At 36.9% G+C, this 118,350-nt stretch overlaps 1 protein-coding gene across 2 annotated transcripts; it reads right to left on the minus strand.

Annotated features, from left to right (window-relative positions):
* Positions 1-22,291: 22,291 nt before the first annotated feature.
* STRN (striatin) lies at positions 22,292-111,434 on the minus strand (the record flags this gene model as incomplete). Of its 2 annotated transcripts, XM_084234517.1 has the most annotated exons (19): positions 111,066-111,434; positions 83,725-83,828; positions 67,934-68,007; positions 63,473-63,551; positions 60,202-60,369; positions 58,486-58,621; positions 52,052-52,187; positions 45,263-45,373; positions 43,105-43,191; positions 42,506-42,649; positions 37,587-37,723; positions 33,399-33,574; positions 31,543-31,590; positions 30,249-30,370; positions 26,360-26,527; positions 24,018-24,158; positions 23,710-23,817; positions 22,541-22,627; positions 22,292-22,461 (listed from the first exon to the last, which is right to left on the minus strand). In XM_084234517.1, the coding sequence occupies exons 1-19, from the start codon at positions 111,297-111,299 to the stop codon at positions 22,292-22,294; spliced, it is 2,430 nt and encodes an 809-aa protein (XP_084090643.1). In that variant the 5' UTR covers positions 111,300-111,434. The 2 variants fall into 2 exon arrangements, with proteins under 2 accessions (XP_084090643.1, XP_084090644.1); XM_084234518.1 differs by lacking the exon at positions 43,105-43,191.
* Between the last annotated feature and the right edge of the window lie 6,916 nt (positions 111,435-118,350).

A 118,350-nucleotide genomic window follows, 5' to 3' on the forward strand; every position in this document is an offset into this window, starting at 1 on the left:
TGTGTCGGTTAAAATTCTCTGTTGTGCAATGGAAATGCAATTCAAGGTAACTCATGCAATGGGAGACATTTGGAGAAGGAAACTGGAATAACACATGAACTCCAGTCTGGGAGACAGCAGCGCCTCAGAAAGGGAAGGACAGGACAGGACAGGCCAGGCAGCCCTCTCACTCTTCTGTCCTCCAGAATGATGTTCATCTGGAATAATTTGAGCAACCCAGGAGAGAGGGAACATGGTGAAACTTCCCACCCATTAAAGATTGATTAAAGATTGATGATACGGGCCACTAGCAAACTAAGCTGATGTGGCTGGTCGGTGAGCTCACACATCCCTCTAGAAGATCACCTGCAATGAACAACCTTTTGAAGCTCCCTGGAACATCAAGTTGTCTTGAGTGCATGTCCACATGCACCTGAGTTGGAAAACCATTTGCAGACTGAACACTAGTCTCCCAGCAATGTAGTCTCTATGTTTTGTTTCAAAGCTTTACCCAAGAAAACCAATAACATCTCTTCTTCTAGCACCTCTTTGGACTCAATGGATGAAGGTGTTACTTTTTTAATAGGCCTATTAGCCTATAGACTATTGAAAAACTATAAAGAAATCAAGCAAGCAGAAGTGCTATCTCTGGATCCACATCTATTCTTAGCATGAGGGCTTGACCGAGAAGAAATATGCAATTTAAAAAACATTCCCCATGGAAAACAAATAAGGTTAAAAGACCATAATTACAATAGACCCCTTCCCTCCTTTTTTAAATGTCCTATAATTGGTGCTCGCTTCGGCAGCACATATACTAAATGTCCTATAATTGAAAAACACTGAGCTTCACTTTGCCTCTGACATCCCACTTACACAAACTGGGCCGGTAGGCAATCAGCTGCCCAAGTAAGCAAATACTAAACTTGGCTTGGCACCTGAGACTTTCTTATAAAAAACACAATTCTAGCTGAATAGCTCCTTTCTGCGACGACTCTAGTTTCACACTTGGTTGAGGTGAGCAGGGTGTATTCAGGTTAATGGCAAATTGGAATCTGGATTCTCAACAAAGAGCCTTTACATGACTGCCCAGGGCACAGAAACCAGCAGGGTCTGGAAGCCATGGAAACCGTGCAAACATCAAAACAAGATCCCAAATCAATGCAATTGTTGTTGTTCTAACATCCCCAACCATCGGAAATCTGTATCCTGATGTTATGACACTGATTTTTTTTTCAATTATCCTAATACTATGCAGAGTGAAATCCTAGTGAAAGGGCATCTCTTTTCAACTTTAATAGGGGATTTGTGTGGCATTTGAACACCAAAGAGGGAACAGGGACAAGTTGAAGGTGACCAACCACTGTGGAAAAGACTGTCAGAGATCTGCATTAAGCAAAATAAATGAGCAGAGGCAGGGCAAGTTGGTGCGGTGAAATTTGTTTGTTTGTTTATTTTTTTCCCTAAGAGAATACCCTTGTCGAGCAGGAGACAACTGCAGTGTGGAAGAGGCGGGGATTTCTCCACACCTCCTGTGACCTTAACATGAGCCAAGGAACCCTAGCTGCCCGTGTCCCCCTAGGAAGAGGGAGCATTCTCCCAAAGTGCAAAATCGAACTTTTCACCCCAGATTCATTCTAATCCTGACAATTAGCAAAGATCTCTAGAAACAAAACACCAGTGGAGCCGTGGCAGCCTCGGTGGGGATTTGGCTCTTGGGCAGCAGCCCAGATGTGGACTGGGGCATCCCCCAGGGAACCCCAAATATTTGGTCCGCAGTGCCAGTGAGGATTAGCTGATTCCACTCGCTGATTTTTGCTGATACGACTTCATTTGCGCCCATAGCCTGGGGAGGCCTAGGGAAATACCGGTGACAACAGCAACACCAGTCACGGGCATCAGTCCTGACATGCCATTAACTGTGTCAGCAACTTTTCATTCACCAAGTCACTCAACACACACAAAACTCACGTCATTCAAATACATGTGAGTATCGAAACTACTCTTCCATGCTTCTTTTGGGACAGATGGGTCTCAAATGCCAATCAACCATCACTGGGAATGTGTTATGTGCTGAACATATTGTCATAACTCATTATGTCCTCAATTAGTATTCCATTTTCCAAAGGAGGACAGAGAGACTCAGAGAGGTTTGGGAGTTGGTAGTTCACACAGCAGGTAGAGGGCAAGTGAGGCCAGAAGCCTGGGCTGCCTGACTCCAGCTTCAGTGCTCTCCTTGTAACAGAACAGCCACCCCCTCTGCTTTTCCGCCCCTTTGCACTCGTGAGTCACCAGCCGCTTTGCCCTCAAGCCTGTTTCCTCCTCCCTCCTGCTCATCTTTTCACCTCCACGCACTGTGCTCGAGTGCTGCTCCATTTCTATTTTCTACTCTGCAGCACGAAAGCCAAGGCTTAGAAGACTGGAAAGTTGCTTGCAAGTTCTCTGTTGCCTTTTGCCTTCTGTGTCCCTTCTATGCTCCTCTGATCATCACGTAGGAGTTGCTCTTGAGAAGAGTTTCATGTGGAATGAGTGACTGATACTGTGTATGTTCTGGGCAGCTGAGGGGTGAAAAAGAAGCAGTTCCAATGTGGAGCCTCTCCTAAACTTTCTATCTTAGAGCGAAGGCAGTTCCTTCCACAGATAATAACGGTGTGGCCGTGGTAGGGGACGGCAGGACTGCGGCCCCCTATGTGTAACCCATGGGCAGGGCCGAGCTGCCTCTGGTACGGGCCAAGCCGAGTCTTGTTGGAAATGCCCCATTATGGCGGGACAGGTGGGGGTGTGTGCAGGTCACCGTTGCCACTTCATCTTGCAGGAGGTTCTCACAGTTTCTTTTTTCAGCCTCCTGGGTTTCAGTGATGCTTTGGCCTTCCCTCGTGGCCCTTTCTTAGGGTTCTGTAGTCCTATAGCCTATAAAGTGAGCCCTCTGCCTCCTCAAAGTGATGCCCATCACTCGTAGTGCCTGGAATTCGGCCCCTTTTGTTTTGGTGGGCTGTGGGATAAGGGCGCTGACTAGGCGGCGAGCTGTTAACATTTAAATTTGAAAATATTTATTTATTTAGAAAAGGCGTCAATATTTTTTATTAATAAATTTTTACTGAGGTAACATTGGTTTAAAACGTTATAAAGGTTTCAGGGTATGGAAACAACCTCAGTGCTGTCGACAAATGAGCGCATAAAGACATGGTACAGCTACATCATTTAGTCAGCTATTTAAAAAAATGAAATCTTGCCATTTGTGACAACATGGTATAAACTTGAGGGACTGTATTCTATGTGAAATTAGTCAGAAGGAGAAACATAAATACCATATGATTTCATTCAAATGTGGAATATAAAGTTGCAAAGCAAATGAACCAACAGAAATAAACAAAACCCAACTCTTTGATACAGAGAACAGACTGGAGGTTACCAGAGGGGGTCTAGTGAGCTGACTTAACGCCCTCGAGGCCACTGAGTCCTCAGCTGGCCAGCTTGGTACAGAGGCCTAGGAAGCCTCCACATTGCCCTTCAAGTGGTTCTGGGTGCTCTGGGTCCTATACACCTACAGCAATGCCAAGTCCTACCCCACTCACCTGCCTCAGCTGCACATGCTCTGCCAGTGACTGGGGAACTTCTTGTTAAAGAGTAAAGTGCAGAACAGACAATTCTCTGTTCAGGTCTATGAATGTTTACAGTTACATTGTCCTCACCACAGTGGTGGGTGGGGGCGGGGGGTGGCATGCCCTGGAAACTTTGGGTTGGAATGATGCGTTCAGTTTTGCTTAGAAGGACCAAGTGCAGTGACCACCTGGAGAACCGTGAAGAAAGATTCTGAGGCCAAGGCCCTTAAAGATAGATGTGCTAAAATCGACAAGCAGTATCTCTCATGCGAGAGGGAAGAGAGCAGTCTGTTTTCACAGCTGCATTTACTCATCTACGTTTAAGGAGCAAAGGCTGCATCTCAAAAAAGCACATTTGGGGAATGAAAAGGGACCTTTCTTAGCTCTCCCTCCTGAATATGGTTTTGCTTTTAAGTTCTTTTAAGTAAATCTCTTTATTTTCTGGAAAAAATTAGAAATGGAGAAAATTAGTTTTACTTTACCTCTTCTAAGGAGGTTTCTAAATAAGTCACTAGGAAACAGTCAGGTTGTGAATGTTTCTGAACCAAAGAAGTCTTGTAATGTGTTGTTTTAGTTACCAGGTCCAGAATTCTCCATGGGGAAGTTTCTCCGCTGCTGGCGAGGCACTGTTAATAAGCACGCTAGGTTCACGGGGTGGGGGTGGGTGTGGGGAGGCTTTAAGTGCCTGTCACTATCTTCGAGGCACTTAATAAGGATAATAGATGTGAAGGCACCACTTTTTAGAGGAGAGAAGAGATCCACAGAGTTAAGTAAATGTGTCCCTGGGTCACCTATCTAATAAACATCACATTTAAATCCAAGCCTGTCTCAGAAAAAAATTATTTGGTCATCTAAATAAATCAATATAAGTACCTATATTAAAATGTGTGCCAATATTTTTCAGGGGAAAAAAATAACTATTTAAGGGTTAGCTCTCATAGAAGAAAACAAAGAAAATCAAAAAATTAAAAAGGCATGCCACAAAATAAGGTGAAGCTATGAAGAAGGCTCAAATTTATAAATTCTGAATAAAGGGAGGGAAAATTAAAGAAGGATGTTTAAAATGTGAAGTCAGAAATATAGCATTATTTAAAGAAAAACTGTTTTAGAACCTTCAAGTACATACAGAAACTTCTCAAATGACTAGATAAGGACAAATTTCCTGAAAGAACAATGCAATTCTGTGCTTTTTCCTCACTGAAGAACACAGTAAATCTTACTTGCTTTTGGAAGCAGACACCAGTATCTAGGAAAATAGTAGGTATTTCTCATAACATAGAGATGTCTTCATTTTTCTGGGTATAAGGAGGTGTTGCAAGTCTTCCCCTTGATCTGTTTGGGCAGGAGCTTGTCTGGAGAACCTGTCAGCAAAGCCCTCCAGGGTGTCACTGAGCAGTAAGGAAGCCTCTTGAAAATCAGACAAGCAAGTGACTTCTGTATAACCTGGCATGTCAGAAAGGAGAGTCTACAACAGATGCCAGGGATTACTCACAGTGGGTGTTACTGACTCATTGCCTAGTCCTCTACAGGGGAGGTTGACAAGTGTCAGCCTGACAGTAACTTGTATTCATCTTTGTCTCCCTAGCACTTAGCAAGGGGACTAAGAAATATTAACTCTCACTTTGAGCCGAATCACAGATATTCATGAAGATAATTTCTATTCTGGGTTTGAACTATATTTACCTATAAAGAAGGTTTTAAAAAACCCTAGATGTGATACATGATCTCTATTTTCAGGAAAATTGGTGAGAGATGACCAAATACAAGGAAAGTTGAATAAGAGCCAGGCAAAGATCCACTGTCAGAGGAGTGGCAAGTAAGGAAAATGAACTTGATCCCCACACTTGAGTATGCCTCTCCATCACTTGCAGGGCTTCTGAAAACATAGACTGCTGGGGCTACCCCAGGGTCTCTAATTCCATTGGCCTAGAGTGGAGCCTGAGAATTTGCATTTCTCACAAGTCCCCAGGGATGTTGCTATTATTGGTGTAAAGACCACAATTTTGAGAACCATTTGCTACAGGAGTTTTTGATAAGCAGGTATGGGAGGGGAACCAATAGAGCATTCTAAAAAGGTTTTGGTTTTTTGGTTTTTTTTTTAATGAAATAAAGTTGTGGATGTGATGGACAACTTTGTTCATTAGGATGAGGAAAGAATTATGGCAAACTGAGATTCACAGAATATAAAAATCTCACCTGAGGGCCTCCCTGGTGGCAGAGGTGTTTGGCACTGTCTGCAGCCTCTGCAGCGCGGGTTTGATCCCAGTGGCCGGCCGGGGAGAAACCCACATGGCGCGGCAGACCTCTCCTGTCTCGCCCGCTGCTCCCCTCAGCAGTGTATATTGTCAGTCTGCCTGTTCTGTTCCCCGCTCTGTCTCTGGTGAATCCTGTCACCCTCCTGCGCATCTGGCCTGTACCCCGGTTCTTGTATAAATAAATAAATCTTTAAAAAAAAGTAATAAACATGAAGTAGGAAATATAAAATCAGAGGACACACTGAATCCACTGAAAGAAACTAGCAGATTATTAAAAAAAAGAAATAAACTTAAAAACAGGCAGCTGATAAGAAAGACACAACAAAGAGATATAGAATGTTTGAGAATACAGTGTACTGAGAATTTATGTATCAGTCACAGAGTGGTACAAATTTAAAAGCATAAGATAGGATAAATACAAAAGTAAAGATTTAAGCACAGTTAATGAAGAAATGAAAAAAATCATCAACCTATATGGCCCAAGAACGTAGTCACTAAATTAATACAGTAAGTAGTATTAGCCATGTAAGTAATGTTTGATAGGAAATGTGGAAAATTTCAATAGAATTCTTTCATAATTGGACAGCACTCAGAAAAAAGGAGTGAGGACAGAGAAGAATTGGAAAATAAAAACAACTGTTTTAGTTGATATTTATAGAACCATAAATCTTTCAAATAAAAGATATCTTAGTTGGTCCATGAAATATTTACAAAAATCAATATTATACATGGTCTCAAATAAAGCCTTCAATTTTATAAAGTAAGATTTTACAGGATACTTTCACTAATTAAGAAGAAATGACCAAAAAAAAATTTTAAGAACCTCCCTGGTGGTGCAAGGGGTTAAGATGCAACCTATGAAGCTCTCCGCAGCCACTGCAGCACAAGTTCGATCCCTGGCCAGGGAGCCACCCACATGGCACGTCAGACCTCTCCTGACTTGCCCTCAGCTCCCCACAGCAGTATATTTCAGTCAATCTACTTGTTCTGCTCCCCACTGTCTCTGGTGAATCCTCTCACCCACCACACCTCTGGCCTGTATCCCAGTTCTTGTATGCATAATTAAGTAAATCTTAAAAAAAAAAAAATTTAAGTCCTTAACTCCTTGAAGATTAAGAAACACATAAAAAGAATTAAAAAAATCATCATACCATATACAGAAGAAATTACAAGAAGTATATATAGTTTTAGGGAAAAAATATAAAAACAGAAAAGATTAAATATTTCCTAAATTATCAAAATTAAATCCAACCGACTATTTTGAACCAAAGATATTGGAAAAGCAACTTTAAAAAAAGACCTAAGTAGGGCCTCCCCGGTGGCGCAGCGGTTGAGCGCTGGGTTGCGAAGCTGCCCGCAGCCTCTGCAGCGCCGGTTCGATCCCCGGCTGCTCCCCGGCCACCGGAGGAGGGTCCCACATGGCGCGCAGACCTCTCCTGCCGCCCGCTGCTCCCCTCAGCAGTGTACTTCGGTCCTTCTGCCTGCTCTGCTCCCCGCTCTGGCTCTGGTGAATTCTCTCACCCTCCCGCGCTTCTGACTGTACCCAGTGCATGTATAAGCAAAACAAACAAACAAACAAATAAAAGAAAGAAAGAAAACATGCCTCTATAAAAAAAAAAAAAAAAAAAAAAAAAAAAAGACCTAAGTATGAAGCTCTCAGCCAACTTCCATCTAATCTTAAGTGGTAATTTCAATCACTTCTAATTAAACAATCATTAACTGTAGAAAACCATAAAAAAATCTCTCCAATTCATTTTACAAATATTATCACTTTCTAAAAATATTTTATTGAAGTAACATAAAAGGTCCAGAGAAGTGTTGAATTTTCACAAACTAAACATCCAGTGTAAACAGACTTCTAGATAAAGAAATAAAAAAGTAAACCTGACCAGAACTTGAATTCAACTGTGTCCTCTGTTGCTTCCTCTACATTACTCCCATCAAGGATAAACATTTTCCTGACTCCTAGCAGCACAGATTAGTGTTGCCCAGATTTGTACTTTATATAAAGGAAAGCATTCTTTCATGCTAGCTTTATAGACTTAATGTTTTCAAGATTCATCCACATGTTGCAAATAGTTATAAATGGTTCATTGTCACTGTTATAAAATACTACATTGTATGAATATACAGAAATGTAATTATCTATTCTACAATTGATGGACTTTTGCATGTTTCTGGTTTGAAGTTATTACTAATGGTGTTACTGTAAAATCCTAGAACGTACCTGTTGGGGAGCACATGTATTAGGCATTTTATTGGGTATATGTATGCCTAGGAACAGAATTACTAGATTTCATAGTATGAATATTTTCCCTTTAGGAAATTCTGCCAAATCGTTTTCCAAAACATTGTAATAAATCTACATTCTCACCAGCATTGGGTGGGCCTTTTGATTACTCCAACATTTTGCCAAAATGCTTAATTTTTTAAACCTAATAAAATTCCGCTTGAGAAATCTGCAGACTAACCTCATGCATGGTAAGATTCTAAAGATTAACAGCTAAGATACAGATTTAGAAGAGAGGAATGATATATTATGACCAAGTAGGCTATATTCCAAGGAGACAAAAGTATTTTATTTATTTTTTTAAGAGTGTTTTCATGTCAGCAACTTCACATATAATCCAGTTAGTCAACAGATTAAAGGAAAGTAAGAAAGAAACACCATGTGGAAAGATGCTGGAAAGGCATTTGATAAAATTCAGCATCTATTCCTAATAAAACAAGAAAGAACTTATATATAAATAAGATAAAGTTCAAAGACCAAACTGCAACATATTCTCAATAACTAACATACAAACTATTTCAACTAAAATCAACAGCAGACAAAGATATCTATCACCATTATTACTCAACACTATATTGAAGTTTCTAGGTAATACAGATTCAAGGGAAAAGAATCTGTGAGACGTTACTGGAAAAGACAAAGGAAAATTATTTTTGTCAATGTTATAACTATAGTTCAAAAACCCCAGAGACATCAGTGAAAACTATTGCAATTGAAAAAATTAATAATGCAATAAATTTGTTGTTTATAAGATAAGCACAGGAAAAAAATGTTTTTTATGTATAGGCCTTTAGAAATGGAAGAGGATAAAAAGCCATTCACGATAATGACCAAAAGACCAAGAAACAAGAATACATTCAATAAAAATGATACAATCACATAGAACAAATGAAGGAAACTTTCAAATCTTACAAAAGACATAAGTAAGATCTAAACAGAAAATACAACTTTCTTAGTTCTTAGAAGATAATATCATGAGGAATTTCCCTGATTTATATACTAATGCAATTTCAACCCCTATTTGCATAAAGCAATCACAAACTTTAGATGTCTGAGAATATCCAAGAAAAATAGTAACAGTAGGCAGTAGCATGGTTTAAGAAAAAATTCTGCCTGACCATTTTATAAACTAATATGCAAGCAGACATATTTAAAGCCACTCATATGATAATTCATATGATAATGCCGCATGTAAGAAGTATAAGTAATACAGAGTAATATACTCAGAAGCAAATCTCATTACATATGAAAATCTAGAATTTGACAAAGTTGGTGTGTCAATTCATTTGGAAAAAAGATAATTTTAAAAAGTGTATTGATACAATAGACAACTCACTTGAGAAAAAGTAAAGTTGGCTTTATAGTTTGCAGTCTACATAAAAATGAATTTCTAATAAAGACAAATGTAAAACACCACCAACAAAAAACAAAATGAAAATGCAGAAGCTACTCTAAGAGACTATCCATGCCACCCAAGGCTAAAGCCCTAAATTTCAAATTTTCATTTGAAATACTTTGAAATTTTTATATAGTCACAAATGTCTTTATGTGTAAAATAATACATATGAATACATACTAATATAAAGCCAAATGGGAAAAGATATTATAAATATGATTAACAAATTCCAGATTTGGAAAAAATTGCAAGTAAGAGAAATGTTTTATATATAATATACAAAGAGCATTTACAAAGTTTTTTAGCTACAAATAAGGGCAAAATGTCAGCAAAAATTGAAAATGAAATAAGTGAAAAACTAGAAAATGAATAAAATTTGTAATATGAATAAAAAATAAAATATGAAATTCACTTGAGTGAAATATAAATGGCTACATTTTCTATGGAAAAAGTACTTATTACAGAGGTCAACAGAAAAAGAATTGGAAAAATTGTTTGCGATCAAGAGTAGAAAGTCTTTCTGTAATACATAAAAACTCCTACAAACTAGTTGAATAGATGGACACACAAAAAATGGACAAAAATAAGGATGAGGGCCTCCCTGGTGGCACAAGGGGTTAAGCACAGCACTATGAAGCTATCTGCAACCTCTGAAGCACAAGTTCAATCCCCAGCTGGCCAGGGAGCTACCTACATGGCGTAGCAGACCTCTCCTGCCTCACCCGCTGCTCCCCTCAGCAGTGTATTTCAGTCAGTCCGCCTGTTCTGTTCCCCATTCTGTCTCTGGTGAATCCTCTCACCCCCTGTACCTCTGGCTTGTATTCCAGTTCTTGTATGCCTAAATACATGAAATCTTAAAAAAAAAAAAAAAAAAAAGGATGAAAATGAAAAGTGAATGAAAAGGTATAAGCAAAAAATATGAATATTTGTGGTAGGCAGAAATCTAACATGGCCCCTGATCTTTGCCTCTGGTGTTATGTCCATGCTGCTATATTACAGGGCAAAGAGATTTTGCACGTGAAATGAAGGTTACTTATCTATATAGAAATTATCTGGGTGGTCCTAACCTAGTCACGAGAACCCTTGAAACTCAGAGTTTTCTATGGCTGGTAGCAGAAGAGAAAGCAGAGAGAGTCCACACACAAGGATTTGATGAATCCTTGCTAGCTTTTACAAAGGAGTCACCACAATGGACAGGAGAGCAGCTTCTAGGAGCTGAAAACCTCCTCCATCAGCAAGGACACAGGGACCTCTGAACTTCGGTTGTAAGAAAACAGAATTCTGCCAACAACATGAGTAAACTTGGATATGAATTCTTTCCCATAGCCTTCAGTTAAGAGCACCACTTGGCAGACATCTTCATTTCAGCCTTATTGCACACTCTAAATAGGGAGCACAACCAAGCCCACTTGGAAGTTCTAATCCACAGAAACTCTGAGATAATAAATGGGTGTTGTAAGATGCTAAATTTGTTATGATTTCTTATGCAGAAACAGAAAATATGATGTGCAACTGAATTATGAGTGAAATCCACATGAACAAAGAACATTATGAGAAGTTATTCAGATTTATAGTAATAGGATAATGAAAGTTAAAATAACATTCACAATTCACTACCCCCACTATCAGGCATTTCTATTCCTTTTTCAGTGGTACAACGGCTATTGCTACTCTAGGGAATCTATTCCCTAGAAGTAAAACCATCATGGTCACAAATATAAACACTGGCATAACTAGCACAAAAGTAAAAATCTAGTAGCAAAGTAAACGCCCATCACTCTAGGAAAGGTTGAGTAAGTTATTGCATGTCATCATCCTGGAGTATTACACAGCATTTAAAAGAATGAAATAAGAACTATAAGACTGGCAAGATTTTCATCATATATTGTTGAATGGAAAAGGTGTAGAACACACACATAATCCCATTCATTTAAAACATCTAACCCACAAAAAACATCATTTTGTTTCTATAAACTTGTGTTAAAGAGATCTACCTATGTATGGACGTGTAAGATGTTCACAACACACATTAAATTTAAAAAGCATGCTGCAGAGTGACACAAAATCCTTTATCTAGCATTTGTGTGAACAGAAGACACCTATATCAGGCTGCTACAGGGAGGTGGGAGTGAAAGGGCATGGTGGGAGGTTAGTTATGGAAGTGTGTATCTTTATTATTTATTGCTCTCTTGTGTTTTTAATCAATAGTATTAATTTGTGGTACTCCTTTCATTTGCATCACTCTTTTATTCTGAGAAATAGTTGTCTGCCTTCCCTGCTTTGTCTTTCCTCAGCACTTATCACTTATATTGTATATATTTTACTTTTATTATTTGTTGTTTTTTTCCCCAACAGAAATGTAAGGACAACAAAGATTTCATCTGTTCACTCCTAAACGCCAACACCTGGACCTGACTGGCACATAGCAGGCATTCAAATATTGAGGAGAGTAATATTTCATGTATAACTTCTTTAGGGCTGCTCTTGATGTTCATTTTAAGCTTATTTCTCATGAAAACCTGTAGAGTGTGACAGCATCACATGACAAAAGGCCTGAATTTCGGGAGGTAAAATAGTCATTTCTTGGTTTCTTATTAGCACCTGACATTTTACCAGGAGTTTTATATCCATTATGTCAAATCAATCTAGTTAGACAGAACTATAATCCTCCATTTCATAGATGAGAAATCAACTCCGAGGGTTGCTCATCTGAAGTCTAAGACAATAAATGTCCTGTGTCCTGGCCCAAGCTCTGCTCTTTCTGTGTGGTATTGGTCTTAAAGGAATAATTTTAATAATTTAAAAATACAACTGTTATTCTTAAGTGAAAAAATTAGAAATACTGTAGTTATTTTTCTGGGGAAAAAAAAAAGAATAGGGCAGTGGAGGGGGAAAGTATCTCTTTTTTCTTATTTACATATTGCTAACAGAATCTGGAAAGAAACATTTTCATGTTATCTTGTAAGTTTTAAGTTAATTAAACTTACTTTTAGGATTTTCATATAAAAAAGACATAATGGTTTTTACATAATGTGTTTAATATTTTGAGATTTAGTTGACTATTTCACTTGCATAATTCACTGCTCTGTTGATTCTATTAATGATTTAAAAGTGATTTGTTAAATATAGCCTGTCTATAATTTGTTGACTATTTTACTCCCGAAGCAATTAAGCAGTTCGGCTTAAAGGCCTCAAGCCACCTGGGTCCTGATGGCACTCGGCAGGAAACCAAGATAACACAGAACTATACCAAGGAGAATTAACAAATATTTAGATAAATACCATCACATCTTCAAGAGAAAAGGCAGCCCTGAGAATCCTGAGAGATTTTACTCCAGATTCTTCAACTCCAAAACAAGCTCTTCAGAGGAATGCTTTTCTTGACAAACTTCCAGTGGGAGGAAGTTTCTACCTCTTTGGCAGGCAGGGAGGAAAGCTAATCAGGATGAGCAGGACCATCTGAGGATTGCAAGGGGAAAAAAAGAGTAGACCTGGTCTAGCTCCAGGACAGTCAAGGCAGGATTAGGTTCAGAGACCAGCAGTTTGTTGCTAGGGGGTTAGGAAAAAGGACGCCACAGCAGGGCTGAGACACCTCGGGCTGACACGCTCGGCTCAGTTCCAGTGCAGGCAGGGCTGGAAGTGCGCCACAGAAAGAGGATGCTGTCTGTGGCTACCTTCCAGATGAGGCTCAAAATTCTCCCCGATTAGGCTGGATCTAATCTCAGGATCAACTCCACAGATCTAAATACATTTGAGATTGCCTAGGAATGGACAGGGGTTTCCTTCCCTGCCCTCCCCGCCACCACCCGCCCCCTTCTCTGATGATCTGGAGAGATTTTTGAAAATGAGATTACTCAACCAATAAATATTTATTGAGTCCTTTCTAAAATGGTAAGACAGCAGAAGTGGTGCCAAGGGGAATATAAGAAAATGAAAACAAGGTCCTGCTTGAAAACAGCTTATAGAAACAGAAGCAAACAAGTGATCACTGACTGGTTTATTTCTGTTAGGTGACAAGTGAGCAGTACTTAGCATGCAAAATCTGACGTCCAGATGAGGAAGAATCAAGGTGTTCAGAATAAAACTCACTAACTGCTCCCGCACCTTAAAAAAAAAAAAAAAACCCACAATATTTTGAAAGATACTACATAGACATTATTGCCAATATTTGTATTTCCCCACCCCAAATTCTTAAAAATCACACAATAAAACTTCTATGTATTTACCTTCAGTTATAGCTTGCATACATCAAAAGGTACAAAAATGCCTGCATCTGTATACATTCAAAAGTAGTATCACTTCTGTCTCCGGAAAACAGTATTTCTAAGAAGAAAAAGTCATCTTCTAAACTTTTTTTAAAAAATTGGAATCATAATGTATCCCTAAGTGTCCTACAGCAATGAGAAGTAAGCTATTGTCTTGCTTGTTTAAAAGGCTGCCCAAAACAAGTTAAAAGTCTGAATGTTTTAGAGTTCCGTGTATACCTGATTTCTTCTGACCCTGAGATATACAAGAAAACTTAACAGGCACTATTTCATTGAGAAACAAAGTTTCCACTGAAATGAATTTAGATTGTTAAATGGTATTTTAACTGAACCTGCATACTTTCAAAATCTGAATCATAAATGGCAGAATCTAACCTTAACATTATCCTTAATGTAATTTCTTCACATTAGCCTAACATTAGCTGAGGCTATTAACATTATTTACTTGGTATGCATGCTGTACTTTAATATTCCCATTCATTAGAGCAAATATCAAACGCAGAAGTCTCCATGTTTACCTACAAACTATGTACAGAACAAGCTGTGTTCTAAACAGCAAAATAACGAGACACTTACCACATATAAAACCATTCCTAAATAGCAGTGGAGTATTGAGGGAACATTGGTGTTAATTTATAAATAACTGTCGTAATATATGAGACTATTGAGTTATTTCCTTAAATAAATGAAATTATTCCATCAATTGGGTATTTTGAAATGTGTGGGCTCAGTGGGCTACAGAACAAGATGCAAATATATAAAGTAGCTTTTTAAAGCATAGTCAAGACCATTCAAGACAGAATTCATACTATATTCTCTCACCTTGGGGGATGATCATTTGACCACATTAGGACATTTCTTACATGTCTAGTATTCATTTTGAATGTGTAGATAACACAGCAAAGCTGACTTCTGTCAATTTAGCTTCCTAAAATAAAATAAAAGCTATGTTGGTCTAACACTTACCAGGGAAGTTCTAGGATCCTTTGCATGTTAATGTAGGTTAACAGAGACCGATGACAAACAAGGCAGAACTGGAACTGCAACAGTGACTGGTAAACTATTTGGGCACTGTCCTTGGCTAGTTTTAGTGCCCCTTGTTGCCCCATCTCAGAGTCATTCAGTTTTAGAGGTCAAAGGGATCTCAGAGGTCATCCTTCCATTTAACAAGGAAAGTACAACAGTGAATGGTGGGCCCAGATCACAGGGCTGGGTGCTTTTCCTTGTTGGTATCCCCATGCCCTCACCCAAGTTATCCAGCATCCAAAGAAATGTTTTTGATGAAATTTCTTTTCTCCTAAGTTAATCTTGATGATTTATGAAAAATTACTGCCTTGGTCCCACTTCCAGGAGTGGTTGAATTCCTGTATACTTCAACACTTCAGCACATTTTATACAACTACAAGGTGCTTATTTTTATAACTCAGGTCTAACATACAACTTTGCTTTCCATGCAGGATTTTTCTTTTTTTAACTAGAGAAAGTTTTTCACTTTGGGAATTCTCAGTTGTGTATGATGGGTTTCCCTACCATTATCCTTAATTTGATGGTGCTATTATATGAGGTAATTCAAAAGTATCTTTGGTTTGAGGTTAAAGATTAAGAACCTGGGATACATACTGGATCTTACCAGGAAATGAGAAACTTTGGTACATCAAATAACAATACTAGCTCTAGTACTCCAAGTGCTATTTGTAACAGATGTTTTACTGTGGGTTCTCCTTTATATCACTGATTAATTACCTCTTTAAGAGGCACACAGGAAAAGTCAATGTGGAGTTGACATCTGGACCAGTCTTCAGGTAAGGTGAATGGCCAAATCACCAAGGACAAGAGAATTTTCTATGAACTAAAGTTCTCCCTATCAGCAGGTTATTGCACATTTTCTTCATCTAAATAATCACATCATTCTTCAGATCTGCCTGAAGCTATATTATTTTTAGTCTAATAGCAACTAGAAAGTGCTTAAGGTCTTGTAGGCTATCTAAATAAAACTAAAAGTGAGTCATTTTCTATTTGGCAGATTTTTGGATTGTATGGTTTTGAAAATATACAAAATAAACTAGATGAAATTTGTGTTGCAAAAAAAAAAAAAGGGATTCTAATCTTCAAAGTTGCACATCAGTGCTTCTCCATGGAATTGAAATGTCCTAATCAATGTAAACCACGGATGTAACAGAAATAAAGTGAAGAGATCCTCTGGGTTAAAGGGTATTCCTGCAGCCTACCCTAAGTGCCAGGACTACTCTGGGACCCCTAAAAACCTCAATGGTGGTCTTTGGTACCCCAGCACAGGTCACAATACCACTCTGAACCTGGACTGATCTAGAGTCTATCAAACTAGAGTCCCTGTGGCCGTCTAAGCTAGATTTAGATTGCTATAAAATAAATCCAGTTAATTAATTCTCATTAAAAGGGACATTTCTGGCATGAGTACAAAAACATTTGTACATCCAAAAGATATAACACGCATCACTACAGCAGCAGTCAACACATCAGAGAACACTGCTTAGTTTCAAGGATATGGTCAAAGGTAACTTTTCAGTTTGCAGATAAATTTGTGGCTCCAGATTTTAACAAAGAAACTGTGAGTTCTGGGGAGGGGAAGCTCTTGAAAAATTATGTTGCTCTGAAGGGGCAAAAGGTGTAGAAGGCTTATGCTTGTCTATTAAGTAGCCAAACAAAGAAAACTACAAGCACATCAAATTTTATGCATGTGTATACAATTTCTTAAAGTAGATGTCCCTGAAATTATCAAAGATCCAATCTTAAAGGGTATTTTATTTTCACTGGCTTTCCCTTTTAAAAGTTAAAATTCTCTTTAATGAGAGACTTTCTCTACACTCCTCACAGTCAATAATTAAGATCAATTCATTCCTCAGGAATCACATCTACTTTCTTTAACACCCTTTTATTTCTCTGCACCCTTTTACTATACCTCCCCCACCCCCACCACAGGGGGAGGGAAATAAAATCAGGTTGTATTAAGGTATTTTAGCTCGTTTACTGTAAATCCACTGTAGTCCAAGTCTGATAAATATTTCAATTCATGAGACACCTATAGCATATTATCTATATACACTTTATTTAAAAACAAGTAATACACTCAGAGCCACCAAAAAAAGGGTATCTTAATTAGCTTATCCACACCCTGAATTTACAAAAGAAGCTTCTTGCACCACAAAAATTAGCATTTGGATTAATTTACATAGATATTATAACTAAAATTTAAAATACCTGAACATCAAACATTCTGGCCCAGGGCTCACAAGTTGGGGTGTGGGTGGTATGTGGAAAGGAGTTAATTAGGAATCTGTACTGAAGTTGCCTGAGGTCAGCTCTAATAAACTCAAATTGAGAAGACATAAAACAACCAGCAGATTTCAGGATTACAAAGAAGTGATTCCTTCTAAAAACAAGCATTAGATCATATATTTGGGATGGGTATAGGGAATACCTTTTAATCTGGATTGGAAAAAAGTGTGTGGAAAAGGTTGTTTGTTTTTTTTTTCCTCTCAAGGGACAAACATTAATCAAACAATAAAAAATTAAGAGGGAGGTATACGGTAGACGAAAGACTTTCTGATTGCTGAAAATACCAAATTTAGCAGCTCTCTACAAGTCAACTGAAATGCCATTCTCTGAGACATTTTCAGAGAGGAGCTAACACACAACCCAGGGGGGAAAAAAATCATTCTGCATTAACAAGGCACTCACTGGTTCACAGCCTGTTAAAAACCCAGGCAGACATTAGAGTTAATCTAAATTAAAACGAACTTTCCAATTTGCATCAGAGGGATGACAAGAATGTGTGGTCCTAATTAAATACAAGCAAAGATCCACAAAATTCTGACCCTTAAATACTGCTTCAGGAATATTGCTGGAATAAGCAGGATATAGGGATCTGTTTGGCCTTTTTTTTTTTAATTAAAAAAATGGAGGCAATCTTTCAAATACTTTATCAACCTGGCATCTTGACACTGACACGGTGAGCCAATTAAATGATGGATATGGCCAATCCAAAAGCTTTCAATGGCTAACGTAAAAATGATTCTAATCATTTACCAATGTCTCGGCCTTTGTTTTTAAACACAGATATGTTAGTTTTCTGGACCTTCCCTAAAATGAACCTTAGGAACTGCTACACTTCACAAAAATATATGTGTAATTTCTGTCAGCTATTAATTTTATATAACCTGAATCCCAGTGTCAAACACTTAAAAGTACTACAATTATAAATAAACAAGGAACAAGAGCAATGGAGGCAACTTCTGAGTAAATAAAATGAATGATTTATGTACTTAACAGCCTTGACATAGCTTTCAAAGAATAAAGTAAGCTGAAGAAAATTACACGTAGAGCCCTATTTCCAGATAAATCTAGTAACAGCTTGGCTCTTGGTTGAAAATATCACACAAACATATACTAACCGGAGATTCTCCACTATCAACAATGATGGCAAATTTTAAGCATTTCTTTCAAAGAAAACTAAAATTAATCCTAAGTCTTTCAACCCGATTAGTGACATCTTAGTCCAGTATACCTTAAATGACAAAGGCTGAGAAAAGCACCAACATAGATTTTTAAGTTTTATCCAACCATCATTTTAGATGTTAAAGACTTGCTTTAGTTAAAATGGCAGCAATGACAAAGAGGTAGATATGAAAGATGCCATTTAAATACTTTGAGACTACTCTTAGGTGGAATTTTAACTAGCTCAGGTATCTAAAAATAACTTCACAAGTTGAATCTTCATCACATGAGAACTTCATGACATGTTCTTGTATTGGGGGGAATATATGAAGTACTAAAAAAGTGAGACTTTAAAAGTACATTTACTTAAGCCAACATTAGAGATCTAATAATGAACCAATAATTTTTCCTTTTACCTAAATTTGACTATAATTACAGGGTTTTTTCCCTCTATTGAAATTTCTAGCAATTCAACATTCCAAAAGTCTTGGAAAATACATATGGTGCTCAGGTGAGCACAAAGACAGCGCAAAAAATGTCCCCTGAAATCCTAGAAGTTGAGCAGATAACATTAACAAGACATCGATGGTCACAAATCAGGACCTTCACAGACTGGCAAACACACACACACACACACACACACACACACACAAACCCAATCCTCATTCTTGCTGTAAGGCTGCATTTATATATATTTTTAAAGGCACCTCTCATTCTCTAGCTATTGCCTTCTTGATGATATCAGTTTTGTTAAAGCCTAATGTCAATGGAGTAGTTCAGTACTGAGAATGAAATATTTTTCAATTCACATTTGAATAGTCAGGTTTTCTTACATTCAGATTTTAATAAACTAGAATGACAGTCTTTAAAACAAGCATGCTAGCCTATATTGAATATAGTATATATACAGTAATTTAAACATTTAGAACTATATATTATACTGCAAAAGCAAATAGCACAACACTCTTCATACTCATCGTTACCTTCTGTGTACACTATCTTCAAAAATGAAAATACAAAACAGTAAAATGCACCTATGGTTTTATATATATATATATGTGGTCTATATATATTATATATATTCTTATAAATATATATAATATATATTTATAAAATATACATACATGTTAGACACTTTCAAATAAATTTTCATCATCATCTCCAAAAGAAATTTATAGCAAGAATACTGAAGGAATGAAAGTCAGATAAACAAAAATTTCTCACAAAGTTCATTATCAGTGATGCAGCTCAATTTCCCTTTTAGTCATAACTAAAATGATTATAAAAGCTAAATACTTTGCATAACTAATTATCTGTTTAATGGCAAAAATCGCTAAACTTGTTCAATAGAAAAATACTGATGGTTATTATATCACTTATGTTAAATATCTGTCTATGGTTTGAGTAGCAAATGAGCTCCATACGACAGCAGAGTTTTGAGAAGGGTGCTGCAAGCTCCAGGGATGGATCCATAGCATATGAAAATAAAGCAGGATCCCACAGCTCCTGCCAATTTTCATACTATTCCAATATATTTCATCCAGAATATTTACAAATCAAGCACTGTGATAGCATTCCAATGACTGAATCTTGAATTTGTTCACTTTATGAATTTATACTGAATTTTTGATAGGCTGAGGGAAAAACCAGATATATGTTTCTATTTGCTTGGAAGACAGCTTTGGCTCATTTCTAAGGGAAGATCATACAGTGCTAGTGGAGAAGAACATGTTTCTGTGTGCATTCTCCAATGGCACAGCACCAGCTTTCTAAGGAACTTTCAACAGTTCCATCATTTGCATTATAGTCTACATATTTCATGGTTATTTTCTACCCACTAAAGAAATTTTCAACCATGAGACATAAAATGCAGGTGAAGAGAATTTCTTCATTTTGAGAATTTCAGTGATGCAAAAATAAAGCAGGCACTGCAGACCATGGAAGGTACTAAAGCAATAACTGATAGAATAGCTTTGCAGATGTCCATAATTAAGATACCAAGTAAGAGCACCTGACTGAAATTTTCCAGTATCCTTGTACATGTTAGGTCAACAAAACCATTTCTTTATTCTAATAAACCAAAAGAGGAATTCACCAAATACAACATGGAAATCTGTATCTGTGTGGGAATGCACACCTGGTAGCTCACATCCAGGTCAATACATTTGATGATGCAAAGGAGTGCCTTGAGCCCAATGTTAACCAAAGCACAGACAAATGGACAAGGTCTCTCTGTCAAAATATTAAAGTATATCTGTATCACAATCAGGCAAACTTAGCACAGGTACTTTAACTTCAAAGAAAATTTGCCTGCATTCTGCAGAATTCAGTTGCGGGCAAGCAAAAATTCTAAGAATAATTGTCAATTATTGCCTACATCACCACCAGAATACTTCATCAAGGAGTAGATGCTGTTATTACAATGGAATATGTGGGGATAGGAATGTAGGAATTATATTAAAAGGTTAAAATATTTATGGATATGGACCTTTAGAGTAATTTATTCTAGTTTTTAGATTGGTCTCTGACATTTTGGGCAAAAAAGAAAGAGTGAGGAGGGGTGAGACAGTTGCAGGGATGAGGTTTATATACCAGAAGGCCAGACATGGGTAGTCATGAGAATCCCAAGAGCTGACGTGTGAGTCACAAGCAAAGTAGGCTCAGAAACCCCTGGTCTTTCAAGATATAATTTTTCCCCCAGAAATAATATTGATTCACTGCCTATTAAAACATGTTGTGTATTCCAATTAAATACCTAATTAATAATGGGGGAGGGAAAGAGAGAGAGAACTCTTTATCCCATATCACATACTGAACTCTTCCATCCCAATTTCCAGGAGGTTCTTCTTGGAGATATTAATAGAGGACTCCTGGGTTATAAAACACTTACTTTATTTAGATCTTTTGCAAAAGCAGCTGCCTGAGGTTAACCATACTCTTTGGACTATTAAAATATAATCATTATAAACTATTTTGGGTAGGTGTCAGATAATTTTAATATGAGATACAAAAAAGAAAGAGTAGAGATCATCTGAAGCATGGATATGTGGGTGGTGATAGATAAGTACTTGGCAAATAACTTCTGTCTTTTCAACCACTGAAAGGTAAGATTTCATTGATATGAAATAAACACTCTGACACTATAAATATCATGAATAAAGTGAATTTTTAAATTAATAAATTATGTCCGGTTTGCCCTCAAAATAAGTAGAATCTTAAACCCGAATAAGTTAAATCCTTTAGTAAAAGCAGACTCTATCAACTATTCTTCATATTGGTGAGTGCTTTTCACAACTAACCTTTAGAATAAAACCAAATTTATTTTCAAAAGTGATACAATATAGAAATCTGCTTACAAACTATTATATTTCACATTTCAGAATAACAATATATTTAACATATTATTGCATTTCTTTTTTTCCCTAATAGGTAAATTCTTTGCCAGGTGCTTTATATGAACAGTTGAAAAGACAGTTAAATTAAAAAACTCATTTTAACACTGCAACTGGTCTTTATGCACACAGGGATTAGTATAGCAGATATGGTAAAGATTATTTTTTTTAACTACCTAATGTGTGAAACAAGATTTCCCAGGGGAGAGCTAGGTCTCCCTAGCTCTTCTGAAACTCATTCTTCTTAAACTCACTCTTCTTGAACTCATTCCCAGCCACCAGCTTTTTAAAATATTCCTTATAATGTGCCCTCTTTTACTCAATAGGGACAAGATAAACCTATGTTCGCTTGGCCTGCCTAGCGAATTAGAACAACTTCAGAAATAAAAGCATCTACTTGGGGGGATAATTTGCAACAGTTTCAGGCTCACAGATTCAGCTGAGCTTGCAGCAACCTGAACAGACTTTAGTTTTAGAAAACAGTATACGAATTGCAAAACTATACTTTTAACAAATGTTCTCTGTGCTCCTCCAGCAGAACAAAAGAGCAAGACAAACTGATTCTTGCCCTGGTCTTCTGAATATCTTTGTGCAGTTGACTATTTATAAAGAGCTAGAAGGTAGAGATGATGCATTGTGTCATACAAATACTTTAGCCAGTGCATCAGCTCCAGCACTGGCTATATAGCATTTGGATGGATGAAAAGCTACATCGTGAATCGATTCTTCAAACTTCTTCCGGTGAGCTGTGAACTCTTGGATACATGTCTTACTTTCTAGGTTCCATAAACGTATTGAACAGTCATGACCTATACAAAAGAAAGGAAAATATTACAATAGCATGAAAATAATAAGGATAAAGAAATAATCCATAGTTGATGTACTTACTGCCAGACATCAAGTAGAGGCCATTAGGATCAACTGCTAAACTTGTAACTGCTTCTAGGTGGGCTACCATTGAGTGGATCAGTTTGCCTTTGGAAAAAAGAGATTATTACTCTATTAATGACTTTTCTCATCCTGAAAATATGCCAGCTATGTTATACTGGTTAGTCCTCTCTGCATCTCCAGTTAGTCCTCTCTGCATTTACCGTATCAATAGCTTTTTTAATCAGCGGAAACAAATGTCTCCCTCCTCACTCTGACCATGGCAATGGTGAAAAACAAAAGCTCAAATTTCAGATTATATTTTTGCCTTTCAAAGAACAATATGAAAGTCAGTAATCTGCACATGTATTTCTTTAAGCCATGTTTATGAACTAGAACTCAAACATCACTAATCACCTAATTTATATCCTGTAGCTACAGGCAAATTATTTGGTTTATACTAAGAGACTAAGACAAAGCCAGAGGAGCAGAGAGAAATCTGATCATAATTTTGGTAGAAATAATACATAGAAAAAGAATTAAAGAAAATTATTCATTATTAACAGCTAAGCAAAGTCACCAAAAGTTAACCTTGACTCTAGGGCCCAACTATAGCAGAAACAAAAGAAAATAGCACTAATACAGTGTTTTTTCCCTAACACAGCTGTTAATAAATATTCTTTAGACTACAGAAATGTAAACTAGTAAGAACTGAGAAAGGCCCCACACCCCTTTTCAATTCAATCAGGATCAAACAGCGTTATAATACAAAAAGATTAGCCTATGGAAAAACAAGGCTATGACTCAGGGGGTTTCCATCTGCAACACCAAGGCTATTCAATAATTGAACAATTTTAAACAAAATATAATGATCGTATGCCTTTACTTCTAACATGTTCTCATTTTCTCCAATATATTCACAGCAACAGATCAAGTTTTAATATTACTTGAATGAATTTTTCACTATATCTGCAGTGAGAAACTTGGCTCTTAGGGCCAAAATATAGTCTATTAACTCTAATAAACCACAATGATTCTATATATGTCATCAATTTGGAAGGAATGGACAAAAACTGAGCTGGGAGAATACTGTGATTCAGTGTTTACTCCCTGACTATAAAGCCTGACAAAAAACTAAATTAGTAAGTTTTTTTTGCTTTAATAATAATCAATTTTTAATAAACTCTCACCTGTATTGTTATCATAGAATTTGATATGTCTGTCTTCATGAGCAGTGATGCTGATGGGGAGAGTGGGATGACTGATCACTCTATTTATTTGGCATGAAGAATTGGCTGCTAAAAAGAAAGAATTAAAGAGCAATACAAATTAAATTCATAAAGTCAATTGTAAATCACTGAATCATTCTAAGTAATCTTGATGTGTGATTGAGGAGGCAGAACACTTTATAATAACAATTATCTTTCATTGTTGATGACAGTAGTTTTAATTTTTAAAAGTAACCCAAAGACGGACTATTTAAAAATGGTGTACATACTCATATCTACGTTGGATTCTAAAGTGAGAATGCGCTGCTGTGTTTCCATGTTAAAGATGCTTGTATAGCCTTTGCTGAAGGAAGCTACCATATGGCTTGGGTCACTGCTCACCAGATCCACAGAAGCAGGGATTCCCAATTCTAAAAGAGTCAGGGCATATTCAAAAAGAATGGCAATTAGAGGATAACAATGACAATATACTTAAAATATTGCAAAACAAATAGTGGCACAATTTTCTTAAGAAGTAAGGTTCAACATTAGAATACAAATTAGCTCATAATCATTCAATGTAAATGAACTCTTGTTATTTTCAGCCTGAATCTATGTTATAGTCCTTACATGTTCAGCATATTTTCTATGTGTATTCAGCTAATAAATTAATGGAATGCAAGTTTTTATTTGTAAAACAAATGGAAAACATGTATAAACTAAAAGTTCTGCTGTTGACCTCCCCCGTGGCATGGGGGGGGTTACGTCTCAGCATTACCACCTCAAAGGCCCATTGTGACAGCCTGAGTTGGTCCCTGGCCAGGGAGCTAACCCACATGGCACAGCAGACCTCTCCTGTTTCTCTACTGCTCCCCTTAGCAGTGTATTTCAGTATATCTGCCTGTTTTGCTCCCTTATTCTGTCTGGTGAATCTTCACACCCTCTGCACCCTGGTCTGAACTGCAATTCTATGCAAAAATAAAAAAAGTTCTGCTGTTTCCCACTCAACATGGGACTTAAGAGTGATATCATGGGAATTCCTCATTTAAAAAACTCATCTCTTGGGGCCTCCCTGGTGGCGCAAGGGTTAAGCATCAGCACTATGAAGCAATCCACAGCCACTGCAGCACAAGTTTGATCCTGAGCCAGGGAGGTGACCCACATGGTACAGCAGATCTCTCCTGGCTCGCCCGCTGCTCCCCTCAGCAGTGTATTTCAGTCAATCTTCCTGTTCTGCTCCCCACTCTGCTTTGGTAAATCCTCTCACCCCCCAGCACCTCTGGCCTACACCCCAGCTCTAATATGCATAAATAAATCTTTTTTAAAAAATAAAAAATAAAAAGCTCATCTCTTATTAGGAATTCATTAAAAATATGGAATTTAAAAAGTTAAACTTTCAATTGTCATTTATCGAGAGTCATACTTTATCGAATTGCCAAATGTAGGCAACTTAATAAAGAGGGCATTTTTATTTATCATCATAAAATATGAACCATAGAACATGGTAAAACTTATTAAAACTTGAACCTTATATATAAACTTAAAAAGAAACAATGATATTTATATATGAATATAATCTGATTTTTTCACTTGGTTAAAAACCTAACAAAAGAACAATAAAAGTTCAAAAATGTGTGTATTACAAAAGAAGATCTATTAATGGCCACAAAGTACATAAAAAAGTGCTCAAAATAATTACCCATCAAGGAAATATAAATTGAAACCACAATGAAATAATATTAGACTCACAATACCATTATACTTACAAGAACATTACATTAAGAATAAAAAGCCAGGTGAGAGACCACCTTGTTCTTGCCCATAACAGATTCTCCTGTGGTGATTACTGGATGCTAAGACTGTCACCTGGGGGCCTCCCCTGGTGGCAGAGCAGTTGAACACTGGGTTGCGAAGCTGCCCACAGCCTGTGCAGCACCGGTTTGATCCCCGGCCGCCGCTGAGGGTCCCACATGGCGCTCAGACCTCTCCTGCCGTCTGCTGCTCCCCTCAGCAGTGTATTTTGTCCGCCTGCCTGTTCTGTTCCCCGCTCTGGCTCTGGTGAATTCTCTCACCCTCCCATGCTTCTGTACCCAGTGCTTGTATAAATAAATAAATAAATAAATCTTTAAAAAAAAAAAAAAAAAAAAAAGACTGTCACCTGGACCCTAACTGACATGCTGTCCTGGGCAGTACTTGCTGCCACTGACACAGCAGTCCCCTCTCTAAGGACACAAAGTCCTCCTCAGTCCAGGGGCACTGGAGGCAACAAGGATCTTTCACATTGTTTTGTATCTGTACACCTCTTCCTAGATAAGGAGAAAAAGTTCGTTTGGAGCTCACTCCTGGGGAATTCTTTCAGTTACTTTATGCTAAAACTTGTGTAAGAGAACCCTGTGTGCTGGATTCTAGCCCATGAAATATATGTGATTACTCCAGATACCTTCCCTGTTATATCAACAATAGGGTTACTTGTCAGAAATTATACATACTTGGAAATTCAAATAAATATGCTTTGCTTTAAAAACACTCTAGGTTATATTTAAACAGTAAGAGTTTATAGAATCATTTATTTGTTTGTTTTTACAAGACATTCTATGAAAGATTCAGAAAAATAATTTTTAAAAGTTTATACCTTGATTATCATTGAATACACTTAGGGCTGGAGCAACCTCCGTTGTATTCCATAAACGGAGAGTGCCATCTGCTGAACAGGACAACAAACGCTGGTGTGCTGCACTGTAAGCCAAGCCCCAGACTGCATCGGTGTGGCCTAGCAGAGGGCCTCTTAAAACAGATGGATCTATACAGAACATCAAAAATGCAAAATCAGGACCAAAAAAACAAATCATAAAGGTACATAGATTCCAGAGAAAGTAAAATACATAAACAAAAGCATCTGCTATGAGATTCCTAGTTTCTATTATTCATTTGAAATTCTGCTGTAATTAAAAACAGGCTTGAAAAAAAAAAAAAGGCTTGAAAATAAACAGTTTTAAATATATTTAAATGTCAAAAGCACATATTATTCTCTCTTAAAAATTATGTAATTTTTTATCTTTCCCTTTTCCCCTTCCATTTGTCTAGATATTTTTAAATGATGTTAATACAAATCATTTGAATTTAATCTACCTTCAGAGAAATCACAACTCACATTACTTGAGGAAATGAACAGAGTTCCTTTCCTCCTCTGAATTTCTCCAGCACACTGGATATACTCCTTAGATCGCTTATCACACTGTATTATGAATAGCAGTTTTCCTGGGAGCAAAAGGATTCTGACATTCATCATAGTCATGAACTGAGACCTACAGGAATCCTTTCATATACCAATAACTGCCATGTGGATAACGCACATGTGAGGGAGGGAGGAAGGTAAAAGGAGGATGATTTAGCACTGTCTCATGATAAAAGTCATATAGGGAGGGCCTCCCTTGTGGCCTAGGAGTTAAGTTTCAGCTCTATCAGCACTGCCAGTCTGAGTTCAATCCCAGCCAGGGAGCTAACCCACATATGGTGCAGCAGACCTCTCCCCTGTCTCACTTGCTGCTCCCCTCAGCAGTGTATTTCAGTAAATCTGCCTGCTCTGCTCCCCACCCTGTCTACTGAATCCTCTCACCTCCCCACACCTCTGGCATACACCCCAGTTCTATGCAAAAATAAATAAAACATTAAAAAAAAGTCATACTGGGAACTTTAATTTATTAGTTATATGACTCTATGAAGTAGTACTTTTTAGATGGTTCACAGATGTTACTTAAAACGTCAATGCTGTCATCTGTCCCATATCCTCACTTGGACATGGTATAAAATACTTGAAGATGTACTGTCAGGCACTATGCTAGATGCTGGGTTCACGCAGACAATTAAGACACAATACTCTCCTTGTTCTTAAAAGACAGTGTGCTAAGTGGTGACAGACACCAGTTATGGAGAATAATTGGGATGAGAAAAAAAGCTTGTTGGAGAATGACACCTAGAGTATACAGACACTAGCCAGGCAAAGAACAGAGGGAAAGGAGGTAGCACCTACAAAATCACAGAAGGAAAAACAGCATGATATGTGAGGAAATATATAAACAATAAATAATTACAAGTGTGATGTTTGAGGCATGAAATGCCTAGTTTATGGCAGGATTTCTTTGACTTATTAAGAGACTTGGAAATTCTCCTAAAAGTAATGGGGAACCACTGAAAGAAAGGTTTCCTGGAACCAACAGGGTTAAGTATTTAACTTCATCTGTTGTGTAGAAGACAAATTAGATAGAATCAAGATGAAGTCAAGGGAACTGATTCAACAAACTTGGAGAGTGACAATGATAACCTAAGCTGGGTCAGAGGTAAAAGGGACAAAGCGGAAGGAATACATTAAAGAAACATTTAGAGGGTGAATCAAGAGTAATACTGTTAGGTTTCTAGTTTGGTGATTCTGGCATTGCTTCCAACTCACAGAACATATGGGGGAAGAAACACAGAACTTGCAGGGATTTACAGACAATGAGATAGCCGTTTTGAAATACCTGATAGGCCAGTCTGAAAACTTAAAGAAGAAATTTGACTTAACAGTACATAAATGCCTAGCAGTGGATTCAATTTCCCAAAGAATATACATACATATACAGTAAAGAATTAGGGTCTAGACCTTGATAAATATTAATATTTAAGACCAGAAAAATAAAAAGTTAATGAAGTACAGGAAATTCTCACAAGTGTCAAAAATGTCCAGAGTGTACAAATTTCAAAAAAAGATGGAACACAGTCTTGAGATACACTAAATAGATCTACTAAAATAAGAATTGTAAAAATACCCCTTTGGAGGGATCAGGCAATTAGGTAGGTGGTTTCTGATAATCCTATTATATTCAAGTGATATACATTTCCCTCTCCCCCAACTCTGCACTACCCAAATGAAGAACATTCTTAATTGGTATGATTTGGTAGATTATTTTTTAGGTCTGGGAATGCTAAAAAATAAATTACACATAAACTAACAGTTATAGCATACCCATACCCATGTCTCACTATTCGGAGACCCTGGGGTAGGTGATCTACCAAATCACAACCAAACAGGAAGCCTGTACAGCCGGAAGTCAGAATGTAAAGGGAGGATGCACAGAGAAAGGGCATGGAATCACCAACTAGTAGTTGTTTCCTAGACAATACCACCACAGAGACACAAATGAAGGAAAGAGACTAAACTCTAGAAATAAGAGTTAAGAAAAGGCGACCCCTTGTCAGAATGGGAGACGCCTGAATTTACCCCAGGGATGGAGACAAAGAGCAAAGAGAGAGACAGAAAGGGAAGGAAGGGGAGTGGGAGAAGGGAGGAAAAGGAAGATACCAGAGTGCAGTCAAAAAGGAAACAAGAGGGGCCTCCCCGGTGGCGCAGCGGTTGAGCCCTCGGTTGCGAAGCTGACCGCAGCCTCTGCAGCGCTGGTTCGATCCCCAGCTGCTCCCCGGCCACTGGAGGAGGGTCCCACATGGCGCGCAGACCTCTCCTGCAGCAGTGTACTTCGGTCCTTCTGCCTGCTCTGCTCCCTGCTCTGGCTCTGGTGAATTCTCTCACCCTCCCGCGCTTCTGACTGTGCCCAGTGCTTGTATAAATAAATAAATAAAAATAAATAAATCTTAAAAAAGGAAACGAGAATGAGGCAAGAGTAAACAGGGAAGGTTTTGACTTAGGACACACTGAGCACAATTGCTCCTCTGAGGCAAGAGAGAGAAAGGAAATAAGAAAAGGCATGGAACAGATACATTTATAAGAGAATTTCATAAAATATATGTTAATTGCTTGTTAAATAAATGTTTGGAGAAATTTTTGTTTATAGAACTTCTTTATTTAGGTTTGGTGGTAAAATTAATCTAAAATAATAATGAAAATATACTTTTATGAAAAATATGATCCCATTCTAGAATTTAAGGGGCAACCAAAATAGTTAAGTCTTAAACACATTTTTACAAGGGAATTTTTTGGTAATAACTAGTGATTGATTACAATGTGGATGTCGTGGTACTGCTCCCAAGATTTAAGGACATTCTTAATTTTTAAGACTTTTAAAATATTTCGATGCACTGAACATTGTCATTAGCCTCTAATCTTCCAGTAATAATCCATAGAAGATGACGCCAAGACTCATTTTCCTTCAAAGTTAGTCATCAAGAATAGTGATGATTGGGGGGAGGGAGAGCAAATACTGTTTAAAAATGAACAATGATGTAAAAAATTAAAAAAAAGAATAGTGATGAACTGTGATATTACAGTTTAGTAATAATGCATCAAGTACTGTACTGGTGCCTAAAATGAAGAAAACGGTCAATCAAGTCAGCATTTCCAATCAATAAGACTTTGGGAAGTCTTACTGCTTTTTATACACTGTTTTCTAAATACGTGTCTCTTTTAACAAAATGAAGAAATGGTTATCTTTCATCAATTAATGATAATTTCAAAATTATCTCATTTTACCCATATATGTATTATGAAAAGAAATCATTTTACTCTTTCAAACATTTGTGGACTTACATACCATAAGAGTCATAGGGGTCAATGTTGGGGTTGGTGGTGTTCCAGCTCTGGATCAGTCCATCAGTGCCGCCACTATAACACTGCTCCCCATTGCTGCTCATTACCACACAAAGCACTGGACCTCTGAGGATAAAAAATAATTTCTATTCTCAAAAATCAACCTGCTAATAGGATTTGTTAAAAATAATAAAGAATGACCTTTTATATTTTTGAAAGATTATAAAACAAAACAAAAAATAATATACAACCGCTATAATGTGTCCCGGAAAGCCTAAAAGAATTTACTATCTATTTATATAAAAAGTCTAGCAATCTCTGTGCTGAGTAAGTTAATTAATAACACATTCCATAAGCTTAAATGGAAGCATCAAATGTCACATGTGATTACAATAAAAAATGATCACATATTCTTATCTAGGTTATCGTTAAGGAAAAAATGGCCAGGACTTCTAACATTTAAACCTAACGGCCTCAACTTTATTTTAAGGTAATATATACCACTTAAATATCATGTAACTGGGCCTCCCCTGGTGGCGCAGCGGTTGCGTGCTGGGCTGCAAAGCTGCCCGCGGCCTCTGCAGCACCGGTTCAATCCCCGGCCACCGGCAAGGGTCCCACATGGTGCGCAGACCTCTCCTGCCGCCCGCTGCTCCCCTCAGCAGTGTATTTTGTCAGCCTGCCTGTTCTGTTCCCCACTCTGGCTCTGGTGAATTCTCTCACCCTCCCGTGCTTCTGACTGTACCCAGTGCTTGTATAAATAAATAAAATCAAACAAACAAATAAATAAATAAATATAATGTAACTAACATCTAATTTTATCAAGGTTCCCTATTTGGTAATGATAAACTTGTATTTTAGTATTACATTACTTGCCAGTTTCTTTTACATTTACAAAAGCCACTACTAACTGCAAAAACACAGCACACCAAAAAATATTTAAGTGGGGCCTCCCTGATGGCGCAAAGAGTGAAGTTGCAGCACTGTGAAGCTATTTGCAGCCACTGTAACACGAGTTCAATTCCCAGCCAGGGAGGTGACCCACATGGAGCATCAGACTACTTCTCCTGTCTCGCCTACTGCTCCCCTCAGTAGTGTACTTCAGTAGATCCACCTATTTTGTTCTCCACTGTCTTCAGTGCATCCTCTCACCCCCTGCACCTCTGCCCTATATACCAGTTCTTGTAAGCTTAAACAAATCTTGAAAAACTATATATAAGTGAGAGAGAAATAAAATATTTCAATCAGGCTGATATATAGCAGTGTGGATTTAAAACAAAGAGGAAGCAGATACTTACTTATGAGCCCTGAATGTATAGATAGGTTCTACATCAAGGGAAGTACTCCTAAATTAAAGAAAAAAAAAAAGACTTTACACTCCAAGTTTCAGTAATAAACAGTATCACTGAATGTATGTCATAAAATTGAATTTAGAAATATCAACACTATGGTAATATACCATAAAAAAAGCTTACTTAACACCAACCACATAATTTTGTGGCTTCAAGAAACAAGACTATTATTTAGTAACAATATTTTGCCATTGTGGTTTTAGCATTGCCATAATCTATTTGATTAACGGGAAAGATAGCTTCACTGAGGGAAAACAACATCGTAGGGCTTCGAAATGATAAATTTCAGGATTCAATTTCCAGTGCTGTCATTAACTGGCTCACTTCAGGCAAATTACTTAACCTTAGAAATTCAGGTTCCTTTATGCGTAAAACAAAACAGAAAAATAGGAAAAACACCAGATACAGGGTTAAGTAAAATTCTATAATTAGTAAAACAGCTTAGGACAAAATGACGCAGGTAAAAGAACTTCAATAATGGTACTTCAATTTCCTTGCCTCTCCATGATGCTTAATATGTCTATGCTTAAGGGCCTCCCGGGTAGTGCAAGCAGTTAAGACACAACCTACGAGGCTGCCCGCAGCCTCTGCAACACTTCAATCCCCAGCTGGCCAAGGAGCTGCCACTTGGTGCAGCAGACCTCTCCTATCTTGCCCGCTGCTCCCCTCAGCAGTGTACTTTGGTCAATCTGCCTTTTCTGTTCTCCACTCTGTCTCTGGTGAGTCCTCTCACGCCCTGTGCCTCTGGTCTGTATCTATCACCCACAAGAAACTTGTTTCAGTGTTTTTCAAAATTTTAAACAAGACTATATGATGAGACATTCATATTCTCTAGTCTTATGCGATGGCCACTGTGACTAAAGAACTAGACAAAAGGCACAATTTATAACCAGGAAGTAATTTTTCTCTGCTAAAGACACCTGATCCAAGTATTTCACATGATTTTACAAGCTCTGGTTGCACTATCTGATTAAGACTGATAAGGCAAGTATTTTATCTATTCTATGTATGAGACATAGCAGGAATGTCTCTGATCTCTTTTAAAGTGGACAACAGATATCCTCTGCTGCCCATAGCGAAATTTCTGTAATCTCAACCCTTTCATGTAGCAAGAGTGACTGCTAGCTTCTGAACCATGTGACACAAGAAAGAAAGGAAAGGGGGAGCTCCAACATGGGCCCCACCAAGTAGAAACAGGACTAGCTTGGTGACTAGCAGGGTTTATAACAATTTATGACTGCACATGCTTAGAGAGAAACCATAGGGTAAGGCAGACACCAGCAGGTAAGTGATGGCATCAACACTGCCTTTTGGTCTAGACATTCTGGTAAGAAATGGAATGACCTAAGATTCAAGGCTAAAAGACAAGAACAAAAAGAAGGTTCCCCACCCCTTCCAGTCTTTCTTCCCTTCCACCTGATAAATCCAAACCTATGAACAATGAGGTAGGGTTGGGGTTGGGGTAGAAAAGGTTTGATGATTTTACACATACTTTTATCTGTTTACATTAACAATAGAAAACTTTAGTAAAGATAAAGCATTCCTAAATATGACAGTCATTTAAAACAGTGTAAAAGGATTGAAGTCCACATTCACAAAACCCTGGGAAAGCATGAGATAATACCATTTCTTCCTAAATATCCATTTTTCAGCCTAATACATTGTGAGTATGAAGGTAAAAACTCTTGTTTATTTCACTAATGAAGAAGAAAAACTATAAGAAATATTTGGAGAATTCAATAATAAATAATAAAATATTTTTCTATTGAAAAGTTGAACTACTCAAAATAGAATAGTCTCACTTTTTGGCTGGGGCTGTTTTCTGCAAATTCCACATTTTTAATGTGTGATCTTCTGATGCTGTTATCAAAACAGGTTCAATGGGATGGAAAGCAAGGGCTCGAATGCCATCAAAGTGACTTCTTAATGTAAACTTAGGGTTCCATGTCTTCCTTAATGCATCTTTATTGTTTGCTATCTATTAAAGAAACAAAACAAAGATACCTATATGTTAAGTTCAAGACAAGAAAAAAAAAATCAACATAAATTATTGCTTTTTAAATGTCATTAAACTATCACATTTTCCAAATTTCAAAACATTATAATTTTTAAATGTAGATAACAAACCAACAGGTAAAATTAGAAATATGTCAACAAGTGGTTTTATTCGAAGAAATATGAAAATTATGAGAAAACATAATAATTAAATAATATAAAAAAGGGTAAAATAATTTAATAATATAGATATTCATGAGGATAAAAAAGAGAAGCAATTTCATCTCAAATTATAGTACAGAAAACACAAGGAGTTCAAAATTAATTCATCTTTAAACCTGTTAGAGAAAATGATCATATTTTTGAGATTTTTTTCAACTTTTTTTTTTAAAGATTTTTTTTATTTTTTTATACAAGAACTGGGTACAGGTAAGAGGCATGGGAGGGTGAGAGGATTCATGAGAGAGAGAGAGAGAAAGAGAGAGCGTGCGAGCGAGCGAGCGAGCAAGGGAGCAGAACAGGCATACAGCCGAAAACACTGCTGAGGGGAACAGTGGGCGAGGCAGGAGAGGTCTGCCACACCATGTGGGTTTCTCCCTGGCCGGCAGGGAATCAAACCTGTGCTGCAGAGGCTGCAGACAGCTTCATAGCGAGGTGCTCAACCCTCTGTGCCACCAGGGAGGCCCTTTTCAATACTTTTAATGAGCTAAATTTTCTTTTTCTTTTTCTTTTTTTTTTAATTTTCTAGAGGCATGTCTTATTTATTTATTTATTATTTGTTTCTTTGTTTGGTTTATACATGCACTGGGTACAGTCAGAAGCGCGGGAGGGTGAGAGAATTCACCAGAGCCAGAGCGGGGAGCAGAGCAGGCAGAAGGACCGAAGTACACTGCTGAGGGGAGCAGCGGGCGGCAGGAGAGGTCTGCACACCATGTGGGACCCTCCTCCGGTGGCCGGGGAGCAGCCGGGGATCGAACCGGCGCCGCAGAGGCCGCAGGCAGCTTCGCAACCCAGCGCTCAACCGCTGCGCCACCGGGGAGGCCCTGAGCTAAATTTTCATCATCAAATTTGTAAACAAAGTTTATGACCTGCAAACAAGGAAATGCTAAAATTGAGACAATCAGATATTATAAAAAGTAAAAAAATACATTGTTGCTCTTCCCCATAGAATCTCCATCTCAACAACTGAAAAAAACTGCACTATTTTTTTCATTCCAACTAATAGGAAAGCTGAAAAAGCAGCTAAAATTCGGCCTTACACCAGCACCATATACGAACTCCTTATACTCCAAGACAAACCACCACACTAAGACCTGTCACAGCAGGCCCCAGCATACCTCAGTGAGCCCCAGGGCAGGCCCTGAAAGGATCCCAACCCATTAGAGCCTGGCAAGAAGTGGAGCAGGCCCTTCTAAGAGGCCTTAACAGAGGCAACAACAGAGTCTGGTCCCCCACTGGCTGTGGATTATGGAACAGCAAGCCATAGGGTCACTGGTCTGAGAGATAGACACACATTAAGAGGGGGACTGATTATCCTGTGGACTGTAGAGACTAGTGTAGACCTCAAAAAGGTTGATGCTGAGGAGATACTATATCAAACAGGAAATGGGTGGAGAGAAGAGCCTGGAGTTATGGTCTAGAACAAGGGACATGGGTGGCAGGACTGATAACTCAGCCAAGGGCACTGGAGAAAGTGCAGCAAAGGTTATGTGGAGGCACACTCCCTTGAAAGAGGGAAAAACCTTGTAAAGGAGCTGGGGTACTCCACACAGGCTATGTCCCCAGTAAACCTAATAGCATAGCAGACATTCTGACTGGCAATCCCCCTTCCTATCCCCTAGGACTGGTGCTTACATTGTGGGGCTCACTAAGAGCACAGAGACTGCCAAATTACTTATACCCCAGAGAGAAAGGAGATACCCAGCCGGCCAGGGAGCTACCCACATGGCACAGCAGACCCCTCCTGTCTCGTCTGCTGCTCCCCTCAACAGTGTATTTCAGTAGATCTGCCTGTTCTGCTCCCCACTCCCTCTGGTGAATCCTCTCCCCCCACCCCACACCTTTGGCTTATACCCCAGTTCATGTATGCATAAATAAATAAATCCTTAAAAAAAAAGTACAAGAGTTGGAATTCAAGCCCAAGCAGCCTGAGCTCAGAGGTTACCCTCTTAATATAAACTATAATTTAGAACTCCATAGTTTAAAGAATCTAAACAAGGTATGTCACAGTTGGGACAGTAAGAGAGCACAAAATATATTAGGTAAGGAACTACTATAAGAATTCGGGCTGGTTATCTTGGAGTTGAGGTTAGCAGGAGTGAGTGGTACAACAACTGAATTAACCCTTGACTGCTCTTGCTAAGCCACTGAAGGTTTTCATGCGTAAGAGTAGTACAATTCCTTTGGAATGTCTTAGTGTGGTAGGTAGTCGGTAGTCACTAAAATGACTCAATCAGTTCTGCCTCCTTGCATACCTTGGGTAGTTTCCTTCTACATTTTAGGGCTGGTGTGTACGACCCAATAGCATACAGGGGAGGGGATAACAAACTCCTTCCAAAATCAGGTTATAAAACGTTCCATCTTGGATGTTCTTGCTATCCCTTTTCAAATGCACTGGGGGAAGTTAGCTATCCTGTTTAGGAGACCACAGACAGGTCCATGTAATGAGGAATGAATGTTTCCATGCAATAGCCAGCAAAGAGTCAATCCCATCTAGCAACTACATGAGTGAGCCGGAAATAGATCCTCCCCAAGTCCATTCTTCATATGAGACTATAGCCTTTGCCAGTGTCTTAAATGTGACTAGTTGAGAGAATGATCCAGAACCATACAGCTAAGTTGCCTGCAAAATGCTGTCCCACAGATACTACAATAAATATTCACTGCTTTCAGTTGTTAAGTTTGGTGCAATTTATTGCACAGCAATAGATTACTAATATACTTACTAAAATAAGCATCTACTTTCAGAAACAGAGTAACAGACTTACTACCAAGTTTTCTCACAATTAAAAGCTAAAAAAAATGAGCTTTCTCTTGAGAGAAGACTAAGTTACATTGCATATTGCATAAATTCTTTGTGGGAACGCAAATATTTAGTGGAAATTTCTGCTAACAAAGATGCACTAGATTAAGTAGGACCAACACTGTACTGAGGACAAGCAGAAAAGCAGAGTTAAATCTAAAAGTTAGAAAATCAAAAGACTAGTGAAGAAAAGCCAGGCCAGGATCTATGGGAAGACAGTCAAAGGACATACGCCTGATATCTTGAGTCATTTTCCCCTAGAGATGTTTACTGATTCCAGCAGGGATGGCTAACAGATTGGTATTTGGCGAAATATCTCACTTTGACTTTTGATTTCAAAGGGCTGCATATTCTACAGAGAAGGGTGAATTGGAAGAAAACAAATCCTTGCAGAGACTGTAGATCAGCTTTAGATCACCTCAAAAATTGAAAATGGATGGAGGTTACCCATATTTCTAGTGGCTGTAGACATATGAGAGATGCAAATTAAAATACAGTGTCTGGCAGAAGATATTCTAGGACTCAAATTATTTCTATGGACAATTCTTCAAATATAGAATTTGAACATAATAAAAAATAATCTTGCCAATACAAGGTAGCACAACATTAAATGAAAACAAGCAAAATATAACACGAAGAGAACTACATTCTCCAATTTAAACTTTAAAATAGTCATGCTTACTCGGTTCAAGAAAATAAAAGCCAAGATTGAAAATCTTAGAAGAAATCTGTAAACAAGAATTCTAGTAAATAATCACAGATGGATTTAATACAGATTACACATAACTGAAGAGAGAATTAGTGATTCCTCTGAAATCAATGAACAAACTATAATCATTCATGTATTCAGGGAAAGCCCACAATTTTAATCTCTACATGAGGTAAAAAATAATATTGTTTATATTTACACTTTCAAAGCCAGCAATTTGCTCATTTTTCGAGCAAAAACAACAAAGATAAAACTACTACTCACATCATAAGTTAGTGAATCTGCTTCATTGGCCACTGTAAGACCAGCTAATTCTCCAAGTCCCAGTTCACTTTCTAGGGCTTCATCTGCTCCCATGATGAATGACTTCCCAGAAGAAGGAGGAAATGTCAATGCTTCCACTGAAGGGGAAAGAAAACAGAAATAAAACCTCTTAAAGAGTCAACAATTAGTCTCATCAGTGCATGTCCACTTTTAATTACTTTTAAATGCTTTTAAGCACAATAAAATTTGGTGAACAGAAAACACTGAAGAGTTGTTTGCTTTTTTCATCTTACCCATAGCTAACATTTTTTTTTATAAATTTTATTTTTATATTCCCCATCCAATTGCAACCCCCTTATTTTGACCCCAATCCCTTCCCTCCCCGCTCCCTACCCCCCATAGAGTGTCTCTGGTTCATAGTTGTTTGTTGATTTTGATTTTCACTTTCTTATAGTTACTCATTTTCCTGGTCCCTTATTTAAGTTTTCTAGATTCCTGCTATGAGTGAGACCATCCGGTATTTTCCTTTTTCTTTCTGGCTTATTTTGCTGAGCATGATCCCTTCCAGCGCCATCCATGTTGCCGCAAATGGCATGTGTTTATCTTTTTTGAATGCTGAGTAATATTCCATGGTGTATATGTACCACATCTTCTTGATCCAGTCATCTATTTTTGGGCATTTGGGTTGTTTCCAAAGCTTAGCTATTGTAAATAGTGCTGCTATAAACATAGGGGTACAGGTGCTCTTTGGAATTGATGTTTCTGTGTCCTTTGGGTAAATACCTAGGAGTGGAATTGCTGGATCATATGGAAGCTCTATGTTTAGTAGGTCCAGAAATCTCCACACAGCTCTCCATAGTGGTTGGACCAGTTTGCACTCCCACCAGCAGTGCAGGAGAGTTCCTTTTTCTCCACAACCTCACCATTTGTTGTTGATAGTTTTTTAAATATGTGCCATTCTCATTGGTGTAAGATGGTATCTCATGGTAGTTTTGATTTGCATTTCCCTGATTACAAGTGATGTTGAACATTTTTTCATATGCCTATTGGCCATTTGCATTTCCTCTTCAGAGAAGTTTCTGTTTAGCTCTTCTGCCCATTTTTGACAGGATTATTTTCTATGTTGTTGAGTCTCATCAGCTCTTCGCAGATTTTTGTGATCAGTCCTTTATCATTAGAGTTGTGTGCAAAAATGTTCTCCCAGTTGGTGGGGTTTCTCTTTGTTTTTGTTATTGTCTCTTTTGCTGTGCAGAAGCGCTTTAATTTGATGTAGTTCCAGCTGTTGATCTTTGCCTTCACTATCACTGCTTTGGGTGATGTGTCTGTAAAGATGTCTTTGATGTGCATATCACGTAGTGTTTTGCCTATATTTCCTTCTATGTATTTTATGGTTTCAGGTCTTATGTCTAGTTCTTTAATCCATTTTCAGTTGGTTTTTGTGTATGGTGTGAGGTAGTAGTCACCATAGCTAACAATTATTAATTAGAAAAGTGAAACAGCAGTTTTCTGAAGGTATGTTATATTTCATCTAATAATGTTTGTTTCAAAGGAATGTTTAAACTGTCCATTTGAACACTTTCATTAGCTGCCAACTGTACTTCAAGATGCCAAATTTACTTTGTGATAATTTAAATACCCTTAGTTTATGATACCAATTCTGTTCCTGTAATCATCATCATAGAAAAACCAATTAAAAGCAAAATACCAAATTAAAATAGAAAATTTACTTAATTTGATGAAAAAAGCATCACTTTTTGATAAATTGAAATTAATCTGACAATCAGAGATGGTCTTTGAGAAGTTTTCTGGGGGTGGTTATTCAGAACATGAATTTAGCAGAGTTTAAACATATGTAAAGGTAACTTTTTCTTGAAAGAAACAAGATAATCATATTAGTATACACATAAATCCTTTATACATAAAATAGAATTTATAAAGTATTTTTTTTTAATAGATGCATGTTTTATTTATTTATTTGTTTGTTTGTTTGTTTTGCTTATACATGCACTGGGTACAGTCAGAAGCATGGGAGGGTGAGAGAATTCACCAGAGCCAGAGAAGGGAGCAGAGCAGGCAGAAGGACCGAAGTACACTGCTGAGGGGAGCAGCGGGCGGCAGGAGAGGTCTGTGTGCCATGTGGGACCCTCCTCCAGTGGCCGGGGAGCAGCCGGGGATCGAACCGGCGCCGCAGAGGCTGCGGGCAGCTTCGCAACCCAGCGCTCAACCGCTGCGCCACCGGGGAGGCCCTATAAAGTATTTTTTAGTATTAGGCTCAATCATAAAATTTTAATCATAAATGTTTATTGAAGAAATCAAAGAATAGTTATGTGCTTTTAAAATAATAGCAGAGGGCCTCCCTGGTGGCGCAATGGGTTAAGCACAGCATTATGAAGCTATCTGCAGCCAGAATTCAAGCCCCAGCCGGCCAGGGAGCAACCCACATGGTGCAGCAGACCACTCCTGTCTCGCCTGCTGCCCCCTTTAGCAGTGTATTTCACTCAGTCTGCCTGTTCAGTTCCCCACTCTGTCTCTGGTGAATCCTTTCACACACACCCTCCCCCATTCCTCTGGCCTGTACCCCAGTTCTTGTATGCATAAATAAATAAACCTTTAAAAAAAGTATTAAAAAAATAATAACAGCAGAAATGCTGCTTAAAATCCTTGTAAAAACAAAGTAGATCATAAATTAAGACATTTCCAAACCATATATAAAAATGAGCTTTACCCAAACATATTACATATCCTCTGAGGGGTTCAAGCAACTCCAAACATTTATTAACAAAATGTGGGAATTGCTTACATTTGTTTAAGCCAAATTTCCAACCCAACAATTCATGTGAAACTATAAGGCTAGGTTTCATCAGGAGTTTTTTGGTTTTATTTTCCTTTCTAATATTTCCACATAATTTTGTTCTGGTATGAGATAAAGAGACTTCAAAACATGACTAAGATTCATGGGACTAATAATAAACTTTGTTTGGACTAATTTAACTAATGCTCTAGAAGTGGCCAAGTAAAACCTAAAGACAAAAGAAGGGAACACCTATTTACACACACACACACACACACACACGACACACACACCAGGACTTATGCCACAGACAAGGGCTAAAGAGAGAGTAACATGCTTAATGAGCATGACTGTCATTTGAATGTTCTCTAAGTTCCTTAGAACTTAAGACTGTAAGTCACATTTCTCTATGGTAACTAAACATTACTAGCCTTAATTAATTTTTACACTGTTATCTAAACGTGCCTCTTAAGTATAGCACTGTCTAGTGAAGAATTAAAATAAAAAAACTAAAATAATGAACATATGTGGCACACAGAGGTTGTGGGAGCCTTTTCTGAAACTGGACTGGAGATCAGGAAGTATGAAAAATAGGTAATTATAATACACAATATATTTCTTAACTGCTTTTTCTATTTCTGAAAACCCCACACTGGGGGGTAAGTTTTAAGGCCAATGTTACAGACAGTACGTTAAACAGTCGATGTTAAAGCTTTCAAGTCTTAAATACCTCTCTTTTACCAAGGGCACCTTCTGTAGCTTATATAATGCTTTGTACATTTTTCATTTAGTAAATAGTACATATTTTGTATCTATTATTAGATTCTGCATAATGAAATATAATACTCTAGGAGTTCGCAAAGTAAGATTAAAAACATACTTTTCTTCTTATCTAGTATTCGATCTTAGAATAAATTAAACTGATAACTTCTTATATCTGTAGAGTCAACTAATCTTCTAGTGAGCAACAAACATACATACCTACAGAAGCCCATGACCTCAAAAGACATTCTACATCAAATAAAATGTAAATCTAGAGTAGAGTGGTGGAGCATCACAATAGGTGATTCTTCATTGTTTAATGTATGAGTAATAAATTTCAAGTATATGATAGTCAACTGTAACAAATAACTAAGCATGTAATAGTCAAAACTTTCACTGAAAAAGTATACCAACCCTAAAATCTATTCATCAAGCTCTTATCAAATTGTCTCTCAGAAATGTTGCTGAATTTAAAAATCACATAAGAAAACCCATATGATTTTTCTTTAGCTTTTTCCCAGGTTGCTTTATTCAATAAATAATAATCAGAAGAGGCATATCTACTTGCTGCAAATAATTACAGTATTTAAATGCAAGGCAATTTTGAAAAATATCAATTGTTAAGATTACTTTTATGCCATAATGGATTTTTAGCTACTGAAAATATATAACTTAGTTAATTTCTATATATAAGCACTTTATCATTTATAGATAAATCGGAACTTGTTTTAAAAGACAGTATTTCGGGCCTCCCCGGTGGCGCAGCGGTTGAGCGCTGGGTTGTGAAGCTGCCTGCAGCCTCTGCAGCCGGTTCGATCCCCGGCTGCTCCCCGGCCACTGGAGGAGTGTCCCACATGGCGAGCAGACCTCTCCTGCCGCCCGCTGCTCCCCTCAGCAGTGTACTTCGGTCCTTCTGCCTGCTCTGCTCCCCGCTCTGGCTCTGGTGAATTCTCTCACCCTCCCGCGCTTCTGACTGTACCCAGTGCATGTATAAAAACCAACCAAACAAACAAATAATAAATAAATAAATAAGACATGCCTCTAGAAAATATAAATAAATAAATAAATAAAATAAAAAGACAGTATTTCTATACCACAAGTACTTATACAAAAAACTATCCAAAAGGAGAAAGTTAAGCATAAAGTCTAAATTATAATATGTAATCTTAAAATTATAATTATATAAGTTAATTTTCATGATTTTTCTGTTAAGTAAATAAAACAGAATTATTCTACATTGTGATCTTAATGTTATAAAGTAAACATTTGTAGAATAAAATTCTTTTTTTAGAGTTCTCTCTAATAACTCAATTTAGCTATGTATATCCAAGTGGTTTCTGTGCACTAGAATGACTTAAATACTTACCTTCATCTGCCCTATTTATTTCATGTTCAGGAAGTCTGGAGCTGCTGGGTCTGGAAGGTGAACCCACAGATGGCTGCAACGAGGGAAGTTCATCAACATCTCTCAAATTAGCAAGCATATCTTGTAGTTTTGACCTATTGGGTCCTAGCCCAAAAAAAGGGAGGGGACAAAAAGAGGAAACAGAATTAGTCAACTGTAACACAAGTGTGCCATAAGCCTTTTTCAAATCTGCCAATATTTACCTTTAAAACTATGTATTATGTCAAAAACACATATTTTCTAAGTTTTCAAATCATTTAAAAAGCATAGTAGTTCGTGAAAATAATCATTTTATATATTTTTAAAATTAAGCTAATGAAATAACATCACTGTTTGCAAGAAAAAAGAATGCTCATGTGCAATTTGAACCACTGTATTACTATTCCGTATCCTTGTATGTTGCTGTAAGTGCAGGCAGATATATATCATAGATTGCCAAGTTACTGTGTACTGAATAAACAACAACTCCTTTAGTTTGTTTAAATTAACTTGCATTCACTGCCTTACATTCTGAAGCTATGGTACCCGAGGTGAAGTCTCATGCCCTGCTGATTACTTACCTGAACTTTGATTCTTCATTCTCCCACATCCCTGTTTTGACTGTTTTATATAGGATAGAGGCTGAAACAGATCTTCGGTAGTTTTTCCTGTTATAAGTTTAATTAAGAATGGGAAAATCTTACCCATAGTCCATTACGGTTTTTTTTTTTCCTATACCAGCAAAGAATACAACTATTTTTAAGCAATTTAAACTAACACCTAGAATTATATTTCAAGACAGTATAAGTGGAGTGCACAATTTGACTGGAAATATTTCTACTAGACTATATTGAAAGTCTCAAACTTTCCCAATGAGTAACAGTGCAATAAAAAAATATATTTATGGTGACTTATAAATTTAAACTTCATTCTCTGCTGTTTGTTTTTAATTATAACTCTTTCTTTCAGTTTTATCACAATCTTCATTTGTTCCCAGACTTATTTTATCAAGATACCATGAACTGAAGATAAACAAAATGTGCTGAATCACAGTCTACAGTTCTCTAATCTTCAATGTAAGACATTAAAAATTCTGAGAAGTTTTTCTTTACCACATTAAAAGAATATTGTGTTGTCTTGTTGTTGTTGTTTTGCTTTAATAGTGATCATAATTCCCAGATACATGTATCCAATAGCTTCTGTTAGTAGGAATACAGTTCCAGTCAAATGGTACAGTTTAGACTTTAAGTGCTAAGGTTCAACTACAGCTATGCCTCGATATCTAACAAGACTTGACTAATCAATATAATAGTAGATGAATTCTATTAAAGTCCTGGAGACCTTTCCAATTGAAAGACCTTTTACTTTTCAAGACATTCATTATTGTAGCATAGTGACCTAAAGAAATACATCAACTTTAAGTCAATCTAGAAATAAAATATCTCCTTGTTTTTCATACATTACATATAAATTTTCCTCAAAAGTCTATTTTAGGATTTTTTAATCAGCACATTTGGAAAAAGGTATAATTATTCTTGTTTTAACATTCATCTTTCTCACAGTGATTTAATTTCTATTGAGAGGGCATCAAGTATCTCTCACTTATGGAATAGGTTGTTAAATGACAGCAGCAATAATAGCCACTGATTTTTTTTTTTATAAATTCAAGCTGAATACTTGTAAATTCTAAGATAGTTTAAATCAAGATTTAAATGTTTATAAGTAAGTACCAAATTGTAAAAGAATTTCTCAACAGAAATGACTGGTCTTTGATAAGCCTTAGCATCACTATAAAAAGAGGGGGAGAATAATCTTTTGCAACTTTTCCATCCAGGTCTCACTAAACTGGATTTTAATTTCACTTTACACTACTTCAATATCACAAAAGAAGAAATTCTTACGGCCATAAAAAGGAGGTCTATGTTCATACTGTCAGTGAAAACAGAAGCACAAGGAGGTAGTCTAGCCTTGCTCTCCTAAAAGGACGTGTAAGACAGTTTTCAGGGATGTTTGAAGGCTTTTGTATTTCCATTTTATATTCTTAAATAGACTTAACCTACTTAATACTTAACCTATTGCTAACTGTTATTAATAATTTGCATAATGAATGAGATTTTATATGTATATATGATTCACAGGGCTAGAAATTTCATTTGTTTCTGTTTTAGATGTGGTATACATTTTATTAGAAAGAAAAAAACTAATTGGTAATATTATTAGCAATGAAATTGGCCAAGATTTTTAAGTTAGAAGATACTTTTAAAAGTTGTGTATTTGACTTTGTGCCCTGTATAGCATATAGTGGTGACAGCAAATGAACTGTGTTTAACAAACACAAAGACTATTCAGGGGTAGAAATTAGCTTTCTGTCTCCAAGATTTAATATTACAAACAATAATTTGGGTAGACGGTCATACTAGATTAAGAATTTAAATTGTCAACAGTGAAAAACCATTGTTGTAATTAAACACATATACTTTTAAAAATCAAATTATCATTATGACTGGATACGTAGTCCCACATTCTCATGTGGCTCTGGATTCACGCTTTCTCTTTTTTTAAGTTCATAAATTCAAATAGCTAGCCATTTAATTTCAACCCCTGAGTGCAGGTAAAAGGAAAGAGGGCAGGAGCAGAAAAGAAAAAGAGTAAGTAGTATAGGAAAACATTGGAAAAAAAAATTGGGGGATGTGAAAGAGGCAAGATTTATGATTTACAGATACAATGTTTTCCACTTACTCTTCACCCCCTTTTTCCCCTTTCTCTCCTTTTTGTATTGTTCCTTGAGTTTGGTAATTACTCCCTGGTCCACATTCCAGGCTTCAGGCATGAGACACTGGTCTTCCTTTTCTAAACAGAGTGAAACAAATGAAACAACCTTTTTCAATAAAATACTGAATACTCTAAGTCAATTCACTGTATATTAATTAATATATAACATAACAACCATTTTCTTCATATTATCTTTAAAATATACTGTTTATGCACTATAGATATGTTATGCAATATATAATAGCTAACAATGATCAACTAAAGTTAAATTTCTCTTTAAAAAAAAATATAAAAGCCTAGAAGATGTCAGTGACTTTGAGTGAACTAAGTCCCAAAACTCTGTAATCAAGAACCCCTCATTTTTATGCCATTTTCTGAATTCAATTCACTCACACACAAAAATGTATTAGTTTATGTGATGAAAGGAAATCACTATTAAGAGATTTAGTATAAAATAGTCTTTAATAATCTCTTCATTTCAAACACTTTATATTTGTGTTCTTCAAAATATGATCATTTTTTATTTCTATAGGCCTTGTAAATATCAGTTACAAATTTAGCCATCAATGCTTCATTCAAAATTAAAAGCAATTTACATGGTATTAGTTCACAAATTCTTAAATAAAAAAAATTAGCTTCTAGTAAAAATGTCAATAACCAGTTTTGACTGATTCAAGAGAAGAAAATTTAAAGAGTAAATATTGTGTTGTATACTTACTATAAAATAGTGTATAACTATATAATGTTGTTAGCTCAGAACTCTCACTTGAACTCTCACATCCAACAGCTCACTCTATTTCCATGAGGAAATCTGAAGTCTTAAACTAAACACACAAAACCAATCTCTTCCATTCAATCTGTTTTATCTACAGGGTTCCCCATCTCATGATGGCAATTTCATCTTCCATTTGCTTAGATCAAAAACTTTCTTCTTTCACAACCCACATCAAATATTTTAGGAATATTATCTTCAAAACACATACAGAATCTGTACTTCTCAGCACATTCACTGCTTCTCTAACCACTCTCTCTTGCTAGAATTACTGCTAATATTTCCCTCTCCCCCAGAAGTCTATTATTAACACTGGTTGCTCTGGGTAATCTATTCTCAACATAACAGCCAGAGCAATGCTTTAAAATAAAAGTCAGATCATGTCACCTTTCTGTTCAAATCCCTTCTGTATCTACCCACCTCACCAGTGAGCTACGTGACCCTACATGACTTAGTCATTTATTTCTACATTTCCTTTAGAATTTTTCTGCTCCAGGCCCTTAGAATCACTCTGGCTTCTTCCTTGAGTCCTGAAACATACTTGTTGCTGATATTGTTAGAGCATTTGCTCTGGTTTTCTTCTTCCTCAACACTCCTTCCGAGACACTATATGGCTAAAAACCTCATCAACCTCAAGCCCTATGCTCCAGTATTACACTCTGAATGGGACTTATCATGGCCACCTTATTTTAAATTGTAACCTGTATCCTCCCCACTGACTCTAGGACTTTCTATCTCTCTTACTCTGTAATTCTTTTTCTATTTTCATAACATTTGTCACTTTCTGACATACTATCTCCTTGACTATGTTTATTGCTTATTGCCTAAAGCCACTCAGTAGATTGTATGGTCCTTAGTGGAAGGGCTCTTCACATAGAAAACTTGGTATATAAAAGACACTTGATCAATCTTTTTAAAAATGTTTGTAATAGATGGAAATTAACCAGAATAAGCAGGAACCTGCCTGTTTTATAAGTTTCAATTCACAGTTAAAAAAAACTTGTTTATTTGGTCTTTGAATATACTAACACAATAAAAAATGTATAAACAACTATAATCCATCAACAGTAGAGATAGTGTATTTTGCAGAAAGATCTAATAATTAAAAATGCTGATTTTCATTAATCAGATCTCAATGAGAAATTAAACTGGGTGGCTTTTGGATTCTACAATGTCTTCAGTTTTTTAAAGTAAAAATTTAGCCTTATCATAATCTTAACTATACTCATACAATAACAGTCATAAAAGATGTAAGTAAAATTTATTTACTTGCCAGAAACTAATGAGACTCTTAACCTAAGCATATTCATTCTTTTTATAAGGGGTGGGAGAGATATGAAGCATTTAAAATAATTTAAAAGTCTATTCCAATAAACAGAATTTGCAATCTTTTTTGTTGGTTAGAAGTGAAATACCTTGACTATGAATTAGAAAATCCTTAAAACACATGAGGTCAAATCTTTAGTTAACTGAAAGATTCCATTCATTCAACTTATAAACAAAAGTTTCCAGGATATAACTAAGAGTGACACAGCTCAGATTTAGGAATAGGCACTTATGTGTTCACCAGTAATTTCACAGAAGGTTAGGTTAAAATGTACATACGTATCATATAATACTCTGGGCCATGACTCAAACATTGATACAAAGTTAAGCAAGGGACAATGCAGCTATTTTTGGAGGTAAATAAATCCTACTTATCCTTACAATAAAATTGTCAATGAAATGGCCTAACTACTGTATGTGCAGATGAGTGACTTCTCAGGAAAAAAACTTCAATGTGATACAGTAGATCTAGTTACATTGTGGAATTGCTGCCTAAAATACCTGTGTAACTTGACATATGCCCTCTTTAAGACAGTAAAATAGGAGAGATTTAACTTCCTCTTGGTTTCCGAATTTTGTACTGTTGGAAAAAATAAGTCATTAAATTAAAGATATTTCTGTCCATGAGCTGATCACAAAACATTTTCATCATGTTGTTTCCGATAATAATAAATAATAAATACTTCTACAAAACAATTTTATATCACATTTGCAGCTATTTTTTCTTCATGGACAAAATATTAACTTAAATGAACATGTATTTCAAATAAGAAACCATTGGTTCATCTTTTAAGAAAACTTAGTGGAAGGTTTTATAAAGATATGCTTGAAATTACATCCAGAAGATTAGCTTTCTTCAACCACACTTGCCCAAATCTTAGGCTATTAGGCCAATTAACCAAGATACAAAAATGTTTCTGAACTTCAATTGGTAAAAATTAACACAAACCCTAAGTCTTTTACTATATAAATTCATAAAAATTTAAATATAAACTTTGGAGTACTTATATAGCAGTTGTTCATGTAACAAAAACAGGTATGTATTTTAAGTAAGAGTTAAAAGAACCTAATTAAAATCTTTCATGTATATAACTAATTTTTAAAACTTATTTATACCCCTAAATTACAGAAGTTAAATTATTTATCATTCAGTAGCACCTGTAGTTCTTGAATCTTATTTACATGAGTCTTGAGTCTATATTTATAAATATGTATATATATGTATAAGTGCAATCTATATTTAAAGTAGTTACCTAAAGTAGATGAGAAAGTCATAATGAAAAAAAACCTTCAACATATATCATTATCTCTAAACCTCCAACAGAAACTTTAATACTTACACTTTACTATTTAGTTGAATAGAAAAACTATAAGTATTTCATAGGCATGAAAACGAGAGCATTCTGGTCTTGCTTTTTATTTTTCTAGATATCCTGCTTTTAACAGCAACTTTTTTTATTTTTTGTCTTTATTTTTTTTTAAAGATTTATTTATTTTTTATACAAGAGCCTGGGGTACAGGCCAGAGGCGCGGGAGGGTGAGAGGATTCACCAGAGACAGAGCTGGGAAAAGGACAGGCAGAGTGACCGAAATACACTGCTGAGGGAAGCAGTGGGTGAGACAGGAGAGGTCTGCCATGCCATGTGGGATTCTCGCTGGCTGGCTGGGATCGAACCCGCACCGCAGAGGCTGCTGACAACTTCACAGCGCTGCGCTCAACCTGCTGTGCCACTGGGGAGGCCCAAACAGCAACTTTTAAAAAGAATATTCTTCCAAAGTATTGTTCAGTATAGTTTTTAGTTAAATTCTCAAAAGTTGGCTAAAGGGATCAGTAATATTATTTAAGTAGCAATTATATTACTTTAATGTCAATTTTTTTAGCTGTGTTTTCTTTAACTTTAGTATTTTTTAGCTAAGGTTTGTATACCATGACATGAATATATACTTTCTAATCTACTGATTAGCAATCATTATATTGTAAGATCTCACTGAAAGCTGTGACAAAATTACACACTATTTTTTTTTCAGGTTTGCATTATTCTTTTTTGATTTTAAAATATTTTATTTTATATAATTCTTACATCATTTTCCATCTTTGCATAATGTATGCATTTTCATTATGGTTATATTCCCCATACAATTGCACCCCCCCCTTATTTTGACTCTAGTCCTTCCATTCCCTGCCCCTCCCCCCCATAGTGTGTCTCTGGTTTATAGCTGCATGTTGATTTTGATTTTTACTTGTATTGATTAGTCTTTTTCCTGGTCTCTTATTTAGGTTTTCTAAATTCCTGCTATGAGTGAGACCATCCGGTATTTTTCTTTTTCTTTCTGACTTATTTCACTGAGCATGATCCCTTCTAGCTCCATCCATGTTGCTGCAAACTGCATGTGTTTATCTTTTTTGATTGCTGAGTAATATTCCATGGTGTATATGTACCACATCTTCTTGATCCAGTCATCTATTTTTGGGCATTTGGGTTGTTTCCACAGTTTAGCTATTGTAAATAGTGCTGCTATAAACATAGGCGTGCAGGTGCCCTTTGGAATTACTGTTTCTGTGTCCTTTGGGTAAATACCTAGGAGTGGAATTGCTGGATCATATGGAAGCTCTATGTTTAGTAGGTCAAGAAATCTCCACACAACTCTCCATAGTGGTTGGACCAATTTGCACTCCCACCAGCAGTACAGGAGAGTTCCTTTTTCTGCACAACCTCGCCAACATTTGTTGTTGCTAGTTTTTTTAATATGTGCCATTCTCACTGGAAAATTACACACTATTTTAGATGCAAAACTAAAGACTGTAAAATATCGCAAAATAGAGTAATGTAAATTATCTAACTTTCTACATATATTTGTCTTTCACCTCACCCCTATACCAAGGTATAATCTTTAGAAAGTATATCACATCACCAAATTTTATCTTCTAATCCAATTTCCTTTACCTATGTACTCTAACTTCTTGGTGGCAGAAAATGTAAGAAACATTTCTCAGCTAAAGCTAATTGGTAAATAATACTTAATTCTTAAATATAAGAGAACTATTTTTCAAAAGGTGAATTAACTTATAATTCCTTCTCCCAAGAAACTATGTAATAAGTCTATGAAAGACTATTGTTCATATTCACCCCCATATGTGGATATTTCAGAAATTATATGTCTAAAATGCAAAGTGCACACTGCACTTAATAAAAGTGAAAGCAGGGCCTCCCCGGTGGCACAGCAGTTGAGTGCTCGGCTGTGAAGCTGCTCACAGCCTCTGCAGCGCCGGTTCGATCCCTGGCCTCTAGCAAGGGTCCCACATGGTGCGCAGACCTCCCCTGCCACACCCGCTGCTCCCCTCAGCAGTGTATTTCATCAGTCTGCCTGTTCTGCTCCCCACTCTGGCTCTGGTGAATTCTCTCACCCTCCCGCATTTCTGACTGTACCCAGTGCTTGTATAAATAAATAAATAAATCTTTTAAAAAAAAAAAAGTGAAAGGTGAACAGAAGCAAAGATCTTTCACTTACTTTTCCTCCTAGTTACGTGCAAAATTAGTTTCCTAAACTAATTGTACAGTCTTGTTTTACACATTAAAAGCAAAATTTCCAAACCAAAGATAAAATACCCTTAAAATTTTATTTTATGGTTGAATAAAACCTGCAAGTAGAAAATTGTGTTAGGTCACTGGCAGAACTGAACTCTGTAGTAAGACAAAAATTATGACTGTGGAAAAAAAAAACATCCATTTTTCTAAACGAATAAAACATTTAGAATTTAAAGGTCAACATGTATTAAATTGGCAACAAAGGAAAGCCCTAAGGAAAAATCAGTACCATTACTGGTTCTCTAGCCTTATCTGTCTTTAAAGTACACAACCTGTAAGCTAAGGGAGTCCTGGAATCCTTCATCCTCAAGCAAAAATTTTGTCACATTCTCAATATCCATCTGGGGTGTCTTTCTTTTGCCTCTCTCTCTGAAACACATATACTGAAAATTGATCAGCTGATCAAAAACTGATCATTTTTAAGCATTTATTATAATCCCATCTCATTTACAGAGAGAATTCACTTAAAAATTCCTACAGTTACACTATGGAAGTTTTACAAAACACCTGTTTTGACTTCTGTCAGATGTTTAATACATTAAATACATGTAGAACAATTTATGCAAAAATTCTATGCATTGCATAAACCTGACCAGAATGAATGATCTCACTACAACTTTTCAACTTATACTTCTTTCCTCAAGATACCAGAAATTAAATCTCTATAATCCCTTGTGACATTCTCATACTAAACTGCATAAAATCTATATTTTTAAGTTCTGTCTAGGTAGAAAAAAACAACTGAAACTCAAGTTATTTTCACAGTGCATTGCTCATGTTAAAAAAAGATATAACTAGTTGTACAACCTTCTTTAAACACATGCACACATCATGAAGCTATTACTACTGTGGGAATTAATAAAAGAGTTTATTTAGACATAGATAGATATAAATAGATAAAATAACCACACTCACACACCCTAGATAAAAGTTAAATGCAGTAAAAAGTTCTTAAGATGCACAACATTTAAACATTTTAAGATTCTAGTGTTTTTCAAGATGTTGCCCTTGTGGTAAAATATTCTTTTATTTATATAACCACCTCTGGCTGGATCTAATATGCTTCCTTACCCCAGTCTGTTCCATCGCCTGCACTTCTAGATTCACTGTCTCCCTCCTCCGGTGTAACCAAGAAGTCAAATTCTTTTAGAGCTTCTTTTGTATCTCGATCTTCACTGCTCTCAGGCAATGCTTTCTTCCTAACAATCTAATGAAAAAACATATTCAATTAAAAAACATCAGGATGCATTATGGAATTAACTTAAACAAAGGAAACAGCATCCCTTTACTGCTAAGAAAACTCCATTATAGTTTTCTTCAGAAAGTACGTCTCTACTGAGTTAAATGATCTTAATACCTATCCAATTCAGTGAGAAATGCAAGTATGATACTAAAAAGACATGCAGTATATATTTTGAAGCAGTGATTTCAATTTTGTTTGATGATAACTCTTTTGTTATTTAAATAAATGAATGGAATCATATACTTGGAAAACATTTTGGAAAATAATGCATGTATTTAAATTACTGATAAATGAAAAATATCCCTAACAAAATATATTAAGTGAACCATACTCAGGCTTTACTTTCTTGGATGCAATCTGTGCAGTTTGCAGACATTCTAATTGAACCAAAAGAAGAAATCACTCCTGATAAATTTTCACTGTACATTATTTCCTTACAAAACTGAAAACCACAAAAGCACAAACTCAGAAATCCATGCCTCAAGGCTTCTAAGGTTTCAATCCTGACCTTGCATCAATTTCCTCCAATTACTTTTTAAATTAAAAATTTCCCCTAAAACATGATCTTTTTTTTTTTAATTTTTTTTTATAGAGGCATGTTTTATTTATTTATTTGTTTGTTTCTTTGTTTGTTTATACATGCACTGGGTACAGTCAGAAGCGCGGGAGGGTGAGAGAATTCACCAGAGCCAGAGCGGGGAGCAGAGCAGGCAGAAGGACCGAAGTACACTGCTGAGGGGAGCAGCGGGCGGCAGGAGAGGTCTGTGCGCCATGTGGGACCCTCCTCAGGTGGCCGGGGAGCAGCCGGGGATTGAACCGGCACCGCAGAGGCCGCAGGCAGCTTCGCAACCCAGCGCTCAACCGCTGCGCCACCTGGGAGGCCCTAAAACATGATCTTTTAAAGTGAGATTTGACTTAGATTTGAATGGAATTTGATAAAGGCCATTATATCTCATTTTTATGTATTTAGGATTATCTCTGAAATCACAAACCCAGTTGAAGGATCGAACCTTAGGGTTTCATGTATATACAGATGATTTTTGATATCTATATACCAATATTATTTATGAACTATCTTTCATTTTGGTCACCTCCTGTATAAGATTGTTACTACACTTATCTAATTATATGATGATGAGAAAGCAGATAAATATGACATTAGGAGAAAATAAGGTCAAGAGAATCATGAAGAAAAAGAAGACAGAGAGGAGTAAAATGATTCAGAATGTAACCCTATGAAAAATCAAACTTCAGTAGAGAGCAAACAGCAAAGGACATCATATATGGATATGAAGACATTACATTATATAATAGTCTAAACACAACAGTTCTTTTCTGTATATTCTTAATTGAATCTATCAAACAATTTTGACTTAAGAAATGTAATAGCATTAAAAAATCTGTTTTACACAATTTAATAGGATAATCTTCAGCCATTTACTAACTTGAGCATAAAATAAAACCTCTAAATCATGCTTTTCTTTGCTACAAAAAGACAAATGTTTAGTTCTTTTGGCATGTAATTATTACATTGCATCTATGAAAATAAATGTGTTATATCATAAAAATTAGCAAAACTGTTAAAAAGAAACCAATTATTTGTCTAGAAATATTTTTTTTCCTTAAAAACAGAGTTTTTGAGTCCAGTATTTAATGGGATAAAGTATTTATATTATCTGTCTTTCCACTGTTTGGTCACAAACTGCACTAAGTGGAAGAAAGGGTATTTATGAATTTGATTACTTTAAAAGAAACCAGTTTACGGGTAGGGATTTCTAGTAAGAACATAAGTAATAGCTGTAGATTTTATTAATATTTAATATTTAAAATGTAATGACTAAATTATATTTAAAAATGTAATGACTAACAAAGAAGTATGAAGCATCAAAATTGGTTATTATTTACCACTGAGTTATGATTATAGCATTTTCACGTGAATATAGTATCTCAATGCCATCACCACATAGAAATCACAAGGTAGTATAATCCAAATAATTAGAACAAAGATAATGTATCACACAAGTTTGAGCATTTTCTTTTATTACATTAAAATAAATGCTATTACTATATGGTTGGGTAAGAAAAACTAGGGATAACCACCCTAAATTCGAATAATATCCATAACAGAGATGTATTAGCCAAGCACAACTAAATATTGTCCATGGAAACAAGAGTCTGGAAGCATTAAAGCTTTGATGGAAACAGAAGAAATACTAAGAACAGAGAAGTTACCCTTTTAGAAAGTAGTTCATAGCTACAATTATATGGAAACAAGTTCAACAATCTAGAGGAGATGGACAAATTCCTACAACTCTACAATCACCCAAAGCTAGATAAAGAAAAAACAGAACACCTAAACAGACCAATTACAAGCAGCAAAACTGAAATGGTTATCAAAAATCTTCCTAAAAATAAAAGCCCAGCACCTGATGGATTTACAAATGAATTCTACCAAACATTCAGAAATGAATTAGTGCCTATCCTTCACAAACTCTTTCAAAAAATTGAGAAGGAAAGGATAATACCAAACACGTTCTATGAACCCAATATTACACTAATACCAAAACCGAACAAGGACAACACACAAAAAGAAAACTATAGGCCAATCTCGCTAATGAACACTGATGCAAAAATCCTCAATAAAATTTTAGCTATCAGAATCCAACAACGTATCCATAAGATAATTCACCACAACCAAGTAGGATTCATTCCAGGGACACAAGCATGGTTCAACATCTGAAAATCAATCAACGTTATCCAACACATCAACAAAAAGAAATATAAAAACCATATGATAATATCAATAGATGCCAAGAAAGCTTTTGACAAAGTGCAACACCCATTCATGATAAAATCCCTTGAAATTCTTGGGATACAAGGAACGTACCTCAACATCATAAAGGCCATCTATGACAAGCCAACAGCCAGTATCATTCTCAATGGTGAAAAGCTGAAAGCATTTCCATTAAGATCTGGAACAGGACAAGGATGTCCACTCTCACCACTGCTTTTCAATATAATACTGGAAGTCCTAGCCAGAGCAATAAGACAAGAGAAAGACATACAAGGAATCCAAATAGGAAAAGAAGAAGTCAAACTATCACTATTTGCAGATGATATGATAATATACATAGAGAACCCCAAAAACTCCACAGAAAAACTAATTCAACTCATCAATCAGTTCAGTAAAGTGGCAGGATACAAAATCACGCAAAAGTCAGTAGCCTTCCGATACACAAACAATAAATCTGAAGAAGAAATCAAAAAAACCATCCCTTTTATTATTGAAACAAAAAAAATCAAATACTTGGGAATAAATCTAACAAAAGAGGTAAAGAACCTATACAAAAAAAATATAAAACACTGTTAAAAGAAACAGAAGAAGACACAAAGAAATGGAAAGACATCCCCTGCTCATGGATTGGAAGAATAAACATTATTAAAATGGCCATCCTACCAAAAGCAATATACAGATTCAATGCTATTCCAATCAAAATTTCAATGTCATTCTTCAAAGAAATAGAACAATTATTGATGAAATTCATATGGAACCACCAAAAACCCCAAATAGCCAAAGCTCTCCTGAAAAAAAAAAAAGGGAATGGAGGCATCACACTCCCTGACTTCAAACTATACTACAAAGCCATAATCATCAAAACTGCATGGTATTGGAATAAGAACAGACACACAGACCAATGGAATCAAATAGAAAATCCAGAAATAAACCCACAGATTTATGGTCAACTAATCTTTGACAAAGGAGCAAAGAATATGCACTGGAGCAAAGAAAGTTTGTTCAATAAATGGTGCTGGGAAAACTGGGCCACTACATGAAAAAGAATGAAGCTTGACTACTACCTAATGCCATGCACAAAAACCAACTCAAAATGGATTAAAGAACTAGACATAAGACCTGAAACCATAAAATACATAGAAGGAAATATAGGCAAAACACTACGTGATATGCACATCAAAGACATCTTTACAGACACATCACCCAAAGCAGTGATAGTGAAGGCAAAGATCAACAGCTGGAACTACATCAAATTAAAGAGCTTCTGCACAGCAAAAGAGACAATAACAAAAACAAAGAGAAACCCCACCAACTGGGAGAACATTTTTGCACACAACACTAATGATAAAGGACTGATCACAAAAATCTGCGAAGAGCTGATGAGACTCAACAACAACAAAGAAAATAATCCTGTCAAAAATGGACAGAAGAGCTAAACAGAAACTTCTCTGAAGAGGAAATGCAAATGGCCAATAGGCATATGAAAAAATGTTCAACATCACTTGTAATCAGGGAAATGCAAATCAAAACTACCATGAGATTCCATCTTACACCAATGAGAATGGCACATATTTAAAAAACTATCAACAACAAATGGTGAGGTTGTGGAGAAAAAGGAACTCTCCTGCACTGCTGGTGGGAGTGCAAACTGGTCCAACCACTATGGAGAGTTGTGTGGAGATTTCTTGACCTACTAAACATAGAGCTTCCATATGATCCAGCAATTCCACTCCTAGGTATTTACCCAAAGGACACAGAAACATCAATTCCAAAGAGCACCTGCACCCCTATGTTTATAGCAGCACTATTTACAATAGCTAAGCTTTGGAAACAACCCAAATGCCCAAAAATAGATGACTGGATCAAGAAGATGTGGTACATATACACCATGGAATATTACTCAGCATTCAAAAAAGATAAACACATGCAATTTGCAGCAACATGGATGGCGCTGGAAGGGATCATGCTCAGCGAAATAAGCCAGAAAGAAAAAGGAAAATACCGGATGGTCTCACTCATAGCAGGAATCTAGAAAACTTAAATAAGGGACCAGGAAAATGAATAACTATAAGAAAGAAAATATCAAAATCAACAAACAACCATGAACCAGAGACACTCTATAGGGTATGGGGGGCAGGGAAAGGAGAGATTGGGGTCAAAATCAGAGAGTTGTAATTGTATGGGGAATATAAAAATAAAATTTAAATAAAAAAAAGTAGTTCAGGGCCTCCCCGGTGGCGCAGCGGTTGAGCGCTGGGTTGCGAAGCTGCCCGCGGCCTCTGCGGCGCTGGTTCGATCCCCGGCTGCTCCCCGGCCACCGGAGGAGGATCCCACATGGTGCGCAGACCTCTCCTGCCACCCGCTGCTCCCCTCAGCAGTGTACTTCAGTCCTTCTGCCTGCTCTGCTCCCCACTCTGGCTCTGGTGAATTCTCTCACCCTCCCGCGCTTCTGACTGTACCCAGTGCATGTATAAACAAAAAAACAAACAAACAAATATAATAAATAAATAAATAAATAAAGCATGCCTCTATTAAAAAAAAAAAAAGTAGTTCATAGCTAAAAATATAATTTCACATATAATGTCTCATTTGTTCCTCATAAAATCCTCTGAAGATAATATGGTATTTATTATAATACACATTTTACAAACTGAAAAACTAAACTGGAAGGAGTAAGAAGTACAGATAATTAATGACAGAACTGGGACTTTAATCTAAGGCTGTTACTTTTAGGTCTTGTCCATATTACCTTAATTTCCCCCTCTCCCTTCTTAAATGTGAAAGAGGAAATGTGAACACTTTCTTAGAATAAAGTAAAGTAAGCCTTCATCTCTTACTTTTAAAAAGGAGAACAAAGAAGAGAGAGAAAGTAGGAGAAAGGGGAAAGAGTAGGGAGGGAGAGAGAAAAGAAGGAATAAAAGGGGAGAAGATAAAATGGTGAAGGAAGAGAAAGAAGAAATAGCTATTTAGAGACATTTCTCGTCCCAAGAAATCAACATGGTGAAGTCAATAAATTTATAAAGCTCTAAATAAGCTGAAAACATCTAATACAAGATTTCTAAAAGGATGTAAAACTTTTCTACCAAAGCAGTCTTGAAAACAAAAACTGCATCAATGAAACTTGATGCCAGTCACCATCAAGTACCACAATGGGTCTGTCTGTTCTATTGTCCTGTAGCAACCAGTAACACTGCATTGTTATAACACACATTTACCATAATCACCAGCCCTACAGAAATGTTGAAATGTTTAATGAATTAATAAATAGTCAAAGAGTAAGGACCTTTAAGAGAAAGCTGCTATACTAAAAATATTCTTGAATTAAAATCAATACTGAAATTTTTTTTAGATTAAATTTTCCCAAATTCATGAAAAAAAAATTATATGTTTACATTAAACAACATAGATTATTTTAAAAATATGCCTACTGGTCCCTAAAAATACTTATATCTGAGTTATCCAACTCACTGTTGAAGTATCAATAATGTTTTTCTCTCTTCCATCAATGTCATCATCTTCATCTTCATCACTGAAATCTGCAGCTGCAGCTTCAAGGAATTTGAAATTATCCAGCACAGAGGCAGAATCTGTTAACTCGGATTTTCTGGTTTAAAACATTTTCATTTTGTTAATTTTTTAAATTCAATGTAAGAAATTAGTCCATGACATGTTGTGCTACTATTAAAATTTTAACTCTGATCCCTCAAATCATCATGATCTACAGTGACTCTTATCCATAACATTTCCATGGATTTTAACTGGAAAAGCAATATAGCACATAGTTATTGTTTTTTTTAATGATAATCTAACATAAAGAATTTCCCCTCCTAATTAAGTCAATCTTAACATATATCTCTTTTAAAAAAATTCTATTATTTCTGCTTCCATTTCCCTCTCCGCAACTCTTCTAACAGAAGTTTCCACAACTGAGAAAATAACTAGGAAATATGGCTTCTTTTTCCTCTGATGCAATCTCTTATTTCTATTAAACAGCTGGAGTTGAAAAAAAGCAAATGTATGCATAAAGTTACTAAAAGCAAAATAGTTAACAAATTAACATATGATCATGCTACTGAGTAAACCAACAACGTTTTGGAAATTACTAAATTTCAAATACATGACTTGAATTTAGTGTCCTCAAAATAAATACAGTAATAATTTCCTAACGGTCAAAACAGAAGTTTTCTCTCCAGTTAATTAGGAAATATTTCAGATAAGAAGATATTTTACTGAAAAAACTTAGCCACAACAATGGGCAAACTTTTAAAAAAGATAAATCTTAAATTCTAAATCTGCTGAGAGCTATGATTTTGATTTCTAATACTTTGTATTCCATCTCTACCTACACAAACCAGACAGAATAATATCTTTGTCCAGTTTCAAAAGATAAGTGAAGACCAAGATAACTGGAGTACTATTTTCTGAAAGTATCTGCAATAATTTTTTAGGTAAAATGTAATAGATATAAAAGTCTATTAAAACCCTCCTTCCAATCTAAATATGCATTAAAATAAAGTAACATCCTATTTAGACTTTCACAGAACCTTTGGTTTTTTAATTTCCTTAAGAATCAAGTCATTTTAGTTTTTAATAAAGAATCTCATTTAAATGTTCATGTACATTTGGAGCAGAATTACATATAATTTATATGATACATGATCCAAAAAGCAAAACAAAATATTCCAAACAGCTATTGAATTTTTCACATATTCTTTCTAAAGTAAATACTAGAAATAGATGTTTTCAAAGGAAAGATGAGTTATAGCATTAGTAGATAACAAAAGTAGTTAAGAAAAGGTTTTACTCCTAAAGAATTTGAGGGTCCTAAAGAATTTGAGAATTTTGTGAACTCTAGGTCTCTAAGAAAGAAATTTCATTCCAATTGCTTTGAATTTTATTTCTAAATAAGATCTTTAATGAAGTCCTAAGAATAAATAACTTTAAGATATTAAAATATTAATCCATAAATTACAAGCAAATGAAAATATTTTAAGTAGAAAAATTTTACAAATAATCATAAATAACTCTAAACCCTATGTGTTACCTTCTACCAAATTTTTCATTTTTTATTAAGCTAAGCTTTATTATAATTACTTCTGCTCAGTATCTGAAAGTACCAATATCACAAATCAAAAATATATAACTAAAATTACAGCTAAAATATTTTCCAAACAAAACACTTACCCTATCATTGCGGTCTCTTTAACTTCAGCCTCTGTGCCATTTATAACTGAGTCCTGATTTTTGTCATCTTCCCTGTCAGTGACATCACTTGAAAAGCCCAACAAAGCTCGCACTCGTTTAGATTTCACATCTAGAATGGTATCTGTGTAACCCACCTCCTGTAGATATCTGTGTATGAAGAGAATCCATCTTATAATGCAGTCATATTGGAATCAGTATTCCAATAACTTAATAGAAGTATTTCTTTAAATTTGTTGCATGCATAAAACTTAACAGTACATTACTATGCTAGTTAGATTTGCTAATAAATAATCTTCCAGCTGCAGATGGAGCTGTCTCTTGTGGTACCAGTCGCTACAGTCACTGAAAAAAAAATCAAAGAACTATACAATACACCATTCATTACATTTATCATAAGAGGAAGTTGTTCCTTAATTTACCTACTAGCTATTCTTTTTTCTCATTACGTTTGAGCAAACCCACTCTCAGATTCTGCTGAATTATTACTTTATAATAGCAATTATTACTTTCAGTTAATCTTTTTTACATTTCTATGTGTCACTGAATCAACTATTTGAGATCTAGAGAGAATGTTTATAGCATATATGGTTTTCTTTATGACATATAAGATAAACTATTTTAAAGAGTCACTTTTACAGAAGAAAATCTTCTATCCTGAGACAATTCTAAAATTAAAGAAGACCTAAATTCAGTTGTGGGATGGTGGATGAATGTGTGTGTTACAGAGTCAGGAACACAAAGTGGGGTGGGGAGCATAGGCTCGTATTGAGAGTTAGTGGTGTTTCTAAAGCCCATTTCTTCCACTTCCTTCCTTTATAACTTTTAATTCTCCCAAACCTCAGTTTTCTTTCTCCTAAGAGAGACAGGCATATAGAAGGCACTCAATATCTACTAACAGATGACAAAAAAGATGAAGCGTAGTAGCAGCAGAAACATGAAAAAGATTCATTTCACTAATAACGTCAATAATAAACATGACAGACGAAAATGAGGCATTAACTCATAGTTGGTGTCAAGTCTATGACATGAAAGAGAAAAAAAAGTGGACAAAACAGCCAGTCTAAGGTCAATTTATTTAAACACCTGGTATTACTAGTTACTATAACTCAAAAAGATATTCACAAAGATATGTGACAAAAATGGGATAAGTGTATCCTATCAATTCAAACTGTTCATTTTCAATCCTATCCAATATATCTAGAGAGGTTTTGATGAAAATTTGGAAAATGAATTTTTTTTTTAACTTTTTAAATTTTTATTTACACAATAGCTGGGGTACAGGCCAGAGGGGCGGGAGGGTGAAAGGATTCACCAGAGACTGAGTGGGGAGCAGAACAGGCAGACAGACTGAAAGCACTGCTGAGGGGAGCAGTGGGCGCGACAGGAGAGGTCTGCGGCGCCATCTGGGAATCTCCCTGGCTGGCCAGGAATCGAACCCGCACTGTGGAGGCTGCTGACAGCGTCACAGCGCTTTGCTCAACCCATTGCACCACCAGGGAGGACCTGGAAAATGAATTTCTAACTTTCCCAAACTTAACCAGTTGTACTTACAAACTAGCACAAAGTTATTATATTTATTTAACAAACAATATTTGACACATGCATCACTTGGATAACAAAATCACATTACAAATAACTTTTAAAAATTGTTCTTTCCTGGGGCCTTCCCAGTGGCACAGGGTTTAAAGTCACAGCACTATCACGCTACAGTGGCCACTACGGCATGAGTTCAATCCCTGGCCAGGGAGCTAACCCACATGGTGCAGCAGACCTCTTCTGGCTTGCCAGCTGCTCCCCTCAGCTGTGTATTTCAGTAGATCCGCCTGATCTGCTCTCCACTCTGTCTCTGGTGAATCCTCTCACCCCCCACACCTCTGGCCTATACCCCAGCTCTTGTATGTATAAATAAATAAAATAAATCCTTTAAAAAAAAAAAACTGCTCTTTCCATAGTTAAGTTAACTAAATGCTTACTTTCTTATTGACTGGTAAAATATTATCTTTAGATTGAGGGGCAGATTATGAGTCTTAAGGTTTTTCAAAATATGTCTTGTATTACTATAATAACTTTCTAATTAACAAAAAGATAACACATTTATAAAAGGAAAATGCAAAAGTCATATTTAAGACTAACGTGAGGGCACTAGTGAAAACCCGCTTATTAAATATTAATGAAGTCTCAAATTTTTCTCACTTGATGTAGACAAGAGGTATGTTTTAAATATTCTCTACCATTGACAAAAAGAATGGGTGGCATGCATCACGTTTGGAAATCCTAAATTGAGATTATTTACAAGCCACTCGAAAAGTACAAAATAGGTAGTAAATTTCATCTTACTGAGCACAAATCTGAATATGAGTTTCAAAGGTCATATGCAAGAGCCAGGTATCAAGGAGGTGAATGAATCTAGTCCACCACCTGACATCTGAACTTCAACACAACTTTGTTTCCTCTTTATAGCCTCAAATACACTTTTTATTTTTTAAAGTTTTTTATTTTATTTATTTGTTTGTTTGTTTGTTTTTAAAGGATTTATTTATTTATTTATACGAGCACTGGGTACAGCCAGAAGCGCAGGAAGGTGAGAGAATTCACCAGAGACAGAGCGAGAGCAGAACAGGCAGAGTGATGAAACACACTGCTGAGGAGAGCAGCAGGCATGGCAGGAGAGGTCTGTTGCGCCATGTGGGACCCTCGCCGGTTGCTGGGCATCGAATCGGCGCTGCAGAGGCCACGGGCAGCCTCGCAGCCCAGCACTCAACTGTTGTGCCACCAGGGGAGGCCCCTCAAATACACTTTTTATAGGAGAAAGTGTATGTTCATGTGATATCTGCAAACTTGAGAAGTTCAAGTTTTTCAATCTATTTTAAATAGTTTAAAAACTAACACAGAATTACATATAACTACTGATTAGACTTGTATTAAAACACATATATCCAATTACAAGAGTAACTAAAGGTATCGAATTCTTTTAACTATAAATTTAAGTGTACAATATAATTCAAAAGTGTGAAATTGTATTCTTTTGATGAAGCTGAAATTATGGACATTCTTATTAATATTTATGAAAAATAAATTCCACCACAAGGGAAAAACTATATAATATGAAAACAAAACAGTAATTCAGTTAAGTTTTTCACATTAGCAGTATAATAATGAGATAAAATTATTCTGAGTTGAAAATACAAAATAAAAATAATCTCATGAAAATTTGCTTTTTTGCTCTTTAATTTGACCACAGGATACTCACTGCCTGAGTAGCTGTCGACCTTGTTTCCACATTAATTGGCTGTTTTGTTGTGGCTGCACCTCTGTTTCATTACCTTCATCTGGAAAACATAAAATCATAGTAAAACTGGTTTGGATTTTACATTATAGGGCATCTCCATTGACAAAAAGCCAATGAAAATTTGTAAAATTAAGAATATGTAAAATTGCATTCTTATTAATGTTTTAGGATAACAAATTCTGTTTTCAAGTCTAATTTCCACAGTGGAACTCTAATATAAATTGATTAATGCTATTACATCCCTCTGAGAGTAACAAAACTAAAGATATTTTGCTAATCTTCAGGCAGCCCTTCTCCAAGACAAAGACCTATCCAAATTAACTCATAAATTATGAATAAAATGAAACAAAGTATTATGAAACACCACATCAGACTAGAACAAAATACCTAAGAATGATGGTAGAAAAATTACTTTGATAAGTAGTAAATAAGAAATATTCTCAAACAAATCTATTTGCTTTAGTAGTTTATTACATGACAACCACAGTATTCTTTTAAAAATAATCTCTGAATGAAAACCTTCTATACCTTGTAAAGGTTAAATTCATCATCTGATAGAAGCTGAATTCTTTCAAGAAGGTGGTAAAGAGTTTTCTCCTTATGTCTTAACTAAAAAACCTTCTATACCTTGTAAAGCTTAAATTCATCATGTGGTAGAAGCAGAATTCTTTCAAGAAGGTGGCAAAATAAAGTGTTTCCTCTTTAAGTCTGAACTAAAAGAATTTTCAAACAACACCGTGGTTGAATTAGAAAACAGTTCACTTTTCTTTTTTCCCTAAAAATTTATTTATTTATTTATACAAGCACTGGGTACAGTCAGAAGCGCGGGAGGGTGAGAGAATTCACCAGAGCCAGAGCGGGGAGCAGAGCAGGCAGAAGGACCGAAGTACACTGCTGAGGGGAGCAGCGGGCGGCAGGAGAGGTCTGTGCGCCATGTGGGACCCTCCTCCGGTGGCCAGGGAGCAGCCGGGGAACGAATCAGCGCTGCAGAGGCTGCGGGCAGCTTCGCAACCCAGCGCTCAACCGCTGCGCCACCAGGGAGGCCCAACAGTTCACATTTTTATCAGCCCTTGAGCAAACTATAAGAAAACGATCTTTATAGGATTTTTTTTAAGTGAGGAAATACACTAGACTGGAAAACTTGTTTTTAAGATATCTGATATTAAACATTTACTGTTTCAGATGCTATATTAAAACACATACACATTATCTCTCGTAATCTTCACAACTTTAGAAGGAAATATTTCTATCCCTATTCTAAAGACAAATATTAGAGATTAAATGAAAGGTTTGTAAATTATAAATAGTTAGAAATATATTCTGTATGATTCTGGAATTTACATGACTTTCTTTAAAAGGCAAAATAATAGGAACAGAAAACACATGAGTGGTTGTCAGGTGAGGAGTTGACTACAAAGTATTGGATCTTATCTGTTTGACTCCATATTTTCCTCTACATGCTATCACTATAATGAGGAGAAATTATACATCTGTGACAAAAATAAAATTGTATCTTGCATTTTCATTTTTTTCCTAAAATAACTAGGTTAAGCTCTGTGATATATTAAAAAGCACCTGGGGTGAGGGGCGGCGGGCTGGGGGGCACAGAGGAAGAAGATGAGGGTAATTCAAAATGGAATACTCTGGGATGACTTCGAAGAGTGCCACAATGTTACCTCAACTAAAAAACAGTAATAATTATATAAAAAGAATAAATTTTAAACCATTTAAAAAAAAAATAAAAAGCAAAAGCAATGCTCTCATACCAAGGGAAAAAATGATATATCTTGTTTTTAGTGAACCATTAAAAATCAGAAACTATGTCTATCTATAATAGTGTGTCAAGAGAGTAACACACACTTGCCAAGTAAAAACATTTACACTTGGAAAATCAAAATCAACAGAAAACTATGAACCAGAGACACTTTTAGGGGGGCGGGGGCGGGAGGGGAGGGATTGGGGTCAGAATGGGGGGGCTGCAATTGTATGGGGAATATAACAATAAAATTTATAAAAAAATAAAATAAAAAAACATTTACACTTGAATTGAAAAGAACTGAAAATTTTAGACATGAAAGGATTTCTGAGTCAGCTAATTTCCCACCAAAATAGACCTAAATCCTTTCCATACCATTCTCAGATAGGTGTACTCAATTGTCTTTGCCTACTGTGACAGCCAGTGATGTAACCAAAGTGTGGCAGATGCGGTCATGTAAGGCTACTCAACAAGAGCAAAGAATGAACTATACACCCAGGTATCTCAAAGGCATTATGCTACATCAGAATAAAGCTAAAATCAAAAGGTACCTTCTATATGATTCTGTGATACTTTTTTTAAAGATTCATTTATTTATGCATACAAGAGGTGGGGTGTAGGTCAGAGGTGCGGGAGGGTGAGAGGATTCACCAGAGACAGAATGGGGAGCAGAACAGGCAGATCCACTGAAATTCACTGCTGAGGGGAGCAACCGGTGAGACAGGAGAGATATGCTGCGCCATGTGGGTAACTCCCTGGCTGGGAATCGAACTCGTGCTGTAGTAGCTGCAGATAGCTTCATAGTGCTGACACTTAACCCCTTGCGCCACCAGGTAGGCCCCTGTTCTAAAAGTGTTGGGAGTTATTGCTATCATTGTAACCTAAGAGCAAATCTGATGACAAAATTCCTGGTGAAGATACTTCAAATGCCTTCTCGTAACTCCTAGGATACAGTGTGAACTACTACTATATTTTACAAGTATTTTATAATGTGTTTCACCATCTGAACCCTTGGCTAGCTCTGTAGCTGCATCCAGAAACACATCTTTCCTCCCTCCTACTATTATCCATTATATCCTTTCTTAAATATGACATATTCTTACCTCAGAAACTTTACAACCAATACCCTGCTTTTCTCCCACCTCTCACTCAACAAATAATTAGTCCACTTCTCCTCACTAATTCTTCTTGTTTTTTGGATGTCAGTATTATACATTATTGCAATAGGCATTTCTTACCCACTTAAGACTAGATTGAGTATCCCCACTACTGTGCTGCAAAACACCTATTACTGCTCCATTCATTTTACTTTTCCTTATCTTTCCTGTAAAAAAGTAGGGCAGTGTTATCTTATTCACCCAATTTAGGACTAGATCTGACAAGCAGTCAGATATTAAATATTTAATATTATAAAATAAATGGATAGTTGGAAAGACTGCCGGATGGGATGATACTAGGTACTGAAGAGAATAAACTTGATAGTTAGGAATTATTCCTAACTATTTTATTATTCCTGTCTATTCCAAATATTTTTCCAGTCTATTAATTACCTAAGGAAACAACCTAAAACAGATTAAGTAATATTACAGGTGGTTTAAGTGTATGGGCAAACAAATATATCTGATTTCAAAACCCAAACTCTTTCTAGTGAGCCACACTGTTTATTTAAAACATTTTGGGGCCTCCCTGGTGGCACAAGGGGTTAAGACACAACCTATGAAGCTATCCACAGCCACTGCAGCGTGAGCTCGATCGCCGGCCAGGGAGATACCCACATGGCGCAGCAGACCTCTCCTGACTCACCAGCTGCTCCCCTCAGCAGTGTATTTCAGTCAGTCTGCCTGTTCTGTTCCCCACTCTCTCTGGTGAATCCTCTCATCCCCCGCACCTCTGGCCTGTACCCCAGTTCTTGTGTGCATAAATAAATAAATCTTAAAAAAAAAAACTGGCAGAACATGTAGAACTAATTTTATAAGTTTTTCATGGACTGTCATATACAAATGCACTGTGGCAAAATGGGAAGTATATGAATTTTGAAGTCAGCTAGACCTGAGTTCAGATCCATATTCCCATTACTTAACAGATGTGTGACGTGGGGCAAGTTTGCCAACTTCTCAGTGTAAATTTCAGATAGGAAAAATAACAATAATATTATCTCTACTGAGTAACTATTTTAGCAATTACATTTAATATACATGAAGACCCTACAAGGCAGGTATTTACTAAATGATATAAATGATAATTAATATTTTCAGATATTTGACGCAGGAATTTAATTTGAAATTATTTCAGAAACACATGCACCTGACAGATGACTTAACTTTTAAACAACTTTCTTACTTTTCCATTATACCTACTAGTAAGTGACTTCTATGTATATAGAACATAAACATAATAGAACATAAACAAAACATAAACAAAAACAAAAAACATAAACATAAACCTAGAACATAAACCAAAAATGGTGAACTAAAGAAGAGGGAGAAGGAACGAAAGACGTAGAAAATGATCTAAATGACACCAAACAATTAGAGCCAAAAGATAAGTAGAATAGAAAAAAAAACTGATAATGTAAACAATGATAAATTACTTTGCAATTATAAATGTTGCTACAAAATATTAGGCATTAATTTCTTTTTAATTAAAGTCCTTTAAAATTAGCTTACCAGAATCATAGCTTGGAGGCTTCATATCTCCCTGATTCAATTCTGTTCCATATTTCAACTTGTGGTATTTGGCTCTAACAAAGAAATGAGAAAATACAAACCAACTTAAAATATATTTAAACAAACTTTAAGAACTACAGTAATAGTAGTGATCAAAATGCAGTACCTTGGCTCACTGGCCAAGAATCATAGCCTTCCACTGCGTCAAAGTTGTAATACAAAAGTATTTGCCATTATTATTTTGTTGTTACACCTTCAAAGGCCATTATAACCAACACCACTGGGAACCATAATATCCTCTCTGTAACTACAAATGAGCAATCTAACAATCTAGCTTCTGTGGAATTCAAATTTTCATGATGACTTCCAGAATAGAATTCTATTGTTCGAAAGCACTAAAAAAGTTTGGATTGTGAAATAAACTTGTAAAATCTGAGCTTTCTCAAAACTGAGTTTTAAAAAAGTCATCTATAATAGTCTGTATCTTATAAGGCAACTGCAATTTTAAAGTATGCATTACAGTGAAAAATACAAAGGAAGGTGGGAGGAGGAGGAACAGACTAAATCACCAATGATGAGTAAGATAATCCAACAGGAATATATACGTGTATACATATATATATATATATATATATATATATATATACACACACACACATATATATTTTTAAATAGTCAAAACATTTTTTGCTTTTTCCAAAAGAATTCAGAAAGAATTTTTGTCTATCTTCTTTTAAAAGCTAAAAATGTTATTATGTCTGGTTAACCAATCTAATCATCTCAGATGTAACCAGAAAAATAAATCAGAAAAGGTAAAGAATATAAGGATTAACGAAATATGGTCACACTTAATGTATTTGTATATTTTGACTTGTTTGCTTCTCAAAAATATTGAAGCCATTTACAATAAATAGTCAATGTAATAAGACTGGGAAAATAATAAAAATCAAAGTGTAAAGAAGGAATGAAAGGGTAATAGCCAAATTTGAGTCATTTTTATCCTGTATAAAAAATTAACTGAGCAAAATAGCGGAGCAACATGGCGGCGAGGAGACACTGCGAGTAAGATCTCCCATTAAAAAAAGTTAATAGGGAGGAAAAGCAGCAGGTCCCAGTGAGAACTGGGACACGGAAGATAAACGGTCGACTCCAGCAAACTGCCCGAAGAAGAAAGTTGCCATAAAAGAGGGCGAGAAGGGAGGGAAGCGCAGAACCCTGCTCCCCTCCCCCGCCCACAGAGGCGGCACTCTCCGACCGGCAGAGAGGAGGGAAACAACAAACCAAAACGCCCAACAAGAAAAACGGATGCAGCAAGCGGGACTGTGAGTGGAAAGGAACTATTTCAGCCACCACACCCCGTGAACGGGAGCTGAGGCGAACCCTGCAGGATCCCCCGCGGAGGTGAGCTCTACGCGCCATTGAAGAGAGCCCCGCCCACCAGGAGGAGACCAGCACCAGCACACAGCCCCGGCCGCCCGGTAAGCTTGCATGAAAGCGGCGCTCGGATTGCAGCTGCCCAGGGCCCTGCGCCTGCGACCTAGGCTTGCGGGGAGACGGCTGAGGCCCTCCCTGAGTGAGCAGGAAAAGGTGCCCAGGCAGGGGAGCGGGATTCAAAAGGCGCCATTCCCGCGCCACTGATCTGGGCTACAGCCCGCATCCTGGAACTGAGGGCTTTGGAACTGAGACCCGGGCGGAGGCCCTCCCTGAGTGAGCAGGAACAAGGCGCCCAGGCAGGGGAGCGGGATTCAAAAGGCGCCATTCCCGCGCCACTGATCTGGGCTACAGCCTGCGTCCTGGAACTGAGGGCTTTGGAACTGAGACCCGGGGCACGAAATTAGGGGCGTGGGTTCCCCACGACGGTGGGGCACAAGGCAGACACAGCACCCCAAAGCCGTTGAGGTGTACCCTACCATCCCCGCTCTGCTCCCTGTCCCACGGGGTGGAAAATCAGCTCCCCAAGGGCTCTAGGAGAGATCTCTGGTGCCACCTAGCGACTTGACCCCAGCACAGGCTACTGAAGGAGCTAGTGGCCAGCTGGGGAGTTAGCCCACACCGGGCCCCTTCTGAACAAGTAGTCTGAGCCCACAGGGAGAGCGAGCACCCACAGCCGGGGCAGACCAGGCGCGCAGAAGAGTGTGCCTGAGACCAGAAGCGCAGGGAGTGTGTCCCACATCACCATTTTAGAACAGGGACATTTCTTCAGTAAAGACTACCTGCAGAAGGCTTCCTCAGGAGCCAGAGGTGAGCGGGGGAAGTTCGCCCACGCCAGACCCCCTCTGGCCTGCAGTCCAAGCCCAGAGGGGAGCAGGAACCCACCGCCGGGGCAGACCAGGCGCACAGGGGAGTGTGTCCCCACATCGGCATTTTAGAACAGGGACCTTTCTCCAGTAAAGGCTGCTTGAAACTGACAGATGACTCCTGGAAGAACCAGAGGGGAACAGAGAAGCCCACCCAAGATGCCGGCAAGTCCCAACAACACAGTGTCCCAACGCATACGGCAAATTAGAAAACAGACAGTAGGGAGGAGAAGAACCACACGCAACCTAGCAACTCTCCAGAGAAAAAGCACACCACAAAAAGAAAGCCAGCCCCCAGATTGCAATGACAATAACTTGGAAGAATTTCTGAGCCTTCCAGAAAGAGAATTTAAAATTGCCGTGATTAAAAAACTGACAGAAGTCATAAAGGAAAACAATGATAAGGGAAAAATGATCAACGATCAGAAGAATGCAATTGAGTCCCTAGAGAGGGAAAACAATGGTCAGAAGAAAGAAATTGAGTCCCTAAAGAGGGAAGTCAAAGAAATGCAGGAGATCAAAGAATTAATGGAAGAACTAAAGAATTCTGGGAAAAGCAATGAAAGCAGAATAGATGAAATGGAAGAACGAATAAGTAATCTTGAAGACACAGAAATAAAAAGAACCAAAACAGAAAAGGAAAGAGAAGTACGAAGGAAAAAGAACGAAGAAAGACTTCGGGAACTATCTGACTCCATGAGGAAAGGAAATATAAGAGTTATAGGAATACCAGAAGGAGAGGAGAGAGATGTAGGAACAGAGAAAATATTCAAAGAGATAATTGAAGAGAACTTCCCAAATGTGAAGAAGGAGCTGAAAATTGATATACAAGAAGCAAGAAGAACACCAAACTTCCACGACGAAAGGAAAAATACAGCAAGACACATAATAGTAAAGCTCCCAAGAATCCAGGACAAGGAAAAAATAATGAAGCTGGCAAGAGGGAAGAAACAGATAACATTCAAAGGAAAACCAATCAGGCTGACATCAGACTTCTCCGAAGAAACACTACGGGCAAGGAGAGAGTGGAGGGACATAGTCAACAGACTCCAAGAAAACAGATGCCAACCAAGAATACTCTATCCCGCAAAGCTCTCCTTCCTCTTTGAAGAAAGAATATGGACCTTCCCAGACAAACAGAAACTCCGGAATTTCATTGCAACTAAACCCCCACTCCAAAAAATACTACAAGGAGTCCTAAAGCCAGAACCTCAGAGAGACGAATAACAATGAAAGAAGGCCAAAAAAAAAAAAGTTATTAAAAGAATAAATAAAATCAAAGGAAAGACAAACACAATGGCAAATACAGATGCTAACATATCAATATTAACTCTAAATGTAAATGGACTAAACTCTTCAATAAAAAGACACAGAGTTGCAGCCTGGATTAAGAAACAAAACCCAACCTTTTGCTGTCTCCAGGAAACACATTTAGCTACAAAAGATAAAAATAGGCTCAAAGTTAAAGGATGGAAAACAATCCTACAAGCAAATGGACCAAAAAAGAAAGCAGGAACAGCTATACTTATATCAGATAAAACAGATTTCAAACTCAAAAAGATAAAAAGAGACCCCAATGATCAAGGGGACAATACTTCAAGAAGAAATAACACTCATTAACATATACTCACCAAACGAAGGAGCACCAAAATATATCAGACAACTGTTGTCCTCTCTGAAAACAGACATCAGAGAAAACACATACGTAGTGGGAGACTTCAACACACCACTATCAACAATGGATAGATCAACAAGACAAAAAATAAGTAAAGAAACCAAAGCTCTAAATAAAGACCTAGAGCAATTGGGCTTAACAGACATCTATAGAACACTAAACCCCAAAAAAATGGAGTACACATTTTTCTCAAGCGCACACGGATCATTCTCCAGGATCGATCACATACTGGGGCACAAGACAAACATCAACAGATACACCAAGATTGAAATCATATCAACCATCTTTTCTGACCATGAAGGCATCAAACTAGAAATAAACCATAAAAAGAAGGCAAGGAACTTTCCTACCTCATGGAGATTAAAAACCACACTACTGGAAGACCATTGGACTAATGAGGAGATCAAAGAAGAAATTAAAAAATTTTTTGAATTGAACGACAAGGAGGACACCAATATCCTAAATGTATGGGATGCAGCAAAAGCAGTAATAAGAGGAAAATATATAGCGATAGAAGCTCACATCAAGAAACAAGAAAGAATGCAAAGAAACAACCTAATCTCGAAGCTCAAAGATCTAGAAAAAGAACAACAAAAAAACCCCAAAACCAGTAGAAGAAAAGAAATAATAAAAACCAAAGCAGAAATAAATGAAATTGAAACTAAAAAAACAATCCAAAAGATCAATGAAACCAAGAGCTGGTTCTTTGAAAAAATCAATAAAATAGACAAACCCCTAGCCAGGCTCACAAAGGAAAAAAGGGAGAAAGCACAAATAAACAGGATCATCAATGAAAGAGGAGAAATCACAACGGACACAGCAGAAATCAAAAGAATAATCAGTAACTACTATGAACAGTTATATGGAAACAAGTTTAACAATCTAGAGGAGATGGACAAATTCCTACAACTCTACCATCACCCTAAGCTAGATAAAGAAGAAATAGAACACCTAAACAGACCAATTACAATTAGCGAAATTGAAATGGTAATCAAAAACCTCCCCAAAAACAAAAGCCCAGGACCTGATGGATTTACAAATGAATTCTACCAAACATTCAGAGACGAATTAGTGCCTATCCTTCACAAACTCTTCCAAAAAATTGAGAAGGAAGGGACAATACCAAACACGTTCTATGAAGCCAACATTACACTAATACCAAAACCGAACAAGGACAACACAAAAAAGGAAAACTACAGGCCAATCTCCCTAATGAACACTGATGCAAAAATCCTCAATAAAATTTTAGCTATCAGAATCCAACAATGTATCCATAAGATAATTCACCACGACCAAGTTGGATTCATTCCAGGGGCACAAGGATGGTTTAACATCCGAAAATCAATCAACGTTATCCAACACATCAACAAAAAGAAATATAAAAACCATATGATAATATCAATAGATGCTGAGAAAGCTTTCGACAAAGTGCAACACCCATTCATGATAAAAGCCCTTGAAATTCTTGGGATACAAGGAACATACCTCAACATCATAAAGGCCATCTATGACAAGCCAACAGCCAGTATCATTCTCAATGGTGAAAAGCTGAAAGCAATTCCATTAAGATCTGGAACAAGACAAGGATGTCCACTCTCACCATTGCTTTTCAATATAATACTGGAAGTCCTAGCCAGGGCAATAAGACAAGAGAAAGACATCCAAGGAATCCAAATAGGAAAAGAAGAAGTCAAACTATCACTATTTGCAGACGATATGATATTATACATAGAGAACCCCAAAAACTCCACAGAAAAGCTAATTCAACTCATCAATCAGTTCAGTAAAGTGGCAGGATACAAAATCAACACGCAAAAGTCAGTAGCCTTCCTATACACAAACAATAAATCTGAAGAAGAAGAAATCAAAAAGACCATCCCTTTTGTTATTGAAACAAAAAAAATCAAATATTTGGGAATAAATCTAACAAAAGAGGTAAAGGACCTATACAAAGAAAACTATAAAACACTGTTAAAAGAAATAGAAGAAGACACAAAGAAATGGAGAGACATCCCCTGCTCATGGATTGGAAGAATAAACATTATTAAAATGGCCATCCTTCCAAAAGCAATATACAGATTCAATGCTATTCCAATCAAAATTTCAATGTCATTCTTCAAAGAAATAGAACAATTATTGATGAAATTCATATGGAATCACAAAAAACCCCGAATAGCCAAAGCTCTCCTGAAAAAAAAAGAAGGGAATGGAGGCATCAGACTCCCAGACTTCAAACTATACTACAAAGCCATAATCATCAAAACCGCATGGTATTGGAACAAGAACAGACATACAGACCAATGGAATCGAATAGAAAATCCAGAAATAAACCCACAGGTTTATGGTCAACTAATCTTTGACAAAGGAGCAAAGACTATGCATTGGAGCAAAGAAAGTTTGTTCAATAAATGGTGCTGGGAAAACTGGGTCGCTACATGCAAAAGAATGAAGCTTGACCACCACCTCACACCATACACAAAAATCAACTCAAAATGGATTAAAGAACTAGACATAAGACCTGAAACCATAAAATATATAGAAGGAAATATAGGCGAAACACTACGTGATTTGCACATCAAAGACATCTTTACAGACACATCACCCAAAGCAGTGATAGTGAAGGCAAAGATAAACAGCTGGGACTATATCAAATTAAAGAGCTTTTGCACAGCAAAAGAGACAATAACAAAAACAAAGAGAAACCCCACCAACTGGGAGAACATTTTTGCACCCAACACTAATGATAAAGGACTGATCACAAAAATCTGCAAAGAGCTGATGAGTCTCAACAACAACAAAGAAAATAATCCAGTCAAAAAATGGGCAGAAGAGCTTAAAAGAAACTTCTCTGAAGAGGAAATGCAAATGGCCAACAGGCATATGAAAAAATGTTCAACATCACTTGTCATCAGGGAAATGCAAATCAAAACTACCATGAGATACCATCTTACACCAGTGAGAATGGCACATATTAAAAAAACTAGCAACAACAAATGTTGGCGAGGGTGTGGAGAAAAAGGAACTCTTCTGCACTGTTGGTGGGAGTGCAAACTGGTCCAACCACTGTGGAAAGCTGTGTGGAGATTTCTGGACCTACTAAACATAGAGCTTCCATATGACCCAGCAATTCCACTCCTAGGTATTTACCCAAAGGACACAGAAACATCAATTCCAAAGAGCACCTGCACCCCTATGTTTATAGCAGCACTGTTTACAATAGCTAAGCTTTGGAAACAACCCAAATGCCCAAAAATAGATGACTGGATCAAGAAGATGTGGTACATATATACCATGGAATATTACTCAGCATTCAAAAAAGATAAACACATGCAATTTGCTGCAACATGGATGGCGCTGGAAGGGATCATGCTCAGCGAAATAAGCCAAAAAGAAAAAGAAAAATACCGGATGGTCTCACTCATAGCAGGAATCTAGAAAACTTAAATAAGGGACCAGGAAAATGAATAACTATAAGAAAGTGAAAATCAAAATCAACAAAAAACTATGAACCAGAGACACTTTTAGGGGGGCGGGGGTGGGAGGGGAGGGATTGGGGTCAGAATGGGGGGCTGCAATTGTATGGGGAATATAACAATAAAATTTATAAAAAAAAATAAATAAATTCAGAATGCCAACAGAAAAAAAAAAATAAAAAAAAAATAAAATGTAAAATAATAGCCACGAAAAAAAAAAAAAAAATTAACTGAGCACTTACTATATAATTTTAAGGTATAAAGGAAATGAAAATAACTTAAATCACTGTGTAAAGTACTGGAATTCACATTTTGGTAGTATTAATTATTTTACAGTAACAAGAGAAAAATCAAAATTTATATAGAGAAATAAAAAAAACATGAAAATTATACACACCTGATGTCCTATTTCTTCAAGGTAGTTGGTGGTATTTTTTTTTTTTTATAATTTTTTTTTTTTAGAGGCATGTTTATTTATTTATTTATTTGTTTGTTTGTTTGTTTATACATGCACTGGGTACAGTCAGAAGCACGGGAGGGTGAGAGAATTCACCAGAGCCAGAGCAGGGAGCAGAGCAGGCAGAAGGACCGAAGTACACTGCTGAGGGGAGCAGCGGGCGGCAGGAGAGGTCTGCGCGCCATGTGGGACCCTCCTCCGGTGGCCGGGGAGCAGCCGGGGATTGAACCGGCGCCGCAGAGGCCGCGGGCAGCTTCGCAACCCAGCGCTCAACCGCTGCGCCACTGGGGAGGCCCAGTTGGTGGTATTTTTAATAACAGTCTTTGTACCTTTTTTATATGTATGTAATGTTTTATAATAACATGTACCCATTAAAAAGAAAAAAGATTATGTGCTAATAAGTATTGCTCTCTAAGCTTGAGTAAAATCAAAAAAAGGAAAAAATACTATGGTTCATGTTATGTATGTGTGTATGAGTTATATAGTCCTCTATGTATGTTTTATAATAAGTCTTCTATATATGTTTCATATGTATAAAACATTTCTGTAAGGATACACAATACATGTAACACCAGTTAATAAGATTGTCTTTGGGAAAGAAAATCAGTGAACTGAGGGAGAAGGGAGACTATTTTTTGGTATTGAACTAACTACATGTACACATTTCTATTAAAAAGTATTTTTAGTAAATCCATTTGTTGCAAATTACCTAGAACATCTTTTTCTCTATTCCCAATGCTTCTCTTAAAGACAAGGATTTCATCATCAGGCTGCATTTCCTAGTCTATTTCAATGTAATTGTAATAATATTGATTATTAGAAAGTACGATTTGTACCCATTAATCTCACTTACAGTCACCAGAGAGACAGCAAAATTCTTAATGTAACTGTTAAGATTTTTCAGTAGCCTAACTTCCTCTACCATATGCAAAGGAACAATATGTCCTGGAAGTCAAAATAGCAACTGAAAGTAACTAGCCTGAGGATGGAATAAAAGTTGCAATGAAATTTTATGGAGTTAATTTGTATTTATGTTTATATATAAAGGAAAGCATTTCCAAACACAAAATACTTCACTATAGTGCTTTCTAGTGGTGCTAGGAAAAACTGCAACAGACCTTACAAAAAAGGGAATATAGTCTATATATTTAACAAAGTAATAATACACTATGAACATTTCATTAAAAGATTAGACAAAAGCTAATAAAGAACTGCTATGTTTACCACAAGTTGTGTTGCCTTAAGTCAGGATCTCTCTACTACATTGTTAAATTTGTTGAAAAAATAATTTACTCACAATTCTAGCTCAACTTAATGTTCCTTTTGAAGTCAATATGCTAAAAGACCATCCATATCGTTTCTACTTCATCTCTGTTACCATGCTTTCTTTTTTTAAAACATATAAAAAGGAGTTTATTTTGAAGACTTACATAAATATGAAGTTAGAGGAAATGTAAAATTTCCTAAGAAAATATAGTTGATGAAAATTAACTCCAACAGAAAACTCAGACTAATTTCAATAACCACTGTTATTCCCCAGTCTTGTTCCCTAGTCATCTTTCTAAATAAATCTGACTAAGATAAACAAGCAGATTTCATATCTAACAACTCAATGTTGATAGGCCTCCAACCTGGCCTTACTGGATAAAGAGCATAAAAACCTGGATGGAGCGTGCAAAGATAATTCTAAGTCAGAAGGAGAAAGATAAAATACAGGGTTGTGTCACCAGTATGTGGAATATACAGTACCTAAATTAACAGTTTGATAAAGACAAGCTGAAAAACTAACCCGATAGCTGACTAGAGAACTGAAACACCAAGGTGGGAGGGACAAAAAAGGGGAGGGGAGAGTACAAAGAGGGAAAGAAGCACATTGGTCCATAGTAGTGGAATCTGGGCAAGTTGATGGTGAGTGCACTATGGTGGTAATACCTGATAGGTGTAGCCCGATATTACCTCAGTTTAAAAAAAAAGGTAAAGTAGGACTAGAAAATGTTATACTCATAAGCAATGGGATTCAATATGTATGTAATTATAGTTTCCTATAAAGGAAAAAATAAAATATTTAAATATACATACACTTTAAAAAAACTTTCAACAAACATATTAGTGAGTTCCATTACAGCTTTGTTTCAATGTCTATTATTACTTAATGCAATATACAAGGAATATACATAGCATCCCTATCACACTTTAAATGCTGATGATAGGGCCTCCCTAGTAGTGTAGGGGGTAAGTCTTAGTGCTATTACCTGAAGGGCTCATGATGGCCTGAGCTGGATCCTGGCCACAGAGCTAACCCAATATAGCACAGAAGACCTCTCCTGTCTCCCCCACGGCAGTGTGTTTCAGTAGATCTGCCTGTTCTGCTCCCTTCTCTGTCTCTGGTGAAACCTCTCATCCCCCACTCTGGCCTACACCCCAGTTCTATGCATAAATAAATAAAATCTTTAAAAATGAGTAAATGCTGATGCTAAAAATATTCAATTAAGTTCAATGAACTGTTACTGAATGCTTAACACATGCCAGGCACTGTACTGGATGCTAGGAATAACCTGCAGCTTGTAGTCAGTTAAATGTAGAGGCAAGAAAATACAAGAAATAAAAATGTAAATAATTATGGAACACTGTTATGAGAGCTATATAGGAATATACAGAAATAAATATAGGAATTCAGATAAGGAATGACCTAATTCAATCATAGGTGGTGACTAGGAGAACTACCAAAAAGGTAGTTACTAAAAGATTTTAGCTAAACCTGAAAAAAAATAGTTTTTCAATAGGAGTAAAGGACTAAGGAAAAGGTTTTCCTGTAGGGAGGAACACCTTTAAAAGAGTAGAAAATATTAACAATGTGTCAAAATGTCAAAAAAAACGGGGTGTGTGTGTGTGTGTGTGTGTGTGTGTGTGTAAAGGGGCTTGAGGGCCTCCTTAGTGGCACAGCGGTTGAGAGCTGGGTTGCAAAGCTGCCCGCAGCCTCTGCAGAGCCGGTTCAATCCCCAGCTGCTCCCCGGCCACTGGAGGAGGGTCCAGCATGGTGCGCAGACCTCTCCTGCTGCCCGCTGCTCCCCTCAGCAGTGTACTTCGGTCCTTCTGCCTGCTCTGCTCCCCACTCTGGCTCTGGTGAATTCTCTCACCGTCCTGCTCTTCTGACTGTACCCAGTCCTTGTATAAATAAATAAATAAATAAATAAATAAATAAATCTTTAAAAAAGGGGGGGCTTGATGGTAAGGTTTTAATAACATCTCTGAAATTAGTCAGATTTTAAATCAGGTATGGAACATCTGTATTTTAGAACATAATCCATTAGACATAGCAGGTAAGTTAGAATACAGAAATACCAGAGCTGAGGAAGAGTTACTACAGTAATGCAGATAAGAGAGAAATGGGTAGCTTTGCGCAAGGGGGGAGTGGAAGAAATTTCTCAGAATTATATTTTACATATTATTTTGGTTCTTCAGTGTAAAAGTTCTTAAATAAGCCGCAGATTATAAACTGTTTATTCTTGGAAAATTATATGCCAATATGCTCATTTTGTATTTTTTAAGGAATGCTTTGATAAATCCATTGCTAGGTGAGTAATCTTTTGTATTTTTTTAAAAGATTTATTTATTTATGCATACCAGAACTGGGGTACAGGCCAGAGGTGCAGAGGGGTAAGAGGATTCACAGTCTGTTCACAGAGTAGAGAACAGAACAGGCAGATTGACTGAAATACACTGCTGAGGGGAGCAGTGGACCAGACAGGCAAGGTCTGCTGCGCCCTGTGGGTAGCTCCCTGGCCTGGGATTTGAACCGGTGCTGCAGAGGCTGCGGATAGCTTTATAGGTTGCATCTTAACCCCCTGTGCCACTAGGGAGACCCACCCTTTTGTATTGTTAAAGATTCCATTTTACTTAATTTTTGAGCTTCTTAATTGGGACTACTAATAAAGGCTGTTACACAGCATTTCAAAACCATTATCCTTACTTAGGTGTTTGTTTACAGATTAAATGACAAGATGTCTAGAATTTGCTCAAAAATAGATCAAAATGAAGCAAGACTGACAAAAACTGTTGAAGTTTTGGGGGTGTATATGAAAGATAAGAGTTTCAAATCCTCTTCAATAAATATGAAATTTTTTAAATTCCTATTTTAAGGCAGAAAAACAAATTCAGAGAAAAAACTGAAATGTTTTAGAGCTCTAACTCACAAAGAAATGCTTTTATATTCTTTAATTTATTATATTTAAATAGTGGCTTTACATCAGCAATGAATTCCAATCATTCCAGGCATATCAAAAGATAGAAAATCAAGAACTTTTTTTTTTTTTTACAGGAGAATCTCATTAGTTAAAAAAAAAAATAATTGCTAGACTTAGTTCTTTATCGCTTCTGTTTTTTCAAGTCAAACTGCTTGGGGGCAGGAACGGGAGGGGGGGCTCTCTCCACTTTATCTATTCCTTCTCACTACTCAATGCCTTGTGATCTGTTTTATGTCCCTGTTACCTCACTGAAGCTGTTTTGGCAAGAATACCAACAAGCTCCTAACTGGCAAACGAAATGACTATTTTCAGTACACAATTTATTTGTAGTCTGCTTGGCATCTGCAACTGTCAAACTCCCACCTTCTTCCAATACACTGCTCTCTTCTTCCTTCTCAACTATTCCTTTGTTGGCTCGTCTTCCTCTGCCTTCTCCTCAAACATCTCCTGTGGCTCCTGCCGGTGTTCTCCTCTCTTCCCACAACACTTGCTGTGAATGGCTTCTGTAACTTCACTACCAATACCGAGGATTCTCAAATATACATCTCTACTCATGAGTCCTCCCCACTTCTACAGTTGCCTTTCGTCCTCTAATTCTTCCATTCATTTGATTCTCACTTTTAACTCATGCTATACCTCAAGTCAGAAATCTGGAAACCAATCCTCACAACCTGCTCACAATCATCATTTTTTTTTTTTAATTTAAAAATGTTTCCTGGGGGCCTCCCCAGGGTCCTGCCGCCCGCTGCTCCCCTCAGCAGTGTACTTTGGTCCTTCTGCCTGCTCTGCTCCCCACTCTGGCTCTGGTGAATTCTCTCACCCTCCTGCGCTTCTGACTGTACCCATGCTTGTATAAATAAATAAACAAAAATAAATCTTAAAAAAAAAAAAAAGTTTCCTAACTGATACCTTCTCTATTCCGGCAGCTATTATGTTATTACTGCTCATTCTGAACCATGTATTATAATCTTCTCGTCTCTATTAACAGGTCTTATCAGTTGGCCCCCCCACCTCCCAGTATTTAAGGTCAGGGTGATCTATCTAAAATCTATTTCACATTATTCTATACTAAAACTATCTTAACTGCATGACAAAGAAAAGTATTCCTAAATTGGATCTCAACCAGAAAAAATAAATACTATGACATTTATTTATTTATTTATTTATTTATTTATTTATTTATTTATTTATTTATATTGATTTATTTATTGTGTAGAAGAATTGGGTTGTAGGCCAGAGGTGTGGGAAGGGGTGAGAGGATTTACCAGAGACAGAGTGGGGAGCAGATCAGGCAGATTTACTGAAATACACTGCTGAGGTGAGCAATAGGAGATATAAGAGGTCTGCTGCGCTTTGTGGGTCAGCTCTCCGACAGGGGATTGACCTCAGCACAGTGGTGATAGTGCCCAGACTTAACCCTAGGCCACCAGAGAGGCCCACTATGGTGATTATTATTGGCACATTTGGTGGGAAAAAAATGTTATAAAATCATTATGGGATCGTATCAATATTGGTTATTTTATATAACACAACTATATCAAAATTGAATTTCTTTAATTTGATAATGAGTTATATAATTATATAAGAGAATGTCCTTGCTCTTAGAAAATATATATCAGAGATTAAGGGGCAAAGATGCATAATGTCTGCAATGAAGTAACAATTCAGAGGGAAAAATATGTATCAATATACAGAAAGCAAGCATGGTAATGGTAAATACAGCAAATAGGTAAATCTGGATAAAAGCTTTATAGTTCATGTAACTTCTATTAGTTTGTTTTGCTCCATGCCAAACATTATCACCTTTTTCCTGAATCTTGCCTCTAGCAAACACCTTGTTCTTTATGATATCCCTTCAGATCTCACACCCTCTAATTACAACCGTACTTCCACTTTCCAGATAGAAATAACCACTCCCTTCTTTGTGCCTGGTTTAGACTTTGTACTTCTCTGCACCCTGTAGGAACTTCTCCCAAAGTACCTATAGACTGCACTGTACTTTTTTTGCTATAAGTCTATTCACAACTCTCTAAGCCCTTAAGGACAAGTCTATGATGTTTATACTCAGTACTTAAGTTGGATGGATAAAGTAATGAATGTTTCATTTGAAGGGATACACATGCACAATTCCCGATTACTTTAGTACTGGTATATTTCAACTCTTCTGTCTACATGATAGCATAATGCACTGGTGAAGAGTACAGGCTATCCCACAAGGCAGACCTGAAGAACATGATTTATAGTTTCACTACAGTTCTGCAACTCTACACAAATTAGTTTTTAAGTCGCAGGGCCTGATATACAGTAATTAACAGTTCAGTGCTGTTATTATTATTATTTCTCTGTTGCCCTCATTATACCTACAATCTATATAGCCTAAAGTCTCAAATATTCCCAATTACATGTTTTTAGAAGTGTTTTCTGGTCCTCCTTGGTGGCGCAGGGGTTAAAGTCTCAGTGCTATCAAGCTATCACCAGCCACTGCAGTAGCAATTCTATCTGGGCCAGAGAGCTAACCCACATGGCATAGCAGACCTCTCCTGTCTCGCCTGCTACTCCCCTCGGCAGTGTATTTCAGGAGATCTGCCTGTTCTGCTTCCCACTGTCTCTGGTGAATCCTCTCACCCCGCTCCCCAACCTCACCTCCAGTTTTTATATGCATAAATATAAAAAACTAAATTTTAAAAAGTGTTTTCTCCCACTTTCCCAATATAGCTGTTAAGTAATAAAAAGATCCATCCATTTTTCATTAAGAGGGCAAGTTGTTTTCAATCTCATTTGCCATTTAAATTTCCCACATGAAGGTAAACACAGTTTTAATAAAGTTTATCTTTTTGATATTCACACATATCATCTGCTAAGGATTATTTTGCAATTGTTTTGCAAACAGTCCACTCATCAGTTTCCACAAAAACAAAGCAAAACAGGGAATTTCAGTATCACCTGTCAAAGAACTGTCTATTGTTGCTGACAAAAATATCCAAAGACCATCTTTTAAAAAATAGGCTTAATGCATATGACTACTTCATAACTTTCATTTATGACCTACTATTCTTTACTTGTAAACCAACATCAGTATCTTAACACTGGTAAAACAGAAGATTAACTTCTGAAGCAACATGAATATTTGAGCTCAAAGAAGAGTTAATCTGTCAACAGTTTGCCAGAACAATTCTTTTCTACGGAAAATATATCAAATGGAGTAATAGATAATATATAAGGGGAGTAAGCACTGTAAAAATTTCCTTCACTGAAACTACAAAACTGATTTCAATTCCATGAAGAAACCAATATTGAACCTATACCTCTGAGTCATATACGGGGTTATAAACCAATGCTACCTTAATTTAAAAAAAAAGTTTTTTAATTAAAAAACTCAATACTGAGGTTTCACAAAGTACATAAGATTCTTAAGAAAGGACAGAATAGAAGGTATTAAACTTTTAAAAATCATGTAAATCAGTGTATTGGTTAATATTTTTAAAATTTCATAATAAAATTAAATTTTAACATTTTGTAAATATTTATTACAGATAGTATTTCCTGAATTGAAAAGTATAAAGTATTAAAATCCGAATTTGTCTTAGGAATGACAGAAAAGTTATTCCAATATTTAAGACGTTAACTTCAATCTTACTGAATTACCTTTCCTGTTTAAGAGCATACTCCAGCATTTTGATCCTTCTTACAAGATCTTTCTTCAAATTTTCTTGACCTTTTCTTTCCCCTTGAAGAAAAGCTATCTGGGCCTAAATAGGGAAAAGAAAGATAATAAACAGTTTAGAGTAAGCAATTTTTTAAAAAATCTCAGTTGAAACAGGAACCCTTAGGAGATAGGACAATTAGATGCAAACACATTTCCTTCGTATATCTCTCACAAAACATGTAAGGGTACAGAAAAACTCTTAATACTATTCCAGAGAAGGTAGTCAATGTCATTATTTGAGAAAGAAAGAAATTTAAAAATAGAAAAGAGGAAAGAAATTATTTGTAAATGATGACTGAATACCTGGAAAATTCAAGAAAACAAACTATCAACTACCACCAAAAAAGAGATGTTTTAATGATATAGAAACCCAGAGGCTTCAATAAAAACAGCCAGTTGATTATGTGATAAAAGAAAATGATCCCATTTGTAAAAATATTTTAAGAAAAAAATAATAGACAAAGAGTATTTTCATTGCTACCAAGGAGCATAAGGAGGGAAACTATTGTCTTAAAAAAAGAAGACTACACCAGTGAGAACGGCACATATTAAAAAAAACTAGCAACAACAAATGTTGGTGAGGTTGTGGAGAAAAAGGAACTCTCCTGCACTGCTGGTGGGAGTGCAAACTGGTCCAACCACTATGGAGAGGTGTGTGGAGATTTCTTGACCTACTAAACATAGAACTTCCATATGATCCAGCAATTCCACGCCTAGGTATTTACCCAAAGGACACAGAAACATCAATTCCAAAGAGCACCTGCACCCCTATGTTTATAGCAGCACTATTTATAATAGCTAAGCTTTGGAAATAACCCAAATGCCCAAAAATAGAGGACTGGATCAAGAAGATGTGGTACATATACACCATGGAATATTACTCAGCATTCAAAAAAGATAAACACATGCAATTTGCAGCAACATGGATGGCGCTGGAAGGGATCATGCTCAGCGAAATAAGCCAGAAAGAAAAAGAAAAATACCGGATGGTCTCACTCATAGCAGGAATCTAGAAAACTTAAATAAGAGACCGGGAAAAAGAGTAACTATAAGAAAGAAAAAATAAAAAATAAATCAAAATCAACAAACAACTATGAATCAGACACTCTATGGGGGGGGCCAGGGAAAGGAGGAATTGGGGTCAAAATAAGGGGGTTGCAATTGTATGGGGAATATAAAAATAAAATAAAAAATAAATAAAAAAAAAAAGGTGGTACTTAACAAATTAAAAAAAAAGAAGACTGCATTACAATGATTTTATTACTACCTAAATTAACCTTTGAAAATTATGTAAGCACAGTTAAAGTGCCAATAATGTTTATAAAAGTGTATTATGATTGTAAAAAACATAACTAAAAATAAGAATAAACATTTAAAAGTCCTACAATATTCTCAAACATACACTGCTATATGTGTTTTATATAATTCATAGAATTACAATGCTATAAGCACTTAAATGGTACTGATACATGGGCAGAGCTACAGCACAGAAATAAACCCAAATATATACAGGAATTTAGTAAACAAAAGATGGCATCACACATGATTGTGTAAAATGTGTATTATTCACTAAATGTTGATAGAGTCATCTGGAAAAACATTTCTCACATCAAAATAAATGCTGAAGGGACCGAAAAAATAGAAAATTTCTAATAAATTATTAGAAGAAAAAGTAGGGTTTGTTTTAAGGTTAGGAATTTCTTTCTGAATAAGGCAAAATCATTAAAGACAAAATTCACCTCAAAAAATTTTATATACGATATTTTAAAAATTGCTGAAAACAAAGTTTTTTTTAACAAACATCAAAACAAGATAGAAAAATAAGTCTTACCACAAAATTTTACTTTTCTTAGTATAGTAAGAGTACCTACAAAACAATGTGAAGATTAAGAGCACAAAAGAAAAACATTGAAAGAACATGTTGATAGAAAGGAAAAACAAAAGGCTCACACATTAAAATGACATTCAATCGCACATGTAAGAGAAATGCCAATAATAACTGTAATCAGATTTCCATTTTATCAGATAAGATTAATAAAGGTCAATAAGTCAGTAACAGAATATGTTGGAAAGAGGGCATTAGTATGTTGGGTGTGGTGATGTAAATCAGTGTTACTATGGTGCGCAATTTTGCAACGTGTCAACCATAAATGCATATAACTCTTGATCCAGCAATTCTAATTCTAGACTATTATTCTTCAAATAATTTTTCCCTTTGAAAAACTCTATTCAGAAAGTCAGAAACAAAAGGTATTTAAAAACATGTTCTTACTTAAGGAAGTTAATTACTTCTGTAAAAATAACCTAAGTCTAAAACAAAGTTACTGGTATAAATTCTTACTCTTTAAAACTCAGATAAAGATTCTCTTGCCACAGCAGGACACTGTTGTCAGAAACAGATTATTTAATTGAAAGGGAAAAGGAAGAGAGGAAACAAAGGGGAAGAAAATATTGAATGAAAGAATAGAGGGGAAAGGAGAAAAGAAAGAAGGAAAGTAGGTTACATCTATACAAAGGAATACCACGTAGTTGGTACAAAGGAGACTAGATCTAAATACAATATAAAATGATATTCAAGATAGATTAAATTAAAAAAAGAGAGAGAGAAGACAGAACAGTGTAAATGGTTTGGAGCTATTTGGTGTTCTTTTTTTTTTTTTTTAAAGATTTATTTATTCATATAAGCACTGGGTACAGTCAGAAGTGCGGGAGGGTGAGAGAATTCACCAGAGCCAGAGCGGTGAACAGAACAGGCAGACAGACGAAGGGCACTGCTGAGAGATGCAGCGGGCAGCAGGAGAAGTCTGCGTGCCATGTGGGACCCTCGCCCGGCGGCGGCTGGGGATCAAACCGGCGCTGCAGAGGCTGAGGGCTGCTTCGCAACCCAGCACTCAATCGCTGTACCACCAGGGAGGCCCCTATTTGGTTTTCTTTAAAATAAAAAAAGTATATACCACCATTATGCTTTATGTATTGGACTATCTCTGGAATGACTCACAAGTGAATGTCTTCAAAGAAAGTTACTAGGTGACTAAAAGAGGGATAAGAATTAATAAGCCTGTAAAATGTAGATATTGCCCCCCCCCTTATGCCTTCTGAATGCCATACCATAGGCATGTTACAATGTATAAAAGTCCTTTATTGGAAATTTTAAAAATTATTATAGTCCAATGAAACTTATTCACCAGATCTGGTTCCACAGGTCATCAGTTTGTAGACTCCATTTCGGACATTTCAGTTCAAATTCATTACTTTTTACAAAGGAGACAAAGGTTATATCATAAGTGATTCAAGAGTGGTTTATACACCTAAAGAAGGATAGTATTTTTACAAATGAACCAAGGTGATAGATAGTCCAATACCATGAATGAACCACTGCTTGGAAAACTCATGGCACACACACATCATGATGGAATATCAGTAACAAGGACATGACAGAAAATGCAAGACCCAAAGGTCCCTTAAAAGTCCTTCTTACAAGGAAATGGAGGCATCACACTCCCAGACTTCAAACTATACTACAAAGCCATAATCATCAAAACTGCATGGTACTGGAACAAGAACAGACATACAGACCAATGGAATCGAATGAAAATCCAGAAATAAACCCACAGATTTATGGTCAACTAATCTTTGACAAAGGAGCAAAGACTATGCATTGGAACAAAGAAAGTTTGTTCAATAAATGGTGCTGGGAAAACTGGGTCGCTACATGCAAAAGAATGAAGCTTGACCACTACCTCACACCATACACAAAAATCAACTCAAAATGGATTAAAGAACTAGACATAAGACCTGAAACCATAAAATACATAGAAGGAAATATAGGTGAAACACTACGTGATTTGCATATCAAAGACATCTTTACAGACACATCACCCAAAGCAGTGATAGTGAAGGCAAAGATAAACAGCTGGGACTACATCAAATTAAAGAGCTTCTGCACAGCAAAAGAGACAATAACAAAAACAAAGAGAAACCCCACCAACTGGGAGAACATTTTTGCACACAACACTAATGATAAAGGACTGATCACAAAAATCTGCAAAGAGCTGATGAGACTCAACAACAACAAAGAAAATAACCCAGTCAAAAAATGGGCAGAAGAGCTAAAAAGAAACTTCTCTGAAGAGGAAATGCAAATGGCCAACAGACATATGAAAAAATGTTCAACATCACTTGTAATCAGGGAAATGCAAATCAAAACTACCATGAGATTACCATCTTACACCAGTGAGAATGGCACATATTAAAAAAACTAGCAACAACAAATGTTGGCGAGGTTGTGGAGAAAAAGGAACTCTCCTGCACTGTTGGTGGGAATGCAAACTGGTCCAACCACTATGGAGAGCTGTGTGGAGATTTCTGGACCTACTAAACATAGAGCTTCCATATGATCCAGCAATTCCACTCCTAGGTATTTACCCAAAGGACACAGAAACATCCATTCCAAAGAACACCTGCACCCCTATGTTTATAGCAGCACTGTTTACAATAGCTAAGCTTTGGAAACAGCCCAAATGCCCAAAAATAGATGACTGGATCAAGAAGATGTGGTACATATACACCATGGAATATTACTCAACATTCAAAAAAGATAAACACATGCAATTTGCAGCAACATGGATGGTGTTGGAAGGGATCATGCTCAGCGAAATAAGCCAAAAAGAAAAAGAAAAATACCGGATGGTCTCACTCATAGCAGGAATCTAGAAAACTTAAATAAGGGACCAGGAAAATGAATATAAGAAAAGTGAAAATCAAAATCAACAAAAAACTATGAACCAGAGACACTTTTTGGGGGGTGGGGGGCGGGAGGGGAGGGATTGGGGTCAGAATGGGGCGTTTGCAATTGTATGGGGGAATAGAAAAATAAAATTATTAAAAAAAAATTACATATATTTCGTAAAAAAAAAAAAGTCCTTCTTACACATCACGACAACAGAATTTCGCCTGAAATATAAAAGATCTTTAGTGAGACAGCAAATATATATATATACTCTAATCTCCAATATTGTCCAGTAATTTGGAATTGTGATGTATTTAGCTATTTATCTTTTTATTTTATAGGTATACTTCACATACCATTAAACTACATTTTTTTAAATTTTATTTTTATATTCCCCATACAATTGCAACCCCCTTATTTTGACCCTAATCACTCCTTTCCCCGCCCCCCCCCATAGTGTGTCTCTGGTTCATAGTTGTCCATTAAACTACATTTTGACAACTTTTTTAAAAAAATTTTTTTAAAGATTTATTTATTTATGCACACAAAAACTGGGGTACAGGCCAGAGATGCAGAGTGGTGAGGGGATTCACCAGAGACAAGGTGGGGAACAGAACAGGCAGACTGACTGAAACACACTGCTGAGGGGAGCAGCAGGCAAGACAGGAGAGGTCTGCTTCTCCATGTGGGCTGCTCCCTGACTGGCTGGGGATTGAACTTGTGTTGCAAAGGCTATGGATTGCTTCATAGTGCGGTGCTTAACCCCTTGCGCCACCAGGGAGGCCCATTTTGACAACTTTTTAAGAAAACCTTTTTCTGCCTGCACTAATGTCATCTCAAGATTCTCACAGAATGAATTCTCCTGAACTTTCAGGAGTTCTGGGAACAAAAGTGAGATTAAGGCATGCAATTTAAATCTTAAGAAAAAAATTGAGAAAATTGAAGAAATTTAATCTGATCAAGTAGGTAAGTTATAAAAACAGCTTTTGAGTGCTACCAATTTTTTTTTTTATTATAAGTGATCATGCTCCCATGTGTCTGTATAAATAAACCTAGTGGTGATGATATAAAGAAAACTGTGGAACTATTTTCATGGAAAGTAAGTGCTAAAACATCAATAATACTTTATAATTCAAACTGCAATCACTGAAAAGTATATTGAAAAAAGAAAAATTCACAAAATACCAGTTTGGGTTGAATATTTTTTAGTTGTTTCTTGGTCATCTTTTAGGGGAGGATAAAAGCAATCACTACAAATATCTAAAAGCAAACAACTAAGATTCTCACTTTGAATTTGCACACGAGCTCACAAAAAAAAGAAATATTTAAAAAGTTAATTATGATTTCTTAAGCTAAGGAACAGCATACAATGAAGTTTCAGTAATCTACTTCATATCTTAAATGACTTGTATAAACTATACCTATTTCGGATAAGCACGTTAGCCCTCTCTCCTAAAGACAGTGTCACTATTTGGTGACATCTAACTTTAACATCAAAATCATCTAGAAGATTTGTAAAAACACTGGACTGCTTGGTTAAGCCCCATCCTCTCAGTTGCTGATTGAACAAATCTGGATAGGGGTCTGAGAATTTGCATTTCTAATAAACACCAAGGTAATGCTAATGCTATGTTCTGGGACAACACTTGGAAACCCCTCATCTACACCATCTGTGACATAGTTAGAAGGCCAAAAATAAAGCAAATAGGCCACTAAGTAGCAAGGAACAGAGCTGTCCCAGAACTCCAGCTCTTCACATAAGAATGCAGCCTTATAAAAAGGGCCACAAGCTGACAGGCAAGCACACACTAGCTTTTTTGATCCTCTTCCAAATTCCTTGTTTATGACTGTATTTATTTTTAGGAGTCTCCTGATAAGTAAATAAAATCAACCATCTTTCATTCAGTTCAATCACATCTTTGAGGAATGCCTACTACCCACATCATGGTCAAAATTCTGAGCCCAATAGTACTTTTTATTTTCTACTAAAGGAAAAAAAAGCTATGTAAATACAGTTTTACCACCTTATAACACTTATCTGAATATTCAGTCAGAAGCCAAGAAAGTAAATGCTCTGGAGTACTTAACACGTGCAAGGCACTCTGCTAAACATTTTATTTAGCTAATTTCATTTAACAGGGACTACTATGTAATTATTTCCTTATCTCATTAAGTTTTCTAAGTGTTTACAGTTTATTTCATCTCCAATCAGATTATAAACCTGTTATGGGCAGAAGCCTTCATTCATGAGTATAGTATTACCCATTAAATGACTAAGTACCTCCCACTTGTATTAATTTACAAAGACAGGATTTTTGCATCCAACTAAATTAGAAATCTGTTTAGGACAATAACTACATAAACAAGTAGATCTGGGCCTCCCTGGTGGCACAAGGGGTTAAGCACAACACTATGAAGCTATCTGCAGCCTCTGCAGCAGGAGTTCAATCCCCAGGCCAGGGAACTACCCACATTTTGTAGCAGACCTCTCCTTTCTCTCTCACCGCTCCCCTCAGCAGTGTATTTCAGTCAATCTGCCACTCTGTCTCTGGTAAATCCTCTCACCCCAGCATCTCTGGCTTGTACCCCAGCTCTTATATGCATAAATAAATGAATCTTAAAAAACAACAGATCTAACTGTTCAGTCCCAAAGTACCATACAATTTTGTAGTTATTCAGTGGTATTTGATTTAAAAGATAAAAAACTCAATCATAGTAAACGAAGAAAAACTAAAGCAATTATTCATAAAACAAGTATAAAAAATAATTGTAAGCTAGAAATAGTTTCAATAGCTCTTTAGTTTCAAAGAACTTTGAAAAATTTTTAATTCTCAGTTCCTTCATCTACCACATCAGTACCTATAAAATGTGAATTATAAGTCCTGCTACCAAAGATAAGTTTTAATACTAACATACAAAAATTATAAATATTAAATATTCAGACAAGCAAAATGATGATGGCAATGTCTCCAATTTCAAAGCCTGATCACTGGAATGAAGAAATTTAAACCATTTTCTTTTCTCATAGTTAGATAAAATCTTCCAGTTTGCTATGTTCTTATCTCTGAAAAGAATATAAGCAACTAGTTGCCCAAGATACTGTCTTTGACAGTAAAAATATATTCTCCTCAGCATATGAACATTACTCTAGTAACAACAGAACCTACGCTCTTTGGATAGGCTTTTGTGCCTGGGGTATTTTTCTTTACCATGGCAATGAATTACATATAATCATTTACTCTAATGGCAATGGCACAAAGTTTTCTGTAAAATGTCTGGAATTGGGAGAAAAATTCAAGATCATGACACAAATTCAATGAAACAAAACTATGAAAAATATATTTTGAGAAAGATGAAAAGTGGTGGTAGAGATAGTCATATGTTCTCTATGTTCTAAATTCCAGGGAAAATCTGACCAGTCAGCAAGTTACCTAACATGTAATTGCTTTTATTTGATTAGTATTGCACCAGCCCTAGAAACGCCTCTCTTATTTTAGTATGGGCTCTTTCTTTTTCCTTTTTGTTTTTTTGTTTGTTTTGTTTTTAGATTTATTTATTTATTTATTTATGCATACAAGCAGTGGGTACAGTCAGAAGCGCAGGAGGGTGACAGAATTCACCAGAGCCAGAGTGGTGAACAAAACAGGCAGACTGCCGAAATACATTGCTGAGGGGAGCAGTGAGCACGGCAGGAGAGGTCTGTGTGCCACGTGGGACCCATGCAGGCGGCCAGGGACAGCCCAGCGCTCAACTGCTGCGCCACCAGGGGAGGCGCTTTCCTTTTTGTTATCAGCTATCACAATGTACCTTTCATTTTATTATCAAATATTCAGACAAAAAAATACTTTAAAATTCTCCTGAAATAACCTATGTTCTTACTCATTTAGTTTCTGAGCATGGTTAATGATAGCAGAATTTTTCAGGTCAACAAACTAACATACTTTGATCAAGTCAGCAAGACTCAGATAAAGTTGGGGAAGAAAAAAATAATTTTAGTTAAAAGAAAACTTGCTCTATAGAAGTGACTACAGCCATTTGGAAGTTAGTAAGAAAATAAATAGATATCCTAAAAAGATAGTTCAGAAAAGAAACTTATAGATAGCCAGAGTCATTATAAAACATTCACCCTTGACAGCTAACAAAAGGAAGGAAAACCATATTGTTTAAGAGGATTTATTACCAGTAAATGATTCTACAAGGAAAAGGTGGGGCAGGGAAAGCAAAGCAATATGGAATATGTCAATGAAAATAAAGCAGTCTATGACCATATATCTGAAGGCCATGAACATGTCAATGAGCAGCTTAACAACTCTAGAAAGTACATTAGAATTTTAAGAATAATTTTCCAGAAGAAAAAAACATAATTCAAAGGAATGTAACAGTATAATCAAATATATTAAGAAATTTTTATTTTTTAAAAAGATTTATTTATTCATGCATACAAGAACTGGGGTACAGGCCAGAGGTGTGGGGGGTGAGAGGATTCACCAGAGACAGAGTGGGGAACAGAACAGGCAGAATGACCAAAATACACTGCTGAGGGGAGCAGCAGGCGAGTCAAGAGAGGTCTGCTGCCCTATGTGGGTAGCTCCCTTGCTGGGGAATGAACTCATGCTTCAGTGGCTGCAGATAGCTTCATAGGTTGTGTCCTAATCCCTTGCACCACCAGGGAGGCCCTATATTAAGAAATTTTTAAAGCAGGCAGATTGTAAGAAACCTTTTTAAAGGTAGATCAGGTACAGTTAGAAAGACCTGTTTTGAATCCCAGCTTTACCACTTACTGAATAATAAATTCAGGGTGTTTGGTATTTGCACTTATTCACATAAATGGATTAAAATTTCTTCAATCAAAATTTAGTTACTAAAACTATTACTATTTTGCTTGATGTTTTAAGTATATATTTAAAATAAGTTTTAAGTATATAAGACAAGATATTTATACCAAATATTTATAGTTTGTATGGACACGCTTATACCAGTTTTACTGTTTTTCATATAACTATCTTTATCTCTCACCAAGTTCATTAGAGTCAGCATATATCTGTTGATACAAATTCCAGAGAATATCTTTTAACATCTATAAAATTTCAAATAGCCTAATTCTACACAGCAGTAAATAATATAGGCATTAAAGATTTCAAAGTGTCATTCAACAAAATCCAACATCTAGTGTTCTTAAAGCTCATCTGCAACTGAATAGTAGCAAATTATTTCACTTCAGTTGTCATTTCATTACTAATAAAAATGGGTATAACACCCTCCCCAAACACCAGGTTATTACAAAAATTAAACATTAAGTAAACAAAAGGGTCTAGCATATTATTGTCACCTTTCAAATTGTTTCCTTCCTACCTAAAACCAAGTTAGAACTACACTTGAAGGAGAGGAAAAAGATGCCTCAAGATGGTCTCATCCCAATCCCATTAATATACAATAGTATTTAAAATGCTTGAACATTTTCCAATACATTCAGTACTATACAAGAAAGGGAGATAAAAAAATAGCTGAAGGACATGAGTCTTTTGGGCACTATGACTAATGATGGCATGGTATATATTATACTATGGCAAGAAAGAATAGTTCATCTGGCTATTGCAGTGAAGTTTTCAAGATGGATCTAAGCCCTTGCTTCCTCTGCTCCAACCTAAGCTCATCAAAACAACTTTTTCAATACTAATTTGACTCCATTACTTTTTAAAATTGTAGTGCTGCAATGGAGGTAATTAATATTTTGGTCAATGGATGTGCAAAACCCCCTAAATTTTGTACTGCCATTAAATCAGTGTATTTGGTTAATCAGGTTTAATGTGCCCAGAATCTGAAATATTTAAGAGAAATAAAATTATGCTTTTAAACCTTACAAAGCAGAAGACCTCTCATGAGTTAAGAGTAACCCTTCCTCCCACATGTGCCCCATCCGGGTTCCTCAACAGATACTTTTTATTGATAATAATGATAAGCAATAATAAATGAATATTAATATAATGTATTCATTTAAATATAGAATTATAAAACTCTACAACAGCACTGCCCCGTTGAATTTTCTACAATGATGGAAATACCTGTATCTATACTATCCAATACAGTGTGGTTTTAGAGGGATTAATAAAGAAAGAAATAATTCAAATATTTTTCCAGAACTGCAGGACAGAAACAAATCTACCTACAGTACAATGAATGAAAATTACAAAATAACAACATTAATAACCACAACCACTTACAGGAAACTTTAAACCATCAGGGATGAAAAGCTTCTGAGAGAGGAAAAAAAGGACAAATATAAATACTCAAGAATCAGAATAATATTTAAGGTACAACAAAATAAATCAACATATCCAATCTAAAACTTCAGCAATCAATCATTTTCAGATACAAGTTTCCAAAAACAGTTCCTTCCCATATAACCTTTCTGAAGAAACTAACAATATCTTTAAAATGGGAAACTTTGGGTGCCTTATGGGAAACTATCAATATTTAAACTATATTCTATATCTTCTCTCTATCACACATTGATTGTATTAAAGTTCTTTTTCACTGACGGTCTTACACACCAGAATATGTTTTGTGTTGATGTGGTGGATGGCAGAACCCATTTAAGTGTGCAGGTTTAGGGGTCCTGGAGTACTCCTTACCCTGCCCTGTAACAATAAGATTCTAGTATTAGGCATTTAATGACTAAAAGCTGATTTAAGACATTACACAGCATCTGCAAACTCAGGTACAAAATGTTCAGTGAGCCAAAAAATAACCTATTAAATCATACCCAGTTAGAAATGTTTTATTTTAGATTAACAGGGAAAATCTGCATTTCTTTTTTTTTTAGTTTTTTAATAAAATATTTATTTATGCATACAAGAACTGGGGTACAGGCCAGAGTTACGGGGTGGGGAGAGGGATGAGAGGATTCACCAGAGACAGAGTGGGGAACAGAACAGGCAGATTGACTGAAATACATTGCTGAGGGGAGCAGCGGGTGAGTCAGGAGAGGTCTACTGCGCCACGTGGGGTTAGCTCCCTGGCTGGGGATCGAACTTCTGCTGCAATGGCTGCCAGTAGCTTCATAGTACTGACACTTAACCCCTTGTGCCATGAGGGAGGCCCGAAACCTGCATTTCCATTGGCATAACGGGACTTTGGTCTCTCTAAAGTTGAGAAACATTGTTTAATTATTAGCTCTATAAAGGGCCTCACCTGGTGGTTCAAGGAGTTAAGATGCAACCTATGAAGCTATCTGCAGCCACTGCAGCAAGAGTTCAATCCCCAGCCAGGGGATACTCACAAGGCGTGGCAGACCTCTCCTGTCTCACCCACTGCTCCCCTCAGCAGTGTATTTCAGTCAATCTACCTGTTCTGTTCCCACTTTGTCTCTGGTCATTCCTCTCACCCCCCATACCTCTGGCCTGTACCCCAGTTCTTGTATGCATAAATAAATAAATCTTTAAAAAAAAATAAGCTCTATGTGCGCTACAACCATACCTGCTTCTTTTTTACTGTATCTCCAGTACCTAGAATACAAGAGATTCAGTAAGTACCTAAAATCCCAACCAAAAGTCTTGCAAACAAAAGTATAGATATTTTAAAGTTCATAATGACAAATTTTCTTTGAAGTTTTCAAAAATTGATTATTTTATCCTTTTCTGCTTTTCCTCACTTGGCTAGCAATAAGGACCCCAAAAGCTTAAACATTCACTTTTGATGAAAAGAAGCAGACTTAGAAATGAGAACATAAGAACTTTTCATCCTAAAATCTTGATAATTGCAGCATTTATAGTTTACCATTTAAAGAGGCAGAGTTCAAAAAGTTTAAAATCACAATATACTGATAATGCAGACATAAACCAAACTGGAGAAGTAACTGTAAAGTCATGCTAACTAGATATTTTATTTAAAATAATATGTTGATGAGGATGCAGAGAAAAAGGAACTAACTGTACTGCTGGTGGGAGTGCAAACCGGTCCAACCACTATGTAAAGCTGTGTGGAGATTCCTCAACCTGCTAAAGATGGAGCTTCCCTATGATCCAGCAATTCCACTCCTAGGTATTTACCCAAAGAAACATTAATTCAAAAGGGCAACTGCACCCCTATGTTTATAGTAGCACTATTCACAATAGCTAAGCTATGGAAACAACCCAAATGCCCAAAAACAGAGGACTGGATCAAGAAGATGTGGTACATATACACAATGGAATATTACTCAACAATCAAAAAGATAAACTCACGCCATTTGCAGCAACATGGATGCTGGAAGGGCTCATGCTCAGCAAAATAAGCCGGAAAGAAAAAGAAAAATACCAGATGGCCTCACTCATAGCAGGAATTTAGAAAACCTAAATAAGGGACCCGGAAAAAGACTAATTATAATAAAGTAAAAATCAAAATCAACAAGCAACTATAAACCAGACACACTATGGGGGGAGGGGGAGGGAATAGGATCAAAACAAGGGGGGGGTGGGAATTGTATGGGGACTATAACCAAGATGAAAATGCATACATTGTGCAAAAATGAAAAATGATATAAAAATATATAAAATTAAAAAAAAATAAATACATTTTAAGAAATCTTCATAGAAAAAATATTCAACTTTGTTATCTATTTAGAAGACATAAGAAATGTATATAAAATTTGAAGGTATAGGATGCAAGAGTATCCTGTTCATTTCACAGACATTTTAGGACATAATGCCAAAGACATTTCCTGGCAGTCAGTATATATATATATATAAAACACGCAAAGGGGGGAGAAAACAAACCTATACTCACAACGACCAAGACCCAAGCACCATTTGCTGCAGTTAACATAAGGCTGCAATTACGAGGCCCATGGCATCCCTGAGATTAGCTCTGTCAGAATGACTTGGCAGAGCCCAGGCAATGCTCCACACAACGCTGCAGATACTACTTGCCCTAAAAGATCTTTCCAATGGATGTCATGAAGCAGAATTAGCTAGCAGCAAGAGGGACAGATAAACTGCTCCTCTGTGTACCAACATGTATTACATATTTGCTACATTTATGACAAACATTATAAATATCAAAGATGTCTGAGATACCAGACCTGCCTGGAAGGACACAAAAAGTTGGGAGACAGGATAAAGATATAGAAGCATACATTTAGTACATATTAATTAACAATAACATATTAATAACATATGTTATCCAACAATAACATATTAATTAACCTTAATATGTTAGTCATTTATTAAGCAGCTACTATATGCCAGTCACTCTGTTGGACCTTAAGGAAATAAAAACATCCTTAAGTGACTCACAAATATATATACAAACTATGAGATAGATGATAGCATCAAGATACAGCCGACATTCTCACCACTAATTCTGCTTTTAACTAACCATATGGATTAACTGGCATTCTCTAGTCCCTTTGTAAAACCCAATATTAATTATTCATCACTAAAGTATGTTATTCATTATAGTTCACCCATACACTTTGGTTCCCACAATAGAGTCATATAAGCTCACCAAGAGTCAACAGGTTTCCTCCCAAACCTGTTTATGTCAGGTGTACTGGTTACTTCGATTATACAATTCAATTAAATAGTACATAAACTAATAAAAATATGTGTATAAGGAAAAAGACTAAATTGAACGTTCTGGAAAGACAAGACAATAAAGGAGACCTACTAAAATACTGCTGACAAATTAGATGTGAGTGAAACAATTATAAAAGATTGGAGAAAACAGTCCTCCCTGGTGGCACAAGGGGTTGTCTCAACACTATGAAGCTATCAGCAGCGACTATAGCAAGAGTTCCATCCTTGGCCAGGGAGCAAACCCACTTGGCACAGCAAACCTTTCCTGTCTAGCCCGCTGCTCCCCTTAGCAGTGTATTTCAGTCAGGCTGCCTGTTCTGTTCCCCACTCTGTTTCTGGTGAATCCTCTCCTAAACGCCTCCTCCCCCACCCCCCACCGCTGGCCTACACCCAGCTCTTGTATGCATAAATAAATAAGATAAATCTTAAAAAAAGAGACTGGATCCTTTTCCGGTTCATAAGCATGATGACTGGGTGTTCACAGGGCTGTGTGAGATGTGCCTCCCTTAAACCTTGTTACGACATCGGCACATTACCCTTCTGACATGGGGGAAAAAAAAAAAAAGATTGGAGAAAAGCCAGAGAGAAAATGCAAATAAATGGCCAACAGGCATATGAAAAGATGTTCAACATCATTTGTAATCAGGGAAATGCAAATCAAAACCACAATGAGATACCACCTTATACCAGTGTGAATGGCACATATTAAAAAAACTAGCAACAACAAATGTTGGTGAGGATGTGGAGAAAAAGGAACTCTCCTGCACTGTTGGAGGGAGTGCAAACTGGCCCAACCACTATGGAGAGCTGTGTGGAGGTTCCTCAGTCTACTGAAAATGGAGCTTCCATATGACCCAGCAATTCCATTCCTAGCAATCTACCCAAATGACACAGAAACATTAATTCAAAAGGTTACCTGCACCCCTGTTTTTACTGCAGCACTATTTACAATAGGTAAGATATGGAAACAACCCAAATGCCCAAAAATAGATGACTGGGTCAGGAAGATGTGATACATATACACCATGGAATATTACTCAGGGATCAAAAAAGGTAAACTCATGCCATTCACAGCAACATGGGTGGAGCTACAAGGGATTATTATGCTCAGTGAAATAAGCCAGAAAGAAAAAGAAAAATATCAGATGGTTTCACTTATAGGAGGAAGGTAGCGGGAAAAAATTAGGGATTGGAAAAAAAAAATTATAATAAACTAAAAAGCAAAACTAACAGGTAACTAACTAAATCAGAGAAATTCTTCAGGGAAATGGGAGGGAAGGGATCAAAACAGGGGAAGGAAGAGCACAAGGGGCCATGCATGGATGAACTGGTGGTGAGAATTCTTTTTTTTTTTTTTTAAGATTTATTTTTATGCATATTAGAACTGGGGTACCAGCCAGAGGCATGGGAGATGAGAGAACCCACCAGAGCCAAACAGGCAGACTGGCTAAAATACACTGCTGAGGGGAGCAGCGGGCCAGACAGGAGAGGTCTGCTGAGCCATGTGGGTAGCTCCCTGGCTGGGGATTGAAGTCATGTTGTAGTGGCTGCGGACAGCCTCATAGTGCTGCATCTCAATATCTTGTGCCACCAGGAAGGTCCAGTGGTGAGAATTCTATGGACTACACCTGAGAGAAGAAAGCGTACATTGTACAAAAAGGAAGAATGATGTAAATACATATATTTAAAAAAACAAAGACTGGAGAAAAGGTCATAAAATTCTCATTTCACATTCAGTGTGCTTTATTTAAAGAATACCAAAACTAGAAATCATAAAGTATGTGTTATAATTGTAGCTTATTTAAGAATGACAACAAAGAGCTCCAATAATCTCACACTGGCAAATGGCTATGAGTTTACTTATTTTTAACTTATTTTAAGTATCACTTTAATCATCTTTTTGGATTAACTACCCAACCACCAGTCTGGATGGTGTTAAACAACAATGTTTGTGTCTTACATATCCAAGATTTTAGGAGAGCATTAAGTTTTTATTATGTCTAGAGGTCAGAAATTTCCCAAAGAAAGCAACATGAATTTTGACAGACAATTAGCAATTCACCAGGTAGACAAGGGAAAGGTAAATATCTCAGAGATGTACATGGACTCAGAAAATGAGAAAACAGAAAATTGTCCAAACATTTCCTTCTACTTACCATGCCCAAGCCCATCACTCAAACTTTTCTTATGACAAATTACTTAGCTTCTCTTTCCTTCTGAATTAGGAACAATTACTGATACATATTATATATAGTCTGGCAAAGATTAAAATAGATTATACATGTAAAGTGTTTAACACTATACCTGGCAAATGGTAATTACTCAATAAATCAAACTATTGTTATTTTTGGAGTTAAAGAAAGGAAAGAGAAAACAACAGATTAAGTAATGGTTCAATTACTGGGTCCTGTACCATCTTCCCCTACTGACTTGCCTCTTTTCGACTCTCTTCAAGTTCAGTAAGTGTGTGACCCAGATCCCCAGGCTCCTCCTTGTTCCCTTCTTTTGGCTTTATATGAATCCACATTCCTCAGAAGCAGGTTTTGGTTGTGCCTATAATTTAGGCTGCTTTGCTCATTGCTCAGTCTTCTCATTTAAGAAGTATAAACAAAAAAACAAGAGCAAGTCCCAGACTGGGCTGTAATTTTCCATCAGGTGAAATTGGTATCACCTTGTGGAATTTGACATTGTGTTTATTTCTTCTAACTACATATGCTGGTATTGCATCCAATTTCTGTCACATGAAGTGAATGTTAATGGAACCTGTGTGTACAGTAATGAAACACTGCAACTGGCCCTTCCCTTCCATCTCTGGAGTGCAGATATGCCAAGAACTTCATTTGCCACTCCCAAAATACTGATTCCATCCGAGCTTATTCAATAGTTCCCAAAGTTCATTTTAATTCCAAGACTTCTATTCCTTCATTTTTTCTCCCCATCTTATCTCCAAAACAAAATACCTCTTCACTTTTTTTTTTAAAGATTTATTTATTTTTGCATACAAGAACTGGAGTACAGGCCAGAGATGGGGGTGTGTGTGAGAGGATTCACCAGAGACAAAGTGGGGAACAGAACAGGCAGGTTGACGGAAATACACTGCTGAGGGGAGCAGAGGGCGAGTCAGGAGAGGTCTGCTGCGCCATGTGGGTTGCTCCCTGGCCCAGATAGCTTCATAGGCTCATCTTAACCCCTTGCGCCACCAGGGAGGCCCACTCCTCACTGTTTCTTGTGCATACTGCTTCTAGCCAACTCTATGATAAATTTTCAGTGTTTCCTAATATTCTATCATCTTGTCCAGGTAAGGTACTTTTTTAGTAAAGGTTAAAGAACATTAAGTCTGCCAGTGAAAATGATTCTATTTCCTCAACTTACTAAGAGCTAACACATAGCTGACATAGTAGTCTATTTAAACAGAGCATATGTAAGACAGGATAGGCTCAGAATAATCTAATAACGAAGGAACTATATGAAATTTGATATGTGATCAGTAAACACAAACTGTATTTAAATATATTTATAGAACTTAATTGCTCTTCTTCAGAACAATTGAAAAAGATCCAAACTTGCAAATTTTTCAAAAGAAATAAATATTTCAGTATTCCCTGCACAGAAATAAATAAAATCATTCAAAGAAACTTGAGTGATCCATTGTTAAACACTTTTGAGGAATGCAAATTGTTTATGACTTTCCTAGCCCCTACAATTGCCTCCTTAAGTTATTCTACTTGAAGAAAACCTGAAATACTGAAATACGTGATGAGTTTATCCTTCATTATGACAGCTATTCAAAGTATACTTAATGATCTAATATTCACTTGGCAACTTCAGCTCACAAGTGGCTACACAGGGTGAGGGATCAATGAGAGGGTGGCCTAGAAAACAAAATCCTGACCTAGGTAATAGGACTTGCGGGTTATAAACTAAATCTACACCAACTCACATAATAAGCTAGGAAAAATCACTTCATCTCTCTATCCCTAAGTAAAAAAACAATGGATGAAACTACTTAAATTCCAAGGTCCCTCGGGAAGTGAAATATTTGCAGTCTAATGAAGGGAATAGAAAATTGAGGGTAGCGGTATGAGGTAACAGGAGGAAAGTGAGTGCATGTGTGTCTCTTATAGCTAACCCTAGACCTCTACAATTAAGAGTGCTAAAATGAAGATGACAGATAATACATCCTTTAGGAATTAAGACCAGGTAAATGTGCACCTCCCCCCCCCCACACCCCGTCTTTGCTCCCACAACCCCTCTACTTCCCCTCATCTCTCTCTACTTTGTAGTCTCTTCCCCAACTTCTCTCTTCTAAATTTTGACATCAATAAATAATGCAATCAAATGTACTGTGTCCACAGAAATGCCAACCAACAAAAAACAAGTCACTTCTTAAGGATCTATTATAGATGACATATTTTGCATACTTTTTTGAAACCTTAGAACTACTCTGCTTGATGGTACATTATCATCCACAAATGAAGATGAGGCTCAGAAAAATTATAAATCAGAAATAATAGCACTAACTCTAAGACTCACTTTCCACTGTACAATTATGATGGCCAATTTTTTTTTTTTTTTTTTTTTTTTGTCACACTGGCCACCAAAGCAAGAAACTCCAAAGAATCCAAGGGCAATTTTATTTCTAATGGCCCAGAATTAAAACCTGGATAGGATTGGTACTATTCCTAAATCAAAAAGCACAACTGACATGAAGCAGTTAGTATGCTGACAAAGGGAAACCAGTTGAGATTACCTGGACTTTCAAATACCTTTCAAAGGCATATTAGCATAATAGTTTAAGTTCTGATTAAATTACCAAGATTTGGGAGAAATACTGAAGGTCTACCATTAACACTTGAATCCAAAGAAAAGTCAATTTCAATAATAAAGTTTATGTTAAATAGGCACATCTTTTGACAAGTAAGTGTTATCAGTATTTCTTGACAATTAATAGGACCATTCTTATTTGTCAGTATTTGAAAAATAGAGAATCAGTTCCCACTAAAGATACCCTGAAATAACTCTCTCACTGAAAATAGCTTTAAAAAAAAAAACTGGAGTAAATATTTTCACCATCTCCTTAAAAAGCATAATAAGATACTAAGGAATTATTTTGCCAAAACTAAAGGAAAAATGGGAATGCAGGGAAGTAAGGGAACAAAAGTCACTTTTGCCCCCTGGGTACTAGCCAATCAGAACAAACAAGAACTTTAGTTTTAGACAACCTTGCAGGATCCTAAGGGCAAAAATCACAGACCAGGACCATCTAGAGCAGAGAATCTTTAAGATGGTATATATTCCCATTTGGCTAAAACCCTAAATGGCTTATATCCTCAAGGCAAAGGTGAAGCAGAAGCATATTGGCCCTCAAATATATTCACAACAAAAATTTCCATCAGCTGGATGCAAAATCTTAAGCAATGAATTTGCTTTAAAAGTGGTTTGGGGGCCTCCCAGTGGCGCAGCGGTTAAGCGCTGGGTTGCGAAGCTGCCTGCAGCCTCTGCGGCGCCGGTTCGATCCCCGGCTGCTCCCTGGCCACCAGAGGAGGGTCCCACATGGCGCGCAGACCTCTCCTGCCGCCCGCTGCTCCCCTCAGCAGTGTACTTCGGTCCTTCTGCCTGCTCTGCTCCCCGCTCTGGCTCTGGTGAATTCTCTCACCCTCCCGCGCTTCTGACTGTACCCAGTGCATGTATAAACAAAACAAAACAAACAAACAAACAAATAAATAAATAAATAAAACATGCCTCTATTAAAAAAAAAATGTAAAAAAATAAAAATAAAAGTGGTTTGGATTGGTTAGGCCTCCGGAAACCTACCAGAAGCAAATGCAAATCTTTATGAAAAAGATATCCTTATTTGAGACATCAGATTAGTCTTATACTTTTCCAAGGACAGTGAACAGGACACAAAGATAATTATGCATTACAAAGAAACAAGTCATTACCAGCAAAAATCAGCAAAACAATATACCACAGAAAGGGACCCCTAAGACCACACATAAAGGAACTATAAAATAACTATGCTTACTAGGCTTAAAGAATAAAAAATGAACCTGAAATTTTCTACAGGAAATGGGAAACTTAGGGAAAGATCCAATAGATTTTAAAAGGAACCAAATTGAGCTTCAACAATAGCCAAAGTTAAAAATTCATCTTTTAAAGATGGCTTTAAAAGATTACATTCAACTGAAGAGAAAAGTAATGGACTGGAGGATAAATGAGAATAAAATGTCCAGAATTAAGCATGTAAATACAAGATTCAGATTCAAGTTACCTAACAAAGTCCCAAATAAAGTAATGAGAAATCTGTCTGCATGATAAAACTTCAGAACATGAAAGAAAAAGTTGAGAAAATCTTAAATGTAGCCAATAAGCTAGAAAACACACCACCATAAAATCTCCATGTCTGTTGTTTAAAAAAAAAAAAAAAAAAGTAAGCATTAATTTGACTCTGATTACCTTAGAAGGTTGTAAGAATCAAGTCAGGGAATGTATTTGAAAGAGTTACCAAGGGACACAAAAACATTAATCCGAAAAGAAACCTGCACTCCTATGTTTATTGCAGCACTATTTACAATAGCTAAGAAATGGAAACAACCCAAATGTCCAAAAACAGATAAAGATGTGGTATATATAGACAATGGAATAGTATTCAGCAATCAAAAAATCTAAACTCATGCCATTTGCAGCAACATGGAAGGAGCTTTAAGGGATTTTGCTCAGTGAAATAAGTCAGAAGGAAAAAGAAAAATATCAGATGGCTTCACATATAGGAGGAATATAGAGGAACCAAACAAGGGATGGGGCGGGGGGTGAGGGGGCAGCGTCAGGACAAACCAGCTGGCTAACTATAAATCAGAAACATTCAGCGGGGAGGAGGAGGAAGAAGAATCAAAACAGAGGAGGGAAGAACAGGAGAGACTATTGGTGATTCACAGGTGACTTGGTGGTGAGAATTTTATGGGGACTACACCGGAGAAGAGATATCAAACACTACAAAAATGAACAATGATGTAAAAAAAAAATATATATATATATATATATATATATGTACAGATATATATAGAGCGATTGATAGATAGAATTATTTTTAAAAAAACTGTAAAGATACTTGGGGACTTAGATGACATCTAAGGACAAACCCCACTTTATTCTTGGTCATTTAACCTCACTCTGGGTCTCAATTTAACCTGTAAAAGATTATAGCTGATTATTTCCAAAGTTCATTCCAGTTCAAAAATTACCCTATCATTGTATCTCTCAGTCAGAGGAAGATGATTCAAATTATAATAGTCTACTGCCTAGAAATAAAATGCTAACTATCATCAGAAAGAACAACAGAAACAGAAATCATACACCTCAGATTCTACCAAAGGGCATCCATATCTGGAATACTAACACTGGTATTAAAATCAGCAAACTATATATGTAACGAAAGCATTGGTGTGCAATCCCTGCTACAGTAACGTGCCACTAAGGCATTCAAAAAAATACTAATAATGCCAGGAGACCTAACACCTAGAAGCTTAATTGGTGTGAGTTAAAGCCCAAGAAATGAATATTTTTAAAATTTTCCCAGAAATTTTCTAAGATTGCAACTAAAGCTGAGTAGGATATGTTTTAAAAGAGTAAACCTCTATAATCTTTTCAAAATATAAAGATTTTATAATTATCAAGGTTATGAATCTAATGAAAATGAACCTGTTTACAGAATTATACTATATCACATGGGTTTTACCTGCTCCAAATTTAAGGAAGTAGTTTCAAGGGGGAAAGAGGAGTTTTATAGAGTAGTTAGTAACGTACACCATTTGTTATCCAATAGGTCATGCAATTTTACACACATTCAGAAAAGTTTATATAAATTCCAAGATAACAGACACATAATGGTTTTTCTAAGAAAGCAAGTACACTTTGAAGTATACAATCAATGCTTTGAGACTGCCACTGAAGGAAGTAACTCACTCCTATGAAATGCCCCTGAATACCACCAACAGACTCATAATATTCGACTGCATGAGTCCAGGATGGCACTTTCATGATACAGCCTTAAAAGAGGAGATGGTGGAAGAATTTGCTTTAATCTGGGATATAGAGATAAACAAGAGTACAAATTTAACATCATGCATTTGCTATCATTTATTTATTCAGCATTTATTTTGAGTTACATGTCAGACCGGCTAGGTACTTTAAATATATCATTTAATTCTCACAAGTTTATCAGCCTCACTTTAACACACGGGGAAAGCAAGAATACAAGAGCTCGGAATAATGGCAAATACGTGTTTAGGCATAAAATGAAATTGAAAGTCTTATAACAAGGATTTGAGTATAAGTCTATGTCCTGCTGCTTGTAAATAATGGCTACATAACAAAAAATAAAATGTCATTTTAAGTGCTCACTGTGCTATGAAGCTCCTCAATCAAAGTAATTTGAGCCATATTTGATTCCCCTTTTCTCAAATTTCACATTCTATTCCCTTCATATTTTTCGTGTTCTACCTTCAAAAACGTATTCAGAAGAATCCATTATATCTTTAATATGTACCAAGATACATAACATACATTTTATTTACTTATCTCATCACACCACCCTAGTTTATCTCCAGACTAAATTATTAAGTGTCTGATCTAAACTCCCTGATTCTTCTTCCCTTGCCTTCCCCTCCAAATCTATTTTGAACCCTTACAAAGGGCTTCTATTAGAGATGGGTCACTCCTTTGCTCAAAACAGTTCAACAGTTGCCCATCTTGTTAAAGTAAAATCTAAAGTCTTTGGGGCCTCCCCGGTGGCGCAGTGGTTGAGCGCTGGGTTGCGAAGCTGCCCACGGCCTCTGCAGTGCCGGTTCGATCCCCGGCTGCTCCCCGGCCACCAGAGGAGGGTCCCACATGGCGCGCAGACCTCTCCTGCCACCCGCTGCTCCCCTCAGCAGTGTACTTCGGTCCTTCTGCCTGCTCTGCTCCCCGCTCTGGCTCTGGTGAATTCTCTCACCCTCCCGCGCTTCTGACTGTACCCAGTGCATGTATGAACAAAACAAGCAAACAAATAAAAAAAAAAAAAAAAAAAAACATGCCTCTATAAAAAAATAAATAAATAAATAAAATCTAAAGTCTTTAAAATGGACAGGTAACACTGACATCATTTCATCCATTCCTCGCCTCCACTCTAGCCACACCTGCCTCCTATTTATTACGCAATCATACTAAACATTGCTCCCTTCACCTACTATTCCCTCAGACTAGAACAGTCTTTCCTCAGATTTTACCTTTTTAAGACTTTGCTCAAATAACAACTTAGAAGTAAAGACTTTCTCCCCCTCTCCACCCTGACCAGTACCCCACATCCCCTCCCTCTACTCAATCATGGCGCTTACTACTTTCTCACATTTTATGCATATATTCATTACCGCCTGTCTCCCCCAAGATTTAAATTCCAAGTAAGCCATACATGCCCAAGCTACTCAAGCATATCACCTTCTTCACACAATTCTGGCATTTCTAGGTAAATGCCAGAAACTCCCCTATTACTTACACACATATATCAAAATCTAGGGACAGTAGTTTTTATTTTTTATATTTGTGCTTGCTTTCCCATAAGTCAGCAAACTGAAAGACTGAGCTTTAGGTTCTCATTGCCTCACAAAGTTCTTTCTGGGCTTCCCATGGTGACGCAGGCAGCTGCGCACCGCGCTGTGAAGCTGTCCACAACCTAGGCAGCACCAGTTCTGTCCCACCAGCCGGCGAGGGTCCCACATGGCTCCCACATGGCGCAGCAGATCTCTCATGTCACGCCCACTGCTCCCCTCAGCAGTGTGTTTCATTGGTCTGGCTGTTCTGCTCCCTACTCTGTCTCTGGTGAATCCTCTCACCCTCCCACAAATCTGGCCTGTACCCGGTTCTTGTATAAATAAATAAATAAATCTTTTAAAAAAAGTTCTTTCTTCCTGTGATTCTCCCCATTCATTACTAGCTCTTCTCTCTCACATTATTCTAAGAAAATTTAAACCCCTAAAATGATAAGCACTGATTCTTCTATATTTTATCTGTTTTTACTCCAACTAGAGTGCATACTTCTTTGAGGTCATCTAACACAATGTCTAACATACAGAAAATTCTAATGCCAAGATTAGTATTCCATTCCCAATTCCTTTCACAAATATAAAGTTCAGTTGTCATTTTTTTCCCATGAATTACCTATTCTCCTCTGAAAGGTGGTAGTGAGGGAAAAGGGGAATACCTAAAGTAAATGTAGTCTTATATTAACTAAGATGGGCAAAAGAGAAGGGGGGAATGACACATAAGTTTTTGGCACACCATGGCCATAGCCAATTCCTTTACTCTGAAGATCTGAAGGAGGGAGGAAGTGATGAAGACAGACCAGATAGATGAGAATTTAGATTGTCTTTCACAACCCTGCCCTGGCAACCTGAAAGAGCAGGACTGACAGGTTCCTGAAGGGACAAATTAGACTTAATTTTACAGGTATTTTTGTTGACTTTGGTGTTAATGACCTGCGAAGAGATTTAAAATTAAAAGGACAACAAATGATCCAAATTTCATCATCATTCATACACTCTTACTTCCTATTGTTTTTCTAGAAAATTTCCAATGGCAAAGAAAAAATGGAGTATGTTCAAACTGAATGATGTTGATGTGAAGAAATAATGAAAAAACGTATTTTCAATTCAATGCTAATAAGCACATAAGGGGATCAAAGACCACAGATTCCTGCAAATTCTCACCACAACCACCACCACTTCCCCTGCCTCATCCAGGGCAAAGACATCAGATGTGTTTTATTTGGAAAACATGACACACTTTAAAAGTTTCTCCCTGGCAAAAAAGCCAAAAGATACTGTAAAAATGTAGTGCACTTAAGACAATGAGCACCAATGGGAAACCTACCTAAGACTAACATTTGCCATAACCTAGGAAGAAACATTAATGCATGCATGTGAATATATGTACATGTGAAGAGTAACTACAGGACTACAGTTACAGGTTAAGTTGAAAAGTGTGCTGGGAAGAGGAGGTGGTGCTTGCCTGGAAACAGAAGGTAAGATGGGTTGGAAATTCCCAAAGGTGAAAGTTTTGTTTTTTTTTTTTTTTTTACTTCTTTTTGGCAAAATTAGTGTGCCTTATCTTACATTCTTTAAACTGGAAAAGATATTAAAATTTAAAAAGCTATATACAAAATCATTCTTCACAACTGTACAACATTAAAGACTACCTTTAACACTTCCTTTAGGTGCAAAATCTACAAGCTCATTTATGGAATGCATTGCTAATAAAGTGAATTACTAATAAATTTGAATGAAGCATTCAAGTCTCCTGGTTAGAAAACAGTGAGAGTCATTCTGAAAAAAATTACAAATATCAATAGACTAGATATTAAATCAACATTAACAGTACGAATGAAAGTTGCCAAAGAATATAAACATACAACGGTAGAAATAAAGAATCAGAAGGGATCTTAGAAATTATGAGTTTCTCCCTCCTTCCATTCAACTCTTCGCAGAGGCCTTCCCTGATCACCCACCTGAAATAGCTGCTCCTAGCACACTCTATTCTTGTACGCGGATTTATTTTTCTCGTAACACTTACCCACTATGGGTCAGTATGTTATGTAGTTGCATCTGCGGTTAGCCTCCTGACTAAAATGTAAACTCTATGCAGTCAAAGACTTTGTCAGTTTTGTTAATCTCGGAGCCTAGAGGCACACTATAAACCTGCTGAATAAATCAATGAAACACAAGTTCAGAAAGGTTAAAGGATTTCCTCAAGGTAACAAAGCTTGCAGGAAGCACAGCCCATACTATAACCCTCTCTGCTAATTTCCACAGCCACATCCACTACCCACAGCAGCCTGTTCCAGCATATGATTCTATTTAACAGATTTCTCCTTTTCCTTTTTTTAAGTGCCAAAGAAAATAGATGTTACCAAAAAAGGTGACACTCTGGGGTAGCATTTTAACTTCGAATCTTTCACCAACCAAAGTCTACTCAGATTTCATAAGCATATAGGATGAGGTGTAAAACAGAAAGAAACAATCACTCATAGTTCTTCGAGTTCCTTGTGAAATTGGTGTATGCCTGCGAAGTTTTAAGAACAGTCGCTGAAATCCACTCACCAATTCAGAAAGGCCTGTAAAGTATCAGCCTCACTTTCCTTCTTCCAAGAACCCACACCACCTCCTCTCTGGATGTATTTTATCTTGAAGATAATGCAAGGAAATGTAACCAACTTTAAAGTCCCTTTCTGTTACTTTTAAATAACAAGTCAATCTCACAAAACACAACATGAAATTAACCCGTGGGAAATTTTAGATTCTGAGAAGAGCAAAACATCTCTGAACCATCATCTGACAGTGATCAGGTGGGTCCTTCATTCAAAGTCCACGAACCTGAAAAACCTCAAAGAAAAGCGGGAAGGAAAAGGGTGGGGGAGAATATTTACATATAGAACAAGGGAACTGATATTCCTGATAAACTTTCGCAAAATGCAGGCGCCTTGGACAAAGTCAAGGAAGGCCTCGCGGACACAACTTCTTGCTGTCTTCTTCGAACGCCTGCCTGCCTCCAGTGACAGGAGGAAACTGCCAACACCTTTTGCGGCGAACGTGCCTGCGCCTGGGATGGGACTCGCCAGGGGATGATTGCGCGACCTGTCTCAAAACTACCGGCCGCCCAAGGAGCAAACTGGAAGGGAAGACCTCCAGGGTGGAATGGCAAGAGACTTGGGATGAGATGAGAGTTAGGAGCGGCCAGCAGCGACGACAAGGTGCGGGCGGGTAAACAACGCACCAGGGGCAGGTGTGCGAACTCGGGTCAAGGAAGTGGGGAGCCCGAGAGGCCGGGGAGACAGCGGGACAGGACTGGGGTCCGGGTGGGAGGGGCGGCGTGAGGAGGAGGGGACGCGGGGGGAGGGGAAGGGTCCGGGGCGGGGCGGAAGGGAGCGAAGAGGCGGGATGAGGGGGGACCAGGCCGGGAGGGTCTTTACCTGCAGCTCCGCCCGCTCCACCTCCCACTGGGCTCTCTCCACTTCGAAGCGGGCCCATTCGTGCTGCAGGAAGTGCAGGATCCCCGGGAGGCTGTACTGGGCTCGAGCCGCCCCCGCCGCAGGCACCCCGTCGCCGGCCGCGGCAGCCTCCGCCAAAGGCCCGAGCCCCTTGGCACCGCCGGCCCCGGGGTGGTTGTTGCTGAAGAAGACGCCGGGACCCGCCTGCTCGTCCATGGCGGCCGCAGAAGCCGGGAAGCTGCCCAGGCGCCCAGCAGCGGAGGCAACGGCGGCAGCCAGCAGAGCCTCCTCCTCCCTCCGCCGCTCCCCGCCCACACCCCAGTCAGCAGGGAGCAGCCGCCTGGGCGCGGGGGCCGGCCGAGCCCGGGACGGGCCGGGAAATGGGTCAACTGCAGCGCGCAGGCGGCGCGGGGCTTGCTGGGAAATGTAGTCGCGGGGCGTGGCGCGGCGGGCGCGGCCCAGGCGGCCTGAGAGGCAATGGGCTGGGGCGCCGCTGCGGCCCCGCCCCCGACGCGCCCGGGAGCGCGGTGTCTCCGCGGGCTGGCGGGGCTGGCGGGCGCCCGTCGCGCGGCTCGCACGCGGAAGTCCTCGGCGGCGCGCCCTGTTACACTCACACACTCACACACACGCGGAAGTCGCCGCGCCGAGATACCAGCCCGAGCTGCGTTTCTTTTAGGGCTTCCTGGTTGTTGTGTTGAGAAACCGGGTCCCGGCCAGCCTGGCCTGTCCCGGCGTGGGCTGGGGGCGCTCAGCCGCTCCCGGCCCCGCTGGCTGCAGTTCTTCTCCGGCCCTAGAAACTTTTCAGTTCTGCTCTCCGAGTACCGCTGTCGTTCCTGCCTTACTTTTTTGACTCTGAGGCTCAAACTTGTTGCCTGATCAATTTTCCCTTGTGAGGAACTGGTCGCCCCTCTCGCCTCCTCAGCACAGCTTTCAGCTCTTGCAAATAAATTCTACTTTATTCACACGTCTGAAACACTGCGCCGCTGAATTTTCTTTCCCTTTGTAGTTAATCTTGCAGTGGTAAAGCCTGGGAACGTGTCAGAAGTCGCTGGTTCTGTTATTTCGGTCTCCTTTTCTCCTACCTTATTCCCGCTCAGTTTTTATTCAATTTAATAAATATTTGGCTGCCGGTTCTGGCACTGGGGATACAAAGATAAATGACACTGTTCCTGTCATCAAAAGGAGATTGGCAAATACTCAATTCTCGCAGCGCCTTAAAGTTAACACTACCTGGAAGAGCAAAGTCCCTTTCTGCTCCCTAGAGTTATCTAGGGTAACAGCGGACTTGTCCCTTTTCGCTTGTCGGGTTCCCGGGTTCTTCCACGGTTCACCTGCAAACTGGCATCATCAGAGGCACACCAAAGTCCTTTTCTTTTAACTGTCTCTCGGTAAATGTTTTCCTTCTCCAAAATCCCTGAAATTATATCACTATAAATTCATAATACAATGGTAAGGAAAGGAAGGCGCCTGAAAAAAAAAATTAGCAACTGAAAATGAAATTAAGCACTTATTTTATGGCCCTAACAAGTTATCTGTAATTCTTTTGTTTTCTGGAATTGAACATCTGGACTACCAAACTTAATGGCCGTGGAAAAATTTAAAGATACAGGCTGGTGAGTGACATGTTAGGGAAGGACATCCTGTCCTTGTCCTCTGCCCATGGCTACTTGTGGAAAGGACAGGAAACACATTGTATCTGCTCTGGTTGCAAATAAATGTGGTAGGCTCCCTTCTCCCAGATATTGAATGCTTTTGTTCTATGATTCATTCTTTATTACAATAAAAGGTTGCTATAGGTCCAGCCAAATTCCCTGTCATAAATTATTTTGGTTGTGAGTGTCCTTTGAGATACTGCCCAATCCTCTCATTTTAAAACTCCAGAAACTGAAGTCCAAAGAAATTAAAACCTGACCACAATGAGGCTTTGAGTAATTCACACAACCCAAGGGTAAAAACAAGAATTTCTGGCTAGTTAATATATTGTCTTCTTTTACCAGTTGTGCCTATTAGAGAACCAAGGAGACAATAAAACAGCAATGGCATCTTTTTTTCATCTGAAAGATTTAAGAAATTTTACAAATTTTAACTGTTAAAAGCTTTTTTCTTGACTAGAAGACATCCAGTAATTACTTTAAATGAATGTATAACAGATTATAAAACAATTAAATATACAGATAACTTGGAGTATCACATTTATAATTAATTTAAAAATTAAAGCAGAATTAATTTATAGTTCACAGTTCAACATCATTACTCAAAATACCCTTTTTCTTTTCAAGGACTAATTTACACACAAAATACTATTTATGCTCTATAACATCATGTCCTTTCACTTAATAAACCAAAATATTAAGAGTGGTTACAATGAAGGTGGAATTCTGAAGAAATTTACATTCCTTTTCCCAAAAAATTCCATGTAGGGTATCGTTTTATAATTTACTCAAAAAAATGTGAATTTAAAAATACGATATTTCCTTAGCATTCATTTGTCCAAAATTACTTTAAGAGAATAAGAGCCATGATTCCAAACACTTCCTTCTACACAGAATCAGCTTCTAAATCTATTAGCTTTTGAGTAGTGGGCTTACTGATGTTTTCCCCATTTGTGCTCATTTGTCTTTGACATTTTCTGTCTTCAGCTTCAATTACTTTCTAAGTAGCATTTTATGGCCTACAACACATATACAGAAATGGTCACAAGTGGTAAGTGAACACCTCAATAAACTTTCTCAAACAGAAGGCTTCCATGTAAACACTACCCAGATCATGAACTAGAACATTGCAGGCATCCTGACAGGCCTCTCTCCATAAGCATTCTCATACATTTGAGCAAAATGTTTTTTAATTTGAAAAATGTACTGAAAAATTTAATAACTAGAAAGGATATGGCATTTGTCATGAGGTAAACCTAAATTTTAATCCATGCTATACACTTTGAAAATCTGGAAATCTTGGGCAAACAGATGAAATTTTTTAAATCTTGATTCTCTCATTTTTAATGTAAGAATATTTAACTTATAAAGTTACAGTGAAGATAAAATGTAAGAAATGTGAATTCCCTAGTATAGTCCTTGATGTGACTTAAACTGAGTAATAGTAGTTGTTATTGTAATAAAATTCACAAGACTGACTTAAAAAAATCATAAATAATACTAGAAGCTCACTAATTGTTCTTTTTCCTTTCTCATTCCCTGTTCAGAACTTTAATTCATCAGTTAATATAATCTTTTAAAATTATTAATGTCTATGCCTAATCATTATGCCTCAGATCTCAAAGTGTTGATGATTTCCTGGCTGCTTCATTTTACAATTCATAAATTCTATGACATACATAGGGCTTTCTTTCCAAGCACAGAGAGTAACTTCAAGATGTCAATTTATGTACTAGTGTAACCAGTTTTAAAGTGAAAACCTGTGAAATGCTTAAAGATTGGAATGTTTGTTATTTGTTGCTTTCTGTGTGTGTCTTGTGGGAGGAGGATTATAGATCTACAAAATAACGATTCATCTGTACTTTTTCCGTATTTTCCATTAAAATTAGTAGCAAATTTTAAAAAATATTTATTTATTTATACATACAATAACTGGGGTATAGGCCAGAGGTGCAGGGGGTGAGAGGATTCACCAAAGTCAGAATAGGGAGCAGAACAGGCAGATCTACTGAAATACACTGCTGAGGGGAACAGTAGGCAAGACAGGAGATCTGCTGGGCCATGTGGGCTAGTTCCCTTGCTGGGGATCAAACTTATCCCACAGTGGCTGGCAATAGCTTGATAGTGCTGAGACATAACCCATGCACCATCAAGGAAGCCCCCAAATGAGTAGCAATTTTTAAAAACTGTCCAATATGACTAGTTCGTGGGGTCGCTAACTTTTTACTCAGAAATAAGGTTTCAAATTGAACTTGATGGCTCTTCAGAATAAAAAGACAGGGGCCTTGATTGGACAGAGGCCTCTGCTAAGACTAAGAACACTTTGGGGAACAGGAATAAGCAAATAATCCAAAATTTATCAACTGTTTCTACCAAATGCCCAATCCCGAATTTCTTTTACCTTCTCCTTCCTGCCTTCCCTGCTTTACTGGGTCAATTCTTGGGTCTATGTTTCCCCAACCTCAGAACTTAACCCCTAGATTAGAAGTCTGGTAATGACTGAGTTAGAGAAGTGAGGGAATTCTATTATCTGAAATTTTTCTTAAAGTCCAAGAATTCAATCACAATCCTGTAATAAGATGAGAAAATAGCCTTGCTTATATATTATCGCTGTTTCTACTATTATTTCCTTTTAGAAGAGTATAGTCGAAATTAGAGAATTGTTCAATTTTAATTGTAAAATTAAATTTTATTTTATTTTAATAAATGTGATGATTTATGAAATACAATTTAATTTTGAAACTAAATTTTACAGTAGCTGTTATTTAGAGAAACTATTTATGCCTAAAACAAGACTGTGTTAAACAAATCTAATTATTTAACAGAGGGGCAGCAAGACTTCTCTTGGAATACTGATGATCAATTTAAGACTCTGTTTTCTAAGCAAAGAAAAACTAGCGTGAACATTCTTTTCCTTAATAACCACCAACTCCATCTTGTTTCTCTATCCTTTTCTCCTTTAAAAATTTCTAGTGAATGAAAGCTCTATTAAACTGATTCTTGTTTTCCTTTACTTTATTTAAATAACTATGGTGCTCCCATTTTTAAAGCAGGAACTAAATTTGAAACAATGACTGTAATCTTCATTACATAAAAATAACCATGGGGGAGGGGTTGAAAACATTCTACAAACTAAACATTCCTGCCAACTAGTCAACAGAGATGTCCTTTCCAGGGGGAAACTTTCTCAGCAGAAGACACCAATCCTTCATTTAGCCTTGAATTTTTCAGACTGCATTTCACTCCCAAGCCCCAGTGATATTTTTTAAACCTAAATTAAATCAGTTTTCAAAAGAACTGAAATGTGGTACATTATTTTTTATAAACATGACAGGGGAAAAAATCTGGGCATTGTGCCAGAAAAACAAGAAAAATGAATGAGGTTAAAGAAGTCCAGTACATTTTTTTCCTGATTTATTTTTTTCAAACAAGATTCAGTGTATCAAAATTCAAATCTGCCATATTTTTAATTACCCCTTAAAGAATCTAGAGCAAGAAAATAATCTAGAAAATTTCATTTGTAAAAAGTGAGATGCAAATTTATTAAAATATAAAAACTTGAAACCTAACACTCAAACATAGGTAATGCCTAAGTCAATAATGGTACAGCCACTATGAAACAGCCATAAAAAAATGATGGTTACTAAATTCACCCCAGATTATTAGATTAATGCCATAAGCAAATGTTTCTAAAATAAGTAGGGAGAGAAAAGAGGCAGTGCACATCACTTACCTTCAGGGTGATTACAAATAGATTACAAATGAAAGAAAACAGATAACAGTAACTTGGTTTATGTGATGAATTGTGGTAATTCCCCTTTCAAATTTAGTGAATGCAAATTTTATAATTAAAATTAATTAATTTGTAATACTGTATAAAATTGACATCCCTTTTTCCCCTAGTGGTACTTTTATGCTTTTTAGTGAAGATTAACTTCCTTTCACAAATGAAACAAGAGATGTTTTCCTAAATAGCTGGAAATAAATTATGAAGAAGGAAGACATTTAAAGAGAGGAAGAGCCGGGCCTCCCTGGTGGCGCAGCGGTTGAGCGCTGGGCTGCGAAGCTGCCCACCTGTGTAGCGCCAGCTCCATCCCCGGCCACGGGGGGGAGGGTCCCACGAGGCGCCGCCCGCTGCTTCCCTCAGCAGTGTACTTCATCTCTCTGCCTGTTCTGCTCCCCGCTCTGGCTCTGGTGAATTCTCTCACCCTCCCATGCTTCTGACTGTACCCAGTGCTTGTATAAATAAATAAATTTTTAAAAAAATGATTAAAAAAGAGAGGAAGAGCCAAACAAGTTCACTTAAATTTTCATGGATTCTTTTAATTCATGTTGAAAAATCAAAGGGAAAAGGGCAAATAGAAATATATATGTATGAGAAAAACAATGCATGATATGCCCTGAGTTGTAATGGCAAAAAGAGACAGAATTGTGGGTAAGGGACTACTAGGTTGTGAACAAATTCTCCTGAAGGGAACAAGGAATAGTTACACCTGGTCACTTGTGCATACATAGCTTTCACATATATGTTTAATGACAGCTTCAAAAACAGATCAGGATAACTTTTTAAATTTATAATTAAGACATGAAATTATTAAGTAAAATTTTGTAAAATTCATAAAAATAATTTCATAAGCCTTTAGAGCTACAAATGGGTTTGTAATGTGTAAATCAGGTTTATTTTATTTTATTTTAAAGAGGCATGTATTTTTATTTATGATTTATTTATTTGTTTGTTTGTTTTGTTTATACATGCACTGGGTACAGTCAGAAGCGCGGGAGGGTGAGAGAATTCACCAGAGCCAGAGCAGGGAGCAGAGCAGGCAGAAGGACCGAAGTACACTGCTGAGGGGAGCAGCGGGCGGCAGGAGAGTTCTGCGCGCCATGTGGGACCCTCCTCCGGTGGCCGGGGAGTAGCCGGGGATGGAACCGGCGCCGCAGAGGCCGCGGGCAGCTTCGCAACCCAGCGCACAACCGCTGCGCCACCGGGGAGGCCCAGTAAATCAGGTTTTAAAAATAATCCATGTAATGGAAAGCTTTAAGAAATGTATTTATAGCTGTACTCTAGCCATTTCTGGCATCAACCTAAAAATTCCAATTAAAAGTGAAGAAAATGTGAGGTACAGTTATTCATATAATTAAATGTTTTGAAAATTGGGCTAATTATATTCATCATTCAGCACTGTTTGAATGAAAACAGTAGATAGAGTGTCTAGCACAATACCTGGGATGCAATAGTAATGGCAGTTCTTGATAATCTGCAAAATATTTTAACTGCCATGTCTGTATTTAGTGCTTTTTATATATAATACTGATAGGAATTTTGTACACATGTGAAAACTATCAGGCTAAATATTATGTGCCAATATTTAAAGATTGGCAAAAGATTCACTCTCAGTAAAAATAAGCAGGATAAATATGTAGACATATGTACATCTTAGATGTGCAAAAGATCATAGACTAGTAAATTTTCTTAATATTTTATAGATGAGGAAGATAGAGCCCCAAGAGTTATCCGATATTTTAGCCTCAATTAATGGCATGACTTACTTAGTGCAGGGGTATCTGACTTCAGAGTTTAGTCCTCTCTGATTAAACTAAGAATTTAAAAGTAA

This window comes from Talpa europaea, assembly GCF_964194135.1.
Source record: "Talpa europaea genome assembly, chromosome: 6".
Taxonomy (NCBI): Eukaryota; Metazoa; Chordata; class Mammalia; order Eulipotyphla; family Talpidae; genus Talpa; species Talpa europaea.